General features: G+C 49.5%; 2 protein-coding genes, 1 long non-coding RNA gene and 1 pseudogene across 7 annotated transcripts; 2 read left to right on the top strand and 2 right to left on the bottom strand.

The window, feature by feature from the left end:
• Positions 1-6,339: 6,339 nt before the first annotated feature.
• On the bottom strand, positions 6,340-59,827 carry KCNQ4 (potassium voltage-gated channel subfamily Q member 4). 2 transcript variants are annotated; one of them, XM_086716612.1, is made up of 14 exons: positions 59,415-59,824; positions 29,603-29,693; positions 28,807-28,933; positions 28,338-28,513; positions 27,591-27,716; positions 27,092-27,202; positions 26,805-26,900; positions 23,848-23,936; positions 22,012-22,173; positions 14,923-15,143; positions 13,943-14,042; positions 11,519-11,650; positions 9,129-9,258; positions 6,340-8,538 (listed from the first exon to the last, which is right to left on the bottom strand). In XM_086716612.1, exons 1-14 carry the CDS (start codon positions 59,726-59,728, stop codon positions 8,326-8,328), a joined length of 2,088 nt encoding a protein of 695 aa, XP_086572738.1. In that variant the 5' UTR covers positions 59,729-59,824; the 3' UTR covers positions 6,340-8,325. The 2 variants fall into 2 exon arrangements, with proteins under 2 accessions (XP_086572738.1, XP_086572739.1); XM_086716613.1 differs by lacking the exon at positions 11,519-11,650 and having other exon boundaries at positions 59,415-59,827.
• On the top strand, positions 8,650-31,657 carry LOC147577950 (uncharacterized). The gene is made up of 5 exons (XR_015254635.1): positions 8,650-9,270; positions 11,237-11,279; positions 24,583-24,734; positions 27,604-28,566; positions 28,975-31,657. It is a non-coding gene; the product is annotated as an uncharacterized LOC147577950 (long non-coding RNA).
• Positions 59,828-70,564: 10,737 nt separating the features above from the next.
• Positions 70,565-137,405, bottom strand: NFYC (nuclear transcription factor Y subunit gamma). 4 transcript variants are annotated; one of them, XM_086716609.1, is made up of 10 exons: positions 137,206-137,405; positions 99,974-100,086; positions 92,436-92,507; positions 90,338-90,451; positions 87,376-87,471; positions 82,207-82,380; positions 78,546-78,704; positions 75,293-75,400; positions 72,785-72,844; positions 70,565-71,774 (listed from the first exon to the last, which is right to left on the bottom strand). In XM_086716609.1, exons 2-10 carry the CDS (start codon positions 100,076-100,078, stop codon positions 71,343-71,345), a joined length of 1,320 nt encoding a protein of 439 aa, XP_086572735.1. In that variant the 5' UTR covers positions 100,079-100,086; positions 137,206-137,405; the 3' UTR covers positions 70,565-71,342. The 4 variants fall into 4 exon arrangements, with proteins under 4 accessions (XP_086572735.1, XP_086572736.1, XP_086572737.1 ...); XM_086716610.1 differs by lacking the exon at positions 137,206-137,405 and adding an exon at positions 120,900-121,135; XM_086716611.1 differs by lacking the exon at positions 137,206-137,405 and adding an exon at positions 119,187-120,321.
• Positions 103,111-103,193, top strand: LOC147577949 (U2 spliceosomal RNA; annotated as a pseudogene).
• Positions 137,406-141,403: the final 3,998 nt, after the last annotated feature.

The following is a 141,403-nucleotide window of genomic DNA, read 5'->3' as shown; positions in this document are numbered from 1 at the left end:
TGGGCAGCTCTTTCTGCCCAAGGGTCCTGGCCCCGTGCTCTAATAAAATCACCTTTTTTGCACACACACAAAGAATGTTCTGCTTCTTAAGAAATATACATATTTATTTTTAAATTTACATCCAAGTTGGTTAGCATATAGTGAAATAATGATTTTAGGAGTAGATCCCAGTGATTCATCCCCTGTGTATAACACCCAGTGTTCACCCACACAAGTGTCTTCCTTAATGCCCCTTCCCCATTTAGTCCATCCCCCTACCCACAGCCCCTCCGGCAAACCTGTTTGTTCTCTGTATTTAAGAGTCTCTTATGTTTTGTCCCCCTCCTTGTTTTATCTTATTTTTGCTTCCCTTCTCTAATGTTCATCTGTTTTGTATCTTAAATTCCTCATATGAGCGAAGTCATATGATATTTGTCTTTCTCTAATTTTGCTTAGCATAATACCCTCTAGTTCCATCCACGTAGTTGCAAATGGCAAGATTTCAAGGAATGTTCTGCTTTGTGATGTGCATTGGTAAACCTTTGACCTCACTGCTTCCTGTAAAATCCACCTTACTAGCTGTATTAGTCAGGTCTTACTGTGATAATGTTGTGAAATAAACAAATCCAAAATCTCAGTGGCCTAGAAAATCAAGTATGATTCCATACTCCTGAGTCTGTATGTCAAGCATGGTATTCAGCTGATATTGGCTGGATCAGGCTGGACTCCTGACTTTGAATCTGGTTCAGGTCTGCTCATGCTCATTCTGGACCCAGGATGAAGGAACAATAGTCTCTCGTGGTGGAGGAAGGATGAACCAAGAGGTTTGACAGAATTCATTCTGCCTCTTATGGCCTTACCTTAGAATAAACATGCTGTCCTTCCCCGCACCCTCCCCCCCAAAACTGACATTCCAATGGCCAAAGTAAATCCCATGGCCAAGCCCAAAGTCATTGGAGTGGTGGAGTGGACGCTGAGGTGCTCAGATACCTTTAGGGCCTGTGCACCCATTCTTCAGCTGCTGGCCCACAACCATCACTCACTGGGAATTGCCCCTGGCCATAGGAAACTGCTTAACCCAAAGTCACGCCGCCCTCCCCCGGGGGCAGCTCACGGCAGGTGATTGACTGAAGCAGGGAAACAAAGACCTGCCTCCTTTCCTCAATTTGGCAAAACCCTGAAGGCTGCCTGAGTTCCAGAGCTCCTGAAGGTCAGCAGATGCCTCAGTTGAAATTGCATTTGCAGATCAAATTCTCCCTCTGCCCAGTCCTGACATCCCCACAGAAGAATCTGCTGAGAGCACTCCCCAGTGAACCTCTGCCCACCACTCTGTCTCCGAATCTGAAGGAAAGCCATTGTAAGACAGGTGGGGAAGCTTACTCCACCCAAAGGTAGCCATGGCAACAAGGAAAGGAGAAAGACTTTTCAGACAAATAATACTGTCTACGACAACTGTTAAAGAAAGCCTCCTGGAGACAGATCCGATTTATTTTTGCTTGCAACAAAATGCTGGGCACATGCTCAGTGTGTATGCATCAATTTTATCTTTTCTACTGGGGTTCCAAATAGGCTACGCTGTAGCAAAGGTTCTGGAGCTAAAAAAAAAAAAAAAAAAAAAAAAAAGATTCTGGGGCTTAAAAAAAAAAAAAAAGGCACTCAGTCTGTGGCATTTGTTATGGCAGCAAACTAAGACACCAGTAGAGCAGCTTTCACAATCTTGTTGCACACAAGAGGTGGGTGTGGAAGGGGAAAATGTGTCCGTCAACTTCTCAGAGGGAAAACAAAGAAGTTGTTGCGGCAACTGGAACTGTTCAAAGTACATCGCACAAGCGCTCTGAAGTGGGAAAGATGTAGCATGGGGTTTTTTGATCTGCAAGAGTGTAAAAATTGCAAGAGTCAGAGCACCCCATATGAGCTGAGCCCCTGCGGCACGGCAGTCCCAAGCTGCTAGGTAAGGCTTCTGGGCCACAGCCTTTAAGAGGCCCGAGCTTCCACGTTTGCCCTCTGGTCATGTAATGAAGCCCAGTCGAATCTACCGGAGGAGGACGATAAGCCACATGGAGCAAAGACAAGCCATCCATCCTGTCGGACCAACCACGGTGCTGACAGCCGGTCAGTGAGGTCATCTTAGACCATCCCGCCCCAGTCAAGAAGCCAGGTGATGGCAACCACATTAGTGATCCCAGGTGAGACCAACAGAGCTGCTCAGCTGAGCACCCCCCTCAAATTGCTGACCCACAGAATCAAGAGTGAGTAAAATGGTTGTTGTTTTAAGCTATTAAGGTGTAAGGTGAGTTGTTACATAGCAATAGATAAAGACACACCAAGCTAAAATCGTATCTGCTCTCGAGGCCATATTTGATGACTGTTTGGGGACTCCCATAGCCACCTGCAAACACTCCTTGCTGAGCCAGACAAACTCGGAAGATAAAGAGCGGTGTGTGCACCGGGTAACTGTGCATCTGTTTCCCCCAGGGGCTGGATGACCTCAGGCCCAGACCTGGGTCTCCCGCAGCGGTTCATCTTGTGTATTGTGCTGAGCCAGGACCTGACATACAGCAGGTGCTCCATAGACATTTACTCAATTAGTGAAATGCCATGGGACTTGTCTAAGTTAACAACATCTCCTGCTCGGATTACTGCAGCAGTCTCCGAACTGGGAACAGCCAGACTTGCTCCCTCAAATCCCTCTTCCAACCTAGGAAGAAAACTTTGTAAAATGGAAATCTAGCCCGGTTTCATCCCTGGTCAACACCTTTAGTTGGCTCCCAAATCCCCTCACGGTTAAGTCCCATCTCTTTGGAATTAATGACTTATGGAATCCTGAAGACCTTGATCTCTAATTCCTAAGCCCCATCTTGTACCATTCTCTCCTTCGCTCCCTGGGCCCAGCCACAGGGATTTCTTTCTAGTCCTTCGTGCCATATGCTCTCTGGTGCCTCTGGACCTTTATACATGCTAGACACTCTAGCCGGAACATTCGCCACCACCCAGTTCCTAAAACTGGCTAAATCCTATTCATCCTTCAGTCTATTCCGTACTGCATCAACACTGGTTTGGGGTGATGGCTAATGGTTTGGCTGCACGGTCAGGGACTTAGGAAGCACAGAATTGGAGGATGGGTGACAAGGAGGACTTGGGATGAGGTATTTAGATGGACTTTCAGCAATGGGCACAGAGTGTAAAGATATTTCTATCCCAAGTGAAATCTCACCAAAGAGCATCCACGGCAGACAAGGCTCTTGATAATCAGATGGCTAAGATGGCACATCCCATGGACACCAGTTGGCCTCTTTCTGCAACTCCTCCAGGGCTCGTTCAACATGCTCTCGCACCACGTGGTCATGGTGGCAAGAAGGGAGACTATTTACAGGTTCAACAATATGGACTCACACCCCCCCCCCCCCAAAGCTCACCTGCTTAATGCCACTACTGTCTGTCCAATCTACCATCAGGAGAGACAGATGTTGAATACCCAACATGCCACAATTCTGCAGGGGTTCATCTAACCACCTGGTGCCAGGTTGATTCCCTGGGCCCTTCCCATCATGGAGAGGACAGTGACTTAGCCTCATTAACGCAGCTCCAATATACAGTTCCAGGCATCAATGAGCGGTAGTGAGAATAGCTTCTCCCACTATGACACCAAATAACTTACAGTATTAGTTTCTTGTAGTTGCCGTAACAAGTCACTACAAATTGGGCGACTTGAAACAACAGAATTTATTCTCTCACAGTTCTGGAGGCCAAAAATTCACCACCAGCCTCACAGGGCCCAAACCAAAGTGTCGAGCAGAGCTGTCCTCCCTCTAGAACTCTAGGAGAGAATCGTTCCTGGACTTTTCCCGCTTCTGGCTGCTGTAGGCATACCTTTGCTCTGGCCGCACTACTCCAGTCTCTGCTTCTGTCTCTAATTGCCTCCTCCTTTCCTGTGTGTGTAAGATTTCCCTCTGCCTTTCTCTCTTAAAAGGACATTTACAATTGGATTCAGGGCCCACCGGATAATCCAGGATTATCTCCCCCGAGGCAAGATCATTAACTTAATCACATCTGCAAAGATCCCTTTTCCTTACAAGGTAACATTTACAGATTCCAGAGATTAGGATCTGTTATCTTTGGGTGGCGATTATTCAGCCTACTGCACCCACTCACAAAACTTTTGCTTCTTGTCCCTGCAGTGTTGGGCTCCACCAGTCTGGAGGTCTTAGTTCTCAAAGGAAGGGAAGAAACCGTCTTCATTGCATTGGCTTTGGAAACTTCTAACTGGTCATTTTGGATTTCTCATGCCACTACACCAGCAGGCAAAGAAAGAGTTACTGTGCTGCCTGCCTAACTGGTCCTCGTCACCAAAGGGAAATTGGGATATTGCTAGCCAATAAGAATGAGAACTACGTCTAGAACCCAGGGATCCTTCAGGGCCCCTCTTGGTACTTCCACGGACAATAGTAAAAGTTAGCAAAGAGCTTTGGCACCCCAAACTGCGCAGGCCCATGGAAGATCCAGACCATTCGGGAATGATTATTTGGGTCTCTCCACCACACAAAGAACCCCAACTAGCTGATGTCCTGGCTAAGGGCAATTACATATAAGAGAATCGCAAATATATACACACTCACACACATATTTACCCAATTAGCCATATATATATATATATATATATATGTATATATGTGTATATATATATATAAAACAGAATTTATTTCTGTATATATATATATATTTATTTACTCAATTAACTATACACACACACACACACACACACACACACACACACACATTTACTCAATTAACAAACAAATATCTATCAACTATGGCACTGTGACCAGTTACCCAAAGGAGGTCCCTCACAGGCATGCATATCTTCTTCTGTGTCTGGTGTGTGCATTGTATATTAATTAAGTACTTAATTTTTTCCTCCCTCCTTCTTCTCCCCTATTATTTTATATAAAGACTGTAAGTGGTTGCTAACTTTACAGTTCACTGTTTAGTTGTAGGTGGGCTTGTGCCTTAATTAGAGGAGTAATTAACACCATCCAAATATGGATTCAATGACTAACTCCTGGAGATGGAGACATCTATCGGACGGTGGGACTTTGTGCTTTTCCTATTTGGGGGGAGAGGGTTATTATCCTCATTTGCAAGGTAGTTTCATCTTATTAGGTGGAAGCTACTGTTGTTATATATGGATGTTCAAGTACGTGTGGATTGATGTGTATGGGGACCAAGTGCCCAAAAGGGTGGATTGTGCCAGTTACGAAGCTATTGTCTTAGAGTTCCAAACACAGCCTTCTACACTCAGCTCTGTGATCCTGGGGCTGGGACTCTGCAAACCACAGTACCTTTGTGAGCTGGCCTTGACAATAAGAGGCATTAGGGAAAGATTGGAAGGCAGGAGGAGTGGAGACTTCTTTCTTCCTTTGCTTAATAACCTTAACAGCGATAGCCTAACAGTTGGTGCCAGCCCTTAGCTGTTTTTCCGCACTCCCAGGAAAGCTTCACTGTATCCCCTAAAAGGTGCTGGCACTAGCCAGACAACACCCTCCCTTCAGATTTCTGAGCCCTAGCAAGACAGGACTCCCCCAGTCAAGCCTGTGGGTTCTGCGAACCCCAACCTCTCCCCTCCATTCCTGCAGCCTTAGGAGAGGTAGGTGCTTCCTGCAGGAATTTCCTCTCAGTTACCTTAGTATTCTTTCTGTTCTTTCAAGCCCACCTATATCAATGTAATCTGTTCCCTATTGAAAATTCTCTTTGTTACAACCTAGCGTAGGGGCGCCTGGGCGGCTCAGTCGGATGAGCATCCAACTTTGGCTCCGGTCACGATCTAGAGGTTTGTGAGTTTGAGCCTCGCATCGGGCTCTGTGCTGACAGCTCTCTCTCTGTCCCTCCCCCTGCTTGTGATCTGGCTCTGTCTCTCTCAAAATAAACAAACATTAAAAAAAAAAAAAAAAAGTGTAGCTTCTGTTTTCCTAATCGGACCCTGACTGACACAAACGATTAGGAAGCTGGTACTCACTTTTCACTGGGGCCCTAAGCCAAGAGAAAGTAAATTTGTAAGCGCCAGGGGTCATCATGAGAGGTCAGCCTGCCTGGGAGGGAGGCTGAGACAGAAGACAGATCCCTGACACGTTAAAGCGCCTAGATCTAGCTGTGCCTACAACCATTCTGTCCTTTGGACAGTTTAGTTATCTGGGCCAATAAGTTTCATTTTCTTTTCTTTTTTTTTTTTTTTTCTTAAGGCATAACGAGTTAGATTTTTGTTGTTTACAAGCAAAAGGGTGCTGACTAATTCAAATTTCTTCATCCCCACCCCCAGACGAGGTGCCCCACCCCACAGCCGCTGAACAGCCAAAAGCAACCACCTCCTACTGAAAATTTTAATGAAACCAATAAGTTAATAAGTTAACAAAGTGAGGTACTTGCATATCCGAGAACTGGGTTGGTGGGGGAACCTTGATCGTGGAAGGAGAGAAGGCTTCATCCCAAGTCTCCTTTGGTCAGAGGGTAATCCCGTTCTCCTGCTCCTCTCCACAGCTCTGTCTCTGAGGGGATGGAGGGTAGCTGTCTGGGGACAGTGCAGGTGAGGTGAGCCAGGACAGGCTCCATCCAGGACATGATGGTCACATGCAGAGGGTGTGTTGGGGCAGAGGCTGGGCACCATGGGGCTGAGAAGACCCAGCCCCGGCCCTGGCGCTGGTGCATGCAGGTCCCCAGTCGTGAGATGCAGGCAGCTGGGCCTGAGCCCCTGTTCCCTGGCACCCCACAGAGGGTCACCATTGGTCCACCACCCATCACCCTCCTGCTACCTGCATTGGCTTCACAAAAGAGGGACAGGAGGATAGGGAGTACCAAAGAGGTGCTGGGGGCCTGGAGTGGATGGGGGGGGTACTTATGCCAGTATGGGGGGGCTGCCAACTGAAGTGGAGAGCAGGGTGTGGAACAAGGGGAAACAGTGCGTGTGAGTGCCAGGCACGCAGCTGGTGCCTGACAAATACTTGCTAAATGCATCATTATTGTCCCAGAGAGCGAGAGAGACTAGGAAGCCCAGGTGGAAGCAGGCCTGGTACCCACGCTGGGGAAGGGCCTGGGGTCTTTCTCGTGCTGTCCAGGCCCCCGAGGTCGAGGCCTGAGTTGTGCTGTACGGACACCAAGGAGGGCCCTTGGGAGCAGCAGAAGCAGCAGATAGGGCTCCTGGACCGGTGAGAAGTAGATCTTGAGAAAGGGGAGCTGGTAAAACTCTGGGGTGAGGCCTGGAGAGGCCTGGGGCCACTTCAGAGCTCCCTCCCCTACCCAGATGGAGTGGCAGGCTCCCTCTTGGTGGACATCACCCTGCAAGGCCCGCCCACTGGCATCAGCGGCAGAGGCCCAAGAGAGGCTGAGGGGCGGTGTGCTCGTGTCTCCAAGCGTGTGTGGTTGTGTGCATCACTGTGAGTGTGAGAGACTCTCTGCATGTCTGGGGAAACTGTGTGTGACCATGGGAGCACTGTCCATGAGAGATGTGGGGCAAATACAGAAACTTGTGCTGTCAAAGGTGTCTGGAGGGCCAAGGAGGGAAGAGGACATCCAGCAGGAAGAAGGAGCCTCTGGGAGAGGGTCCCTGCAAAATGGAAGAAAGGCCCAAGCACTGCCCTTGGGGAGGAAAGGGAGAAACAAACAGGCCCCATGCGGGGTGAGGAGGGGGTGATAAGCCAAAGAACAGGGATGAGGGTCATGGCCAAGCAGCCTGAGACCAGCTACTGCTGGAGGCCCGTCTCCCAAGGAGGGAGGGGCAGAGGGACCCCATGGGGGTCCCCAAAGTTGCATATTTAACATAGTTTGCATATATGGTGCCCAACTGCCTCGTGGCAGGGTCCTTTGCTAGTCGGTACCTATGGGCACCTTGGGCCCACCCCCAAGTGGGGCGGGGACTTGGCGGGAGGGTTTCCCTGCTCTGTCCGAAGGGCGGGCCAGAGACCTCACCTTGCATAGCTGGAAGCTGGGTCAGGGCCCAGGACCCCAGCGCCCCACTCTCACTCCCGGGACAGTGCCCCTGCCAGGCGGGCTGTGTCGGGCCTTGATGGAACGGGCAGGGCACTGGGGGAGGGGGGTGGTGCGGAGGAGGCCGCGGGGCAGCTGCGGCGGCTGCCCTCGGTGCGGCCTGGCATCTCACGCTCCTGAGGTGGGGTGGGTCGCTGGCACCCTCACGGCGGGTATCTCGCCCACTCAGGCAGCTCAATACTGCGTGCGTGTGGCCTCTCTCCCCACAAGGGAGCAAGTTCAAGTAAGAGAGGAGTCCGGAGGCCTCAGAGGGCGGGTCCGAGCCCCAGGCCCAGGGGCTGGCCGTGTGCTGCCCCGCCCCTGAGAAGCCCCTCAGTCCATGTTGGTGCTGACCGAGCGGGAGATGCTGAGCGTCTGTGCGGAGACGGAGATGTCCTCGTGGTCCACAGGGCTATGGTAGTCGGAGGTGATGTCGGGGTCGAAGAGCGGCACTTGCACGGTGCCCAGGCTGGCCGAGGTGCCAGAGCGCAGGCAGCGCGAGTAGAAGCCCAACAGCAGGTCCAGCTTGTGCTCGATGGACTGCACCTGGGGGCGGGGCGCGGTTGGAGGCGGGGCTTGGGGGCGGGGGCGGGGTTTGGGGCGGAGCGCGGGGCCAGGATGCGGGGCTTGGCCGGGGAGGGGCGTTTCTGGGAGACGCGGCTCCTCCCGCGGGAGGTGAGACAGGAAAGGCGGAGCTTGGCCGGCGGGCGGGACGAAGGAGGGAAGCGAGGGGGTGGGGAGGCGAGGTAGTCCCGGAGGGAAACTTAGTTGTGATTGGTTGGAATAGTCCGGGAGCTAGAGACAGACAACTGAGGGGGGGTTACATGGAAACAGGTGAAATTTAGACGGGTTTATCTGAGACGTTAGCGACTTGAAGGCGCGGCTTGGCAGGAGAGGGTGGGTTTATCGGGGTCGTCAGGTAGGAGTGGGCGGACTTCCTAGGAGGCGCGGCTTCTCTGTGGGGCGGGGATCGTGGGGTCCGGGACGCGTCTGCCCTGCTTGGGGCCTCCCCGGAGGGTGCTCAGGATTGCGGCTGAGAAGTGCACCCTCCCCTTGCGCTGGACCTCGCGGCCTTCTGGAGCTTCTTGGTCGACGACCAGCTCCGCCATACGAGCGAAACTCCATCCCATACTCACCTGCTTCTCCACCTTGACCACGCGTCCCATCATACTGATCTCATCCACTGCCTCCGTGTCACAGGGCCCCTTGTCTCCCTTCTCTCGGGCCTTCCGGTCCCCCGGCCCCCGGCCCACAATCTGGTCCACCCTGTGGAAGAAGGTAACCTTCTGGGCGTCGAAGCACCCAGTCACACGCCTCCCCCCCCCCCCCCCCCCCGACTCGAGAACTCTAGATTGCCTGCTGAACGGGGAGACACAGCCCGCAATGGGGAGAAGGGACCATTTTGCCCCTGACAAATGGAGACAGCTGGATGGAGGGCCCTGGGCCCCTGCTTTGAGTGTTTTCAGACTAGCCGAGCAAAGGCACCGCACACGAACATGACAAGTAAATCCACTGCCTGGTGGGAGGACAGGTAAAAGAGGGAGAGACACAAGCGGGGATGTGGGTTATAAGGTGGACAAGCCTGGAGCTGGTCCCACCTGATTTTTCTGCTCTCCTTTACAAGCATGGCTCTTGAAAATGTTATCTCTGTCCGCTTCTCCAACTGCTCTCCTCCCTTTCTCTCTTATACCTACTCCGGTCACGCTTTCATTCCCACCATCTCACTAAAACTGCTGTTGTCAAAATCCAAATGACCTCCATGTTGCTAAATTCCATGATCAGTTCTGAGGCCTCATTAAACTTGACCTTTTAGCAGCATTCGGACACATCTGATCACCCTTCCTCCTCCACTTCATTTGGGGTGGAAACCACCACCTTCTCCCAGTTCTCCTTCCTCACCGACTTCTCCTTCTCACTTTTCTTTGCTGGTTCCTCCTCCTTCCCCCCCCCCCCCCCCCCCACAAAACATTGTAGGCCCCAAGGCTCACTCCTGGGACCTCTTTTCTCTATTCACGCGAAGCGACGTCTTCAGTTCCAGATTTGCCATTCCTCTGTACATTGTTGGTACCAAAGCTGTATCTCCAGCCCACACCTCTCCCTGGAAGTCCACACTCCTCTGTCTGGCTGCGAGAGCAATACTCCACTTAGATGTCCAATGGGCATCATAACCCAACACTCCCCAACTCTCCCGAGCGAGACGTGCCACAGTCATTGCCTTCTCCATGTCGACAAACAGCAACTTTTTCCCGTTGCTCAAGCCGAAACCCTTGGCTTCAGGCCTTGACTCTTTTTTTTCTCCTATACCCCATCGGAGAACCCTGTCAGCTCTACCTTCAAAATATATCTGGAGTCGGCATATTTCTCCCCACCTCCACTGCTGCCACCCTGGTCCAAGTCCCCATCATCTCTGGACATCTGGACATCTGAAGTAGCCTCCTTACTGATTGCCCTGCTTCCACCCTAGCTCCCTTGTAGGTCCTTCTCAGCACAGCACTTAGGGTGCTCCTTTTAAAATGTAACCCAGATCTTGTCAGTCCTTTGCTCAGAGCTCTCCAAGGCTTACATCTCCCCCTGGATGAATGCAAGCGTGTTTGCAGTGGCCTACGGGGCTTTAAACAGTCCAAATGCCATTCGCCTTCTAATCTTGCCTACTTCTCTCGGGCTAGAGAACAGACACACTGGGCTCCTTCCTGTTCCTGAAACAATACCCCAGACGCCTGCCCAAGTCTTTGCTCTTGCTATTACCTCTGAAAACTCTTTATTTAAACAGCCACAGGGCTGGTTGCCCCACCTCCGGTTTTTTTTTCAAATGTCAGCTTCTTACCTATTTAAAATCACAATCCCCAACCCCCTAACCCTTAGTTTTCTCCTGAGCCTTTATCATCATCTGACATTGTCTAGTTTCACTTATTTTATCATCTGTTCTCCTTCCACTAGAATCAAAGCTCCACGGGGGCTGGGAATTTTGCTTTCCACCAGAGCCTCACTATCTGGCAAGTCACAAAAGCCCAACGATTATTTAAGGAAACAAGTGAATGAATGGGCAGTGATAATTCAGGCCACAAGAGGAGAAGGGAAAGGTGTAGGTGATTAGGGTCCTGGTGCAAGAATTCTTCCTATATGCTAGGTGGAGAGAAGAGGTGCCACAGGGTCCCAGAGGCCAGAGGTGGGTCCCACTGAGGACAATCTGCCTATCCCCTTGGGAGATGGGAGATCACTGATTATTTTCATCCTATTCTTTTAGGACCAGGAAACAGTCATCTAAAGACGTCCCCCCAGGAGTGCCGGTCAGTAGGGTTCGCACAGAGGACCTGCGCCTGGGTCCTTCTTCAGGCTTGGAACAGGTGCAGGGTGGAGCCTCGGTGGCGAGCTGCAAGCCAGAGGCCTTGCCCAGGCCAAAAACTCCAGCTCCCTCCGCGGTCCCTAGGGGGCGCTCGGGGCTCTGTTCGAGCGCGAGCGGAGGGGCTCCCACGAGCAGTCCTTGGGTGGGGGGCTGGGGCCACGGCCTCACTGCCGGAGCACCCACCGAGCCTGCAGGCTCTTGATCCGGCCCAGCATGTCCAGGTGCCCGGCCGAGTACTGCTCGATGACGTCCTTCACATCATACGGTCGCAGCGTCTCCTTGAATTTCCTTTTGGCCACCAGGAATTTCAGGATCCTGTCGGGAGAGGGGGGTCTCAGCGGGAGGGGATTCCTTCCCAGCCCCCTTTCCATCCCTTTGCTAACCATTTGCCTACCATGAGGGCATCTTCTGCTTGGGTCACCGCAAACAGCTTCTGCTGGGTCAGGCTCCCAGCCTCCTTCCCTACCCACCATGTTCCACCCTCAGCCCTCATAGGTTGGTTGGTTGGTTGGTTGGTTTTTAATGTGCCTGTATCTGCCTGGGAGGTCAGGGACTGGGCCTGGTTTCTCTATGCTAGCTTGGACACAGGGCAGCCATCTGTGAACACTGGTGATCAAGACCACTTAGGGGAAGACATTTTTGCTTTCACTCCACACATGCTTGTTAGTGCCACTGTGCTGGACCCTGGGTACCCATGGGGCATCGGATCCAACCCCAGGTCTCAGGAGCCCTGCTCTGGGGTGGGAGACAGGACACACAATTATGGGGAGACAAGGGCTGTGTCAAGGAATGGAGAGACCTCTCATAGTCTGGGACCAGGAGAAGGGGGACCTCAGCTGGGGAGGTCAGAGGACAAGTCTTGAGAGTGATACTTTCCATCCCCAAGGCGAGAGGAGGATGAAGGGAGGCTTTCTGGACACAGACAGACATGGAGGCATATGAGTGAGATTCCATTCAAAGTAGCTGGAACAGAATGTGAAGATAAGGGGTCAGTCCCCCCCCTCCACCCCCTGGGGAGGTAGGTGGCACAGAAGACAGGGAAAGAGATTGGCCTTGCAAAGGAGGCTCGTGGGTAGGAGGAAGAGGTACTCCGAAGAGCCCTGAATCCCTGGCAGAGATCAGGCAATGAGCAATTGGGGTGCTGAGGAAGGGGCCCTGTGGTTTCCTCTATGTTAGCATGATGGTTCTGCCAGCCTGTGCGGAGAATGCCCTGGAGGGGCAGAGTCTTGGGCAGGAAGACTAGACCTAGGGGCTGGGCTTGAGCCAGGAGCTGGCAGCTTTAGAGCAATTCAGGACGAAAAGGGACATCAAGGCTTCTGAGTCTGAGTGCAGAATGATGCCCATGGCTTAGGCAACAGGATGGATGGTGGTGCCCCTGCCTGAAATGGGGACACGGGAGGAGGAGCAGGTTTGGGGTATGCTGGGTGTGAGTTGCTCTGTGGGGTGGCCAAGGAGAGCTGACCCAGGCTATGTGGCAGCTCAGGCGATGTGTTCCAGAAGCCTCACTTGGAGGGGGAGAGACAGCATGTATGAAAAAGGGGGTGGGGAGAGGCCTCAGACTCTCTGGGGAGTAGAGGGGGATCCAGCTGACTCTGATTTTACAAAGAACACAAAGGAAAGAGCCTGTGGGTGGATGCATCAGCCAGAGAAGAGAGGAGGTGAGTCTGAAAGGCCTGGGGGTGAAGGCGGTCTCTGGAGCTAGAGCTGCAGGCCGGAGACAGAGTCTAGGCCAGGACTCCACGCCAAGAAGCTTGGGGGCTAGATGATGGCTGAGCCATGGCTAAAGGGCTCGGGGGACTCTGGCCCACTCTTGTCAAGGCCGGGAGACAGCTGGTAGAGTCAGCAGGGCAGGGGCATTCAAACTCGTTTAACCAAGACCCACCATAAGAAATACATTTTACATCAGAAACCAGGATACACACACACACACACACACAACTTCAATGTAGGTTTCATAAACATTATTTATCCTTCCTACAGGGGATGCACTCCGCTATTTTCTATTCTTTTTTTCTTTAAATGCTGACCGTGACCCACTAAGTTGATTTCACTAAGTTGATTTCAAACTGTTGTGACCTGTGGTTTGAAAAAGCACTGCTCTAGAGGAAGCCCTGGGGGAGACCGACAAGCTGAGGTCAAAACACCCAAGGAGAGAGAGAGGAACTTTGAGACACAGAAGCAAAAGGAAGATGGAGTGAGACACAGAGATGGAGGGAAAGAGCACACAGGACAGACGCAGGGAGAGTAGGTAGCTGGTACACAGCTAGGGGGAGAGAAAGGGGTGAGGAGAGGAGAGAGACACAGAGAGGACACCGCGGGGGTAGGAGAGGGACCGTGGTGGGCAGCCGAGCCTACCGCCCTACCCAGCTGGCCCTCCAGACGTGAAGGGGATGAGCAAACCCTGCTGGGAGCCATATGCCCCTCCCACCCCACCCACACTCCAGGGCCCCCGCCAGCCAGCACCGCCAAGGGTGCCAGGCGGGCAGCAGCTGGTGTGCCCAGGAGCTAGGCCAGGCCTGGCCATGAGGGCAGGCCCCAGACGGGGGGCAGCAATGGGTGGCAGACGGATTGGGGGGCCGGGGGGGGCACCTCGGGCCTCAGTCTCACCTGACGGAGCGGATGACCGTCTTCACGGCAGGCATGACATCGTCCACTGTGAGCTCACACTGGTAGCTCTTCTCCTCTGCCACTTCCTCCGAGGGGCCCTCTGCAAAGTCAGGGGGCCCGAGTGGTGGCAGCAGAAGGGGGCCACTCCCAACCCCGACCACCACTTGCCGAGCCACCCTTAGAGATACCGATAAAGAGAGGCTCAGTAAGGGTGCAGAACCTTCCTGGGGGCACGAGGCAGACCAGGCTCCTGCCTCCCTAGCTGCCTTACCCAGGGTGGAAAACCCTGGTTTACTGCGTGCCCATCTGCCCTACGACCAGTCACAGTAAGAATCTGCCCAGTGGCCAGGTGAGCGGAAGCTGCTTTAGGGCACTTCTGGTTTGGCCTGAGGCAAATTACACACAGCCCCGGAGGAAGGCCTATGGTCCCACCAGGACAGTTAGCCCCGGAGACAAGGGGGAAAGGCCCTGGAAAGCAAGTCATTCTCTCCCCGGGGAAGAGAAATGCTTCTTCCCAGGCCAGTACGCTGCATGGAGAGGGGATACTATCCTTGTTCCATGGGGGTGGCAGGAGTGGGGGAAGGCCAGGCAGCTTCTTGGGCAGGGGAGAAGAGGCCCTGGGCACTAGCCATGCCCCGACTCCCATAGGTCAGCACCCCTCCCCCCAAAGACTGGTTTGTGGGATTCTGTAACTTTCCAATAAGTAGCAAAGGCCAGGATTCAAACCCAGGCAGCCGGGCTCCAAAGCCTGTACTCTTAACCACTACCAAGTGCCACCCTCTGAATTCTCATGTGATTCCAGAGGCCAGCAAAGCAGGTGTCACGACATCCATTTCACAGACCAGAAGACCAGAGCCCAAAGATGGTCCATCAGCTATAGAGCTGGGACTAGAACTGTCTTTCTGCCCCCAGCCCGGACTGTGTCCCCACCCTGCCCCCCATGCAGGTAGGTCCTGGGTCCCAGACCCCCAGGGGCTCACCCTCAGCAGAGGTGCGGGGTTTGAGTCTCAGGGAGGCCCGGAAGCGGGTGCGGTCATTGAAGCTCCAGCTCTTCTGTACCTTGGTGGGGCTGGTGGCCTCACCCACCTGCTCGCTGCTCGGGGAGGTGGGCATCGGTGGAGGCGCCAGGTGCTGCTTGGAGGGGCCCGTCCGTCGCTGGGAGCTGCCCATGCGGATGCGGTCCTTGATGGCCATCCGGCTGCTGGCAGGGCAGGTCGGGTGGGGGAGAGAGCCAAGTTAGCTGGAGCTGGGAGCGGGTGTGCGTGGGGACACCGCTGACTTAGGACTTGGGCATGGCTACTGGGTTTTGATTCTCCACCAAGTGGAGACTCTGGGGATGGAACAAGGGTGTGGTGAGGGGGACCCTGACTCCTACAAGAAGCTGCTGCAGGGTCAGTCTGAGCCGATCCCCTCCCTACCCCCATCTCCCACCCCTCATTGCGCGGACAGATAAGGGGTGCACAGGAGACAGATGTCAGGACGGAAGGAGTGAGAGACCCAAGAAAGGAGTCAGAGACAGACAGGAGGATGGGAGAGCTGGGTCTGGCTCAGGTGGGTGGGTGGAGGTGGAGATGGCCACCCTTTGGGCACAGACAGGCTGCTGAGGGGTGGAGAGGCTCACCTGGCCATGCACACTGAGAAAGGCCTCTGGGTCCTCACTGTACACAGAGGCAGGTCGCGTGGAGTCGAGGGTGTGTGTTTGTGCACGTGTGCGTGTCTGTGTGCGTGCGTGTGCGCACATGTGACGGTGTGGGTACCCAGGTACCAGGGTGTGGACACGTGTCCACATTTTCTTCCTTTCCTGCCAGAGCTCTCTGATCCCACACCGGTCAGGTCAGGGCTTTAGGACCTAGTGCAGCTTTGCAGGCGGTGCAAAGGTCTGCACCACGCAGATTTCGGCGTAAATAGTGCCCCTATTACGGGGCGCGGTGTGCCGGCTACAGAGGGTCCAGCTACTGGGCCCTCGTATCTGCCCCAGACGTGCCTGGTGCCCAGCCTCCCGGTGAAGGCCTGTAACCTGGTTCTGTGGTCTCCACTGCCTGAGCTCTGCCCACCTGGACTGATGTCCTCCCTCCCAGACCCACACCCCCCACTGCCTAATGAACCCCCATTTCAACAACACCCACACGTGTCTGTGTGCACGGGAACGCACCTGTGCATGTCTGTGTGTGTGCTCAGACTTCCCTTCCCACACCCCAGCTCCCCCACCACATCCCCCCAGATCTTGGAGGAAGACAGATGCGGGGAGGCCTCAGGTTGTCCAGGATGTGCCCAGGTTAGCCAGTACCTGGTACAGAAACTCTGTGTCCAAGAGTTTCAAGGACCATGTTATCACTGTCTGAATAGGACCTAGGCAAACGTCCCCCATCCCATGCCCTGGGGTGTCACCACTGCCTCCCTGCTGTGGGGACCTTCCCAGGTTGGGGGCCCTTCCACCCCAAACGTCTGGGGCCCTGGCTCAGGAGAGCACCAGCCAGTCTTGGAGGAGGCCTAAGGTGGGGCAAGGGTTGGGGGAGGAAACTGTGTCGCCTACTGTCGGGGGCTTTTGGGTCAAGAGTTAAGCAGAGGACGGATTCTGGTTTCAGGGCTGCGTGGGAGCTAGGGTCCCCCATGCCTGGGGCATGGGGTCCAGGGTACAGAGCCAAGGTGCTGCGGTGAGGAAGACGTCGAAACCAGGGGCACCTTCGGGAAGGCAGCCAGGATGTAGGGCCATCCTTAGGAGTAGGGGCCTCTGCCCAGAAGGGAGAGGTTACATAGGTCATGGATTGGGGCCCTGAGGATATCAGAAGGGAAGGACGAGGCAGCCCCACAATCCAGCATGCTGTTTGCTGGCCCAGGATCCCCTCAATGCATCCCAAAGGTTCCAACCAAAGTTTGAGGTTGGGTCTCCCAAACTTTCCTCTGCAGAGCCATTCCTTGGGGCTCTCCTCATGCTGGCAAGCACCCCCCACCCACCCGGCCCGTGCAACCCCTTCCTTTGTCCCCCACTCCTCCAAGGGGGAGAGCAAGAGGGAGGTGGAGAAGGCCCTGCCACTTAGCCAAGGGCCTGAAATCCCAGATCTCTGCGCCCGGCACATCACTCCAATGACGTTCTGGGAGAAGGGGGTGACCTCCCTGTCACGAGAAGTGTGCAAGCAAGACTGAGCTTGCTCTCAGCGGGACTTAGGGAGGAACGGGTCTGGAGGCTTGCACTAGAGGCCTTGAAAGGTCCCTTTCCAGCTCTGATGCTGTGATGGTTGAAGGAGCTTCCAGCCTGGTTTGTGGGGTTCTGTAACTTTCCAGCCAGAGGCCCTGGGCCCCTCTGCAACAGAAGGAGGCACTGTTTTCCCAGGGGTGGTTCTAGATTCCAGCTCCTTGGGCAGGGCCCAGGAAATGGCTCACGTCAGCCTCTCTGGAGCCTAAATGCTCAAACAAAATGGAAAGAAACCTGGCACACGGTGGACATCAGAAGTGCTCCTTCCCTTCCCAAGCTCCTCAGAACACTCAAGGTCCTGTCTGAATGCCTTGGCCCTCCCAGCTCTCTCGGCCACTTTGTGTGCTGGGCTCCACGTTTACCATCCTGAGTTTACAGACTGGAAAGGAGGTAAAACCGCCTGCCCAAAGTCACAGAGCCCTTGTGGATGCAGCAAGGACCAGGACCCAGTTTTTCCTGACTTGAGAGACTGTGTTCTTTTTCTGGGACTAGCAATTAGGAGAGTGTCTAGGGCAGTGGTTCTCTGAGAGCACCTTCACTCCCTAGGGGACGTTTGGTACTATCTGGAGACATTTTTGGTTGGCCCACTGGAGGCTGCTCCCAGCATCTAGCAGGTTGAGGCCGGGGAGGCTGCTAAACTATGCTACATAATGCACGTGACAGCGCCCCCCCCCCCCCCCACCAGTGAAGAATGATCCGAACCAAACTTCCATGGTGCCGAGGTTGAGAAACTGGCCTAAAGGGTCGGTTGGTGCCTGAAACCCAGATGGGGTAGGCTTGACTGAGGCTATCCTGGGTGGGAGGTGGGGGCAAGCTCTGGGCACAAGCTGCCCTTGACTGCCTTGCTGGACCCACCCCTATGCTCGCTTCCACATGGAATGACTCTAAGGATTCTGATATCGAAGGCCAAGCTTACGCGGGGAAGAGGCAGCCTACCCCTCTGGTGCTGCATAAAGCCCCTCTTCTCAGGACTATAGAGGCAGCCTCAATGTTGGCCCCTCTTCTCTGGCCCTGCCCTTCCTGGCCATCATGCCCACATAGCTGAAGTCACCTTGCAAAGGGGCAGATCTAACCCAGCGACGTCTTGACTTAACCCTTCAGGGGTATTCCCATTTCCTTCAGCTATGGTTTCCAAGCTTTTTTTTTTTTTTTTTTTTTTAAATAAGATCTTAACTGCTCAACATACCACATTGAACAAGGCCAACCATTCATACAGCACTTCCTATGAGCCAGGCCCAGTTCGAGTGGAAGCAGATGCTATTACCGTCTGCGTTTTACTTCGGAAGAAATTGAGGCCCCCAGGGCTTATGGTCACGGTCCCCTAGCTAGTGAGTGGTGGCCAGGTTCAGATCCAGAGCCCTATTCCTAAGAAGCACTGCATCTTGGATGAGCAGCCAGGAGCTCTGTCACCCATCTACTGCTGGGCCCCTCAACCCCACAAAGCTCCAGAGGCACTTTGGGGAAACCCGAGACTCAGTGAGCCCAGGCTGCCAGGCAGGGCCTACAGGATGATGCTCATGCAGGGCTCTGGGGTTCTTCGGGATCCGGCTCTGCCCCCAGCCTCACTCCTGACCTCCCCCCCCCCCCCCACCACCACCACCACTCTCAAATCTGGCCACACTGGGCTGCCTGCTCCCTTCCCACGGCTGTGCTCTCTCACCTCCTTGCTTTGGTGCACGCTGCTTCCTTGGCCTGGGATGCCCTCCCTCACGTCCACTCCTTTTGGGGCCTCCTCTGGGAGGTGAAGTGCCTGACCTTGGCTCCGTAGCCCCTCTGCTTCCTCCTTTTGTTGCATTCATCACACTGAATAGCAATTGCTCTTTGCAACGCTCCAGGCACCATTTTATTCATCACTGTGTCCCTAGTGCAGGGCCTAGCACAGGGCAGGTACCAAGGAAAGTACTGGTGATGCAGCTTTAAGAGTTGGGCTCTAGAGTTAGCAGAAGAGGTGCCAATCCCAGCTCCTTCAGGCATCTTCTAGGTCCCTAGGTGGGCAGTGGGAAGCCAGGAAGCTAAACCCAAAGCCCGGCAAAAGTCAGAGTGGGAAGGACCCTCAGAGAGCCTCTAGTTCAATCTGCCCATTCCACAGATGGGAAACTGAGGTCCAGAGAAGGGAAGCAATTTGACCAAGATCACACGGGGGTCAGCGGCAGAGCCAGAACTCATCCCAAGGCTCCTACCGATGTCCCTCCTGGCAGAGTCCCTCCAGAGCCTGCCCCCCAGACCTGGCAGAGGCATCCCCAGGAAGGTAAGAGGCTCATCAGGGACCCAAGGCAGACGGCAGGCGGCAGGCACATGCACCTTGTCCTTGGCCTATCCTGTCCCCCTCTCCAGCCCCCGAACTGGCTGGGGCAAGGAGGAGTGGGGACAGGAGGAGCAGGCGAGGGGGTACCTCGGTCTCCAGCTGGCGTGGATCCGAAAGAAACTCCGTTTATTACTAAACATCTGGCTGGAAGTTGAGAACAAGACACAAACAGGTTAGTGGGGAGGGGGCAGGTGGGCAGAGCATGGGGGGCTGCCAGGATGGGGCTGGCTTCCTGTGGCCGGTGGGAGAGAAGAACCCCCACCCAAATCATCCTCCAGCCCGCATCCCCAGGATGCAGAGATTCTCAAGATCTGCACACGGATCTCCTGGGGAGAATGTTAAATAGGCAGAATTCTGTGCCTCTTCTCCAGAGATTCTCCTTCTGTGGGCTTGGGGAGACATCCGGGCATCCGCATTTTGAACAAACACCCCACAGGTGCTGATTCAGGAAGTCAGTGGACCATGCCTTGAGAAATATCATCTTAGCGCCTCATCAAGAAACCTCAAAGAGAGGAGGTGCTGACCCTGGCAATACCATCCCCCAGGAAGTTCTGTTCCTTGTAGTCTTGGAACGTGCTCAGCCTGGGTCCATCCACAAGTAGCACTAAGGGGATGACCAATGAGGAGGAGTATATAAGTGTATGTGGGTGTGTGTGTGGGGGGGGGGGGGTCCTGTCTGGAGTACCCACCCCATAGGTCCAGAAAGCCAAGAGTGAGGATATGCCCACTTGGCCTGAGCCTGATGACTGATGTCCTAGAAGTCACAGCTCAAACCCCTGGGGTCTCTGGGAAGAAGGGACACTCCACCACCATCACCGTGAGCCCCAGCCACACAGATACTCCAGGGCAGACAGACACAAGGCTGGGAGTTAGTGATGGCCAAGCCCCTAGCAGTCATCTGGTCCTAGGCTTTGGGGGACCCAGAGTCCTGGAGCAGCGGTGGGAGGGAGGGGTGTTCCACTCCAGGTTAGTCTCAATTTTCAGTACCTTTCTATCCAAGCAAGGTGAGACCAGAGCAAACCGGACACTCCAGAGAGCACTGGTTCAGGCCCTGGGCAGGGCTGCTCAAATACCAAAACTCTTGAGTCTTACCTATAAGCTGTGGTTGGGTGAGGTTGGGGAGGACAGTGAAGGGCCTTCAGGCAGGGACAAGAGAATCCGGCTAGGACCACACCAGGGACTCGCTTCCAGGGAGCTCCCAGCCTGGCCTGCCCAGTCATGCTGCCCGTCCCTCTACCCCCTGACCTGTTCGGCCCCTGGCCAGAAATGCCCTCACAGAGAAGAGGGAAGACATGTCGTTCCCAGCATCCTTTGCACCAACACTCCCTCCTCCCTGTTCCCCAGGCCTTTTAAGCCCAGAAACCCAGAGAACCCAGAGCCCCTGATCATCCTAAACATTGCTGATGTTCCGCCTAGGACCCAGAGGCCCAGAGTCCCTCAGTGACTGTCTCAAGGACACACAGCATCAGGCGGCAGAGACAAACTTTCACCACGCCACCTTCCGATCACTGAATGGCTGGTCTCTTCTCCCCTCCCTTGTTCTGGGTCCTGGCCTCAGAATCACAACTGAGGCTCAACGCCCAGATGTCTACCTGGCTGATCAGGGATGATGTGTGAAGATGAAACAAAAGAAAGAGATGGGTAGGGGTCAGGGGAGGAATGAGGGGGGATTGAATCCTTGACCCCAAAGCTACACTTCTATGGGAGCGGCCACTTTCCCATACTGTGAGTTAGTGAGCTTCCCTTATCCAAAAATGCCTGAAACTCCACTATTTTGAACATTTATGTGGGGGTAAGCATCGTTCTTTCTTTGTTCTTCTTTCAGGATGCAAAAGCTCCAGGAGAGACAGGTCAAGGGGAAAGAGACAGTTACGAGCAGCAAAATGTCCCTCAGTAAGGAAGAAAGGCATTATAGGAGCATCCCAAGAGGACCCTCTGGGATTAGCCAAGCTGCGGACAAGGGTTGCACAAGACAAGAGCATTAGTCATTGGTTGCGTTTACGTAGGTCCTAGAGCGGTTCTTAGGCACAGAGCTCTCTCTCCAGCTGGCTCCTCACTCCCGAGAGGCAAGTTCAGGGGCAAGCCCCTTCTAGAGGAACATGCTGGGGGAGGGGGTTCCCTGCCCTCATGCCCCAGAATGGTGCCCACGATTACCTGAGCCGTAAGCACCTGTGGCCAGCGGCCTCCTCCTCTCTCCAGCTGCCCAGGAGGGATGGGGGTGCAGGAATGGAAGAGTGAGGGGGACGCGGAAACAGAGAAAGAAAGAGGACAATGGAATGAATGGAGGAGGTGCTGGGAAAGGACAGTGCGGATAGCTCCCCCACTCAGACCCTTAGAGCCCCAGGTGACAAACAGGTGAGTCCAGCCTGGCCTCTGCAGGGAGGCTTTCCGTCTGTACCTGTCAGGCCATCCGACGACAACTGCCCAGGCCTCATGACAAAGCCGGGGAGTCCCCAGAACAGGCCCAGACACCCACATGGTGGCTGCAGGCAGGTCTGAGAGAGGATGAGACAACGAATGGAAGAGGAGGAGGAGAAGCAAGAGGAGGTGGCGGCCCCGGGGGGCCCCTACCTTTCCCCAGGGCAGAAGGAGGCGCTGCCCGGCCGGTGGCAGGTAGCAACGGGCGGGTAACGGGAGGGTGCTCCATCGGGTACCGGCGCCCGCCGCACCTCCAGGGGCCGTAGGCCCCCGTTGCGGGCCCGTTGCACGTGCTCAAACAAGAGGGCCAGCTCTCTGCAGGAGAGGGCGCCATCAGCGGCAGGCAGGGCCGTGGCACCACCCGCTCACCTGGTGGGCACCGAGCTCCAGAGCTCAGATCCTGCCAGGCTCTGCCTCTAGAGGTGCTCACCAAACACCCCAAGCCAGAACAGGCAGGGTCGCAGGTGGGAGAGACGAGCCTTCCTCCCTCCTTTTCTGCACCCAGTTCTTGGGAAATCCTCAGGGCTGCTGGGTACGGTTTTGCAGGCGGGGCACAACTTGAGGGCACCCTCAGAAGGTGGCAAGTGGGAGCTCAAATCCAGCCTCCTCTCTGCTCATCAAGCAGAGTGCCCAGACATGAAGCTGTGCCTCGCTGGAGGCCAGCGGCAGCCCTGAAATCCTCACCCTCCAGATCCGACGGCATCTTAGGGGGAAACTGAGGCGCAGGAGAGAGACTTGATTGGGGAGCTAGCCCGGCTTCCCACTCCTGCAGCATCCACTCCTGCCACTGGGTTCTTGGAGACCAGATTGGGGCTCAGCTTCTTCCTAAGCCTCCAGGCCATTTCCTGGTTCCATAACCCAAGGAGGATATCTCCCCTCTGCCTTCCCATTGTATGGATGGGGAAACTGAGCTCCAAGGAGCAGCAGGCCCATGGACCTAGAATCTCCAAACCAAGCTCTGCTCCTCTTACTGGAGGGCCCAACACTATCCCCAGATCTTCCCTCCCCCTCACATACACCATACTTCTAACAAACCAGCCCCTGCCCCACTCCCCAAGTCTACCCCTGGAAAGGGAGGCTCCTTCTACGACCCCTGTCTCTGAGGTAGGAGCTTGCGTCTGTCAAGTGGAGCCCCCCTTCCCAGCCCCTTCTCTCCTGTTCCTCCCCTAGGAAGCCCCTGGAGGCAGTGGGGAGCAGGGAGGGGGAGCCAGGTGTAGGGGTGAGTGGAATCACGCAAGAGCTGCTCTTGGAGAACTAATCAGGAAAAAGACCTGCCCGCAGAAGCGCTGAGCACAGCAGCCTAGCCCAGCCTCGTGCTAGATGCCCGCTTGCCCGCGGGACTGAGCCACACTCTGTGGTCTCCATTCCTGCCCAAGGGCCTGGCCAGGCACCTGGCCACACAAACCTCGGAGATGGCTATTAATAATGCTCTTCGTGGAGCCACCCCCGGGGGCAGTCCTACCCTGGCCTGGGCCAGTGGGACGAACCCACTTCCGGGTGCTAGGGCCAGTAAAAATAGGGTCACCTTCACACACACGGGTGCTGGGGTGTGTCCGTGAACCCAACTCTGGCACACACGTTCTTGCCCCTCCCACACTTGCTCTACCCGGCTGGTAAGGAATAACCCTACCCTCAGCTCGAAGGGGAGATGAGCTGGCTGCCCACCGCCCTGAACGGCAGCCCTGTGGGTCAGCCTACGGACGGCCAGCTCTCCAGAAACCAGGGTGCAGCCCCATGGGGCAGGGCTCCACCCCATGCCCAGTGTCCACCGCCTTCCTGGGGCAGAACAGGGCGGGAGAGAGGACACTCCGGGCTCTGCATTACATAGGATTTGCAGAGCCAGCCCGATAACGCCTCCGGGAGCCATCACCCCTTCCCCACCCTCCAGGGCTGAGTCCCAGCCACTTGTCCCCAAGGGGTGTTACCACCAGCCCACGCCCGCCCATTCCGCCCGCCACCCCCCCCCCCCCCCCGGAAGGCAGGGCCTACCTGAAGGATGGGAGGATACTGTCATAGTAGTACCAGGTGGCCGTCAGGTAGGCCCGGCTCGTGTCGGTGGAGTACAGGCGCCACGCAGCCTGGTCGAATGAGGGAGAAGAAGGGGGAGGGGGAGGGGGACAAAGCATCAGGTAAGCCTCTGAGCCCCTCAGAAGGAACCCAGTCCTTGGGTCGGCTGAAGGGCACTCAGAGCCAGAGGCCAGCTTCAATTCCATAGCCATCAGCAGGACCAGACAGACTTCCGCAAGGTAGGGAGCAGGTGGGCATCAGAGCCAGGGGTCTAAGGGAAGAGCTGGGGTTTTGTAAGGCAGACATGGGTTTCCAGTCCCAGCTTCGCCCCTTACTAGCATGGACAAATAAGGGAAGCTGCAGAGCCCCTGTCTCCTCATCTGTAAACCAGATGTAATACTACCTACCTAACAGGGTATCATGAGGATTAAAAGGGCAAATGTGTATTAAATGCCAAGTGCAGTGCCTGGCATATGGAAGACACTTAACACCGGCTTCTCCTGTTGAACGCTCCTGGTACCTCCTCCCACCACAGCTAGTAAATCTCCATTCATTGTGCATTTGATTAATGTCTTCCTCTCCCCCTAGACTCTAAGCCGTGTCTTGGTCACTGCTGTATCCGTTAGCACATAGTAGGTGCTCTGCAAACGTTAGGGGAATAAATACTGATCGCGTGAATTATAATTACTACTAATAAGTCCACCCCATCTTTCGCAGCTGCCTGTCCCTGCCCACGGGGTTGAAGAGGGAAGGAAAGAGCATCAGAGCATCACCTACCAACCCCTCAGCATCCACAGATTTGCAGGATTTCCTCTGCAGCAGGAGGGATGAGGGCTGGGCAAGAGGAAGGACTGTCCCTCTCCCTCCAGGTAACGAGAAGAGCCAAGGAGAGACTGTGAGTGGGGTGATTAGGGAGGGCAGGGAGGCATGGACAGAGCACAACTGAGCCCTGGATGCCCCCCCCCCACCACCACTTCGGGTGCCTCTTGTCCTTAAGGGACTGCCCACTGCTGACCTCACTGGCCAGGCACCCTCCTAGGACAGGAATATTTTTACTTCCTGCTTGCCTAGGCCCCTGGCTTGAGCTGGGGAGCAGCTGCCAGAGCTGTCTCATTAATTATGGGCACCACAATACCAGCTGTCTCTTGGCCTGGACAGTGCCAGCCGCCTGCCCCTACAATGCCCCTTGGAAGGCCAGCTCCCGGGGGACAACGGCCATTGTGCCCCAAGGGATGCCGAGAAGGAAAGGCTGGGCTGGTGGCTCGAGATAGCAGGGATGGGGACGGGCTCCCACCCTGGGGAGGAGAGATAAGTGGGGGTGAGTCAGACTTGGATTAGGGAGTGCGAGGGTGGCATGCTGGGAGCAGGCCAAGCTGGGATGTGCCAGTATTCCCTGAACTACTTCCCGCAGGGGCTTCTCTTGCACACACCCTGACTCGAGAGAAGCCAGGGCTGAGTCACAGACTCATATAAAATTGGAGCCTTTGCCTCAGCCATGCCCTATCAGAATGCCTCAGCACAGTGGGGGAAACTGAGACCACACGCTCCTTGGTTTTCTTCCCACCCCTCTGGCTGTTCCTCCTCTGTCTCCTTGACTGGCTCAACTCTGCGGGCCCTGTCACTAACTGCTGAGGTTCCTAAGCATTCTGGACCATCTTGTCTCCTCCGTCGTCTTTCCTCTCCCTGCGGGGTGAACTCATCCGTGCCCTGGGCTTCGTTACTATCCAGGTGCAACGGCTCCAAGCCTTCTCTGCCCAGCACACCCCTCTCCTCTCAGCCGCAGACCCGCATATGCAGCTGCCTCGTCAACATCACTGCTCAGGGGCTGAGGCCCCCCAGACTCCACGTGCTCCAGCCAAGCTCACATTCCTCGTGTCTCAGATCTGGTCCCCCCTCCAGGGAGGAAGGCGATCGATCATCCAGTTGGGCAAGCCAAAAACCTGGAAGTCACCCCCCACACATGTCCCTCACTCTCTTCCTCACTCCTGATGCTGCTAATTTCACCTCCTAACTATGCAGAATCGGCCCACTTCTCCCCATCTCGTCTGTTGCTATGCTAGTCAGGTCACCCGGCGCCCTGCCTTGCCCACACTGTGGCCAGAGCCTCGTATCATCGCACACACACACCTGGGTCACCCTCCAATCCATTCACCTATTTTCAAAACACAAATCTGATCATGTCACCCACTCCTGCTTTATACCTGTCAGTGGTTCCTCCCTGCTCTTAAGAAAATGGGAAACTCCTCCCCGTGGCCTTCGGGTCTGGCCCTCACCCACTTCCCCAAACCCTTCCTCCTTGAGCTTTCTGTTCCAGCCTCCCTAGCTTCCTTCCAGTTCACCAAACACACCATGTTCCCCTCCACCACAGGGCCTTTGCACATGCTGTTCCCTTACCCTGAATGCTCCCCCCTTTACCTCTACACCTAGTTGACTCCTGCCGGTCCTCCAGCTCTCAACTCGAGTGTCAATTTCCCAAGGTCATCATCCCTGAGTTCCCCTTCAAGGTCAGACCAGGCCAGGACCCTGTTAAACACTCTTCAGAGAACAATTTCTTTCTTTCAAAGTGTTTAATCTCAGTTTATAGCTACACCATTCATTTGTGTGAGTGCTTGTGGAATGAGCTTACTGATGACTGCACCTTTGGTGGCAGGACAAGAGGCCCTAGGCCCCATTCCAGTGCAGGCCGTGTAGAGTTGGGGCTGGAGCTGGACAGTGGGGCAGCTCTGGTGAGTCCTGAACTGAGCCCAGGGAGCAAGAGAAGTTTCTAGCAGTCCCAGTTAGCATCCCAGCTCTGCCTCTGACTTGGCACGTGACCCCAGAAGAGTCACATCTGCTCTCTGAGCCTCAACGTGGAGCCACAGTTGCGAAACTGGGAGGCGTGGGTCAACACACAGAGTTGATAACACCAGTTCATTTCATGCTTCCTTGGCGTCTTGTACCTGGATGAGGTTAGCTGCAGGCATCCTCCTCTTCTCGAAGTGCTTCTGCCGGTGCTGCTCCTGCACCTTCAGGGCAAAGCCAGAGCCAAGGATGCCCTAGGGGAATAGGCGTGGTTGGGAGGGGGGGGGATGTGGGGGGGACAGCAAAAGGCAGAGAAGGTCTCCATCACTGCCCATCTGAGATGTCCCTTTCCCATCCATGCAAATGGGGGCTAGGGGCTTGACAGGTTCTGCCCCCAGGACCTCTCTCCCCCGGGATGGGAGATCCTAAATGGATGGCGACTCACGGCAGGCAAGGCAAAGAAGGAGATGCCTAGTAAGGCGAAGCCGGCAGCCAGGACCCTGCCCAGCCACGTGTGCGGTGTCTTGTCACCATAGCCAATGGTTGTCAGTGTGATCTGGGGACACAAACAGTTTACCCTCAGGGCTGGTCTCGGGAGCCACCCACAAGAGCTTGTTGGGACACAGGCAGGTGGGAGCCTGATCATGAGGGCGGTGCCCTGTGGTCACTCACAGGGGCTGGTTAGGGGCATAGATGGATCCCTCCCCATCACTCCACCATGCTGGTCAGGGGTAAGGTCACAAGGGCTTGGTGTGGGGAACTACATGGAGCACAAACAGATTTACTGGGGCAGGATGGGGGCTAACACAGGGGCTGGTCACAGGGGGTCCCAGCCTTAGCAGAGAGGACAGAGACAGGCCCGCTCAGCCTTGAGTCAGGGTCACAATGGTCACGCAGGGGAGGGTCCCAGGGAGAAGGGCAGCCCTGCACAGACCCTCACGCACCGTCCCCCACCAGAGCGAGTCGGCGTAGGAGGAGAAGTCAGAGTTGGCGTCCTTCTCGGCCAGATAGACCAGGAAGGAGGCAAAGATGAGCACCAGGAATCCGATGTACCAGGCGGTGATCAGCTCCTGCGGTGACAGCAAAGATGAAAACGTCAGGAGGGCCGAGCCAGAGGGGTATAAGGAAGCGCCTAATACTGTGTGTACCTGGGAGAGGGGGGCAGGTGGGAGTTTCCCAGAATGACCCCGAGAGGTGTTCTGGAGGGGGGATAAAGGGGCCCCACCGCTTCGAGTTCCCTGGGGGCGGCTGCCCATCTTTCTTTCCCAGCTCCTCCTTCCGGGGAGACCCTGCCCCGCCTTCCCGACCTCAGGGTACGCCCCCGGCCCCGCCCTTGACCCCCCCACCCCAGGTTCCAGGTTCCGTCTTCAGTCCCCAGGCCCACCGCCCCTCAACACCCCACACACCCCAACATCCAGTCCCCCCCACCCGCCCCAGCTCCCCACTTTGCTGTGCACACAGACTCACCTAACCCAGAAGCTTCCGACTGAGCCCCTCAACCCCTTACCCCTCAAGCCCCTCCTCCTGGCCTGCACCTGCCCTCCCCCTGCAGACTGGCCCTTGCCGGGCCTCAGAGATCGGCCCCTGTGGCCTGGCCCCCGCCGGGCCCACAGTCTCCCCATCCCTGGGGCTGGACTCGGGCCCTGCCCCACTCCCCACCTCCGGCCCCGGGAGACGTCCCGCCGGCGCACCTTGCTGTGCGCGTAGACCACGGAGCCCAGCAGCTTCCAGGTGCCACCGCGGCGGTCCATGCGCACCATGCGGAGGATCTGCAGGAAGCGCATGCTGCGCAGCGCAGACGTGGCGAAGATGTTGCCCTGCGTGCCCGCGGCGATGACGGCCACCGAGGCCACGAACACGATGAAGTCTGCAGGGGCGGGACAGGCGAGCTCACCAAGGCACGGTGCATCAGGACCCGCGGTGGGGATCCTGGGGCTGTCTGCGGGGGAGAGCGGGGGAGGGGAGGGCGGGGGGGGGGGCGATCCTGGGGCTGTGGGGGGGAGGGAGGGGGGAGGACCGTGGTGGGAGGCGTGGAGGGAAGGGTCGGGAGGGTCGTGGAATCTCTGTCAGCAGCGAGGGTCTGGGTCAGGGGTGGCATCAGGGCGTCAACCCTGAGGCTTGGGGTCAGGGGTCAGGCGCGGGCAGGGCAGGCCTTATTACCGATGACACAGAAGGGTTTTCTGGCAAAGCGGAAGCGGCCCTGCCATCCTCGGTAGCGGCAGCAGCATCCCGCGGACCAAACGCGGATGATGTACTCCAGGCCAAACACCACGATCATCACGAATTCCTGTGGGACCAGGGGCCTGAGTTCTCGTCTCCACCCTCCAGGAGCGAGGGCCCTGGTCACACAGCACCGGCCTAGCCCGGAGTCCTTGGGTTAAGGGTACCAGGATTTCCTCAGACCACCTCTCCTGGACGTTCTTACACCTGGCTGGACCCGAGGAGAATTCCAGAAGGCACGTGGCGCCTTCCACAGACTGAAAGCCCCAGTCTGTCTTCCATTTCCTGTCCACCAGCTGTCTGGCTTTTTCTGAGCTTCACTCTGCCCTCCCCCTCCCAGCTATCCCAGACTCAGTAACCCTGACTGGGTGACCTAAGGGGTGGCTATCTGTCAGCTGTCCACTTCCAAGGTGCTTCTGTTTAGAGAGAGGGAGAGAGAAAAAAAAAAAAAATCACACCAGGGGTTGAGTTAACAGTTTGGGTCCTGAGAAGGAGTAGGGCTTTTTCAACCTCTTCTCTGAGCCCAACATCAGCCCTGGCTTAGCGGCAGGAGGTCCCTCAACACTTGCTCTAAAGCAGAAGATGAAGTCCAGAGAGGGGCAGCCATCAACTCTGGGAACACAGCATAGCAAGCCACTCTCTGAGCCACAGTAGGAGAAGCCTCTCTGTCCCTCTACCCTGAACCCCAAGGTGCTACCTTACACAGCCTCGCTCAGACCCGGACTCTGGCACTCACCAAGATGAGGAGACACTCGTTGGCAAGTTCCTGGTGCTCCTGAATTGTGGACAGCACGGACAGCACCAGGCAACTGAAGACCAGCAAAAATCTGCAATAGCAGCATGGATAGGGTTAGAATGCTGCACAGACAGGACAGCCGAGGAGCCCCTGGCAGGGGGCTGCGGGGTCGCAGGAGGATTTGGGAAGAATTATCCGGAAGGCAGAATCAGAATCAGGGTTCCCTGGAGTTGTGGTTCTGTGCTGGACAAAAAAAGGGAGAAGCCCCAAGGTCTGGGCTACTGAGCTCACAGACACGTTACAGGCCTCTCAGTTCCCTTCAATGCGGGCTGCAGCCTGGGGAGGTGGTCATTCCTCTGGGGGGCGGCAGGTCTGTCTGGGCTGGTGGTGGAAACACACCAGCTCAAACTCCCACAGTCAGGAAGCGCCTCCAGGCTCAGCCATTCACAAGTGGTGCCCTCGGTCTTAAGACTGTCTTAAGAGAAGTATCTCAGAGGTCAGCTGGGGGCCAGGCACGGTCAGCGGCTGAGGGAGGGGTCTCTGCTCCCTCTGAACTCCAAGGTTGGCAGGAGCATCGCTCCATCTGCAGAATGGGGACAATTGCCTCTGCCTTCGTGGGCTCTTAGGGAATTAATAATGAGACAACTATGAAAGGAAAGGGGACTAGGGAGGACAGGGAAGGAGGGAAGGATTCAGAGTGGGGTAGGGAGGGGAATCAGGCCTCATGGAGCCATGCCATGGAGGCCTGGAACTCCCCTGAGGGCTGTGGGAAGCCCAGAGAGAGACGTTTAGAAAAGGGAAGAACTTTATATGCCAGTTCAGCCAACACTTCCCACAACCCCAACCACACACATGAGGAAACTGAGGCCCAGACAGGGAAAGGGATTCACCCAAGGTCACTCACTATGTCCAGGACAGAGTTGAGATTAGAGCCAGGGTCCCCCACTTCCCAGTGGACGGGAAGAGGGGGAAAGGGCATGAGGAGGGAGGCTGGAGGCCTCAGTACGTGAATACGTGCAGAGGCAGCACAAGGAATCTGGACTCCCAGAAGCGCTGCTCTTTGGGAGGGGGATGTGCCGGACACACATGTGCTCTGGAAGAGACTCCGGGGGAACGGGCTTCTCTGGAAACACATCCCTTATGAACTGACCCACAGCGTTCCCCAAATGTTCCCAGCGTCTCCCCGCCTGGGACGGCTGGCAGGGCATCCTGCCTGAAACACCCCAGCATCGGAGCCTGCTGAGTCTCTGCTCACCCTCGGCTCTGGGAAGCCTCGGGGATGCCCTCCGCCTCACTGTTCCCTCTTCAGATCGCCCCTTCCCCGTGCTTGCCCGCGTGTATGTGGCCCACGTCACTTTCCATATGGCTTCATTTGTGTTTCACGGTGCCAGGGGCATGGGCTCAGGGTCAGAGAGACCTGGGTTCAAATCCTGGTCCGGCTTATACAGTCCCCTACCTTCCCTGAGCCAGTCTCCACATCTGTACGGTGGAAGCTGATGGGGAGGTAGACCCGTGAAGGGCATGGCTCTACCTCCCTGGACAGGGGTTCCCAGGCTGCTTGGAGGGCAGGCTTAGGGCTGCATCCCAGCACATGCCCTTGGGTAGAGGAGGCAGGTGGCAGATGTCAGCAAAGGGTTTTGAATGAATGAGTGAGAAGGAGGCTTCCTTGGCCAGTTCCAGGCGAGAGCTGAGTCAGCAAAGACAGAGGGCACAGGGAGAGGAGCAGGGAGAGCACCCACTCCTCATGTTCAATAATTAACCACAGAAAACCACATCCCCCAGGGAGGGGGGAAGGCCGCTGACCCAGGGCTCGGGGGCAGAGGGCCTGCCCCCCCCAACGCCCTGCTGAGGTCATCTCATTCAACCCCCTCCCCTGGGAAGGGCTGCAGCCAAATTTTGATGGGCCTTCACCCCAGCCCTGGACAGAAATCCTTCCGTCCCAGTGCTCAGTTGATGTCAGATCCGCGGGTGAGTGGGCCACGCTAGGGGCTTCCTGCTGAGGCTTTCAGGAATTTATTTTTCCCAACACTGTTCTTTCTATGTCTATAAAATGGACACATCACAATAGGCTAAATGAAAGAAGCAGATCATAAAACCTGATCCCAGTTTTTACATTTTTTTAAGGTTTATTTATTTATGTTGAGAGAGAGAGTATGAGCAGGGAAGGGGCAGAGAGAGAAGGAGAGAGAGAATCCCAAGCAGGCTCCATGCTGTCAGCACAGAGCTGGATGCGGGGCTTGAGCTCATGAACTGTGAGATCATGACCTGAGCCAAAATCAAGAGTCAGACGTCCAACTGACAGAGCCACCCAGGTGCCCCCCAAATACCTATATTTTGAAAATGGGGGGGGGGAATTTTTAAAAGAGGGTGGCTCCTGGGTGACTCAGTCATTTAAGCTTCCGACTTCAGCTCAGGCCATCATCTCACGCTGTGGTTTGTGGGTTCGAGCCCTGCGTCTGGCTCTGTGCTGACAGTTCGGAGCCTGGAGCTGTTTCGGATTCTTTGTCTCCCTCTCTCTCTGCCCCTCCCCTGCTCACACTCTGTCTCTGTCTCTCTCTCTCTCAAAAATAAATAATAAACATTAAAAAAATATTTTTTAAATCGGGGGGGGGAATCCCTGCTTGGGTTCTCTCTCTCTGCCCCTCCCCCATGCACACGCACTCTTTCTCTCTCAAAATAAATAAATAAACATTAAAAAATAAAATATAGATATTTTTAATATTCATACCAAGAGTCAGAAGGGCTTATCTCTGGGTGGCAAGATTAAGAGTGATTTGGCTTTTGTTTTGCATTTTTGCTCCTCTGCATTTCCTCGTATTTTGTTAGAATAAACAGGGGTGATAACAAACTAATGGGAATTTTAAAATGCATTTCCTTAAAAGTACAGAGAAAGAGCCACCTTCAATCCTGCCCCCACCTCTTTACCATAATCGCTTCTGCCGTTTGGCAGGTGACAGGGCGTGGCAGCCTCTCCCCAGGAGTCCAGCTCACATGTCCAGCTGTCTACTCAGCATCTCTTCTCAGATGTCTGGTGGCCTCTCAAACCAAACATGTTCAAAACCAAACTCCATTTGCCCTCAAATCTTGTTTCCCTCCAGTCTCCCCATCCCAGTAAATGGCACCACCTGCCGCCCAGGGGCTCGGGCCAAGTATCTAAGAGTTGCCTTTGATTTTCCCTTTCCCTCACCCTCCACATCCTGCCCTTTAGCAATTTCTATTGGCTCTACCTTCAGAATAAATCCCTGCACAGTCCACAGCTCACCATCCTGACCAAGCCGCCACCACCTCGTCTCTGATTGGCCTCCCTGCCTCCACTCTGGCCCAGCCGTGACCCACTCTCTCCAAAAAAGCTGGCGTGATCTTCCTACAATGCAAAGTTGGACGCCATCACTCTCCTCCAACTCTCCCCTGACTTCCAAATTCCCATCACATTTGAGAGCGAACGTTAAACTCCCCAGCATGTGCAGCAAGGCCCCGTGACCTCTGGCCCCCACCCCACCTCTCAGACTTCATCTCCTCCCCTCCCCTGCCTCCATCACGTTGCTCCGATGACCCCGACCTCCATGCCATTCCTGGAACACCAAACCCATTGCCACCTCCAGGCTTGGCACTTGCTTTGTTGCTTCCTCTGCCTATTTATTGCTCCTTTACTCATACAGGTCTCTGTTCAAACATCACTTCCTCCGAGAGGCCTTCCCTAACCACCCCCTCTCCAGAATAATAGCCCCATCCCCCTCTCTCTCCTTGCTCTGCTTTATTTATTTTTTTCATAGACTGAGTAAATGAATAGCAGAAATTCACATGAAACAAACATTAAAGCACCATGTCACCAAAGCCCCCAATTTGTACCCACTGAGAAGGCTCCCAAAGCTCTAAGCACATCCATCCCTGACCTGTTGGACTCCCCCAGCGCCCTTCCTGAGAAGGGAAGAGAAGGCAGGTCTCTGACCTTGACCAGCTCCATGTGGTAAACTGTTTAAAAAGCCCCTGAACTTCACTTCCCCTGCCTTCATACACTGGTTGAGAGTTTCTCCACCCCAGACGCTCAATACAGTGGAACAGATACATTAAATCTGATAAAGAACATCTTGTGTCCCAGGCACCTGAATAATTATCCCCATCTTCCAGATGAAGAAACGGGGCTCAGGAAGGAGGGATAGACTTGTTCCAAATCAGTGAATCAGTGTGATCCCTCAGGCTACCTCGGTCCTCCTGAGGGGTCCTCACACAGACACCCACTCTTGGGACAGCAGAAGGGAGATCAGTGTCTGGAGCTTAGGCAGAGAGGAGACAGAGAGAAGGAGCTGTAAGCCAGGGTCTGGTTGTGAATGCCAGAACCACCATGTGGCTTCATTCATGCAACAAATAAGGACTAAGGATTGCCTCTGGCCCCCTGTGGGGCTCCAATTTCTCTCTCTCTCTAGAATTATAGGTAGTATGCAGGAGCTGGCTGGCTTGGGCCATCTATAATTGCCCCAACAGAGAGGTCAGACTGCCGCTTTCTGGAACATTTTTGCCCATCATGTCTGGCTGCAGTTTGGGGCCCGTGTCCTCCCTTGCCCGGCCCAGGAGGCAGTGCTGGGACAGGTGGGTGCTGCCCGGCTGATTCTCCCTGGCTGGGCTTATCCTGAGACTCATCACAACCCTTCCACACCTCCACCCCCATGCTGTGACTATCCCGCTCATTCAGGAAGGCAGTGAGGAGGTTAGGGACTGAATAGGTAGCTGGTTTGCTTAGATCTGTGGTTCTCGAACTACAGCTGGTGTCAGAATCACCCAGAGGACTTGTTAAGGTACTGACTTCTGGGCTTCACTCCTAGAATGTAAGTATGAGGCGGGACCGACCGGAGAATTTGCATGTCTACAAAGTTCCCTGGTGATGCTAATGCTGTTCCTCTGGGAGCCATACTTTGAGAATCACTGGCTCAGCTGATAGGCGTGCCTGTGGCTGACTCAATTATTAGCCAACTCACGGCTTTTTAAACAACTGCAAATATTGCCTTCCCCGCCTCACTCTCTCCCCACCACCTTCTTGAAATCACTGCCCAGAAACAGCCACGGGGCAGAGGTAGCAAGGAAAGCCCTACTGGGGAGGTGGGTCTCATGCCAACATCAGCTTCGCCCCCAATTCACCGTGTGACCCCCAAACACTGGGCCAAGCCCCCTCCATGCTTATTTTTAATTACTTCTCACAACAACCCTGTGGGAGCAGTGTCAAAGTTACCCAAGGCTTATCGGTGAGAAAGCACAGGCTCGGAAGGATACTCTATGATGGCTGCCCAACTCTGTGAGTATACTAAAAAACACCGAATTATAAGGGGGGATTTTATGGTATGTGAATTATAGCTCAATAAAGCAGTTATTTAAAAGGAGAAAAAGAAAGGCATACTAGATTGTCCAAAAGTCATAAGGCCAGGACCTAAACCCAAGTCCACCTGGACCCCCAAGCCATACTACCTCTCTGGGCCTCAGTTTCCCCATCTGTAACATGAAGTGGGGGGTGTCAGCCTTAAGACTCTCCAGCAGAGGGGTAGAAGGGAGAGGGTCAGCCATGGGCTCAGTTCCAGATCCTCTGGGGATGTCCCCGGAGAGACAGATGCTTGGAGGCTGAAGAGGTGGGGATAGGAGTTGGGGGTTTGGTTTCTAACCCGCAGAGAAGGGGTTATCTCCTAACCTCTGAGCCACGTTCACTTAAGAAATGTTCTTTGCCATCCATACTCAGCCAGGTTGATTGCAAAGCCAGAAATGAATAACCCAGACCTCCCCCTGCTCCAAGAAATTAACAACTATTGCAAAGCAGTGATAGGATGGACAAGGGGATAACAGTTTGCCAAGGGGGTTGGCGGGGGGAGTCCTAAGACAGCTTCCATAGAGCCAATGTGGAGGGATCAGTGAAGACACGGAGAGGGTGATGGCCGGTGCCTCCAGCAGGGCAATCAGGATATGTGCAGGCACCCGAGACGTGGGGGCCTACAGACAGCCCCCGGTGGCCAGCAGTTCTGGATGACGCGGGGCTGAAGTGAAGGGGCAGTGGAGAAACCAGAGGTCCAGATCCAGTGGGTGCTGCGAGGGGGCACCCTAAGGCATTATGAATGTTATCCTCAAGGCAAGGGGGAGCCATTGGAGAGTTTCGAGGGAGGAATGACGTGGTATGCTATGTGCTCCAGGACTACCACTCAGGGGTAGTGTGGAACATGGACCGGAGGCAGGGAGACCGATGGGGAAAAGCAGGTAGAAAGTTCCACAATAATTCAGATGAGAGACGAAGGGGACAGCACCAAAGAGAAGGGGATGGATGGAGGTTTCAGGGAGGAGGATTTGGTGATTATTTGGAAATGGGGACAAAGGAGGGAGAATGACTCTCATACTTCTGGTGCGGGCACCTGGTGGGTGAAGGTGCCGTGAGTGAGCAGACACGAGAGACCCCGCTGGAGGGGCAGCTGGGGGCAATGAGCTCCATTTGGGACACGTGGAGACTGACAGGGCTGCGGCGCACCGGGCAAACGGTCACGGGCATGAAGACAGACCGAAGCCGCAAGTGCCGACATGGGGCACATCGGGGGTAGAGGCCACGGGAGTGGCCGAGAGAGTTCGGAGAGCACGCGGCACATTGGGAGAACGACCCAATGGGACCCCAGAGGCGCAGAGGGAGGAGGCACACTCCACCCAGACTCAGAAGGAGCTGCCGGCAGAGATGGGAGGGAAACCAGGAGAAAGAAGCAGCAAGGATGCAGAGCAAGGGGGTTTCAAGGAGGGAGCGAAAGCCAGCGTCAAATGCTGCCAAGAGGTCAGGCAAGATAAAGCCTGAAAAACGTCCACTGGATTTGGTGACAAGCCGGTCCCTGGGCACCTTGGCAAGGGCAGCGGAGACCAAGGGGAGGCCTGGCACAGGCCCAGGTGGGATGAGAAAGGGAGAGGGGCAGCGATAAAGAGGAAACAGAGGGCGTACGGATGGCTAAAGAAGCCTGACGGCACAGAGTAGAGGCAGACAGGAGCCGGAGAAGGACGCAGAGCACTGGGACTGGGCTTTGTTTTTTATTTTAAGATTCAAGAGCCAGAGTGGAAGGAGCCGAGAGAGACGGAGAAGATGAAGATGGGGGAGAGAGAGGGAGTGATGGATGGAATGAAGTCCCCAGGACAGCAGGGAGGCCCGGATCCCGGCCAGGCAGGGCTGGGGCTGAGCAGAAGGGACCCCCCCCTCCCCCCCCCCCCCCCCCCCCCCGCCACCCCCCGGCCCCGCCCCCAGCCAGCTTGGGACAGGCGGCAAGGAGGAGGGGCTAGGTGGAACCTGAGGTTGGGGGCCAAGGAAGCCAGAGAGCTCCCTGGGGGCTTTGACTTCACTTCCTCTGTGACAGAGGAGTCAGGCCTCCTTCCTGGGGGAGGTGGGGAGCATTTGAACAGCTGGTGTGGAGGGAACTGACCAGGCCCCGGAGAGGGGTCCCCGTGGGAACATAGGACCATTATTCCCTGCTGTACGAATGGGAGAAAAGAGCCAGAACATCACAGGTGCTCCACACGTGCATTTTGGGTTTGGTTTGTTTTGGGAGTTTTTGTTGTTGTTGTTGTTGAATTTTTACCCCTTGAAGTAATCTCTATGCCCAATGAGGGACTCAAACTCGTGTCCCCAAGATCACAAGTCACATGCCCAACGGTTGAGCCTGCCAGGTGCCCCCTCTGGTTTTGTTTTCAAGGCTTGGTGCTCCTTGAGGGAGGAAGCAGCCAAGTGGGATGAGGGGATGCCCCAGCCTCCAGTCAGGCTGGAGTAAATGCAGAACCAGGCTGTGCCCCTTCCTTCGTCCTGGGCCTCCTTCCTTCTCTCCAGTGTCCCTCCTCCCAGACACCTCTACCAGGGTCTGTTGCCTGCTTGGCCACCAGCTGGCTCCCTCATTTCTACATGTGGCCTTGGGAGTATGTGACCCCTTCCTCACCTCCCAGACCAGGACCCCAAAGGCAAGCTTCTGTCTTCCCCCTGGGGACAGCTAGGGCCAGTCTGTCCCCATTCAGCCAAGGTTCCTGGAGGACAGAGGCCATAACCCCACCACCTTCCAGCCGGAAAGGGCTTCTTAAACCCCAAACCAGAGTTGATAGTGAAGGAAGGACCTCAGCCCGACCTGACAGGCTCCCCCTGACACGGGGGTGCAGTGTGGTCTGGAGGGCCCTGGGCTCCTCTGGGGAGAGCAGGCTCTTACTTTCTCTTGCAGGGGGATAGAGGGGAGGGGCAGTCAGCCAGGCCTCAGAGCGAGGCTCTTTCCAAGAATCCTCAGGGGCTGGGACGAGAAGTTTCCCCTGATCCAGCGATTCTAAATATGGCAAAGGGAGCAAAATCACGTGACCCAGGGCCCCACACCAGGGCTGCGGCTGCGGCCGCTGCTTCTCTGGGCCGGAGGCCTATGCTGGGGGCTCAGGCTTAGGGATGAGGTCTCAGTGGAGCCTCAGTTTCCCTGTCCATAACATGAAGGTGGGGGACATTGAGCGAAGGGGGCCACCCCCTCCAGCCTTAGCATTTTCCAGAGTGGGGTGGAGGGGAGAGGGCTGAGCCCTCAGCTCAGTTCCAGATTCTTTGAGGGTGTCCCTGGAGGGACGGCGGCCGCCAGCACATAGTACAAAATATGAAAAAAATGCCCCTCTTGGAGAAGCAATTAGAAAAAGGCGTTCCCCTTTAGCCTGAAAAATTGTAAAAAGTTGACCCCTCCGGATGGACCCGCCAGAAACAGGCACCCCCTGCTCCGGGCTGACCCAGCCCTAAGCAGAGCCTGGACTTCAGTGCCACTGACGTCTTCTCGGCCAGGCCCCTTGGCAATGCACAGGATGTACAAGGACATGGGCAGCCCCAGGGGCGGCTCTGACAGCCACCACAGGCCTGGAGGGGCCACATGGCTCCCTGCCGCTCTCCTCGCCACCACGGATTCGTCTAGAGCTGGAGACGGACCCAAGAAAGGTCCCCCTGTAGGCGGGGCCCAGCCAGTCAGGTTATCTTTCTCAGGAATGGAACTAAGAACCACAGAGCAAAGTTGGCAGGGAAGCAGAGAAAGAAATGGACGTGAGGCCGCTGTTCCCGAACCTCATCTCCCCTTCTCTATTTGGTGAAGCCCAGGAGTGCGCCTCCCTCCGTGATGCCACGAAATTCTTCCCGAGCCTGGCAGGAGTGTCCTCCGCCTTCACATGCCAGGTTTTCCTGAGCTAGTGTGAATGGTCTCGGTCCCAGTAGGATGTGGAAGGCAGTGTCTTCTGGACAAGGTGTTTCATGAGTCATAGCCTCGTCCTCTCCCACCTGGTCTGGCTCCAAACCCTCCCACTCGCTCTGGCTGCTTCCCTCTGCCCATGCCAGCCAGACTACCTGGTGCACCAGGTAAGTAGGCTGAGCAACATGTCAAGGGTGGGAACAAGGAGGGAGCAGGGGCCATCCATCTGTTTAGGGTTGGCCAGGCAGCATGGACTCCTCAAATAAACAGGGAGCGTGGGCTCCCCGGCAGGAGGCCAGCAAAAAAAAAAACGAAAGCGAAGTAAGGGGTGGAGCACAGGCAGCCTGGATTCTGAACACTTAAACAAGATAGCCAATGGAAGGCTTCCCCAGTTCCACCTGAGAAAGCTCCATGTGGCTTTGGGTGACTCAGTTTTACATTCTGGGCTTGGCATAAGATTCCACTTGAACGAAGAGCTTTGCTGCTTTTTTAAAAAGTGTGAAATCCACCAACTTACAGGCTCAGGCCCAAGCTCCTAAGCAAGGAAGGCCCTCACCACCCCCCCACCTCACTCTCCACCACGCAGAGCCCAAGCTGGCACTTGACGCTCCATTGTCAGAGCTCTACCCTGCAAAAGCAAGCAACTTTTCCCCTCCCGATCTTCCTTCCCTCACGTCTGCCCCTCCTCCAGCCTGGCTGGGTCGGGTGGGAGCCCACCTCAGGCTCCCTTAATCCCCCACCCCCACCTCTATGCCCACCTTGGTCAGTCGTGGCAATGACTTCAACTCGAGAAAGGCTGTTTGAGGCACTGCCTCCTCCCACAGACCAGGAGCTAGTCGAGGTCTTGTCCTTTTCCCCTTGAATGCCCCAGGCCCAACTCAGAACGGGGCTCCCTGAGAGAGAGCACAACCTAGGCACTGGACCCCAGGCACCACCCACCCTCCAGGGTGCCCGCGCCGCCCTGCTGGCCACTCCTGGCTGCACATCTCAACCCTTCCTGCAGCAGGTGGGGTGAGTGGCCCTGAGCACGCAGGCCAGGGCCCCGGAGCACTCACTCACTGCCTGATTCACTGCTGATTTGGTATTTACTGAGGGCTCCCCATGAGCCGGACGACAAAGAAAGGCACCGTCCCTGCCTTCGTGGGGCGTGCAGTCTCCTGGGGGAGACGGATAATAAGCAAGTAAAGGTTGAAAATGTGAGATGATGATGGAGAAAAATTAGGTGGGGAAAGGGGAGAAGGAGCAAGGGTTTGGGAGTTGGGGACTATTTTATAGAGGCTGGTTGGGGAAATAGCATTGAGAAGGTGACTTTTCAGCAGAGAGCTCAAGGAAATGAGGGAGGGAGCCACGCAGGTATCTGGGCAAATCGGGTTCCGAGGAGAGGGAAAAAGCAAGAGCAAAAACCTGAGCCAGAGGTTGCCTGGTATATTCCAGAACACCACGAAAGGAGTGCCCCCAGAGCGGAGTGAGGAAGAGGGAGAGTGGTGGGCAGAGGAGGTGGGATGCAGATCATCTACCGGCTCCTGTGAGGATTTTGGCTTTTACTCCAAGTGAGATGGGGAGTTCTGAGCAGGGAGTAACACGATCCGACTGGCGTTTGCAACAGCACAGGCTGTTGAGTAGAGAACAGACATTGGTGCAGAGAGGGGATGGGGTGGGGGACGGTTGTGTGATTCAAGCAAAAGATGACGGTGACTTGTGCTAGGGGAATGGTGGTGGCAGGAGGTGAGCAGATGCTGACTCTTTTAGCGCTGAAAGATCCCCTAGAGTGAATCAATCCTCTCATTTAAACAGGGGAAACTGAGTCCCAGAGAGGGGCCTGATCTACCTGGGATCATACAGTAGATCGGCGGCATGGCTGGGTCTGGCACCCAGATTTCTTGATTCCTAAGGTAATGTCCTTCTGAGTTCTCTTCCTGTAGCAGGACCCAGGCACCTGCCCCTCCCCCACCCCCATCTCAAAAATTCCCTCATCCAGGCATCAGGCTCAGGCCTTGCCCCTGCCCTTCCTGCCGTATGTGACAGGGTGGCACTGGGTTCAAGGATTGCCCTGGCCTCCGGCTACTTGAGCCCAGTAGGGGTAAGGGTCACCTCTAAGGAGCCTTCTGTCCTCTGAATCAGCAGAACTTTCGCAAAGGGGGGAGGAGAGAGGAAGAGAAGAATCCAAACCAGGGGAAAGAGCTTAGTCCCCAACACTTGGTTGTCAGCACTCCCGGAGAAGAGAGGGCACCGAGAGCTGACAGGGTGGAACAGGAGATTCAGGGAGGGCCGGGCCCCCTGGGGAGTACAGGCCCCAAGGCTGAGCCCAGCCTGGGAGCTCTATAGGCCCAAGCCAGTGAGCATCCCACCCAGTGGGAGGTTTAGGGGGCGTGATGGGGAGGGGTGTTTCAATGCCTTTGCTATCAGCAAGCAAAGCAGTATGCAAACTCATGGGCCACACCTGGGGCAGTTGGTTACAGCTGCCCTGAAAGCCTTGCTCCCCATAGGAACCCCAAATCCAGGCCCAGCTGGACTGAATCCAGCAAGACTGACTCCAGTGGGCCCTGACAGCTGGGAAAGGCTTGCTGTATGACCTTGGGCCAGGAGCACAACTTCTCTGGGCCTGTTCCGCAGCCAAGGTGGAAGGATGGTTTAGGAGGGTCTTAGGCTGGAAACCAGAAGCACATCTGCGGACGTCCTTTCAGGTTCCTCTGCTTTTAACAGGAAAGGCTGCCCAGCCCCTAGTTCCGGTTGATTCAGAGTCCTCTAAAAGCCAGGAGCCTGCTTGATGGCTCTGAGCTATTTGTCAGGGTTGGGGCTGCAGAAAGGGAGGCACAAGGGCATGGACAGAGCTAGGAACCTGGGTCAGTGTGCTCTCTATCCTGATTCTGCCACCACTAAGCTAAGGAGTTGGGGAAGCTGTCTCTGGGTCTGGCTTTACTCCTGAGGAAGGGTCTCTGAGAGCCCTATTTTTCGCTGATCCATCTGGGACTGGTGATTTCAGCTTCTCAATTGGGAAGTGAGGCCCTAGCAGCTCCAGAAAGAAGCTGCCTGTCCTGAGCAACTTCTGGAGTCTGAGGAGAGGATCTTTTACATTTCATTTGCATGGTGCTCATTTGCATAGAAAGGCTACCTCCAAAACTCCCCTTATAATTGAATAATAGCAAGGAGGAGTGAGGATAGATCAGAGCAAAACTTTCAATGGCTCATTAACCACAGAAAGGGTGTTGGAGGTCAGGGAAGGGACATACTGCTTCTCTGGTCCTGATTCACCCTCTTCTAGCGGAGGAAGACAGAACCCTACAAGTATCAGAGCCCAAGGAACAGGGCTTGAATTCCGCTCAGATCCTGACCTCTGCCAGGCTCAAGAATTCAGACTTGTGTGTGTGACCTTGAGCAAGTGAGCCGTCCCTCTCTGGGACTCAGTTTCTTCGTCTATCGAATGGGGCCAGGGACGCCCGATCTGAGTCTGGAGTCGGGGGGGTGGAACCAGCGCTGAGGGGGTTGCGGAAAGGCTTGGGTTCACTTAGGGACACAGAGGAGGCTGACTCCGGGCGGGACTCCTCGGGAGAGGGTGGGGCTCCTGGGAGGAGAGCTCCTGGGGGACTCCTCCCCCATGACGGTGCTCTACCCCCTTCCGCTGCAGGGGCCCCTTCCTCTGCTGCCGACGCGCAGCAGTTCCGTGCTCCGGGGTCCGCAGAGCCCGCCCCGCCTCTTCGGCACGGGGAGGGCTTATTACAAGGGGAGGGGCAAAGGGTGGGGGCGGGACACTGTGGTGGGCGGGGCTCCGAGTCGTTCCCGGGAGGGGCGGAGCTTCGCCGACACCCGGCACCACGCGCAGGAGGGGCGGGGGCGGGGGCGGCGCTGCGGCTCCAGTTACCTCCCTGCGGCCTCCCCCGCCCCGCCGGCTTCTTTTTCCGTTTCCAAATTAACAATTGAAAACGCGGCGGCCTGAAAGGCGAGCAGCGGGCCAAGCGGAAAGTGTGAAGGTGCCGCCGCGTCCCCGAGGACGGGGGCGGAGAGGGGGGCGCGACACCCTTACTGCCTGGGGCTTGCCCACCTAGTACCGGGTGCGGGCACTGAGCGCCCCAGGGCACAGAGGTGCCAAGGCCCCTAAGTCGGGTCCTGGCCTGATCCAGTCCCTCGTACTGTCCTGGCCTAGCATCGCGGGACCGAGCGCCCAGGCTCCGGGTGGTGCCAGCCCTCGAGGGCGCTGGCGGAGGTGGGGGGGGGGGCACTAGGGCTGGGTTACTACTTTCAAGGCTGAGTGCCCAGGAGGGCAGGTGCCAGGCAGCACCCTCACAGCACCGTCCTTAAGGGCTCCAGGAGTCAGCTAGGTTTGCATGTGACCTCAAGCAAGTCATTTCACCTTGCTGAGACTCAGTTTCCTCATCTGAAAAATGGGGAGGGAAGATTCAGAGCTGGTGGTGAGGAACAAGTGAAATGAGAAGATGCCTGAGGCTGGTCCACAGTGAATACAACAGAGAGCAGCCATTATTATCTTGTGTTGATAATGATGATGATATTGAGTCCTTCGCATCCTTTCACCTCTGCTGTCCACCAGTGGGGAATACTGGAATTGACTGGTCTTTTCCTCCCCTCATTTCCTCGGGGCTTCCCCAAAGCCACACTTAACAGATAAAGAAACTGAGGCCAGGAAGGTCCTTGTAAGGGGCTCCAACTCATTTGTGAGTGAAAAGAACTAGGGCCTGAGCCCAGAACCTGACCTCCAGGCCTGGACTCATCTTATGGAGATGAGCAGTCCCTGTGGCCAGGGCCCTGGGCATTAGACCTCCCTCGCCAGTGTCCTGAGACACGGATGCTGATACTAGGGCAGCTGGAACAAATGAGGGGGTAACGGAGACAGTCCCCTCTCCCAGGCATGCAGGGGCATGGGCCAAGCGAGCCAGAGGGTGGACACCCAGGAAAGCTACAGTTTCTGGCCCCCAAGTCCCCCATAATGTAAGCTCCGTGAACACAGCGACTTTATCCTGTTCACTACTATCTCTCCCACACCTAGCACAGGGTCTGGTGCATTGTGGGTCATCAGTAAATATCTGTTGAGTGAATAAGCGAAGGAATGATGAGCAGGTGCCTTCTTATACAGCTGTGGCCTCCCACTCACCACTGGTGTGAACTGGTCTTCCTTAGGGAGGTGGGTCTGGGGTTAGGTGCCTCTCTCCCCAGTGTGGAGACACAGGGCCATAGAACGGGAGAGAAGGAGACAGAAGGAAGAGGGGACAGAAGAAGAGATTCCAGAAGGCAGAATGGAGGTCAACTCTTTCTTCACAGCCTCCCGCTTCCTACTCCTGTCCATCGAGGGACGAGCCCCATTCCTCCTCCCTCCAGCCACCTCTTCACTGACTACCATGATTCATCCCCACCCCCACTGGTCCATTACCTCTGTCAGTCTGAGTGCTCCTCCCCCATTTACAATCCTACCATGGCTCCCTACTATTTACCACCTAAAATCCAAGCTCCTCAGCCCAGAGCTTGAGGCTGGAAACACACACAAGTGTCAGACACACTCCACCCCTGTACATTTCTGCCTTGGTGACTTTTGCGTTCTCTCCTCTCCTGGGGATGTTCCCCCTTCCTCCCCAAGAATCCCTGATCTGCTTCAGGGAGAAGTGCTTCCCCCAGCCCCTTTGGATTCCTGGCCCTTTCTAGGTACCCTAGGATTCCCTCCTGCTGAGGCTGTTCTTGCCTCCGTCCAGCCCCCACCTCCCCAACCACCGCCTGATTAGAATCCAGCCACCAAGGGCAAGGCCCTTGCTGGCTGAGTAGATGCTCAGACAGTATTTGGCAGGAATCAGGAAGACCACCAGGTCACCAGGACCTTGAGCATCAGTGAGTCAGGGCTTTCCACTGTCCTGGGAAGCCTGAGGACTCTGGGTACAGGCATTTGGGGATGGCTGCAGATGTGGGTGGGTGGAGTGAGGGCAAATACAAGCCCATCCTGAACACTGGCAGGGTTGGAGAAGAAGTACAAATGGGACACACAGACTATTAGTCTAAATATTTAAAAGTTTAAATCAAGCTAGCCAGCTGTTAGATAAACTACGTTTTACCCTTCCTGACGCGTATACCTTCATAACGATCTGGAAGGCCAGGTTTGAATTGAAAATCTTGGACTCTTTATAGTTCCATGCTGGAATCTGGCAGGGAGGGGCTGCTACCCCATAGTGTGCCCTCTTCTCTTCCCACACTGGGCTCATCCCTCAACAGGGGGGCCTGGGGGCCACTCCTGCGGGCGCCCCAGCCCACTCTTCCAGGCTCCATCTACACTGGCTGCAAACAGCTGCTGTTGGTCCTAGGAGAGCTCACACCACTCCGGCCCTTGGGATGATGAACCAGGAAAGAGGCCTGTACATGCCCTGGCACAGACACAGGGATTTAGGGGTCGGGGGACTTCAGGGTTACCTGGAATGTGTTCTAGAACAAGCATGGCTGTGTATAGGCGCTGGGTTGCTGGTATGCAGAGCCAGACGGGCTGAGTGGGTAGGATTCTGGGCCCCTACCTTTGAATCCACCCAGGGTGGCAATGCTTTGATATGGTTTTTTTTTTCTTTTAATGTTTTTTCTTATTTTTGAAGGAGAGAGAAACAGAGCATGAGCAAGGGAAGGGCAGAGAGGGAAACGCAGAATTCGAAGCAGGCTCCAGGCTCCGAGCTGTCAGCACAGAGCCCGATGTAGGGCTTGAACTCATGAACTGGGAGATCATGACCTGAGCCAAAGTCAGACCCTTAACCGACTGAGCCACCCAGGTGCCCGCTTTGATATGTTTTATCTATTGCCCTCCTGTGTCACATTTCATGTAAGGAACCAGATCTGCTTAAAACAGTCTGCAAAGCACTAATCTAGCCCCTTCCCTCCTACTGAGCATAGATGCTGAGGCTATGGGGTGTCAGTGACCACAGTCATACAGCACTTTAGAGTAAATCCAGGGTTCCTGCCTCCTGCCCAGACCTTGACTTCCTTGAGCACATTTATGATCTGTAAGACCCAGTGCCTTCAATACAAGCTGTTGGGAGGTGATGAGTGCCCAGCCCCTAGTGGGGTTCAAGCAGCTTGCAGCTGTAGCCTCCTGCCTTGGTAGGGGTCTGGCTCCTCAACTCAGGTTGCTTAGCTCAGGAGTAGATTGAGAGGCCGGACCAGGCCTGAGAAGGAGAGGGAGTCCTGGTATAAATAACCGTAGGGGGGGCTGGGATGTTTGGGCCAGTCTCCTGGGCTACGGCTATGTTTACTGCCTGGGGCGGGGTGGGGGGGGGGGGGTGTGCATAGCCCATACATTTGCCTCCCTGACTTATAGCCAAATTTCTCCAGGAAAGGGTGGCCCAGGATTAGCCCCAAACACTCCAGCTCTGCACCCCATCAGGTCCTCCCCGTAACTCTGCCCAGTGTGAGCCCTAACCCCCTCAATACCGCCCCACTGTTCAGCCCCAAGTGCTACACAACACGGCATCTCCGTTAGCCCCAAATGCCCCCAGCATTTGCCCCCCATAAGTCTCAACTCTGCTCAAATCGTGGGAGGGGGAAGAGCATGAGTATGGCAGAGGAAGGCCCCAAGCAGAGGAGCTGGGTATGTGCCAGGGATCTGAGCTGGGGCCACTGGGCAGGGGGGCAGAGACAAGCCTCTCCCACGGCCCTGGCCAAGACAGAGGAGGGCTGCGGCCCCCGGCTTAGGAGAGTGCAAATCCCTCTCCCCAGCCCAGTGCCCATCCCATGCCTGTCATGTGCGGAGCATTAGATGGCCAGACCCCAGTGTGAGAGGGGCGGGCAGGCGCCCTGTTGGTCACGCCACAGCCAGCTCCTCTCCCTAACCAGCCAGGAGAAAAAACCCTCAGTGCAGAAGGGCAAGTGGGTCCCCTTCCCCATGGGACAGCAGCTGCAGTCTGCCCAAGCACGGAGGCCCAGGGGTTGATGTGAGCGGAGTTCCAGCCTTCAGGCCAGGCCAGCTTGCCATACACACACATACACACACACACACACACACACACACACACACACACACACACACTCTGCCCAGCTGACTGTTGGGTCTTGCTTGAGACACTAAACTGATACGCACTGAGAGCAGAGGCTCCAAACTGGGGCCATGTCCATCAGGGGTCTTAGGTGCCTGGACACCTGGGCTCCAGCCCCATATCAGCTACTTCCAGCTGAATAACCTTGGGCAAGTCACTTCTCCTTTCTGAGCCTCAGTGTAAAATAGTGTAACAATATCTCCTCCAGGGTTGTTGGGAGAACTCAGTGGGATTCCACTGAGCAAACATTAATTAAGCCCCACAATGGGCCAGGCATGGCTTTAAGTGCTTTGTGGACCATCCAGTGGAGAGGGGGTGTAGCCTTTTTGTTTTTGTAGCATTTTTGGTTTGGTTTGGTTTGGTTTGGTTTGGTTTGGTTTTAAAGTTCATTTATTTATTTTGAGAGAGAAAGACAGCGTGCATGAGCAGGGAAATGGCAGAGAGAGAAGGAGAGAGAGAATCCCAAGCAGGCTCCTCGCTGACAGCGTGGAACCCGACTTGGGGCTCGATCCCACAAACCGTGAGATCATGACCTGAGCTGACACCAAGAGTCAGATGCTTAACTGACCGAGCCGCCCAGGCGCCCCAAGGTAGCATTTTGGACCCGGAGGCCGAGGCTCAGGGATGTGAAGAGGCCTGCCAAAGACCACCCAGAAGGCACCGGGTCCCCGGTCAGCTCTGCAGAAAAGTTTTCACTGCAGAAAGTTTTTCACTGTTATTTATAGGTGTTGGGGACAACTGAGACTTTTGAGCTAGGCTGGGCTGCAGTCTGAGCTCTGCCACTGACCTAAGTTCAGCCCATGCCCTGTTCTGGGCCTCAGTTTCCCCATCAGTAGAATGAGGGGATGGGGTGAGACCGGTGATTTCCACACTCTATTGAGCTGCAAGAAAGGGAGGGGACAAAGAGGTGGGGCAGGCTGGGCCACCCGAGCTCCGTCCTTCTCCAGGACACCGCACCACTAGCTGGGCCAAACCCCTGGGTGTTCTCGCGAGCCTGTTCTAAGGCCACTGTTCTAGGGACCCGCGTAGATCCTAATCCCTATCCCCAGACATCCTTGCAGACAGCCTCCGGGCCTGCACCCATCCCCTCTGCTTCCAAAGGCTCCCTGAGCTCAGCCACACACACCTTCCCCCAGGCCAGGCTTTGCATAAGCAGCTGAACTTTCCCTACAGGCAAAGTCCTAGGGCTTCAGGCCAGGTCTGGTCAGGCCTCGGCAGAGTTAGTGGGCAGCTCCAGAGGAGCCACTCAGGGGGCTGGGCCAAGGGGAGGGGAGGGCAGAGGGAAAAAGAGGCCAAGTGGATGGCATCCCCATGGCTCCCTGCCAGAATTTCCCCCCTTACCATCCTCCTTGGAGATCCACAAAGGTGTTTCTAAAATACCAATCTGCCCAGGGTACTCCTGTCTTCACTTCCTTCCTTCTCCTCCAGGAAGTCACTGCTCCTCAGCCTGACACCCTCAGCTCGTGTCCCAGCCTCTTCTCTGCATACCTCCTGCTCCCTCCAGGCTCCCACTCTCCTGACCTCTTGGAGGTCTTTGCAAATGCCATGGTCAGCCTCACCTCTGGGCTTTGCCCATGCTAGTCCCTCTGCCCAGAATGCTGTTCCATGCTCCTTTTGGCTTGGTTAACTACTACTCCTACTCATGTTGTAGGGCTTGACTTAAACCTCTTCCTCTGGGAGGCCTTCCTAGCCATGCCCAATTTAGGGCTGGGTTTGGCCCCTTTGTGCTGGGCTCCTACAGGACTCTGCACTCCCCGGACAACCATCAGCTTCTGCCACATCTCCCCGGGGACCAAGGGAGGGTCTGATTCACTACTCTGTCCCCAGCACCTGGGACAGTGACGGGCCCCAAGCGATTGCCAGTGAAGGCTTCCCAAGTGAGAGAGCAAGTTCCCAGCGCAGAACTGGGGTGGAGGACAAGACCATGAACTTTGAGGCTCAGCTGGTTCTCATACTGGCTGCAGGACCATGAGGGCCAGTCAGGCATAATATGATGGGTAAGCCTTTGCTATTATTATCTCTCTTATTATTGAGAGCCATAGTAGGAGAGGGAGGCTGAGGCTCAGAGAGGAAGGTGACCGCTGGAGGCCACCCAGCAGGAAGGTGGCCTTCCCATCCCAACCCACATCCCCATGTACACTGTGAGCGCCACCGCGCCCCCCACCCCCTCACACACACTGACTGCGGCCCTGAAGACCTGCTCACCCCAGAGTCCTTGCACGCTCAGGCTTAAACTCCCGCCCTCCCGGGTGCGCAGCATTTACTGGCTGTGTGACAAAGGCACATGCTTAACGTTTACGCTTCAGTGTCCTCTTCTGTGCAGTGGGGTAATGAAAGTACCTACCCCCAGGGCTCTTGGAAGGATTAAATGAAGGGATATTTGGAAAACATTTGGCACAATACCTGAGATATCTCTTTTTTCTTTCTTTTCTTTTTTAAAGTTTGTTTTTATTTATTTTGAGAGAGACGGACGTCGCTTCTCAGCCTTTTGGCTAAGATCAAGTGAGAGAGAGAGAGAGAGAGAACACTTGCGCCCGAGCTAGCAGGGGAGGGGCAGAGAGAGAGGGAGAGAGACAGAATCCCAAGCAGGCTCCGCACTATCAGCACCGAGGCTGACGCAGGGCTCGAACTCACAGACCGTGAGATCGTGACCTGAGCCAAAGTCGGAAGCTCAACCGACAGAGCCACCCAGGCGCCCCTTATTTATTTATTTTGAGAGAGAGAGTGAGCACGAGCAGGGGGAGAGGCAGAGAGAGGGGGAGAGAGAGAATTCCAAGCAGGCTCTGTGCTGTCAGCTCAGAGTCTGAGTCGCGGCTCGATCACACAACTGTGAGATCATGACCTGAGCTGAAATCAAAAGTCGGAAGCTTAACTGACTGAGCCACCAGGCGCCCCTCCCCAGTGCTCCCTTCACTGACAGGTGAACCCTGACTGTGGTTGACCCTGTCCCCACCCACCCCCAGCCCAATCTTGGCTAGAGCCTGAGCTGGTCCTCACTGCACTCTGGGTGCACAGGCCTAGAAGGAATGGATAGTGGAGACTGACCATCCCTCTAATCCTTCCATCCCACCCAGACTCTTCCGGCCTTCGAGCTCAGGAGGGAGGAGGCTGGGTGGCGCCCAGACTCAAGGATTTCACGCACGGGTAAAATTTCCCAAAAACACTTGGGGACTGGTTGTCAACTTTTTATTTTGCCAAGTAAGGACATTTGAAAAAAATTCCCAGCCCCATCATTTCATAAAAGAAAGGACATAATCTCAGACTAAAACTCCTTTAAGTGGAATAAATTTAGCTTTATGAAAAAGTCACCACATTGTCCTTATTTCCTTCAATTTTGCCTTAGGCCACTGAGAACCGCATGGGTCTGCTGACGTATCTGAGCGACATCCGGAGCTTGGGCCGGGGGCCACACGGACGTGGGTTCGAATCCTGGCTCCCCCGTGGACAAGCTGTGTGATCTGGGGCAAGTTATTTCTCCTCTCTGAGCCTTAGTTTCCTATCTGCAAAATGGGAACAATAGTGTTTGCAAAGCACTAGCTCCTGGGAAGAAATCAGGCTTCCAGCCAGTGGCACCTCCCTGTCCTGCCACTGCCTATGGCTGTCCCCCACTGCCCACAGGGCAAAGTCTACCTCCATAGCCTGATGATCCAGGCTCCACCCTCAGGGCCGCGGACACAACAACAGACTCTGCAGATCCTGGGGCAGAAAGGGTAGAGGAAGAGCATTCTACCCCAGAGCCTTTGCTCTCGCTGTTGCCTCCACGTGGAATGCACTCAGGATAAAAATCGCTAAAGCTTCCAGTTCAGTGCCTGCGCACAGAGGACCTGGGGTCCTTATTCCAACCTCTCTCTAGTTGGCAAAACTGTTCTCATCCTTACAACCGCCTCAATGCCACCTTTATTCCCTTGGCTCAGCAAACATTTACAAATTACCAACCACACGCCAAGGCCTGTGCTCAACCCCCACCGGCCAGACCTCACAATCCTGGTGCAGAAGCATGCAGAAGAACACACAGGGCTGGTTGAGCGAAGCCAGCGAAGCCAGCGGAGCGGAGCTCTGGGGAAGGGCCCCCTGTTGAGCCTGGGGTGGGGGTGTGCGGGGAGTGACTCCAAGAAGAGGTGGTCCTCAAGCTGAGAGGCGAACAGGAGTTCTTGAGATGACGGATGGGCGAGGGGAGGGAGTTTCAGGGCGAGGGGAAAGCAGAGAGAGCATTAAACAGCATGTGCTGGAGACACAAGTTGCTTCTTACGTGGGTCACTAAGGATGCTTGAGGAAGGGGTTCCTGCCTTGGGCAGTGAGGGTACGAGCGTCACCGTCAGGGGAGACTGGGGAAGGGTAGGCTGGAGGGAGAGGCTGAGTTTGAGGTGCCCACCAGAAGAGAAGGCAAGGCGTCCACAGGAAGCTCAGGGCTGGAACTGCGGAGGGGCAGGCTGTCATCACAGAGGTGACTCCCAGTGACACAGGAGGGCATGAGCCCGCCCCCCCCCTCCACAAAAACTCTGTACAGGGAGGAGGACACAGGGCAGAGCCCCGAGGAACCCCAACATTCTACAGGCAGAAGGAGAAGAGCCAGAGAGTCAAGGGAAGGGCGGGCTCCGCAAGGGAAGGCCCAACAGGCTTCGACCCTCAGGGGCGACATGGCAGCGTCCCAGGGAACCACGTTGTGGGTGTGAATCCTCCCTCCACTACTTAGCAGCTATGTTGCCTTTAGGCCTTCATTCCCCCCGTCTGTAAAATAGGGCTAATTTATTTTTTACAGAAAGGGGAATGAAGGGCGGAGGGGAGAGGGCCGACAAGCTTGGGCGGCCTTCACTGCATCCCCAGGCTGTACCTCCCTCCCTCTGCCGGCCCGGCCCGGGTCACACTTCCGTCCCTCCTCTGTCTCTCCCGCCAGAGTTCCAGCGATCCGCAGAAGTCGGGAAATTAGACGAGTGAGTGAAATCAGGGGTGGAATGCAGAGGGAGGCATTCCTCGGTCCTGGACGATTACAGTACAGCACCCATCCACTGAGGAGGCCCGCGTGTGCTGTGTCCTCGGGCAATGGGGTGTCTCCTCCTGGCCTCAGTTTCCCCATGTGTGAAAAGAAGCTAGCCGCAGGACAAAATGAGAAGCGGTGAGGGGAGAAAGGCCTATTTGTGCCCCAGGGAAGGACATCCCGCAGGGGTCTGGGTCCCCATTGGGCCCGGGGACCGGTCTCTCCGGAAGAGGGTGGCAGCCAGGCCAAGGAGGGCAGGAGCAGAGGCGCCCGGGATTGTGCTGACAAAGCTGTTCCTTCTCCCCTCCTTTGCTCCCTGCCCCCTCCCCTCCCAGGGGACAGCCTAGCCCAGCAAAAAATAAACCCAAAGACGGTGACCTGGACGGGCCTGAGGCTCCCAGGGAGGAGTGGCAGGGAAGGAAGGGTGGCAGAGAGGTAGCTTGTGACCACCTCCCCCTCCCACCAAAGCCAAAAGATACCGGATTGGACCCCTCTCCCCCCAGCCCCCAGAGCTGGGCTCCAGGGAGCAGTCTCTGTTTTCCATTCTCACACTGTTAGGGAGGGGTACCGCTTGCTTGCCGAGGATAATTAGCAGAGTAGATCTTGCCCAGCCACGCTAGACATGGGTCCCCAAGCTTTAGAAAGAGCACCCCAGGGAATTCGCTCTGCCTCCTGGTTGTTGGGCAGTCCTTCCTGCTGTCTGACCTGCATCCCTTATGCTTCAGTGGGAACCCTGCTCCACTGATCTCCAGCAAGCTTTCCTCCCTCTCCCACCTGCCTGGCCTAGATGTCTGAGGAGTCAGGAGAAAGTACCCCCCAGATTTCCCTGCAGGGACTGGGGAGGGCCCCTAGGCCAGAGACCCCACTCCACCCACTCTTCCCCAAATCTCCAAGAAGTAAGAAAGAGGGAAGGAACTGCTGAGCTCCAGCTCTCTTTGCCTCCCTCCCTCAGGCGCTGCCCACAGATTCCCAGCCCAATTAGTCTGCTGCCTGGGGCTGCCCCTCCCATTCCCTCCTCACCCCCCACCAGGTGCCAACCCCCAGGGCACGAAGATCCTGCCCTAGGGAAAGAGTTGCCCAGAAAGCCTGGAGTCCTAGGGGCACTTCATGGGGGCCCCAGAGGTCTGACCAGCACCCTCTCCCCAGCCCCTTAGAGCCCCAGCTGGGTGCTCCAGCCTCCTGGGTGCCCTTCTTGGTGCTCCCAGTCCTCTGAGGGGCCCAGGGAGAAGGTGCTGGAGACTGCCCAGGTCCTCGCCTGGCAACACTCAGAGTCTATACGGTGGCTCTTCCGGCCCTCCAGAATCACTCTGCGCCTGATAGCCCTGAATGGTCCACTTTCCAGTTCAGCCCCATTTTACAGGGGAGGAGAGTGAGGCTTGGGGATTGGGGTGGCGTGGGGGTGGGTACCTTCCCAGCAGGTGTTGAGATCTCTGAATCACCTTTGGGATTCCCTGTCCCCATTCCCCAGGATGATACATCAGGAGAGAGTGGGGTATCGCCCTCCTCTCCCAGCAGCCCCCCCCCACTGTCCCCCTGAGCACCATGGCTGTTCTTCCATCTCCCTGGGGCCAGGCTCGCTGCAGGGTTTGCTAACGAGGCCCACACCTCGGCCTGCCTGGCCAGACGGTGACCCTGTCACATACACGCCCCTCCCCCGCACCACACAGACATGCTCACACTTACCCCCCAGACCTCTCCGCCAGCCCCTGGGAGAGGAAGCAGGAAAGGCCAGTGGCCAGACAGTCTCAGCAGACTTCCCCCTGGGCCCCAGTCCTAGGTCTGTCTCCCTGTGCCCCCCCCCCCCCCCACCGCCCCCAGGCCTGGTGGAGAGCGTCCTAAGGATCCAAGCTGGAGTCCTGGCACCACCCTTCACTAGTTACGTGACCTGGTACAAGGTAGCATATAGGTGGGTGGCACCCTCTCACCGGCCTCACTTTGCTCAGATGTGAACGCGGTTACATGAGGGACCACAAGGAAGGGGCTCAGGCTGGGGCCCTCAGGACCCCCGCGGAGAGCTCACACTCTGCCCCCTACTGGGCCAGCACCCAGTCGGACCCTCCCCAGGCAGAACAGTGAAAATGACAACAACACAATACGCGGGTGCCCTTGCCGGTGGCTGCGGCCCATGCAGGGCACAGAGCAGGTGCTTTAACCCACTTGGCCTTGACTATCCCAGAGGCTGGAATGGTCATTCCCAGCTTTCAGATGATAAAAATTGAAGCTCAGAGAGGTGAAGTAACTTGCCCAAAGGCACATAACCGCTAAGGGTAGAACCAGAAGTGCACCCAAATCTGTCCGGCTCAGATCCCATGCTCTTAACCCTCGGTGGGGCAGCCACTGGAGACAGGACACGTCGCCCCTTTCTCCACCCCAGCCCCACGACTCCCACACTGGGGGTGTTAGAGAGGGGCTGCCCCCAGAGTTCCCCGCTGGGCCCCTTGGCCCATAGGAGGGTCAGTCCTGCACAATGGCCCCCGTGCGTGTGGTGCGGGGAGGAAGGGTGATGAGCCGCTCCAAGTGGGGGAAGCTCCCTGCGTGGCCTCCTTTGGAGCAGGGGCAAGGCCTTGGCCACAGACTCTGCAGAGCTTTCCTCTCTCCTGCTCCCCAGGCGGTTCGAGCTCCCTTGACTGGCTCAGAGAAACTTCAATTAATCACCCACTCAAAGTGCTGCCATCAGCCCAAGAATAATCACCTCTTGAAACACTCCTGGCTCCAACGTTCAAGAATCTAGGCTTCCACGGCAATACGGACTGAAGTTAGTCATTCAGCACGGCTTCCTCAACGGCAGGAACGAATGTACTACGGGGTTGGGGTGGGGTAGCAGTGAGGAATCTAACCTGCTCCGGTGACCCCCAAAGGAGAGTTCGGGCAGGAGGGTGCAAAGGGACCTAAGGGGGAGGGTGGGGAATAGAAGGGATAGAAAGCTGGCAGGATGGTCTCTCCATTCGCCCCCTCCTCACAAAGACCAGACAAAAGAATTAAGAACTTAAAAACAGCGGCACAAAAAAATTGGGGTCAAGCTCCAAGGCTGTCCCCAGCATCAGGCCAAGTTCTTGGAGCATCAGCCCGGGGTGGGGGGGTGAGGAACACTGTCATCTCAAGTCCTGACCTGGGAGGCAGAAGGCCTGGGCTCCTGGCACAGTCATACCACCGATCTGCCCCTTTCCGTGCCTTGGCGTACCCAGCAGCACACTGCAGGCCTGGGCAGAAGGGCCTCAGAGGGCCCTTCGGGGGAAGCAAAGGCCAGCAAAATTCTAGGAGGCCACCCACGCTGCTCCCACGCGGGCCTGAGGCCGCCCTCCCAGACAAACGCACAAATACACACAGACCTCTAAGGGCAGCCCCGCAGGTATGGACAGGCGGGGGGGGGGGGGGCAGAAAACTCGGGAGTGGGGTCAACTCTGCTCTGTCCTACGGGTCTGGGCTGGGGCCGCAGGCCCAGGTGTGTGTCTGCGAAGCGAGTGCAGAGTGGACACAGCTGTGCATTAGGTTTCCTTTCACTGGATGCCTGCTGCAGGTGCGTGTGTGACATCCACGGCCGTGTGTGTCCAAGTTGTAGTGAGCGTGTGCATGAGGCAGGCCGCTGAGCGTGCCACGGGGACGTGTGTGCAAAGCCGTGAACAGCAGAAGTATGACTGCCTTGGGTGAGGCTGGGCAGTTTCCACCCAATCCCACAAACCCTTGTCACTGCCCACCCCCTGCTGCCTGTGTGCTGGGTGCTGGGGCCAGAGAAACCACTGACACAGGACTACCGCGCCTGAGGCTGGGCCTGGGGCTAGGCTGCTGGCCTAAGCCGAGTCGCAGGAGAAGGACAGCTCTGAGTCCGACGTAGCTCTGAGCAGGCTCCTCAGTGACCTCTCTTGAGCCTCAGTCTCCCCATCTGTCAAAGGAGGAGGAGAACAGTACCCTCCTCAAGGACGTGGTCTACGGAGAGCACTTAGCACGGTGCCCGGCCACATAACCGATGCTCCACGCGTGATGAGAAACTTCAGTTCAAATTCCAAGGGCCAACCCAGGCGGCTGCAGGGAGCAGGGGGTGGTCCTGGACAGGAAGTCAGGAGTCTTTGCGTCTGGTTCTGCATTTGCTTCTCATTCACTGTTTGACTCGGGAGCCTTAGTTTTCTCATAAGCAAAATGGGCTGTCAAAATGTGAGGACCCACCTAGTGGGGATGCCTGAGGGCTCTGGGCCCCCTCTGCTGGACTTATTTCCAACCCAGGCAGTGATCTTTCTCAGATGGTCAGGGTGGGAGCTTGGAGGACTCCCGGATTAGGAGTCTAGGGCCCCAGGAGCGGCGGCCACCTCCTCCCCTCCCCATTCCCACAGCTTCTGACCCCAGGGACAAGGCTGAGGAGGATGTTTACAGAGTGTAAGCCTTCACATAGAGAAAGTGCTGGGCAGCTGGGGGCTGGAAGCAGCCAGCCTCACAGTGGCGCGGGGAAGATGGGAAGTGATGGGGCCTTGCCCTGTATCAGCCCCTTCCAGCGCTCTGGCTTCAAAAGGGAGGCTGGGGTGGCCTTTGAGAGAATGCAGCAAGGAGGTGAGCATCCTTCCCGAAGGCTCAAGAAGCAGGATGGGCAGTGATGTGGTGTTTCTCAAAATTCAGAGAGCAGGGTCTATAAAGGGTTGAGGGCTTAAGTCAAAGGCTGGGGATGCAGAGGAGGGACTGGCTGAGAGGACTGGGAGCCTAAAGAGAGGTGAGAGAGCTCAGAGATGGGCCCACAATCCCTCAGGCTGGACCTCAGTAAGGAGAAGACCGGAGTCAGCGGTTCCCACTTCCCAGAGGCCACAGCTGCACTGGCAGGAGAGGAAAAATCGGGGCTTGTCTTCTGGGTAATCTCCCACACCTCGGTGCCAGAAAAGGTGCGGGGCCCAGGAGGACCTCGCTGGCAGGTGTGAGGGCGGTGTCGCCTGGGGTGAACAGACCCAGCTCACCCCAATTCCCTCCTTCTGAGCCCTCCTCTTCCAGGCTTTTCTGCCAGGGCCCTCCTACTTGGGCCTGAGCCTCTGGGAAGGGGGTGCTTGCTAACTGTGCACATTGGAACCCCTACGCTTGAGCTGCCTCGGAGCGCCATTGTGGAGTGGGGAAAGGATTTGACCAACAGTGCAGCGGGAGAGCTAGAAGTCCAACAGCAGGAAGCGCTTCCTGGCAAGAACAGCCAAGACCCTACAGTGAGTGGCTGAGAAACCCCACACCTGGAGCGCCTCCAGAATGAGAGAGGCTTCCTGTGTGGGCCCCCTCCGCCAGCCCCAATAATAACATCCATCTTTTACACTCAGACCCTTCCAGCTCACCAAGCTCTTTCCCACCTATTACCTTATCCAAGAGGGAGGTCCACAAGGTTGGGGTTTCTAACCACTTTGATGGCCGAGACATCTAAAAGCTCAGAGAGGCCCAGCCATCAACCCAAGATCACACAGCACACAAGAGGTGGGGCTCCCAACCCCTCACTTTCTTTGATCTCTAAGTCAGATGACCAGTTCCCTGAGAACTCCTAAATGTCTGGATGTTTTCACACTGCATTTCCTTCCTCAGAGCTCCTGAGATGCCTCGTCCCTGGGCTCCCGGGCACAAGTGGTCAGAACAAGCGTGCCCCTGGCCAGGGCATTCCTGGCATCCGGAAAGGGGAGGATGTGGGGCAAAGGTGCCAGCGGATTTAGCTCCTGGAGAGGAAGGAGAGGCCCTTCCAGAGGACGCGAAGACAGTGGCTAGCCAGGTGACATGAGGCTGGTCCTTCACCTCCAGTGACCCCCGTGGAGACCGAGAGGCCAGGCCTCGGGACTAAAGACCCCCACCCCAGAGGTCAACTGGCTTCCCCAGGCCCAGCCATGCCTTGGACAAGTCATCTCCCAAGAGGAGCCCACGGAAGGCACAGCGCTCTCTGCGTCTCAGCCTCCTTGGGCACCCCAGGCTGCAATGCAAGCAGTACAACCACCCTTAATTAGCAGTCCCCCTGCTCCTCTCACCTGACTCCACTGTCCCTTGTACTGTCATCACTCCAGCAGTCCTCTCTGCCGCGAAAAATATTCAGCTTGGACCTTCCCAATGGGCACTGGGGGTTGAACTACTCCTAACAGCTGACCATGACCCTAAACCTGACCTCATGTCCTGACAAACTCCACTCTGCCCCGGGGCCTAGCCCAGCGGGGGTCTCTGCACAAAGTCAAGGCTACACCCCCACCCCCATCCCCCCCCCCCGCCCCCAAGCATACTGGCTGAGAGAGTTCTTTTCCTCCACCTTCCCTGTGGCGGGGCGGGGGGGGGGGGGGGGGGCTCTTTTGCTAGCATTTTCCTCCCCTGCACCTCTGAAATTCTGTGGGCCCAGTTAGGATGGGGCAGAGGCAGGCAGGAAGACAGACCAAAAGACAGGAAGAAAAAGACAAGTAGAAGAGTGAGGCAGGTGGACAGGCAGATGGACAGGTGGACAGGCAGGCACACAGAGGGATGGAAACAGACAAGCAGAGGGACGGCTGGACAGTCAGGGGGAGAGATGAATAGACGGGCCAACCACACACAGGTGGAAATTCCGGCACAGGGCCAGCCAGACAAGGCAGAAAGACCATCTGACAGTCAGGTGGGTAGGCAAGGGGACCACCCAGGAGACCCCAAGACCAGAGAGCCCTCTCTGAGAGCAGCAATAAGGAATTAATATCGGTACATTTTCCAGGGACCGGAGGTCTTTCTCGGGCACCTCCGGGCGTCCCAGCGCCAGGCCCGGCCCTTCAACTGATATCTGCGGGGCCTCTCATGTTCCCGGCTGGGCCAGGCCGTCCCCCAAGACTGAGCTCTAAGCTGCCAAAATTCACTCTTTACATCCAAGAGGGGTCAGTGTTTTTGAAAGTTGTAGGAGCTTGGCAAGGGGGAGGAGGGGGCCCGCAGCGTCAGTGTTTCCAAACCTACCCCTCTCCTCTTTCTTTTTCCCCAGGGTGCCCAGCGCCAGGCCTGGTGCAGCAGCCAGCGAGCTGGGCAAGCTAGCAGGGCCGCCCGCTCCTGCCACTGGGGAGTTGACGGTGGAGGGGAGGCTGGGTGAAGACAGACATACAGCACACACGAGTGTCAGGGCTCAGGTGGTTCACGGGGACCCCCAAACACCTACAATGGGGTGCCAGCCCCAGAATGGAGTGGAGGCCATTCCTGGACAGGGTCATCTCCAAGGGGAGCCCGGGGGGGAGCCCACTCTGCCAACAAAGTTGGGGAGATGGTGACAGAAAGTGTGTGGGGGCCAATGAGTCCCTTTTGTGTCTGGGGCACAAGGAGACAGGCAGGGAAGAGGAAAGGGGACCCCGCTGTAGTGGCTCCGGAATGCAGAGAGGATGGGGGACCAGAAGCTGGATGTGGGGAGTACCTGGGACAGAGGAGCAGGGGTTGGAGATCAGGGTGAAAATAAAGAGTTGCGGTGGGGAGGTCAGAAGCGAGGTCAAGCGGGGATCAGGACCTGGGGATCAGGGTTAAGGTCAGACCGGGGGATCAGAAATCGGGCTCAGGCTTGGGGGTAGAGAGGAGGGTCGGTCGTGGGAACTTGGGGTGGGGGGGTGCGGGGGGCGGAGTCATGGCGGCCGACCATCCCCGGGGAGCCCCGGGCTCGGGCAGGGGCCGCGCGGGGGTCGACACACGGGGGCGCGGCAAGGGGCGCAGGGTCGCAAACTCACATGAAGACGTGGTAGACGAAGGCCCAGCCGCGGGGTCGCTCCAGCACGTTGTAGACCCAGTTCTGCAGGCGGCGGTAGCGCTTGTGCGCGGCCGAGGAGCGCTGGCCGCAGGCGGAGCCCGAGCCCGAGCCCGGCCCAGGGAGGGGCGCGCCCGGCGGCAGGGGGCTGCCCAGAAGGCCGAGGCGGCGCGGGGAGCCGCCCCCGCCCGCCTCGCCCCGCTCGCTCTGCACCGCGGTGAGCGCCACCAGCTCGGCTCGGGGGGCGTCCCCGGGCGGGGGGGCCAGGCCGAGGCGGCGCGGGGGGGCCTCGGCCATGGGCGGCGCCGGGCAGAGGGGGGGCCGGGGCCCGGCTAAGGTCCGGGGCGGGCGCGCGCGGGGCGCTCAGCGGCGCATGGCTCGGACCCGGGCCCGGCGGGGCAGCCCGGGGCCGGCGCGGGGCGGCGGGGGCTAGGGGCCGGGCCGGGGAGGCGCGGGGGCCGGGGGCGGGCGCGCGGAGCCTGGGGGCCGCCGGAGCCCGCACTGACCGCCCGCTTCCCCGGCGACTGGGGCGGCTCTTTCCGACTCCAACTCTCTTATTACGCGCTCCATGCCGCTCGCCTTTCCACCTGCCTCAGGCGCGCCGCTCACATGTCATCCTCCCCCGCCCCGCCCCTCCCCCGCCACCCCCGCCCGCCCCGCGGCCGCCTTCCCAAATCGGGAGGGAGCGAGCGGGCGGGCGCGGCGAGGCGGAGGGGGGCGCGCGGAGCGAGCGGCGGGGCCGGGCGCGCCGGCCGCGCGGGCCGCCGAGTCGGTGCCGGGACCCGACCGCGTGGCGGCGGCCCCCGGGGGGCTGTGGCCGCGTGCAAGTGGCGTGCACCGCCTCGAGGGGCTGCCGGGCCCCGAAGGCCGGGCTGGGGTGGGACGCCCGGTGTGTGGCTGCGGAAAGTGGGGCGTGGAGTGTGGAGTTGCGGCCGCGGCCGTGGACGGGGCTCGGCGTCCCGTGGAGTTCGGGTGCGAGTGGATGCAGAAGTGCGTGCTCCGTGTGTGCAGAGCGGGCGGCTGCGGGTGCGCGCGGTGATGGGATGGAGTGCGTGCAGGTGTGGGGCGTGGGCACGATGGGGAGGGGTGTGAAGAGGAGTGTGCACGGTCCAGGCCCCGCTGGGTGGTGGCGGTGGAAGCGATGAGGTGTGCCCCGTCGGGTCGTGCCCTTAGTCCGCTGGGCGGCGTGTGTAGAATGTGCCGGTGCCGCGTGTGGCTCGGCGAGCAGCTCCTACCTGAAAGGCCTGCTGTCCCAGCGCTGCCGAGCTGGGTCACAGTGTGTTGCACAGTGGACCCCGGGTGTGTCCGTTCTTCCTCCCACCCCCAGCCCCACCCCCACGTCTGCGCTTCCCTTCTTCGTGTGGGGGAAAGAGCCTCCTGGCTGGCCACCCTGCCCTACGAAGAGTCTCCTCTGATGGAGGGGCCTGCTCCCAGCCAACCCAGCCTGAACCGCTACGTGGCCTCCCTCCCAGGTCAAGGCACGTGGGTGATGGGAGGTGAGCTCTGAACTAGCGCTGCGGGCCGGACAACTTTCTCCCCAGAGGCCCACAGAATCCCACCCCCAAACGGGAGACTCTTTTCCCACGAACTCCCTCTCCAGCTGGAAAGTTCTTGGTGCCTGACCTCCTCTAGCAGTAGGGGGCAGCCCTTTCGTTCCCTTTAGCCCTCTGGGCCCTGCGCGGAGTGGTAATTTGGGTTTCCCGATCCTCCTTCCCTCTTCCCCTGACGGAAGCCTGGGCCCCACCAGCCGCTCCCTCCTCCGGCCCTGCCCCAGGGTGAAGGCTTCCGCAGCAAACTCTTCTCGTTCCTCCGGGAGGATCTCGGGGGACCGAGCGGAGCGGGAGGGGCGGGGCAGGGGGCGGGAAGGCGAGCTCGATTCTCAGCTGTCAGCAAAGGCAGCATTGATCTGCTGAGCGCCTGTGGGGGAGGGAGAGAGGCAGATCTGCAGGCGGCGGGGAGGGGGCTGCCGGGACCTGGGGGGTCCCCGAGCCCAGCTTGGCAGCTGGCCTACACCCGTGCCCGGCTAGTGACCCTTTTCCCTCTGCATAACACGGGATGCCTTCTGGGGTCTGACCTGAATCTTTTCTGCTGCTCCTTGAAGCTGCAGGTGTGCCCAGGGCCAGAGCCTGGTGCCTCTGGGCAGGTTATGCCCCGACCTCGCTGGTAGCTGGTGAAGGTTTCTGGACCCCAGGGCCCAGCTACAGATGCACTGCATCCTTCCTGTCTCCCTGTGGGATGAAGCTAGCACCCTCTAGAGATGCGGCACCGCTCTCCGGTACTCTATGGGACTGTCTGGGCTTCCACAATCAGGGAGGGGTCCTGTAGGGTAGGACTAAGAAGATCTGAGGACTTGAATGGTAGGTGGAAAGAAAAGCAGTTGTTAAAGGATCTGGGTTGTTCCGGAGATCTTTTAGAGGCCGTTCTGTGGCAGAAACGCCACTTGAACCCAGGTTGCCCTTACCAATACCCAGAATATCTGAACCTGGGTCTGTTCTTGGAAATCTGATCTTTAAGCTTAGCGTCACCTCTGGACCCCACGGTTCTCTTCCCATCTGAGATGCTGAACAAGTCTCTTCCTCTCTTTGTGAGGAGCCCTCACTGCCAGGAGAGGGCCCCTCATCACCTTTGCCAACTCCAGCTCCAGACAACCTCCTCACTGGCAGCAGGAAAAGGAAAGAGACCATGGCTGCCAGAGGGATGGAAGTTAGATCTCAGGAAGGACTTTCATAGGACACAGACTTTGCCTGTTTCTCCTGCAGGGGTATGTGTAACGAACGGAGGGACAGGCCCACTCCTTTTTAAAGTGGAAAGACGTGGACTCTTCTTAAGGGGTGAGGGGAATGGAGAAGATGGTCCTAGGAGGCCATAAGCGGTTTATTTGGTGTGTGTGTGTGTGTGTGTGTGTGTGTATGCGCGTGCGCACGTGCGTGCGCATAAGGACTGGAAGAGGCAGAGGAGAAAGTCTGGTTCCGAGAGGACAGGTGGCCACTTTGAGGGTCACCCGGTGGCCTTCCTGCCCCCATCCGGATTCCCAGGACATGACTGAGAGGATGGACTTTCCTCACCACAGCCTTTAGTGACTAAGACACTTTTCTGAGCAAACAGCTGTCTCAAGCTCTCTCAGTCCGCCTCCCTGCTGCAGGGGTGGGGGTGGGGGGGGCGCTGTGGCTTCCCACCCTCCTCCTTCTCTTCCTCTCTCCCACCTGTTCCCTGCACCCCACCCTCAGCAGCTTCTTTCCCACCCCCCAGCCCCTGCACCTCTCCCTGGTAACACTGCCTAACACTACCGGAATGTCTCCACTCTGCCCAGACCCACCTGGGCGGGTCCCTTCCCCACTATGGGCCTCAGTTTTTCCATCTGTACCAGAAGAAGGGGGCAGGACTCCAGGATCTCCTGTAGTTCATCACTGTCACCATCATCCATCAATGGAGCAAGTATTGATTGAGAGGAAGGGTGGGGAGGGAGAGCTCCCATTTGCAGGGCACCAGCTGTGTGCCAGGTCCTGCCCCATCTGAGACAGAGAGCAGCCATTTGCATGTGTGGAAGCTGAGGCTCAGAGAGATACAGGAACGCACTGAAGGATACACAGCCCGTGGGTGACTCCAGAACTGTCTGTGACCTGTCCTCCCTGCTGGCTGGCACCTGCCTACTGTGCACTGGGATCCTGGGACCAGTGCTGTAGGCTGAGGGGAACTGTAGATGGCCTGATCCTTGTTCTCCGTGGCTCACCCCTGCCAGGGGTGGAGGCTCCCGGGTCTGTGAGGGTTCGGGTCTAAAAGTGTCTGGGACCTCTGTCCCGGGGCCAGGCTCAAGCCTGTCATTGACTATAACAGCCCACCGGTGTGATCTCAGGTCAACCAAAGGTGCAGATTCTTTTCCTGGAGTGGGAAGCGGGGTTTTAAGTCTGTGGTTTTCAGATTTTACTAACAGTGGAATCCTCCTTATAGACAGAATCGTAAAGTAGCACCCCAACATGTAAGAAGTATTCAAGCACAGGTGTTCTGCTTGGGTTGGGGTGGGGGGGGGGGTCAAGGTTCCACCCACCCGACTTCCTCCTCTTCCCTCTCCCCCCGGGTTTTCTTACAGCTCTTGGGGCTGCTAGAGGTTACACAAGGGAAAAGTCTCCACTGGCAATGTCTCCACAAGGGGACAGGGGCTTGGGGGACTCGGAGAGGTGCGGAGAAGTGCAGCTAATGACGCCTGCAGACCCCGTTAATGAGGTCCAGGCTAAATGCTAGGCCTTATCCAGGGTGATCCGCCTGCATTGTTTTATTTCGGCACCCCAACCCAAAACCCTGTGATGTAATGCTGCTTACACCCCCATTTTACAGACAAGAAGACCGAGGGTCAGTGAAGAGACTCACCTAATCTTGCTCTCTACCCCTGTGTTGTAGGGTGTGTGTGTATGTGTAGGTGGGGGGTAGGGATGGAGAAGTTATAGAGCAGAGGGGAGGAAGGGCAAGCTTGGCAAGGGGGACACCAGGGGCCTTGAATGCTAAGCTGGAGGGTCCAGTTTGGCCTGATGAAAGAGTCTGGCCACAGCCTTAGCCTGGCCATGCTGCAGAGGCTGGGGCTCCATAGGAGAGGGCTCAGGAGGGGTGGAGTTGGAGGGATCGGCACCCAAGGAGGCCGGCAGTGCCAGGGGCAGAAAGAGCACTGAACTACAGGTCATGGCGGGGCTTCCTGCCTCTACCTCTGGATTAGCTGGTAACCTTGGGCAAGCCACTCCACCTCTACCCCACCTTGCCCAGCTATCAGGAAGACTGAATGCATGGGAGAGGGGACATGCTGTGAGAAGCTCCTAGTCTTAGCAGCTCTTCTCAATCTGGGAAGGCTTCCTAGGAGCAGGGGCTTGGCGTGCAGGGTGGGGTGCACACGGGGTAATGGCATCACTTGCATCATTCACTCCCAGGGCTCCACTCCACTGTGAGCAGGAGGAAGAAGTATAAAGATCAGGCCTGCTTCTGTTTTGCAGTGAGGCCAGAGAGAACAAGAGACTTAGGCCCCTTGGCAGGTGGGAGGTACCGGAGGGAACAGAGGAGTTTCTATCCCCCCAGATCTCCGTGTGCCCCTGAGCTTTCCCCAGCCCAGCCCACGAAGGCCTTCAGGGCCAGTCAGTTCAGAGACACAGGAAGTAGGGAGGGAACGGTGTTGCTGAGCTCAGCGAAAGTGAACCCCCATTGATCCTCAGGGCTGGAGGGGGGCCCACAGAGAGGAGACACTGAAGGAGAGGGGGTGTGGAGTTGAAAGTCAAAACCATCCCTTCTTTTGTGGCTCCTCCTCTGGCTTCGAGATTCTTCCTCCTTGACCCCCAACTCCTGGAAGACCATGCAGAAGGCTCCACTACTACTGCAGGTGTGCTGGTAGGCTCCGTGTTCTCAGTGAGATCCGCTGGGACTTGTGGACTCGGTTGCAAAACGAAGAGGAAGGACGTTTCTGAGTTGCTGAGGGTGCATTGGAAGAAAGCTTCCCTGCTCCCCTGGTGGGAGAAGCTTCGATGCAGGCTCAGGGAAGGAGATGATGTTAGCAGAAGGGACTGCAGACTGAGTAGCAGAGAAGGGGGTCCAGAAAAGGGATAAGACTTGGTGAAGGAGATAGGGGTCCAAGGAGGATAATGGGGGCTCAGAAGGGAGGCTGGGGGCTCAGTGATAGGGGTCGAGGCCCAGAGAGTGGGACTTCCAGTCGAACTTGATTGAACATGTATTAAAGTCCCTCTTCCTTAAAAGATATATACAAGATAAATTCTGCGCGACTTATAAAAACATATCCAAACTCAAAAGCAAGAATGAGAAGTCTCTAAGGGCCAGAAGTGAGAGGGCATTCTGGTGAATAGTAGAGGCTATACCTCTGAGGAGGCATTCAGCAGGACAGAAGGTATAGTTGCAAACCCCACAAGTGGCAGGGGCTGCCGTAGGCTCCCTGCCTGATGCTGGGTCTGGGCAAGTGCTGCCTGCCATAAACAGGACTAACAGAACTCTGCCTGCTAGCCTCCTGGTCTTGGCTCTGGGCAGAAAAGTCCCAAGCCAAGACACTAATAGAAGAACTAGTTTGGGGCTGTGCACATCCACATGGTTTGGGCAAATACAGCTGAGAAATCAGCTCTTTGGGTGGCTTCTATATCTCCAGGTATGGTCAGGAAAATGTGCTGAAAAGAACTATCTCAAGGATAAACTTCACAACATGTAAGAAAAAGTACAGTATCTCGAGAGACATCTCTCTCATGGGAGGCTTCATACTGAAAGATCTAGAGATAACGGAGCAATCTGAAAGGAAGTGCAATACAGTTAAAATCCTCAAGAAGATAAAAGAAGGAATAGCATCTATGAAACAAGAACAGAAAGATGTCAAACCATGTAGCAGATATGAACAGAACTATCTAGAAATTTTAGAAATGAAAACTAAAGTCACTGACATTAAAAAAAAAAAAGTCAATACGTGGGTTAGTAGAGTGAATGCAGCTGAAGAGAGAATTAGTGAATTAGAAACTAGAACCAAGGAAATCCTCCAGAACAAAGCACAGTACGATAAGGAGATTAAAAACATGAAAGAGGCATTGAAGATTGAAGAAGAAACCCCAGCATGTTTTATCTCCAGAAAAAGATACTGGAAAGAGTGACTAAGATCTTTCCAGAAATAAGACATGAGTTTCTAGATCGAAAAGACTCAGACTGCCTAGTAAGATATCTTTAAAAACAAAACAAAACGACATCTAGACACCTTTTAGCTAAAGTGTAGAATATCAAGAATAAAAAGGAAATTCTAAAAGCCACCAGAGAGAAAAGATAGCTTATCTACAAAGGTCCAATAATTGAACTGACAGTAAGCGTCTCATCAGCAACAACAGATGCCAAAAGACAATGGAATAGTATCTTCAGAGTGCTGAGCGCAAATAATTGTGAAGTTAGAGTGCCATCCGTCGCCAAACAAAGGGCAAAATAAAGACATTTGACACATGCGAGATCTTAGAAAGCTTCTGTCTCAGAATTTCACTTGAAAGAGAGAGGCACAGGGGCTTGGGGGAGAGTTTGGGAGCTGGAGAGGTGAGGGGGCTCCAGGCTGCCGAGGGGGGCTGGCTACTTTGGACTGCTCCTCAGCACCAGCCAGAGGAACCCAGCCCACCCTGTTCTCAACTGGGACCCATCTTATGTTCTCCCCTCCCGGGCACCAGGCTTGCTGCTTCTCCCATCCCCTCTTCCAAACCCGAGCTAGGGAGTAACACCACCGGCCCAGCTCAGGGAGCTTGGGGAGGCCACATCCAAGTTGTTCCTGTGACCAGACACTTGACCTCCCCTCTAGGGTCCTCTCCACCTGGGAGGTCAGATGCCCCCATACAGAGGCCTTACAGACGCTGGAGTCGTGGGACAAAAGCTAGGTCCCTACCAGGGGAGGGGAGTGCAGGAGCTCTCATTCTCTAGCGGAGAAGAATCCTGAACAGAGGGGAGGAGACCAATGGGGCTGAGCCCGGCTGGGACAGGAGGCTTCTTGAAGCATCTGGCTCCACTCGACCAGCTGGTGACCTCAGGTAATTTCTCAACCTCTTTGAACCCCCACTTCTCACTTCTAAAACGAAAATACCTACCTTGTGAGGATGTAAAGATGAAATGAGATCATCTGTTAGGCATCGAGCTTAAAGATATTTTCCTACACAGAAATTTCTCTAAAGAATAATCTCTATCTACTATCCCTGCCTCGCACATTATCAGAGCTCAATAAAACAAACAAAAATTGTTAACAAGGGAAAAGCAATAGCAAGAGACAAGCGGAGGTGGGAATGAGCGCGGGTGTGGAGGCCCTGTTTTCAGGGAAGGGTTTATGTTCATTCACTCTTCATCAGTCACTCGTATCCTCTTGGTCCCAGGCCCTGTGCTGGGCTCTGGAGGTGCAGAGAGGACTCTGAACTGGAGGAGGACCATCTGTAAGGAAGACAGCCAAATCCAGAAAATTCTAAGAGTGATAGGGGATTTCTGCTACTGTCTCTCTCTCTCTCTCTCTCTCTCTCTCTCTCTCATTCCCATCCACCCTCTCCCCTTTCCCCCAACCCAATATAAGCTCCACGATAACACAATCTCATCTGGCTAATTTTCAGCTGTTTTTTACAATGTCCAAAACAATTTCGGACACACAGAAAGTGCCAAGGAAATATTTGCTGAATGACTGTGAATACGAGCGCAAACAGGAGAGGCTGTAGACACTGCCGCGGGAGCATGGAAGAGGTCTTTGCAGACTCTGCCCCAGGAGTTAGAAGTTTCTCAGCAAGGGCCGCTTAAATTGGGCCTTGATGGATGTCTAGGAGATCAGTAAGTGGAAGAGGAAGTAAAAAAAACATTCCAGGCATTGGGGCCAGTACATTCTGAAAACATGGAGGTGAGGTCAGGGACCAGTGGGTAACTGAGTGCATAGAGTGGAGAGAGGACAGTGGAAAGACACAAAACTAGGGAGATAAGAAGGGCCTCGAATGAACTTGGGTTGCCAGAAAGTCTTATTAAAATCTGAGAACTGGGGTAACTGGCTGGCTCGGTCAGTAGAGCATGTGACGCTTCATCTTGGGGTCATGAGTTCGAGCCCCAGGCTGGGTATAAAGATTACTTTAAAAAATAAATAAAACCTGAGAACCTACCCTGATGGAATGCTTGGGACAGTGTTTGCGGCCCTCAGTTGCCCTAGAGATGCCCCTGCCTTCAAAAGTTAAGGGTCTTACCAGGGATGGGGTTAAGAACTTAGGACCCACTGAAAAAGGGGACAGTCCTACCCCCTTGTAGTTCCTAGAACAGCCTCAAGTCGGGATAAGTGTGGGTGAGACAGGGCACCGTCCTGAGGCTTGGGGAAGTGCTGGCTGCTGCCCCCTTGTGGCCTCAGCAGAACTGAACAGCAAGGAGGCTGGCCAGGTGGTCTTCAAAACCCCAGGGGCCTCCAGTCTCCAGCACCAGTCTGAGACAGCCATCCCAACCACCAGCTGTCCACACACCAGATCCGATTGCTTTATTTATTCCGCGTATACCCACGACTGGACCAATGGCTTGGGGAGGCAGAACAAAAGGAGACTGTTCACATTTGGTAAAGTCTTGTTCTTACGTGCACCCCACCACCTTTGGCCGGAAAGCCACTATGCACACACACGGGGTCAGGATACCACCGTTTTGGCTTCAGCTCCACCCCTATTCAAGGAGTGACCTTGGGCAAGTCACTGCACCTTGCTAGGCCTCCCATGTCTCCATCTGTAACACAGGCATCATGATGATCCCTCCTCCTGTCTCCCCTGCAGGGTCACCGTGAAGATCATCGGATGCTGCAAGTGCTAGGAAAAATGTTGAAAGCGTGCTCCGGATGTAAGGGGATCGTGCTGGGGATTAGACAGGGGCTCTCTTGGGCTGCACTAAAGTGTTTGCTTACACCCAGATGGGCCCTGCTGGCGGGGAAATTTAAAGGGAACGTGCTCAGTAAGGAAGCTGCTTGCCAATCACAACTGATCCAAACATCTCCAGAATAAGAATGGAAGTCCATGGGAAACGGGGACCCTCCGGCTGGTGTGAAAATCCAACTACTTGGGTTTTCGAGAATGAGTTGAAGAGCAGCAAGGTGGGGCAGCGCTGTGGCCTCAACATGGGAGGTTGGTGAGGAAACGAAATCGCTGGGCTGCTGCTATTCCTCTGAGGCTGGCGTTCCTTGAGCCTGCATTTCTCCGCGTGGGGCTGGGTGAGACTAGGTACAGGGCAGTGGGAAAAGCCAGATGATCCCCTTCAGAGGAAAGTCCAGAACTAGAACGAAGATAACTGGACACGGGGGGCGGAGGGGGGGCGCTAAACTTGGGAGTCAGGAAGAAGCCTGGGGGGCTGCCCCTGACTCATGGGGGCGGACCTACCGACTTCTTGTGATAGTTATCACCTGCTTCACCTACCAAGAGGTCACCGGAGGGGAACCATGTATCCAAAACCTTACAACTGAGAAAATCTTTGCTTTTGAAAGATGTTACTTTTCTTCCCTTTATAGTATGAATCTGTTACCTGGTCTCATCTTTTTGCCTCGGTGGCCAAGGAGCCCAGGGCCAAATGTGAAATTGAATTCAAACAGCTACGTAGGTCTTTCTGGCCAGAATGTTTGTGTTCACGTTTACAATCTGGATTTCCCACTCAATGATATTCTTCTTAATCCTAATTTGTCATATTTTGTCTGTGTATGTTTTCTACACAAGCCATCTTAATTTTTCTTGTGGAATACCGTAAGGTACACTTAGGTAAATGATCGAAAATGAAATCGATGATAGATGCCCAAGTACTTACCATGGTTAACAGCGAGGGACATTTGGTGTGAGAGCTACCAGGGTATCAGGGTCAGACTTTCATCACCTCATATCAAAGCCCCTTCCCTGTCCCCATTTCACCCCTTAGGACAGTCCAAAGAGAAGGGAGTTGCCCACGGTTTTATGGCATATTACCATCAGAGAAGAAATTAATACCTCCTTCCTCCTCGTACTCCATTCCCTGTTCTCCCCACAACAGCAGGCCTCACTCAGGTTATAAGGATGGTACAGTGAGGGTTAGGAAAAGAGGCTCACCGCTGGCCTCTGTGGCCAACAAAAGCCAGTGAAGAAGTGGAATGCTCTATTCTTCCTGCTTCGACTACCAGGAAGCACACCCTGGCTGTAGAACCCTCTGATCTGCTGGCTAACAAGAGGCTTGGGCTGCCTTCCGTGGCAGATGCCATGCCTCTGGTAATGGGCACGGCTGTAACCGGCAGCTCAGAATGGCAGCCTGTGCCAAGGCAGAAGTGGAGGGACTGATCCGGGTCCTTGTTTGAAGGACAGAGACAGTTTCTTCCGCGAGAGATGCTCTCTTGACGCTCAACCAGCAGGACACCGCTGCATCTGGCCCACATGTGGTAGTCTAGGAGGGAAGGCAGGCGGGCGTCTCCAAGCAGCAAACAGATTCTGATCTAGTTCATTTGCAAAATCAGCGGAAGACCTCCATTTGAATCAGATATGCAGCATTAGCTCCCTTAGCTTTGGACGCCCGCTCTTCACAAGGGTCCCGCTCCTTCACAGACACGCAACCTGAGGGCAAACAAACCTAATTTCCAAGCCTTCCCAAGAAAAGTGGCCCCATGAATGCCCCAGACACAGAAACCCAGACTCTAAATTATCTAAAATGAGATTTATTGCATTTCATGCAGTTTGAAGTCCATGCAGCAAAGGAGACTAGCACAATTTTTAATGCATTTTAAAGATAAAAAATGGGGGGTGGAGGTGGGCAAATGCACAAAGTTCTAGTCTCCTTGGGTCCCTGGGAGAGAAGGGTTTGGAAATGAAACCATCCACTCTCCATGGCAAATGAGTTCACCTCTTAAACGCAAGGAATGTTTCCACGGCCTCTGGGTGCAAACACACAGAGCTCTGGGACGAGCACAGGGTCACGAGGAAGAGGACCACTAGTGAGAAAGAAGCTACGTGGTCACCTAATTCAATCTGCGGGCAGAACAAGGTGGCAAATCCTAGGGCCGCAGCTGCTCTGAGAGTCAGGAGATAACATACCCCCCTGAGGAGATGTGCTCCTGGAAAGAAGTGGCGGTAAGAATCAAAAAAAAAAGGAAAACAAAAGAAATATTTCTTCAACCACACTCTTCAAGAAAATGCCATAAATATGTTATTTAATATTCATTTCATAGCATTGGACACACAGCTCAACATACTGAAATATTGATTCCTCGGAGAAAAAATGGAGAAAAAGGAAATAAAAAATATTGCATCTTTCTGTTGGAGAATCTCGGCCTCCAGCGTGGGGCGCAGTGCACCAGTGTCCTAGCCTGTAGGAGGCGCGGAGGTCGGCCGGGTCCTCTGGGGAGGGAGGCTGTACCCATCGCCCGGAGCTGTATGGCAAAAATTGTGTTGGGCGTCCGTGGCCTTGCCAGCTCAGGCCCTCAGTCGCCGGTCACCTGGGGGGCCTGCCCGTCGGAGGGCTGGTTGGCTGACTGGATGAACATGGGCTGGGCGAGGTCCTGGCCGGCGGGCATGGTGACTTGCTGGATCTGGTAGAGCTGCTGCGAGGGGTGGAGAGGAGAGAGTGAGGTCACCCCCGGGAGAGGGGCATGCAGCTCCCTATGGGCCTCGAGTTGGCTGGGGGCCCCGGACACCTCGACCACCACCCACTGTAAGGCGTCGGAGGGAGGAGGGGGAGTGGGGCTCTGCGGGGGCTGGGCGCAGCAGACACAGGAGGCTCCGGCCCGGTGTGAGGGGGTGTGTGTGGTGGGCGGGGAAGAGGTGCAGGGAGTTGCATTTCCCGTGGCTTTCACTTCTCTGGGCTCTGCCTCTCCCGTTAGCTCAGAGCCTCGGGCTGGCTGCACGCTGTTCCTCTGTGACAAACACAAGCAATTCGATCCACTGTACCAGCAGCTTGGAAGTCAGCATTTCCCCAACTCTTGGTAATCCTCACTAGCAGGGGCAGTAGGATTACCCCCTCTCCTCCTCCTTTCCTCCGAGTACCTGGCTCAGGCCGAGGCTACAGTGAACCTGCGTCTCCTACATGGGCCCTGCTGAGGAGGTGGCCTGGGTTTAAACGCTTACTAAGCCAAGACCCGTGAGGCGTGGAGAAGCAGCTCAGGTAGCCACTGTGGAAAGACACGGCCAACTGGACACTTGACTTCTCAAGCATTCCCCCCTCAAAAAGCCCACGGGCGAAGACCCCCCCGCCCCCCACCCCGTGCCACAAGAGCCCTGGCATGTGAGCCTAGTGTGTGGTGCAGGCAGGGGCCAGACGTGGGTCCTGATGCCGGCTCCTCTCCCTTCTGGGCAGCAGAGAACACAGGCGTGGGGGGGGGGGGGTGGTCATCCTACCATGTATGTACTCGGGGGTCTCTGGAACTGTTAGTGTGAGGGAAAAGACAGAGGGAAAGGGTGACTCTTTCCTCACATGAGTTCAGAATTACTGAATTCCAGGCACCAAGAGAGCTTGAGAAGTCACATGTTCGCTGCATTTCAACTAACCCATGCTATTAAAAAGCGGCATAGCTTAGAAAAAACTAGTCCTAAAGAAGGAAACAGGAGACCCGCATTCTAGTCCTGGTTCTGCAATCAAGAGCTGCGTGAGCACAGACAAGACACTTCTCATCTCTAGGACTCGGTTGACTCATCTGTAAAATGGGGATTGGGACTATATAATGTCTGAGATTATTTTCAGCTCCCACAAATCTAAATTTAAAGGATTTGTACTCCAAATTCAAGACTGAACCCACTTTAACAATTTCTGTCCACTCATTAACGGAAAATAGGACAGCTGCCGTAACCATCCAAACCCACAGATCTCACACCCGCTACCCCCCCACAGCCTCTCCCCCACGGCCCCTGCCCCAGCTGGGTGTCCTACCTGTCCGTCCGTGAACTGGCTGAACTGCTGCTGTCCTTGCTGCACCTCTGTCTGTGTGATCTGCAGGAATCAAGATGGCAGAGGAAGGTCAGCTGCAGGGTCTGGCCCACTCCTCCGGCAGCCCACAACCAGGAGAGGGTTGTGAAGACTGCGTGAGACAATGCACATCAAGTGCCCGGAATGAGGCCTGGCACAGAGCAGGTGCTTAATGAGTAGCAGGAGAGCAAGGGTCCTTCCCCATCCCAACTACTGATGGCTACTCCGAGCCGAGGGCCACAGAGGGGACCACAGAGGACCCCGGAATGTGTAACATACACAACTTCCATAACCCTCTCTCTTAATGTCCACCTGCTTCCCACCTGCTTCTCACTGCAAGCTCCTAGGTGCTAACATGACAAGGCCTAACATTTACGGCTTAGGCAGAAACCCCAGGAGACCTTTAGCCAGTGAATGCAGACTGCAAAACGCGGGGCAAAGGGGTGAGTGGTCTGTTTCATTCTTGGAAGGTGGGCTCCAAACCAAACCCGTATCACCTAGATTATCTGCCTGGAATATGAAACACCCTGGCGGGGAGGTGGCCTTGGCCCTGGAAGCCCTTGTGGCACACCTATGAAGTACTTTTTCCGAGACAGGCCACGTGAAGTCATCTGGGCCAAGCAGGGGGTGGGGGTGGGGGTGGGAGGGTGGAGGCGGGTGGAGCAAGGAAAACATGTATCACGTGTACTTACAATCTTACGTGGGGATTTTGAGTACATTTGAAAAGAAACGTACTGGCTGACGTGCAGAACCGCATCATATAGTGCGAGCTGCGGACGCAGCCTGGTAGACTAGTAAGAAGACGAAAGCAGGCTTATGTGCATATGTGCACCTCTGCAACATCTGACTAGGAACGTCCTCTGTGTACCATCTCCTGGAACCCTCACAGCCAACCTGCAAGGTACAGACTATCCTCTCGAGGGTCCTCACAACAGCCAAAAACACCCTGTCAGGCCTACCCGTAAGGCCGTCAGGAGTAAGGAGGGGACAGGTGTGATAGGGATTCATAACGGTTTCCTACTGTTGTCCCTTACTGGGGGTCCTTCCCCTCCCACCAGTCTACCAGTCTCTAAGTGGCTATCTTTACTGCCTCCAGTGCAAAGTTAAGTATTCAAGAAATGTCTACAGAATAAATGAATGACCCTGAGACAAATGGCAAATATTCTTCATAGATGAGAAGGTCAACTGTGCCCTGTGGCCAGCAGGACTGCTCTTCACACGAGCTGAGAAAATTTCATTTACCTTTAAATGCCATTTACACGTTATTCACTCAGCAGTCATTCAACAAACACGTACTACTACATGCCAGGCCGTCACAGTCACAACCTGTTGTAATGTAGTTGTTGTAATGGTGCCCTCTTCTTGCTTCTTCCCCCTCCTGTCTGACAACCCGACTCTCCCCACTCACTGGCTTTGGTTTCTGGCCCCCAAACTGGCCTCTGAGGAACTAAAACCTCTTCTTTCTCATTTCCTCCCACCCCCTCGCCATGAAAAGTTTTTGGACCCCAGGTTAAAATCTTACAAGACTTTTTGTTTTTTGTGTTTTAAAAAGAGGGGTACCTAAGGGTGTGACCTGACTGGTTTGGAGATGTGACTCCATGCCAGTCAGCCCCAAAGGAATTAGGGAAAAGGCCAAGCCCTTATGTGAGCCAAGACATGGGTTTAGAACAGGCCCTTTAATGATCCCAGAGACTATATGGAACTCAGAAGCCTGGCTTTTGGCTCATTCCTTATATTTTCCCAAATGAGATCTTTGGAGACCTGCTCTACAAACTCAGCTCTGTCACCACTGTCAATAGATACATCACCAGAAATGCAACTGGGCCAGACGGGTCCAGCTCTTAAACGATCGCTGCTTTTTTTGGGTCTGAGGCAAAAGAATCCATTAACAATGCCTCCCCCTGACCAGCATCCCCCATCCAGTGCAAATGATGCCCATACTCCCCAACCCCTAATCCTCAAGCCCAGGGAGGCTGTCCCCTCAGCACCTGTGGCTCACAGTCCTCCGTCTCTTAGGGCACGAGAGGAGACGAAGCGGACAGTCTCTGGCTGGGCGTGCATGGGGAAGTAAAATCCAGGCTAACTTTCCAAAGGGCACAGCGGCTGCCAGAACACAACAGCTATTTAGGTTCAAAGATGGAAACTCAGGCTGACGATGAGGCAGTCTGTCAAAGCGCTTCCTCTGGTCAGACATGTACACACACACATCAGGCTTTCTTCACAAGCGTCCTTGAGATTTCCCCTCCTTTGCATTTCTTTGTCCCTCGAGAACAAGATGGTAAGAGACACGCTTTGAATCCAGTCCTCCATTAAACCCCGTCTGTCCTTTGGGGTGAAGAGATGTGAAGGGTGTGGAGGTGTCTCTTGCTGAAGGGTGAGGTGGCAAGAGAGCGATTGCTGAGCCCTCCTTTCCAGCCAGAAGCCAGCTCGGGCCGGTCCCCTACCCAAGCCCTGCACCTTTGGGGCACATACCTGTGGAGCGCTGGTGGCAAGTGTCTGGATCTGTCCCTGCACGACTTGGGTGCCTGATACAGGCTGGGCTAAGCGAATGTACTGCAGCTGGCCGGCATTCAGCTGCACCTAGGGTGGGGCAGACAGACAGACGCAGGGGACTGAGTGTGGCCTCACCAGGCAAGCTTCCCCTGCGTTGACCGTCCCCTGCCCCCCAAGCTCTCCAAAGAAGCTGACTCTGAAAAGCTCCTCTTCAACAGAGGTCAATACAGGCAAAACCAGAACATCCCCACCCCACAAGTCACAAAACACAACAGAGGATATGTTCCCTGAATGGACCGTGGAGAAAATTCCCAGAGGATCTGGCCACATATGTGACGAACAGCATGGCTGCACCCTCAACATTCACGGACTCTTAACTGTTTGCTTAGTTTATCTTAGGATTTATCCCAAAGACTGTGAGACATGATCGGAATGCTCTGTCCCTAAAGTGTGGGCCTTTCCCCCCTCTACCTCCACACCCCGCCACCCTATTTCCCGGGATGGCTGATCCAATACTCACAAGAGCTCCAGCATCTGCCAGGAGCCCACGGCAGATGGCCGTCACTCCGTGCCCTAGCCCCAGTCCTGCCCAACCCCATGCTGCACATCTCGGAAGAAAAAGCTGGCCTGCTTCACTATCTCTGTCCCCAAGAGCCAGGACCAATGGGGGTCTGTGGGACTTTTAGGATCTTTGGTGTTCAGCACTAGCTTCTAGCCAAACTCCTCCCAAGGGGAAATTGAATCAATAAACCTTTCAGAGAAAACCCCATCACGGGAAACCAAAGCTACAAAAAGGCCTTTAGAGTCCCTCATGCTTAAGATTAAGTCTCAGATAATACAATAATACCACATGCTGCATTTAATTGTGCGCTAAAAGCCTTAACTCAGGCTCTTAACGCTCCAGTGTACCATGGAAGTCTCTGTGCCTCGAGCGGGAACAGAGAGACCAAGGCGGCTGCACTGAGAGGAGCCATGGCTCAGCAGAAGAGAGTCAGCAGAGCACTGCAGACATCCACACTCGGGATCTGGGCGATGAAAGAGGTACCAGGAGGACAGACTGGTCTCTATCTGAGGGCCCAGACACCACCCTCCCTGGCTGCCCAGCCTGCCTTTGTTGCAAGGGTGAACTTCTTGACGTGAACAGGTAAGTCATGCCTCCTTGTCCCGGAGTGAGTTCTCCCCTTGCCTTCAAGAGCCAGCTCCCTGGCAGGGAACTTTACCTCCATGAGGACAGTGCTGGTAAATGCAACTGCCCGTGTGCATGCAGTCACACTGCTTCTCTGCAACTGCGGTCTCAAAGGGGATGTGACCCGCCAAGAAAAGACTAACACTTGGTAGTCAGTGTAGACCTTGGAAGTTCTTGGCAGACCATTCCAGAATTGTCCACTTAGGAAAACGGAGGGATAGAAAATCTAAACCCGTTAAGAACCGGGTTCACAGGAGACAGGGCAAGATATTGCGACCTGCGGTCTTTTCTTTCCAAGAACACGTCAAGAAGAGCTGCTGGGAAGTTGTGATGCCAGGCCCAGACCGCCCCCCTTAAATCCTGTAATGTGGCTTCCAGGCAACAACACTAAGTTGCTTGCGGGACTAAAGGCAGCTGTGTGGAGGCTCGGGAAGCCTCACCTGCCGACACTGATGGTGACTGGTCCCAGGAGTCCCCGAACTCCAGACCAGGAACCAGGATGAAAGACTAAAGCCTTGTCTCAAGAACAGGGAAAGTATACTGACAGCCACAGAGATTTTACACCTCTCAGCTGGGAAGAGCTCTTTGCAGAAACAGATGTGACTGAAAAATTGTGAGCCAGAGAGTTTCCAAGCAGTTCTTAGAAGCAAGAAGCTCCTCTTTTAGGCTTAGGTTTAGACGTCTAATGATGCTCTGCCCTCAGTGCTCTACCACAAGGACAGGTCTGGGGCGCCTGGCAGCTTTTTGACGTTAACTACAGGATAAATAAGCCAGCTCCTTAGGCTTTCAAAAGAGAAGCAAAGTTTCCTTCCTGAAGGTCCCCTCTATTGGGGCGAGCACTCTTGTGTTCAGAAATGCAGACTCCTACAGAAGGTATCTGAAAATAATGAATTTGCAACAAATATGTGCTAAAGCTCTGTACCCCAGAGGGTTAAAAAGACTTGAGTTAAAGTTACTGTAAAGTGGGAACTCTTCTCTGCTTAAGTAAATTTGTTCTGGTGCCTTCACGTGTAAAACAGAGGACCATTCAAGAGAGAGGTCTTGGTTAGTGCCTGACACAATGAGGCAAGGCACCTGAAACTGATGGGTCTGTATGTGGGGGGGTGGGGGGGTGGGGGGGTGGTGGAGGGGGAGGGAGAGAGGGAGGGGGGGAGGGAGGGAGGGAGGGAGAAGGAGCAAGCTCTAGCAGAGGGAGAGTGCGCCAAAAGCGCAAGAAAGGGAGGGAGGGAGAGGAGACAGAAAGACAGGCACAGAGACTCACACACTCCACTTTCCTAAGCTTTCTCTTGGTCTATCTGCTAACTTAGTAAGAACAGTTACAAAAACAGAGCTTTCTGCAAAGAGGAAGTGATTAGCCAAGTCCAAATGACTTTCTATATCTGCCTCCGTGTCATTTACAACAGGCAGACCAAGGGGCAGAAACAGAAGGACTGCTCCGTGTCACTCACTTTCCACGTTTTCGGGTGGCAAAATGACCAGTGTATAGGTGGCAAGTGTTAAGATAGGACATTTCTTACAAAAGAGCAAATACAAGTAAAAAAGCCAACAAATCTAAGAAATGAAATCCCTCAAGGCACACAGGAAGCAGCAGTCCACAGTGAAGGAATGGGTAAGTTAAATGAAAGCCAAAAATACACTTTGCTGCAGGCTCCACTGGGAACTGACTCATGAATATGCAACAAGTGTTATTTATGGCCTTCCCCGTACACCTCCCTCTTATTCTCTGCTAATCAAAAGACAGGACTGCCTCCCAGGGCCGTCAGGTCCTGGCATGGAACAGTGGTTACCAGCATCCTCTGCGTAGGTGGAGTGCGGGGACGTGGAGAGGCGCTGCCCCACGGTGGCAAACCTGAAGTGGATTAGAGGAAAGCAGGCAGTACACAGGGAAGCAAGTTGCGGTCTGGGTGAACAGGGACATAGGTTTAAAAAAACACGTGGACATCTACACACATGGGTATACGAGATCCTCTGTGTGTAAGATCTGGAAGCACTCCCGCCCCCACACGAGCACAGCGCCTTGCGGCTGCAAGGCAGAACGGGCCTTACCGGGATCTGCTGGATCTCTCCTGTGTTTGTGATGATCTGCTGCATCACCTGCATGGTCTGTCCGGTGCTGCTCTGGGCCTGCTGGGCTTGACCCTGCGGCTGGGCCTGGACAATCTGCACCTGCTGACCTTCTCCAACCTGCATGGTCACAGGTGTGGTCTAGAGAGGAGTTATGAGAAAAGAGGATTCAGCTCGAGATTAGAGCCACTGCGCTTACCAAGGGGTTAATAACGACCAATTAACTGGGAGCAAACCCCCTCCATGGACACCCAAACTCACCTTAACACTATTTAGCAATACTCAGCGTACAGGGCACTGCTAAAGTTACTCTCCAAGACAAAAGATGGGAGAAAGCCACGTAGATGTTTAGGCTCATGGTACAGAATATTTGCCCAAGCCCCAAACACCTCTATGCTTCAAATACTGCAATCTTTCAGAGCTCTTGCAACGAAAGAAAGGCACATCCAATACAAAAGAATCAAAAGCAACCGTGACAGTTCATTTGAGAAATGGCCAAAGTCAGGTCTGGAGCAGGTGAATTTGGAGAGCAAACTGAATGGAAAGCGGGGTCAGTACGAATTTACTAGGTTCAGGATCCTGGACTCCATTCCAGGCATGCAAGACACTGGGAGGAAACTAAGGCGCACGCTGGCTGCACTCAAGCAGCAGAGCAGCGCCAGCCCACACCGGCCAGCTGGCTGCTCTGGATCCAGCACGGCTTCCCACGGGAGAGGCAAACGCCACTAAGATGTGGATGTTAACTGAGGCCACCCCTAAGTAACAGAATTTAATAAAGCGAGGATTTTATCTTTCCAGAAACAAGAATCTCAGATGTAAGAAAATTCTGTCTACCACACACGACCTGGCAGGTTCCGTGTCTCTCACACAAACTTAGTGGGTTGTAGTCCTATGAAACTTACTCCTTTGAGAGACGGTAGACGTGAACTGCCAAAAGGGTTGGTCGGTCACTTGTTCAAAATTTTAAAACTTTAGCCCCAGATGTGACCTTGGCAGATTACCTAGAGCAGTGGGCCCAGCACACGGTTCATGTGGTGGGGGTGGGTGGTAGTGGCACATGGCAATGGAGGGGTCGGGGGGGGGGGGTGGTCATGGGAGTGGCAGGAGGGTGGAATCTTTTAAACTACTCTCAAACCCCCAATGCCCCAATTTGGGTATGGTCCCGTCCCACTCTGAATTAAGAATTACCTCAGTAAGACGACTCTGGGAATCTCAGTGAATCTGGGCTTCTACTGATGTTGTTATTCTGATGCTCTCAGACTTTGCCTGCATACGTGTACTATGCATCTAGTTACAGGAGAAGGGGATGTGTCCCAGGAACTACAGAGGAGATGCAGGGGATCACTAAGGAAGGAGAAATTACTATGAACTGGACACAGCGGGTAAAGAGGACAGAGGGATCTCTGTAAAAATACATGCGGTAGGCCAGGACAACAGGAAACACCTCCTGTTCTCTCACACCACGATTTTCAACTCAGCCTATTCTATTCCAACCTCCAGGAATAGAAGTTTCCAATTTTATGACAGAACGCACAGGATTCACTTTACCAAAAGATGCTTTCCTTCCAACTTTAATATGTGTTCTGTCCCGCAAAGGTTATCTGAACTCAACGTGAAATAATCATTACTACAGGCCTAAGCAGGGGTGATACAGCACAAGGCCACCCTGAACCAGCAGGACAGAGAACCACAGCTAGAAGACACAGAGAGAGGCCAACTTCCCCATCCCCACAAGCCTCACCAGCTCCAAGCTGAGAAGTCTGGGGTGGCAAAGAGAATAGATGAAATTCTTGCTGACTAAAAAAAATGTATACTGCCAACTCATCACTGTACTTTACCAACTCAATTTCCCCAAGAGGATTTCCATGGTATTTCTGAGTCATTTCAGGAAAATGAAGGCTTGTGCTAGTTGGCAGCTGTCAAATCACGTATGGCGTGTGCCCTGCTGTCAGGACACAACAACCACGAGCTTCTTAGATGTTGAGTCGATGAGAGCCAGCGCTTCGTAGACTCCCTCAAAGTTTGCTCTGTGGAGGGATAAAGCTCTCACCACTGCAGAGGCACAAGCCTTGGCCAAAGAAGATCCCTTAGGCATCATGGTACAGTGAACGCCTTGAAGCAGGGACTAGGCTGTGATCATCTTTGAACCCCTCCTGCCCGGCACAGTGTCTGGCAAAGAGCGAGCACCCTAAAACTTGTTATACGGATAAAAAAGGGAGCAGGATAAATCCTAAAATCATAATTAATAGTTAAATCTACCTCCGTCATCGTTTTTTCCTTCTAGGCAAACCCAGATCCTTACCGGCATACACAAGACTATCTAGCATGTGTCCTCTGCCTCTATTTTCAGACTTGCCTAGATGTCCCCATGCTGACTGCACCCTCCCGCCACTCCCGGTGCGGTTCCCACCTCCAAGCCTTTGCTTGTGCTGTGCTACTGGGAAAGCCCTCCTTGTCCTCTTTATCTGATTCATTGCCACTGTTCTCCCTCTAAAAGTTGGATTATTCCCTTTCAGGAACCTTCTCTGGCATCCACTTCTACCACCTCTCTCACATTTTTGTTAGGTATCCCTTTTGATGTGATCCCTTAACACCCTTTACACAGCCCTAAGAATATTTCTACACTTCTCAGGTGGTGGTGGTATAACCTTTATGTAATTGTACCCTACTAGTTTGTGGAAATTTTTTTTTTTAATGTTTATTTGTTTATTTACTTATTTATTTATTGAGAGAGAGACAGACAGACAGACAGACAGACAGCACCAGCGGGAGTGAGTGCATGAGCAGGGGAGGGGCAGAGAAAGAGAAGGAGAGAGAGAATTCCAAGCAGGCTCCACACTGTCAGCAAGAGGCCGGTGTGGGGTTCGATCCCACTAACTGTAAGAGATCATGACCTGAGTGAAATCAACAGTCATGACGCTTAACCAACTGAGCCACCCAGGCACTCCGATTGTGAAAATTCTTAAAAATAGGGACTGTTTTATTCATGCTTATATTCCAGGCACATAGGATAGGACTCAATCTTTGGTGAATAAATTAATGCTTGTCGGGGAATCTGGAGTCAGAGCTCAGAGAACAGAGTTCTTCACAGCCTCCCGCGATCCCCAACAAGCATGGATGTTACTGCTTTCACAACAATCCACTGGGGGGAGGGAATATTCTGGTTGCTACTGTAAAAAGATCACTTGACACAACTATGGTGTGACAGAAAAATGACAGGGAGAAGAGGTGGGGAAGTACGCAAACTGGAAATGATGCCTGATCTCTTCCTTAGAGGTACAACAAATCCTAGTTCCGGTGTAGACACAGGCATGGGGTCCACTTGTAATACCTCCCATGGGGATGTTACTACTCTTTCATGGGGGCATGATATAGACTTTTTTCCTTCCAAAGTGTTTTAGCTCATAGGGATCCTGGAGAGCATCTTCTCACTGCATCTCCTCATGTGACCCGTGAGGAAACCAGGACCCAGAGAGGTCAGGGTGACATGTCACTATGGTGGCTGAATCTGGGGAGAAGCCCAAGTTTCTAGACTTCAAACTTGGTGTCGTAAAACGACCGGCCTGCTCCTCTGGCCCGGCCGTGCTCTCCCCAACCTAAGTGGTGCCGTGTCGCCGGTGGGCACCCTCTGCAGCTCACAGACCTGGCCCTGCTGAGGCTGCGCGATGATGATCTGCCCAGGCTGGATGGTGGTCGTGGAGCTGGTGGTCTGCTGGCCCTGCTGCTGCCCCTGGACTTGCACGGCAGCGGGCTGCTGAGCCAGTGTGAAGTAGTACTGGACGGGCTCGGCGGGAGTCACGGACTGGCGCACCTCCTCCTGTGGGGTAGAAGGAGCAGCAGGTAAGAGGAAAAGAACTGACTCAGCAGCCGCCACAGTGAATTTCCATTCTTCCCCCAAACGGACTCTGTGCAGTTGCCTGCTGAATGCTGAGCTCTCCACATTTGAAGCCAAGGGAAAGTGGAATTCGAAGAGACCAGTTGTGCTAAATCAAACTAAAAATAACAGATTCCATAGGCTTCACAAAACATACAGCCAATTTTCTGAAGTACAGAGTAATCACCCATTGCGTGATGAGTTGCAAATGGGCAAATAATTACCGTAACTAAAAACCACGCACCAGCAGTGCCTGTCAGTAAACGCCGTCAAGGCCTGTGATCTGCAAACGGTGCTAATTGCGAGCACTGGGAAGATGCTACCCAAACATCAGGCTCTCATCTCAGGCCAGCCCCCAATCTCCCCAGTAGGCAGCACTCTCCTTATTTGGTTCCTGCCAGCTCTGGAGGGACAGAGCAGGGAAAAGGGAAACAGGGCTTTCCCTGGGCTGGAACTTCAGAATTGAGTGTCAGGATTGAGAGCACTGGTAGGTAAGCGCCTAGCTTTTCACAGCACATCAAGAGCTCCGTGGTCACTGAAGGCACATCTGTCCAGCGTCAGGTCTGGTTCTGGTTGTACTTAGCCACGGAAGCGCAACCCAGGGGGCCTGAGGGACAGCTCTCCGCTGGGGGGCAGCCTTGGCTGACTAGGGAGGTCGCATTCTGTCCAATCTGCGGGATGAAGAGACTGTTCCTTCTTCAGCTGACGTTTTCCATGGCAGAAGGAGTAAACAACCCTCTCCCAGCCACCTTGAGCTCACAGCTGAGAGTGTAGGATGTTTACACACACTACGACATGGTTAGAGCCTGAGGGTCCGGGGTTGACCGGTCCCTGACCACTGACACAGAGATCGGCGTCTGCTCCGGAGGGCCCTGCGACACACGGTGCCCCTGCCTGGGACAACAAAAACAACAGAAACATACAACCACTTGGGTTGACTGAGCAGAAAATTTGCTTCATTTACCCAATTCCTTGTTCTGGGCTAAGTATGCCAGGCTCAAGAAGAGAGGAAAAGGCACTTCTTCAAGGTATAGAGGCACTGTGGGCTGCCTCAAAGTTCCCCAAAATGACAATGACACAGCCGGTATTGACCCCATACCCTCACTATGTTAGGTGCCCCAATCTATGTTGTGCAGTCCTTTCCTCACTACACTTTGTTTTGCTTGCTTGTCAAGTGCCCTCCCTGCTTGAGTGGAAGCCCTATGAGGGCTTAACTCTTGCTCTCCACTGTTCCAGCCATTCATTCCCTTGTAGGTACTTAGTAAGAGGTTACTGAATGATGGATTTATAGAGCCAGGCAGACAGCTGCAGGTAGGAAAGTGTTTTTTTTTTTTTTTTTTTTTTAAGCTCTATACCCAGAATGGGGCTTAAACTCACGACCCCAATATCAAGAGTCACATGCTTTATTGACTGAGCCAGCCAGGCACCCGGGAAAGTGCTTTTTCGCTTAAGTTGGTGTATGACAGTCTCTTGAACCCAACAGCTATTACCAACAGAAAAGAGGAGCTACACTCTCTTTTGTTACCTCTAGGATTTTGTGGTCATGGTGTGGGGAGCTCATGTCCCCTACAGAACAGGGCTGGCCTGGTGACTGGGGGCCCAGGATACTAGTACTGTTGACATCCAGGCTTTGAGAAACTGGGGTCTTGGCATGACAAGATTCCCTAACGGCCACCCACCCAGCCTCAGCAGACACTTTTAACATTCTGGATTTCTAAGCTAGTTCTCAAACAAGAATGAATTTTCTAGGTTAATGCAGTCTGTGCTTTAGACCCAAACAATCTGAACCCTGACCATAACCATGCTGAGGCAGAAGAAAAAGGAGGTCCCCTTTATTTTCATTGAGGTCTCAGTTTCCAGAACAATGTAACTGTGACATCATCATCATCTCCATTTCAACTCAACTTTTCACCATTATAAATAAAGGCCAGCCTGTCAATTAGCTCTTGGCTGTGGCAGGGATAAATACAGATACCCTCCCTTAACCAAGAAACAAAGGCCAACAGCTCTTTTCAAAGCTCTTGAAATAGGTTGAACGTATTTATTTTCCACTGAGAATGCCCTTCTCATTTTATAAAAAAAACATCCATCACTGTAGTCTAGACCTAACTTACAAAAGCTCTTGGGTAATGAGAGGGTGTAGAGAACCAAGAACCCCCCACCCCCCACCGCCACAACCAACCTGAAGGAAGTCAGGGAGGAGGGAGAAACTGGTGCCTCCCAGCCCTGACCTGTGATTGTTCTGTCTCCAGTTATCTCTGACTGCAACTGGTCTACAAGTGAATATAGTCTTTTTGCCAGACAAAAAGCAAACCCTTTAAGCCTTTAACCCTTTCGAAAGCCAAAATACTCCTTGCCAAAAACTGTGACAGCAGGTAAAAAGCTTCTCCTAAACTGCCCATCACTCCCCCCTTAAGTTGTTTATGAACTAGGCAGTGTCTAGGTCACTCTGAGAGTACCAAGTAGAGGCGCCTAGGTTTGTGTTGTGAGGACCAGGCGAGATTGTTCTCGAATCACTGGAATGGAAGGAGGCACATCTAAGGTTCTTCTGCATTATGAAGACTCATCCGGCCAATGGAGGGCAAGCTAGCAAGGGAATGATTATGCTTGGTTTAAAGAAATGGGTGAAGAGAAAATGACATTTCAATGGGCAGGAACTTTCAACTCATAGCTTTAGTGGAGTAGAAGTCAGCCTCAACTCTTCTCTGCTTCTAAATAGCCTTTACTGGCTTCCCCAAAGAACAAGAGAAATTTCCAAGCATTTCTTGAGACGTCAAGGACCTTAGATCTACAATTCAGTATTTCTGGCTAGTTTCTCTCCCCAGCAGTGGGAAATCACCCCCTGCGCTAGGACAATCTCTGAATGACTGGATCAATCCAGAATGGGGCACTTGCCCAGCTTTCGCAGTGGCCTCCCTGACCAGAGGGCTTACGCTTGGGATCTTTTCAGAAGTGGTGACTGACAAATGTCAGAGAATGAGCAGCATCCCAGGGCCATCACTACAGAGCTGTGCAGCCAGCCCCAAACTGAAAAAAGTACATTTGCTTCAGTAGCCAGAAATGAACTGCTGCCTCCTTCAGAAAGGGTGAGTTTTGGAGAGTAGGCGCTTTTAAAGGACTTAAGGAGGTGCCAGCCAATTTGGAGCTTGGGAAAACTTTGAGTCTACAGAGGATTAAAAGTGCTATCTTAGAATTTCAGGCCAGCTTTCAGCAATCTCAACCTTTCAAAGGCCAGGCAGCAGCTGTCCCCAACAGGACGCCAATCAATGGCTTGAACACCTACAAAGACCTGAATCCAGGCAGCAAGGAGCTGTTTCAGCTAGACATACTTTAAAAGGAGATGGATCACAGCATTGTGAGCCGGGCTAGGATGGAACAAGGAACTGTCTGACACCCTGAGTCAGTCAGGCACTGAGGGCTTGAGGAAGGGACAGGACACGACCCTTCCCTGCAGCCAGCTGGTTCAGCAGACGGCCCATAGAGAACAAGCAGGAGTTAGCACAAGGCCTGACTTTGTCACAGAGCTCAACACCTTGTTTTTAAAGGGGGCTTCTGGAACAAATTCCAACAAGGAGAGCAGGGGTATGGTAGCATTTGTTTTGGGGGAAGAGAAGTAGTCGGAGTTCTTGTTGTAGTGACTTCTCAGAGAGGAGGGAAACACCCCAAGAGGAGGAACTGAGCCTGTGGGCACAAACCTGCAATTATCTCAAAGGCGACGCGCAGCGGGGGGACGACCGTGGCAGCCTGCCGCTGTAAACATCCGACTGAAAGCTCCTCTGAACACCTTACAGCTTCCAGTCAAGGATGTTTACAGTAGCAAAGACTGCCCAGAAAGAACGGAGCCGCAGTGAGGCACCTGCTCTAGTAAGGAGGGGATAGAGGATTTGCTGATCCAAAGGCCTCCAGGCAGGGTCAGGATTACAGGTGTCCTTTAAGATGCCCACTTCTATACTTCCTGACTGATTATTAGTATGAGACAGTATAGGACAATGGTTGTCACTGAATGACTCTGTTCTAAGGATAATATATTATGAAATAATTCATTCAAAACACTTAAAATTTTATTAACAAAATAAAGCGAGGAGAACAAGGCACGGCTTTATTCCTGTTAGACCCTGCCACTATTCCCCAAGTGTCTCTACCACACCGACTGAGTCATGCAATCCGTGTGCCTCAAACAATGAGCTCTACAGGAAAGGGGTCTATTACAACTGCAGTTAAGAGCTTTATGCACCCAAGGTGCTGAAAAGACAATCAGTGTGGCCTTTGGAGAGGGGCAGGCAGAAGAGAGGGAAAGACAGATATTCACATTCTTTCTCATGACTGCTCAGAAAACGGTTTAAGTGGTGGTTCTCAAACTTGGGTGCACATTAGGCACATCTGAAAAGCTCGACAAAGCACTGATGCCTGGGCCTCCCCGTCAGATTCTGACTCAGCTGGTGTGGGGTGGGGCCCGGACACTAGTATTTTTTTAAACCCTAACAGGTGATCTAATGGATAGCCAGAGCACTATATAGAGAAACGCAAACCAGAGTAAGAGAAAACCAAAGTCCATTCAAATACCACTGGGCACACAGAGAAGCTGTTTCTTTGTATCTGGAAAATCTAAAATCTGTGCCTTGCTGGGCATGTTCTCCCATCCCAGATTAAGAATTCTGAGAAATTCCCTAGGGTACCTTGAAATGAGCTTCACTTTCCTGTTTGTAATTTGTCTTTAACTTTCATTTTGTCTACTCTCACTGAAAGACCACCTCAGAGGCACTGAGTTAAAAGTATCCATAAATGAGTAACAGAGGGAGATGTTAAGGATGGATCTGGTCTAGAGAAAGAAAAGCAAAAGGAACAGCAAATGACTTGAGAGAGGAAAAGGAGCATATCTGACACCAGCACGCAAGGTGCTCTTTGGTCAGAAGCAGCAGCAATGCCTTCCCGGCTCACCTGACGCTTTGGAGGTTTCAGTTCATCTCTTGGAACAATATCGATGAGAAAGTCAAACTGATCAAATTTTGTAATTGCCATGGCGATATCATTCCTCTGTAACAAAGAAAAGCAGGGTGAAAAATTAGCCTGGGGAGAAACTAGTTCACCTGGCTTTACACCCTCCACGTTACAAGTAAGATAAGATGATGACTTCTAAGCCAAACTCAACAACCACAGCCAAGGCTACAGCTAAAGCAAGCACAGCCAAACTCATACACTTCACATCAGACTTCACGGAAGATCTACATGTAGCTCATGCTCTACAAGCTAGGGATTTGAGCCTCCAACTACAACTATCACCTCTGCTGGATCCTACACCAGGCCTGCCCCACAATTGTTAAATTATCATCCTCCAGCTAAATTTGTACAAACCTAGCAATCTCAACTGGCAGGTTTCAAGGTTAGGCTACTATTCAATCTTATAATCTTTCTGAATCTCTATTGAAATCCTAATAACTTTTTACAATTATTTTCTAGTCACTGGATCTATATGTTAGTTCCCACAAGGCTATGATTTTTATTTTGGAATTCAAAGTCACAATGTTAAATCCGTGGTTTATATCTTGTTTAATGTGATATGAATAAGGGGAAGTCTGAAGTTACTAGAATTGACTAATGATACCAAAACCAAGGCTTGTTCCAATGGAATTCTAAGAGTGATACCCCCTTTCTTTAAATAATTTTTAAAATTTTGTAATTAAAAACTAACACATGATCCTTAAGATCTGTATACTTCATTGCATGAAAATTTTAAAGCAAAAAAAAAAACCAGGAAAAAGTAGTGAACTCTAGTGAGTGATATACATATTGAAGTCTTGAGGGGAAAGTAAACTTTGAAATGCACTTAAAAACAGATGACTTGATGGACAGAGGGACAGACAGATACGGGGATAAAGCAAGTAAACTTAACGGTAGGATCTAAGAGGTAAGTATACTGTAAACTTTGCTTATGTTTGAATGTTTTTGTAATAAAATGTTGGGGGTAAGTGAACATGGTAACAGAAATTCCTAGCAATCTCTCTATATATCACATCTTAAGAGAGGTGACTCACCAGACAAAACAAAAGGGGATGGAAATTTTGTTTTTTCCTTCCCTTGTCTCTGTGATGGCCCCAAGCCACTGAAATGCAAAACTCCAATCCACCCTTCTTGCCAACCACCAGCTTGACAATAACCCTCCAACAGAAGCGGGGTGCATCTTAAGGCCGCCAGGTCTCATTTAAGATCGGTACGATACAGTATCACATTCCTGATGATGTCACCTACTCAAAGCTATCTAAACAGCTCATCTATGGATGGAATTGGGGGAACAGTGGGGGTGGGGAACAAAAGAACACCTCCAAACATACACCAAAGTGTGCTACAGTATTTTGGAAACACAAATATACTTAGAGTTGGTCTTTTTTTTATTTTGGCTTTGTTAAAGCCAGTAGTATTTTACTGAATACTCATATTCAGTAAAATACAGAAGTCTTGAGGACACAGCTTGATGAATTTTAATAAATATACGTACCCACACAGCTATCAACCAGATAAGATTATAAAAAGTGTCCTTCTATCCCTTTCCAATCAACTGCCCTCCCCCCTGAATCTGAGGCAAGCACTACTCTGGTTTCTATCACCACAGATGGTGAGAGTATATGGAATCATGTGTTATATAATTTTCCCCCCTCTGGTTTCTTTTGCTTAACATAATAATTTTTTCAGATTTCACCCACATTGTATGGAACAACAGTTTTTTGTTATTGTTGAGTAGTAATCCACTTTATGATTATAACCTTTTGTTTCTATATCCCCATCTTGATGGATATTTGAGTTGTCTCCAGTTTTTGGCCATCATCAGTAAGCTTGTTATGAACATTCTTACACAATAACATCCACACTTCAGGGTGTATACGCAGGAGTAGAACGGCTGTGTCACACAGTGGGGATACGTTTAAGTTTATTGGAAAGTGCCAGTTTCCCGAAGCAACTGGACCACTTCACATCCTGACCAGCAGTAAGCACTATATGAGTTTCACTCACTCCACTCTCTCACCAACACTTGGTATTGTCAGTCCTTTTTGTTTTAGCCATTCTAGTGGATGTAAACCAGTGTCTTGTTCTAATTTCTAGTTCCCAGGTGACAATGATGCCGCACACCTTTTCATAACTTTATTGGTCATTTGGGTATCTTTTTTGAAACACTGTCCAAGTGTCTTGCTCATTTTTTAATCTGGACTCATCTTGAAGATAGCTTTAACTGGATCTCTCTAGAGTCATAGGCTTCCTTCACAGCCGCATAAAGTAAGTTCTCAATGTCTAGCTGCATTAGAATGTAGGCTTCCCAAGGGTGTGGGGGTTCTTTCTGTTTTGTGTGAACACTGCTTGGCATACTGTAGGTGTTCAATAAATACTTGCAGAATAAATAAGCACGCATCTTCAATTTGGAGGTAAAGGGAAATTCACACACAATGTGAATGTTGATTTTTAAAATAAAAGGAAAATGAGAAAGAAAAGGAAAGGGTTCCCAGGAAGGCAGACAAGGAACAAAAAGGCAAATGAGGTAAGTGAGATGGATTCTTCCTGGGACTGCCCTCTCCCGGAGTCTCACAAGGCTTCCAACCAGAAGTTGTTTACATCTGGAAATAAATCAAACACTTGAGCCTCTGTCTATAGTCAAAGCTCACCAAGTGAAGAGTTCAGTCACTGAGCTGTGAAAAACGTGAGAATTGGCAATTAAGATTCTTGGTGGGGAAATACAATCATGGCTATAGAGTATGCCTGCCTCACAACAGTGGGAGGAAGATGCCAATTACACACATCAGCTTGACAGAAACCTAAGGAAGAACAATCTTTGGTCCAAAACGATGCAAGAAAAGCAGACAAAGGCCAAGGGCAGTTGCCTGCCCCCTTTCCCCATGTACGTCTACAACATTACCTGTAGAGTCCGGCGCTTGTTATCCTCCGTGTGGATCCAGGCTCGAAGAGTCAACTCTGTGATAAAAATCTGGGCTGCCTTGGCAAAGAGCACAGGGGCTTCTGCACTGATCATCTGCAACAGATGTAGGCCCTCCCTGTCAATCACCAGCATGTCATTCAAACCAGCCCACTTGTCCCTTGCCTCACGTCCTGCCATCGACGATGGGGTAAAGGCTGGAAAATGAGAAGGTGGCAGTCCCAAGAGATTCCAAGGTAAAGGAAATCCTTAAGAATCGGGCAAAGCAGGGGCGCCTGGGTGGCGCAGTTGGTTGAGCGGCCAACTTCAGCCAGGTCACGATCTCGCGGTCCGCGAGTTCAAGCCCCGCGTCGGGCTCTGGCCTGATGGCTCAGAGCCTGGAGCCTGTTTCCGATTCTGTGTCTCCCTCTCTCTCTGCCCCTCCCCCGTTCATGCTCTGTCTCTCTCTGTCCCAAAAATAAATAAATAAACGTTGAAAAAAAAAAAATTAAAAAAAAAAGGAAAACAAGAATCGGGCAAAGCAGAAAGCAAGTAGAAGAAAGGAAGAGGGAAAAAGAATACTTTTCTAGCAACCACCACATACTTTTCTTATTCTCATAACAGACTTTCAAAGAAACCTAAAGAAACTAGGGTTTAGGAGAGGTAAAGTGACTTGCCCACGGCCAAAGAGCCAGTTAAGTGGCAGGGTTAAGGTCCTAATCCAAGGACAGACAATGTGGGGAAAGATAATGAGTTTGAGAGCCAATGGATTTAGATAAAATTTCAGGCTTCCCATCCTTCTGGGTTTTACTTTTCACATATTGAAAAAGAAGACAACCTTTCGGTGTTGTTGTGGGAATCAAATGAGGTCATGTATATAAAAGCACCCAGCACAGGGCCTGGCACTTAGTAAGTGCTCAAGTAATGTAAGCTGCTTTGCCATGTCTGATTTCAAAGTTCAAGCTCTTGATCAAACAAGGCTCTGAACCCTTGGTGAGCTGGTCTGTGCAGGACAGAGCCATGGAAAGAGCTCTGGAGTTAAGGAAGGAGAAGTGAGAGCTAATAAAAGGGAAAATTGCTGTGAACTGTTAGCTTTCTATACAAACACAAGGGACTATTAGTTTTCAGTGATAAGAAGAGTGAAGGGGCACCTGGGTAGCTCAGTTAAGTGTCCAACTCTTGGTTTCAGCTCAGGTCATGATCTCACCGTTTGTGGGATTGAGCCCCACATCGGGCTCTGCACTGACAGCACAGAGCCTGCTTGAGATTCTGGGTCTCCCTCTTTCTCTGCACCCCCGCCCCCAACTCACATGTTATGTGTGCCCTCTCTCTCAAAATAAATAAACTTAAAAAAAAAGAAAACGCTGAGAGTGTTGCTCTCTTCCTGAGAGTTGAAATAGGAGGTGGGCACCTAGGTATACAGAAATAGCCACCTGCAAGGAAACCTCACAGGTTGTCATTCATGTAAAACAACTCACAGATTGAAAAATTAGAACAAGAGCAGTATCTTTATCAAGCATTTCTTAGAGCTTATATTGACAAACTAGAGATTGCAATAAAATGCTAACTGAGAAGATGGCACTGTCCTGCTGATATAATTTGTGTTTACCCTACACAGTGAAAAGGATGGGTGATTCAAAAAGCAAACAGCAGGGGTGCCTGAGTGGCTCAGTCGGTTAAACGGCCGACCTCGGCTCAGGTCATGATCCTGGGGTTCACAATTTGGGAGCCCTGCATTGCGCTGTGTGCTGACAGCTCAGAGCCTGGAGCCTACTTAAGATTCTGTGTCTCCTTCTCTTTCTGCCCCTCCCCTGCTTGCTCTCTCTCAACCTCTCTCAAAAAAATAAACATTAAAAAAAAAAAGGCAAACAGCATATTATCAACATCTGGAAAACAAGATATCCTTAATTTCCAGAGAAGCACGATATAATAATTAAAACTGTTCAATTTCAGCTCACTTAACAATTTTAGACAGGAACGAAATAAAAAAAGAAACAATAACAAAATTTTCATTTTTAAGCTTTGAGCACTACAAAAATGAGCGACAACCTACCCACCATTATAACTTCAATATGAATAATAAAAACAAATGTGAATTCACCTTCACGTCTTCATCCAGTTTCATGATCTTCTTAATACGGGCCAGTGGGAGTTCTTGTACTCGGAAATCTTTCTGAAATGAGTAACAGGAGGCACATAAATGGTGGGGACAATCAACAGGGCATGACAGGCATCTTGAAACACTGTGACTGGTTTAGTCCCTCCTTTCAAAAAACATGGCAGGAGAGGAGCTACAAAGTAAATGAAGAGAATACAAGTTTCAGAGCAAAATTCTTCTTAACCCATGCAGAGCTTCAGACAATTAAAGGTCTCAGGATAAACTTACAATGCCATCTAACAGTGCCCTCATGAAGAGTAGCCCCAAACAAACAATATCAGATTCTGTGCCAGCACAATATTGAGGTGCATCTTGAGTGCCCACCGCCGTCCCCCTAAGCACACCAACCAGTCTGCGATATGTAGATTAAAATGAGACTTTTGCCTCAAGGGCATTCCTTTGAGTTGCTAGTTTTTTCTTCTATTCTGGGACTACAAGGGCAAGGTGCCAGCAGCACCTGACCACTGTGACCCACAGTTGTCTTCAGCCAGCACTGGCTGATATGGGCTACTTCTGACCTTTGCACTAACCTGACACCAGAAATCGGGGAGGAGGGCCTTTCCCATCACAGCAGCAAAGGCCTGGTCTCCGAAGTTTGCTTGGGGGTGGGGTTGGGGGTTGGGGTTCGGGGTTTGGGGTGGGAGTGGAAGAGTATGGAGAAAAATGGGTAAATTTTTCAGCTGCCTTTTAGGAACTGCCCTGGGGCTGGGAGGAAACCACATGACTTTACTAGGGACAGAATTTAGGAAAGGGCTTTCTTACCAGCACTACTCAATTATTTGCGATTTAAGCCCTTTTGATACTACTGGTACTTAAACACATGCCCAGTGATGGATGCAATTCTAGAAATAAAAATCAATTCTGGATTTCAGAGCCGCAGTGAAGAGAAAGGTGCAAAGGGAGAGATTGGCTAAAATCAGCGAAACCGCTACTGGGCCCAGGTGTCAAGTGACTGATTCTATAAGTGCTCTGAAATGTGACTCACCAAACCCAACGTGCTCACCTGGGAATTTGCATCATCACATTATGGAAGGAGCTGCTATTATTTTAGATTTGGTATAATGAACATGCATAAGTGAACTTTCTATTCTAAGACCAAAAGAAACTCTCAACTATATGTCAAAGAAGGCAGTGGGGCATTTCAGAAAAACATCACCAGCCTTCCCAGAATCCATTTTTATGACTACAGAAGGAAGAGTTAGTTTTATTAGGATAAAATGCACACCGAGACACTGGATTTCTCCTCACAAACCCAACGGGCTGCTTGGGACCACTCAACAACTCCGCAAACCTCCAACACCAATTTTTTTACCTTTTCTCTTTCCAACTTAGGTAAAACATTTTCCATGAGGCTTCTACTAAAACTACCTCTGGAGTGGCAGAGCTTTACAAGTTCAAATGATTGGAATTTCACCAGAAAAGGACAGGAGGATACATTCCTTCTATTCTTATTTTTCTCCTCTTTCATTCACTCATTCATGCAACTCGACCAATAGTGAATGTATGATACCTGCTACTATGTAAAAGATGCAAGTCTATTCTTATCTTTGAACAGATTTATAGTTTAATTGTTAAAGACCATCACATAAAAAATATAACCCCCTATGCTATACTAGGATGGGGGTGTAAAATCCCAGTGACAAGAAAGGAAATAGGCAGCTGGTGGAGCAAGGGGAGGGGTTGGAATGAACAAGAGGAGCTGGCAAACGTTCCACAGAAGGGCTGACATCTGAACTGTGTCTAAAGGATGTTACAAAATTTGCTTGTTGGAAAAGTATGAGAATGTTATTCAGTCAGAAGCAAAAGTATGGTGACACAAAAAACATGGCCTATTTAAGTTTTAGATGTATGATCTGAGTACAGAGGGGAGCAGCAGGAAAGGGAATGCTGGATTGGGGCCAGACCCTAAAGGGATTTTAAAAAACGTTTAACCACGGAAATCAATCACTGGTCTTCCTTCTTATGTGGCATATCACACAAAATGATGATGCTAAACAGAAATGCTAAAGAGAATGCTGGGGATAATTCCTTTGGAAGGCCTCCCAGGGTGATACATACAGCACAAGATTATGACCACAAGATTTAACTCTCTTGCAAGTGTGCTCTCATTGGGCTTGGTTATTTAATGTATTTCCACACGACTGTTCTAAAATTTCTTAACCAAAGCCCAAAGCTGAGAAGAAGACCTCCTTCCCCAACTTGAAAGAGAAGAGTATTACTTCTAGAATTTCTATGAGGCTATTCTTCAATCAATAATTCTTCAATCTATTACTTCTAGAATTTCTATGAGACTATTCTTCAAACAAAAACGGGTCCCATCTTGTAGAGATATAAAAGGTGGCAGAAATTTACAAAACAACTCTGCTGTAAGTCTCCCTTCCAAAAAGCCTTTTCTTTTGGGAAACTTTATCGTGATCCCCAGACCTTGAGATCTCAAGGCGCAGTGTGTGAAAAGTGGATCTTCATATGTGTGTGTGTGGTTCATTATTGCTGACAAGAGCCCAGTCTTCTATAATCTCATCCTACCTTTTCAGTCACGTGTAAGGGTTTACAACAAGCTTACTGGAGAGGGGAGCCCTTTCACCAGCAACAGGCTAAGGTCCACTAAATTGCCTTTCAATTCCCTACTCCCCTTGTCAATGGCAGCCATGCAACTGACGTGAATAGCATTTAACTTCTGATGCTGATCCAAGTGGACAAACAACTGACACATACTGACTTTTCTTTTGTACCCTTGGGAGTGATATCAGCAAGGGGGAAGAACAGATTCACTCTCAGAAAATTCTCATGGTCCTGACCACAACCAAAGAACTACATTAAAAACACTGCCATCTGAAACCGCCGAGTTTCAAGAAGTCTGAATTCACTCAATGAGAATCTGGAGCCAAAGAAAAGTCAACGGGTCTCAGGCTGCACTAAAGAACATCCGGAGTTTCAAATAATGATGAGAAATCTTTTCCAGTCCTACCCAGTCAGGCATTCCAGCAAAGTCCATGTTCTAATCCTCTCCAAAGCACTGATTCTCAGCCTTGGCTGCATGTTAGAAACACCTGGGGAGCTTCTGAAAATCAAGAGGCCTGGGCTCTACCACAGACTAACTAACTGAACAAGGAACTCTAGGGGGCATCAAGTGTTTTGAAAACTCGCCTGATGACTATGACCCACAGTGAGAGTTAAGGACCACTGCTTTAAAAGCCTTGCTACTCAAAGTGAGGTCCTCAGAACAAGCAATGGCATCACCTGGAAACTCAAAAGAAATGCAGAACTTAGATTCCACTCCAAACGTACTAAATCAAAATCTATATACATATATATATATGTGTGTATGTGTATTTATAATATACATACATTATAATATATATATAATAAATATACACACACATATATAAATATATATACACACATATATTTTATTAACGTTTATTTTTGAGAGAGAGAGTGAGTGAGAGAGAGCGAGAGTGAGCAAGTGATGGAGGCAGGGCAGGGGGTGGGGGCAGAAGATCTGAGGTGAGCCCGGCACTGACAGCACAGAGCCCGATATGGGGTCCGAACCCACAAACCGTGAGATCATGACCCCGAAATGAAGTTGGATGCTCAACCAACTGGGCCACCCAGACACCCCTCAAAATCTGTATTTTAACCAGATCCTCATCTGGTTCATATAGACAATAAACTTTAAAGAGGCGCTGCTCAACAGGAAGGGCTCAAACAGCACAAGACCTGTTTTGTAACAGCCCACCAACCTTCATCTCCAAGTTCTTGTTTAAACGGTTATCTGGCTTGATTGTAATGTTAGAAATGTCACTGTCCAATCTGAAGGCACCAAAAAATAAGATGTAACTGGCAATTAAAAGAAAGTGGCCTATGCATCAAATTACAGCTAACGGAATGGAGGGAATAAGAGGAAGAGATTTTTCAAGATTCAGCATTGCTGCACTTCCCCACCTGCCCCCAAAAATATGAAGTTAGCTTTTTCTTCCCCACTTTCAAAGAGATCTAGAGGGATAAAATTCAATGCCAAGAAGTCTGTTAATTATCGTTCCCAGAGCTCTGTTGAGCAGGAATACGGTACTTTGCACAATCATCCTAGTGTACATCATTTTGGTATGATTTTTAACCAATTTCAATCCCAACTGAACATCACCTGGATTTATGGACAATTACAGAGCCTTTTAAGAGCGAGGAGAACATAATGGCCAAGCTGAGATGAAAGATAAATTGCTTTTGCAAAGCTGAGACCAAAATGATTGGGGCCAGTGTTCCCAATACATCATGAAATAGATCACCTAGCAAATTTCAATTTGTTTTTAGAACAAATTTGTCCCAGTTTTAGAGGGACTCCAACACCTTATGAATATTCGCAAAACCTTTATCTACATTTGGACAGTTTGAACCTATGGATTTTTTAAAAATCTGTTCGAAATTTTGAGATGTCAACCTAAGAGGCTCTGACATATCTGAAGAAGTCTGGTTGTAAGTACTGCTGAGTTCTGAAAAGGCACAGATTAAATACTAAAGTATTTACACAGGCAGAGAGGAAGATGCCTTTATGTGCTGCAGGCAGAGGAGAAAGAAGGGTCCTACCAAAGGAAAGAGCACCCCAACTTTAGTAGACCGCATCCCTACTTGAAGTCGCCACTGATGTTGCCTCACACTCAATCTCAAGTAGGGGAGTCTGATTCACTTAAATATTTATTGTGCACCTATTAAATGCCAACCGCTGCTCTAAGCATCTGATCTAAGCGGTCCCATGGTAGTGGTCCAGGAGTCTTTTTCAAGGGGGAAAAAGCTTTAGCCATCTATAGAAGAATCATTAAAGACAACTGTCCTCCTTGCTGGTCTTTCTCTTCATTCATAATATGTGAACTAAAACTGAATCCCTCAGAGTAACCCACTTTGAACCTCTGGTAGACTAGCTGTCTAGAGAATAAAAGTTGGTCAACACCACCATCTGCTTTTTTGGCAATCAAACTTGCAAATTAAACCAAGGCGAATAAAAACCAAAGCCCAGAGTCTCAAAGAGATATGTGAATACACGTTCATTGCAGCATTATTCACTATAACCAAGAGGTGGAAGCAACGCAAATACCCACTGACAGATGAATGGATAAACAAAACGTGGTACACACATATATACGGAATACTATTCAGCTTTAAAAGGGAAAGAAATCCTGTCATAAGCTACAACATTACACTAAGTGAAATAAGCCAGTCACAAAAAGGACAAATACTGTATGATTCCACTTATGGAAGGTACTCAGAGTGGTCAAATTCAGCAACAGAAAGTAGATGGTGGCTACCAGGGGCTGGGGAGGGGGCAAAGGGTAGTTGTTGTTTCAGGGGTATAGAGTTTCAGCTTTGCAAGATGAAAAAGTCCTGGAGATCTGTTTCACAATAATGTGAATATACTTAACACTACTAAACTATACATTTTAAAATTGTTAAGATGACACGGTTTGTTACATATTCTTTTCCACAATTAAAAAAAAAAAATCAAAACTCAAACTACAGAAAAGTTAAGTGCTGAGCTTGAACCTCCAGAGTTTATCTGGCCACTTGCCTGATCCTGAATTTTTGCTTCCATGCTCAAGCTGGAGTTGTGGCACTGGCCTAATCCCACCACAGCCCAGGAGGGCACTAGCTTTATGCCAGGCTGACTCCTGCACCAACACCTGATAAGCCTGAGATTACCCACTCAAAATATGAGCAAAATACCCTACATTTTACTTTATCATTTCTTTTTCTCCTCTATCTGAGACAGTATAGGTAACCACCACCTTTACACTAAATAAAAGAAACAATGACTTTTCAGTGGAAATTCATCTGTGAATGCAAGCCACTCTGAGAAAGGCCAAGCCAAATTCAGCTGCTGAAATGCCCCATATAAACAAACATGACCTACAGGTACATCAGAACATGAATCTGTTTTTTTTTAAGCCCTGAAGTCAGTGGGGCCTTTACCATAAAGCGAAGTTATTTTATTTTATTCATTCACTACTTGTTTATAGAGTCTCTCTCTCCCACCAGGATGCATGTTCTGTGAGTGCAACGATCTTGTCTGGCCCGCTACTGGATCCACAGTAAGTAGCACAGCCACAGTAGGTATATAATAAATATTTGCTGAGTAAGCAAATAAACTGACCTCCTACGTCTGAGATTTAAAGACCACTAGCTCTAAGAAAGTGCAACATGAGTTCTACATTAGGAAGGAGTCCAGTATCTGTTCTGCTAGGATGCTTAATGCCTTCCGGGCAGGAATGACACATCTAAAACAGAGAGATCCTTCAGTATTTGCTAAAATGACACCAAATGGAACAGTCTTCACTAAGAAAATAACACTACACTCTTGAAATATTTTCATTCTAATGAGTCTCACCTCCTTCTACCACTGTCATACCACTTTACTCCTTCCCTCACCCCTATTACTCGCACAGTAACCTCCAGCCACTCTGAACTTCTTGTTGTTCCTTGAAACAGAAGGCCCTCCCTCCCCTCTGGGCCTCCAGGCCTTTACGAATGCCAATCTCTCTACCTAAGATACTCTCACACCCATCCTTTCCATCTGGTGAATGCTTCTCCTATTTCAAGATCCAAAAAAATGTTCCCTTTACTTAAAGCCTCCCTAACTCAACCAGGGAGGAACAAGCACTATGTCCTCTGTAATCCCGTAGCACTTCGACTTTTACTGCTTTAGACTCATCACTGTGCCTGCCTCAGTAAGTATATTCACTATCATATTCAATAAATATTCACTGAATAAATGACTCTGGTTGTAATTACTAGATTGTAAGCCCCTCAAGGACCAGGGTTATATTTGATTCTTCTAAGTCAGTGGTTCTCAACGGGATGATTTTAGCCCCCAGGAGACACCTGCCAATGTACGGGGACGTTTTTGGTTGTCACAACTGGAGAAGATTGCTACTGGCATCTCATGAGTAGAGAGGTCAGAGATGCTGCTAAACATCCTACGATGCACAGGACAGTCCCCCACAGCAGAGAATGATCCAGCCTAAATGTCAATAAAGCTGCTGTGCAGAAACCCTGATCTAAAGGGTATCTTTTAACACCTAGAAAGAGTGCCTGCTTACAGGTTTGTTGTTGAATAAATTGCCCAACATCATTTATGATTCCAGAAATTTGGCAGGGCCACTGAAACAGGACTAAGAAATGAGCTACAGCTACTGAAGGAAGGTGAGAGCTCTGTTTTTCCACATTCTCCAAAAGATGTGCCTCACATTAAGCTATCTCTGCATCAAAGCATCCGCTATACACCCACATGCCTAAGGAAAGCCACTAAGATATAAAAAGAAAACCCTTGTAGTTACCTCACTAAGGTACATTACATCTTCATGTTCCCACCCAAAGGTAAGGAATGAACTATGCCTTTGTAAATGTACTTGAAATTAAAAACGTTTTACTCTCAGTATTGGTTATTCATCTCATAGGTCTTTATACTCTACAAGCTTCTCATTCTTACTTACCACTGTTAAATTCCGGATTTCTTCCATGACACGAGGCCAGAAGGACTGGAGGCTTTGCTGGGCATCACTGCTGCTAGTGCCACCAAATCCTCCTTCTGTGGACATTCTGACAACTGAAAATAAACACATACATAAGATACATTAGAAGTAATAACGGCAGACTTTCTGTTCAGGTTATTTATATCTTTCCTTATGGCTGTTTTCACAAATTCATTCAATTTTTCAATCTGAGAAGGTATATAATTGTGAAGAGGCTCTTGACACAAACTTAAATGTCAGCAAAAACATATGGAAAAAATTTTCCCTTCTATCCAACCTATACCACAGACACTAACAAGGAGCTCTAACTAGAAAACCTAAAATTACTAGAAATCCAAACTGAAATCTTAATGTGAATCAGGCCTTTAATGTCTTGTCTTAGGAGGGGGCAAAAAGGGTACTTGGTTGGTGCTCTAGTCTGGTCCATAATTTTCAATGCCATTCCCTTGAATGTTTTTTCAAGTTCAACATGGTTTTCACATTCCATGTCACAGCCTGCAGCAGACATACTGAGGGTCCCAGTGACTAACACTGTATAGAAATGTAAACCCAAGTCTTAAAAGTAAGAGCCCATTTTATTCCTTTGTTTCAGACACCGTGGCCCCATTTCTTTGAGGCTACTGATGATTATTATTCCTTCTACTCTCCAGCTGATCTCCCTCCAAGGGCACAGAAGCACTGAAGCCTTGGCCAATAATTGAGTGGGTGGCACCAAGTCTCCAAACTGGAACCACTTCCCAGTTCTTTCCTTACCTGAAGCCTTCTGTTAGGAACAAAGCCAAACAAAGCACACTGTCAACTGGAAGCTTTAAAGGTGGTTGAAAAATAACAGGGAATTAAATTTAGGATGAAGAAAAGAGGGTCAAAACCTGCATGCAGTCAACTGCTTTTGTGATGGGGGAGGGAAGATGAATAAGAACCCCCATATCAGTTAGAACAGTAGATGATACTATAAAGTCTTAAAAGATTTACGGTGGGAAAGTAAAAAACTCCAGATGGCATAAATGCTTATCTGGCAAATACTTAAATGCAAGAAACAGTTTAATTAAATACAAAGAACAAGAAACTTAGTGATGTCCTAAGAATTTCTATTCTGGGAAATTATTTAAAAAGGTTTAACATGCCAGTGACAGGATGCTGGCAGAGAGCTATGTAAATCATTAAGAACTAATTCTGAAGGGCTGAAAGAAAAGCACCAAAGCCAAGCATCACGTGACCAAACGTGTTCCTTTCCAGACCCTGTGTGGACGCACACTGGGCAGATCACTCTCCGTCAGCCGAGTGGAATGAGGGCTGATAAATCATCGGTTTAGACTGTGAGGGTGTTTTGATTCCCTCTTAAATATTTGCCGGGACTGTCCTAGAGGTCTCTCTCTCTTTTTTTTTTTTTTCTTTTTCCTTCTAAAGGAAATGATGAGAGGAAAGAAATGGAAGGAAAACAAGAGTACAATCTTCAAAGCAAATTTCACTCTGGTGTAATGACATTAGTGGGTGATGATGTAATGGGAAAAGATTTGGAGCCAATTTCTGGTGGTGGAGGCCAACAAGCAGCTCCATACATCAACAGAACTCTAAGTACTAGGAAGCAATATGATCCTGGAGTTTCTGGAGGGAATTAAAGTGAAGAGTGTTGAATCACAGCTGAAACGACTAGTTAAATCTTTAGTCCTCAATAACCAAGTATGGTCCTCTCAACTCAGCTCCCATGACATTTTCATTCATCATTGTATGCACATGGCCTATACACTATTCTCTTAGATGTACTGAGAACAAAGAAATCAAAGTAATCTAGAGAAATTTTTTTTTAAATTTTTTTTATGTTTGTTTATTTTTGAGACAGAGAGAGACAGAGCATGAATGGGGGAGGGGCAGAGAGAGAGGGAGACACAGAATCTGAAGCAGGCTCCAGGCTCTGAGCTGTCAGCACAGAGCCCGACGCGGGGCTCGAACTCACGGACCGTGAGATCATGAGCTGAGCCGAAGTCAGACGCTTAACCGACTGAGCCACCCAGGCGCCCCTAGAGAAGTCTATTTTTATTAACAGATATCTACAAGGTACTCAGGACAATGAAGACTGTATGTAACCTTTTAAAATGGAATAAAAAATCTTTCCAGAAATAAAAATAAGTATCAAAAAACTTAAAAAAGAATCTAACTTTTTATTGTATGGATCCATGGATAGGCCTGATCTAGCAAAATTTGCCACACAAACTGCTACAGTCAAAGGAGGAAGATGAACCATTGCCAGTGTGATATTTTTGTATACTTGCTAGTGACCGGTAGATTCAGTTTGAGTGCAAAAGGTCTGTGAGATTTAGAAAGTTGGTAACAAGTTTTGGTTGTCCTGTGATCTGTTCCCACAAACATTACAAAGGTGCTCAATTCAAGAAGCATCTTTAAATTCTGTCTGTGGACAGTATGCTTTTAAATTTTGAACTATCCCAACTAAGGATGTGCTGGTATGATCAGTTCCCAAACATCTGTGCAGTCAATAGATTATCAATGAACCTGGCTGGCTCAGAGCCACACACTTCTGGGAGTGAAGGTTAGGTACAAAACAGAAGTTGTCAAATACTTCTAGAATTGAAAAATGTACTAAAGGTTAAATATCTAACTTCAGATGCCCATCGGCATTAGAAAATCACAGACAATGGCAAAATATAGTCAATAATAATGTCCTTTGTATTCTATTGCATCACAGAAGTTTAGGACTGAAAAAAGAAAAAAAAAAAAAAGAACATCAAAAGCCGCCAAGGCCCACCTAACTAAAAACACTGCTCTACTCCAACCTCTGCCAAACCTCCTCAATCCCATCCCAAGTGGTCATTCAACTTCAATATGAGTATCTCCTTCCTCAGTTTTGGGAAAATGGCTTGCTGATAAGGCATTCTTTTCCATCTTTGAACAGCTCTCACTGTTCTTTACATTAGGTTTTATTTTCAAAGTTCCACTTGAGCTTTGGATTTAGAGTTATAGGCTTTATGATTTTTCCATCCAGAAACCTCTTTTTATAAATTTCTGACTTCAAAACCACAGGTATTCTCATCAGAAACAGAAGATCTCATTAGGAGCAGGATTTCTAGCATCTCTGCACAGAGATTGCTTCTCGGCCTTTTGGCTAAGATCAAGTGTAGCATCTTTGCACAGAGATGATGAGTAGGTAATTCTGTTAATACCTCTTTGTTACTGTAAATTCCAAGAAAAGGTGACTACTTTCATTCAAAAGGTTTTCATTAAAGCAGATCTGGTCATTACACAGGGCTTTAAAAATTAGACCAAATCTCAGGGTGCCTGAGTGGCTCAGTCAGTTAAGCATCTGACTCTTGAACTTGGCTCAGGTCACGATCTGATGGTTCCTGAGTTTGAGCCCCACGTCGGGCTCCATGCTGACAGTGTGGAGCCTGCTTGGGATTCCCTCTCTCTGCCCCTCCAGTGTGTGTTCGTTCTCTCTCTCTCTCTCTCTCTCAAAAAAAATTAATTGAAAAGAAATTAGACCAAATTTCAAGCAACAGATTTTATAAGAACAAATTGGTGTTCTCAATATTTTCCCACTGAGGCACAGGATTAAAATAACGAAACCTAATCAGCATTTTGCTCACCAAACACCCCAACAAGTTAAAAAAATATATAAACTGACCTTAATCTTATTATTTCTGATTTTAATAATTAATGCATTAATTGCCACTGAGTTGATTCTGCTACAGAAGTAGCCTATTCATAACATTTACAGCTCATGAAATACATGCCAGATTCATTTTCTAGAGTAATGAGAGAAGGTATGTTAAAAAGTAAGAAAGATTTATATTCCAGGATCCTTTTTATTCCATGTTAAATTGCTATCTCATCACAGGACAAAGCTATTTATACACAGTTGACAACAAAACTGCCTTAAGATCAAGATGTATTAGCTTTAGATCACTCATGAGACATGCAGCATAGAATTTCCCAGATTTAATTATTAGTATTAGATTTACCATTCATGTTAATTACTTCATACTACCTGAATAAGATGTTTAACTATTTAATAAAGACATAAGGATCAGATGAAGTATATAGAATGGTTGTTGCCAGAGGTAATCTCAACTCCCAATACCTATTAATTTACCTGCTTTTTTAAAAACAGTTTGCTTTCCAAAGCTAGAAAGAGAAGAATCAAGGTCCATCACAAAAAGGCTGTTTCTCCAATGCTCAACTAACAGCCATCTGTCCACAAGTCTTCTCTAAACATCCCCATCCGAGGGGCGCCTGGGTGGCGCAGTTGGTTAAGCGTCCGACTTCAGCCAGGTCACGATCTCGCCGTCCGGGAGTTCTAGCCCCGCGTCAGGCTCTGGGCTGATGGCTCAGAGCCTGGAGCCTGTTTCCGATTCTGTGTCTCCCTCTCTCTCTGCCCCTCCCCCGTTCATGCTCTGTCTCTCTCTGTCCCAAAAATAAATAAACGTTGAAAAAAAAAATTTTTTTTTAAATAAACATCCCCATCCGAACGTGATCACTCCTTCCTGTGAACCTTCAGGGCCCTTGATCTGCACCTCTTTCTGCCTTCACCAGATTATCTTATATGATCATTATTTATGTGTATGTCTTATCATATTTCCCTTTCTGGTTTACAAGCTCCTTGTAGGTAGGACCTAAATATGATTTATCTCTGGATCCCTCACAGTATCTAGCACCCAGTTTGATTACTTCTGAATGAAGAGGCAAAAGAATTGCTGGGTATGGCCTTTCTGAGAAAAAGAGGTCTCTTGAAGAGTGTGGCCCTGAAATAGACTTAATGGGATTGCCCGAACAACCAAAGGAAGTGGTTATAGGAGCTATTCTGGGAAGCTCAGATAAAGGGGGTTCTCTCTGGGCCTTTAAAGTAAGAAGGACAACAATCAGAAATCCACCTGAAACTTACTGAAGTGAATTTAAGATAAAAGGGCAGGGTAGGAAGGCCACACCCCCACACCCCCATACACACCTTGTGCAAGTTGCAAGGCAGACTGGAAGCCTGGAAACATGGGTGCATACCATTCCCAAGTGTAAATCTTTTGAAAGACAGAACTTTGTCAGGAAGGTGACCACGATAGATTAGAAAAGTTTGAAAAATTAATGACAAAAGGTAAGTAGGAGGAGGGCAAGTATCTCTGGCCATACGTTAGCAGGAAGAGAAGGAGAAAAGCATGGAGGAAACGAGATGATTCAATCATATCATTGAAGGATGGAAAATCTAGCTGTCACTCTAATATCCAGTTACTCTATCATTGATGAAGAAAGAAAAAGAGACCTAAGCAGTTTTCAAAACATCTCAGAACAGAGTGTTCCTCTTTTTAAGATCTTGGAAATATTCCAAGCTCTTCCTCTTGACCAGGTACCACGATTCACCAAATCCTCCCTCAGTGATATGCCTAGACATGAAACAGGATGTATCAAAAAGATCTACCTCATAAAATTATATAGAAATATAAGTTTTATTGCAATATGCCCTGGTTTCTAAAACTCTGTACCTTTAGACTTTAGCTCTCTTTTCTTGGCACATAATCTCATTCGCTCTATGAAAGTCCTTTACAATATTCCTAAACCCACTTTATAGCTCTTTGAAAATAACTAAAACCAAATAGATGTTGTTGGGAGATAATACCTAAAACCCTAATATAACAACTGTTCAAGGAAAAAAGATCAAAGAAAGCTCCCTTGAAATGAAACGCAACCCTTGACCAATGCTGCTTTCTATTAAAGTACTAGAGCTGACCCATTCCAGGCAGTCAGGTTTCACCTAAAAACAATACTCTTACTGTCAAATGCAAATATATCTTAGCCCAGTTTTGACTGAAAAACAAATCTAAACATTGGTACCACCATTTCCTTTTAATGACCGCCCCCCAATCCAACTTGCGGCCTTTAGGCTATAAGCAACCTTAATCATTCCTGTGTATCTCCAACTTAACATGTATCAGTTATCTCCCTATGTGCAAAGCACATACCTTCTTCACTCCCTTTTGTGCCTTGCATTTTGAGCATGCCTTCCTCTGTCATTAGATGACATGTTTTTTATCTTGCCCAACTGCCAGCATTTTTGCATGCCTTTTATTACATTCCAGTACTGTTCAGATATTTATTGTAGTTAGCTCCAGGTTCATTTGAAATAGCCAAAACTGTTGGAATGTTATATTTCAAATGGTGAGAGAGCGATACACAGAAAAAAAAAAAGAATGTTAATGTGAATTACAAGATGGATAAGAAGGGGGTAGGATTTAAGCTTATTTGTGCTTGCTATTTTAGATATTCTTCTAAACTACAAAGAAAAGTGTAAATGACCTTTGAAAACTGAGACTTTTGAAACCAAACAATTCCACCAACAGTCAATTTGGTTCTAAAGTTTGTACAGATGGACCCATCATCAATCATGGCTAGAGTATTTCAAACCTTAAGGAGGCATGCATTCTCTACAATAAAACCAATCTCGAATCAACAATTTCAGGAGAAAAATAGCATCACTCTGGAAATTAAAAGACCTACGTCTGTGAACTGGCCTACTGCCTACTAATTGGTGGCCCTGGGCCAGTCATTCCACTAAGGCACTCCAGGAGCAATGTATACTCACCACGTAGGCCAAAGGGGTGGTCTGGTATGGAAGACCAACACTTCACTAGTTGATGCAATAAATGAATGAATACAAAAGAAGGCAGGGTGACTAGAGAGAAAAGAGGGGTCAACAATCTTTATTTAAGCTCATCTAAGGTTTCTACTTAATCACGTAAGAAAGCACTAAGCGTAGTGCCAGAAACCTTCTTACTTAAGTTCTAAACCCTTACTTGACTGTATATCAGCTAGTCATACTTACTATTCGCAGGTGATTATACAGTATCCAGTACTATAAGAATGAATAATGCAGCCTGACTGAAGACCCCTTTCCCCAACCCTGATTAATGCCAAGTTCAATGTTTGAGGGTGTGTCTGTTTTTAGCTCCAAGAGGCTAGGTATGAAGTTGCTTTTCAAACTGCCTACTAGAAAAACCATGCTTCCCAAAAGACAAAGGGTTGGAACTAGCTGCACATTGCTCTCCCCAAAGATCTGTTCACAAGGACACATTTTTAAATTGGCAGCAGAAACACTTTGCTTCAAAAACAAAAACATGTTTCTGTTTGCTATCTACTACAACATAATCTTTTAAACAAGGGCCAGATCATAATGCAGTTATAACTAGAAAATAAATGAAGGCACAGCATCTGGTATAAGCAATGAAACTTATAGGAAGGCATGAACAAAACATTTTAAGATTTGTTTCTGTGGAATAGAAAATGATGTGTAAACATCTTACTTCACACACTTTCTTCATTTCTTCAGTAATGTTCTTAAACCATCCCTGCATACAGGACAGCAATAAAACACTATTTTGTATGTTGTAGGAAAAAAAAATCAAGTATTTTAGTGAAGTATTCTAAAGCAAGGGTCTGTGAACTACAGACCACAGGCCAAATTTGGCCTGCAGCCTGTTCTCATAAAATAAGTTTTATTAGAAGACTGCACCATCATTCACTTACACTAAGGCTGCTTTCATGCTACATTAGCAGAGCTGAACAGTTACAGCATAAACTGTATGGCCTGCAAGCCAAAAATATTATCTGGCCCTTTACACAAAAAGGATCAGATAACATTCAGAACCCAGTTCGAAACTGTTAAGTTTTATTTCAATGAATCCTTCCATGAGAGAAGAGTGTCATCCCTCATTTACTGATGGGGAAACTTAGCACCAGAGGTGGAGAAACTTGCCCTAGATCACACAGCTGTTACACAGCTCCCTCACCTGTTCAGCCTCCATTAGGAAGGAGTGAGCTGGGCCAACCCGCTCCACCCCACAGGAATATTTGTTAATCTCTTTGACTAACCTCCAACCTCTGGAGAGTAAATAAATTCTTGCAAGAAGAATGGAGAGTTACTGGTTTTTCAGGCTCTAAGCCTGAAAGAGAATTCTGACATGAGTTGGAGACAGAAACAGTGCCAGGAGCCTGAGTTTTAAATTGTATCCTAAAACAAAGAGGCATTTTGCTTACTGGATTCCTTCTGAGATTCAGAAACCCTGAGAACCACCTCTTCCTGTTCTGGCAGGATCCTGTATTTGTGTGTGCCCAGGAGAGGTGAGAAGTAGGACTCTGCAGAATGTTTCGATGCCAACTTAAGAGCTGCTGAGTTCACAAACTACTTGTCACAGTCATTACCCTCAATTGATCTTCACTCAGCTCAGTGATAAAGAGATCAATATTATTTCAATTTTACAAATAAGAAAGCAGAGGATTAGTTATCTTAAGTTACTTGCTCAAGATCACAATATAGTTAATGGTGGAGCTCTAAAATTCTGTTCTTGCCTTTAGTCAGCTTGTTCATCCTCACTTTTTGCACTGTTTAAAGGTATGTGTATATTCAAACTGTTCAGAGAGATAAGCAGTCTTGGCTTAGATCAATGACTCAAATCCTTAACCCAAATGATCATTTTTATCCACCTGCTCCCATCATTTCTGTGACAATAATAGAAGATGCTAATAGCACTCTTATCTACTACCATATAAACATCCTTTTCTTATTTCTCTGTTGTCTCTTTCCAAGCTCTGTCCTTTTTTCTTTCCTATTTTTTCCTTCCCCTTTGCAGGTCCCCAGGTCAGTAGGCAGCACCTATGAATACTCAGCTGTGAACAGTGGGGGGCAGTAAAGTACAGGATAAATACATAAAGAAAATGTACTGGACATGGAGGTTCTCCCTCTCTGACGACTAACTTGCTATGTTTATGATCTTGGGCAAATCTCTTAACTTCTTGGGGGCCTTTGTTCACCTGCAGGAGCACCTCACAGGGCAGTTGCAGCACACAAATGGGAAAATACATGCTAGAAGGCCTCGAAAAGTACCAAGAATCATACAAATGCCAGATGGCATATAATCTTCACTGCTCAGAGCTAGATAAGACATCTAATCCTGGCCTGAATGGTCTCAGACAGAACATCAAGTCCAAAGTCCAACCTCCCTTAGGTACTGTAGTCAGTAACTCAACTTGCTTCATCCTCTAATTTAGACTTACTTTGTTTCCATGCATCTGAAACTGGACTCTTAGAAAATATGCTAAAAACAAATACAGAGAAATCTTCTCCCATCTCTTTTAATAGACAAGAAATAAATTTTAAAGCCCTTTAAACTATTAAATTTAGAATGAGTGTACTGATCCAAATAAGCAAAGAATTCAAATGGAAATGACTAGGAATGCTCCACATTTAAATCCCTGAGAATGTCAATGACCAGTAGCTGTGCAGGTTTCCCCTCCAGACTAAGCCAAAAACATTTAAATTCCTAGAACATGTCTCCTTGGACACCTCAGACTTCTGTAAGCTAGGAGTGTGTGTGGCTGCTTTGTCCTTCAGAAGAAATCTTGTTACTTTAGAGGGCACAGGAGACCTCGAGTCTAGGCAGCCTCCACCCTACCTGGCCCCAAAGGCTAAGAAAAAGATTCTGTTTTGAGCTCTGAAGAGACCTCTGGCTCCTTCCATCTCCATCCCAAACCCTGGAGTACAGGGAACATGTTCTGAAAGCAAGAACTATTCAGACTATCTCATGGACTGAAACCAATCTTTTACGTTTTTTTTTGGTTTTTTTTTTTTGGGGGGGAGCACTGTTAAGAAGCTTGCTTTTTACAGTACAACTGTAACAAATTAAACTAAATATACACGCTCACTAATTAGTGACCACTAAATTTTTTTCTCCCCAAGAAACCATTCCCAGCACCCAATAAAATCTATTTCTACAATTAACATATTCACTTTCTTCAGACTTGTGTGGCATGTTATTATTTGGCCATTATTTCTTAAGCCTAAAATTTCCCTGCTCCTATCTTCTCCCCAGTTCTTATGTAATTGTCTTTGTTTCTGGCACATCCTCAAGGGAAACATGCCTTGCTCATAGTAGGAATTCAACACAAATCTACTGGACAAATACAAGCTCCCAAGAACTATTTTAAGACTCCAAGTATCTTTGGCCTCACTCTGGGTCCTTTTCTCTGAAATGTTCACATGGGGAAACCCCTTCTTAAGTGCCTGTACTCTGCTGTGCAATAACCTTTGTGCAGTAATCCAACAGAAAAGTAAAAAAAAAAAAAAAAAAAAAAGTAGGTATGGAGAGAAACCTGTTCTTCTTCAGAAAACATACCACGAATGCAGATAATTCTCTAATCATGGACTCCACTGGAAAACGGGAGATTGTGCTGATGAGTTAATCCATCTAAAACCGGGGGTAGGGCAGTGAGCAAAGAATTCTCAATTAAAAACCTGCAGGGTATTGTAAGAATGTCAATGCGAGCTTGGTTGTATTGATTTGGCTGTATGGATTCTGCTGATTCACAGACACACTAAATTCTGCCCTCTGCTAAGTGTCTTTTATCATTGACTTAAATGTTGAAAGGAAGGCAGGCAATGAAAAAAAGCAGAAGAAACAAATCCTCCAGGCCCAACAAGCACTGACCCTCCTACCTCCAGGTATGTAGCTGTCAGGAACTGAGAATGTAAAGACGACTTCAAAGAGTGGAAAGCAACTGAGATGGTAATGCTAGTCCTTTCCATCTGTACATGCTGTATGTGCACTTTGTACAGTAACTCTCTTTCTGTCATCTCATTTGTTTTTCGCTATAAACATGGCACAGGTACGAATGAATATTCCCATCTGACAAAAAACACTTCAGACAGACTGAGGGACATGTCAGAAGGCACAGGGCAAGCACATGCCAGAGCTCAAATGAAAATCCACGTGTCCTGACACTCAGTTCTGTGCTCTTACACCGCATGTCCTCCTCCCTTCGTAGAATCAGTAACTCAACAGAGGACCAAAAACTTAAGAATGTATGGGTCTTCGAAGCCTGGAACATAAATAAGTCCATCATTCTCCTGGAAGAAGTACTCCAAAAGACCAAGATGCCAGATTCTTATACATTTCAAAGTGGAGAGCTTTGTTTTCAAACTGGTTAAAGCTGCAGTTGCCCACAAGGACTGGGAAGTTGAGGTTACCTGGTCATTAACCAAGAGTGAGGATGAAAAGGTTTGGTAGATCAAGTTAACTCTCTGGGGGCCTGGTGATGGGAAGTCCCTTTACTGCTTCCCTTTGGTTCAGAGATAGCCTCAGCCTGGCCCTCTGGCTGGAGGTGTTTCCAGACGTGCACATTAACAGGAGGAATCACCTGACTCAGTATTATTCAGTGTCGCAAAATTATAGCTATTGCCACATTGTGAACATGATGACAATGTTATTTTACTTGTGCAGCCATCACTCCAAGAAATCAGAATTCCTTTGTCCTAACTACCTCACTAGGGGTAAAGCAAGGATTAGAAATCACAGCTAGGAAATAGAAAGCAACTGATTATCTAAAAACACCATAAGGCATCTAAAAATACCAATCTGTGGTTCCAGATAAGAACACAAATCTAGGGGGTGCCCAATACACACCATAATGTGTGCATTTGCACAACTAAGGAACACCATAGAACACATAACACAACTCTAACCTCATATCCATTCGGAAAAAGTCCTTCAACTACTTACTGACCTTAGTGAATTTAGGATTCAGGAAAGACAAATTTCCCACCACACTGGTGGTACTCATTTAGTACCTACCTATTTGCACTAGGCCGTGTTCTGAAAAGAAAAGTGGCTATGTTTGAGAAAACTTAAAAAATAGGGGCGCCCAGGTAGCTCAGTCAGTTAAGCGTCTGACTCAGGTCATGATCTCTCTCAGTTTTGTTTGATGGAGCCCCAGGTCACGCTCCGCGCCGGCAGTGTGGAACCTGCTTGGGATTCTTTCTCTCTCCCTTTCTGCCCCTCCTCCACTCATACTGTCTCGGTCTCTCTCAAAATAAATAAACTTAAAAAAAATAACTCAGGGGGCACCTGGGTGGCTCATTCGGTTAAGCGTCAGACTTCAGCTCAGGTCATGATCTCACAGCTTGTGGGTTTGAGCCCCACATTGGGGCTGTGCTGACAGCTCAGAGCCTGGGGCCTGTTTCAGATTCTGTGTCTCCCTCTCTCTCAGCCCCTCCCCCGTTCGTGCTCTGTGTCTCTCTCTCAAAAATAAATCAACATTAAATTTTAAAAAAATAATAATTCAGTTTGACTATATATTTGCTCCTTTTATGATCAACTGTTTAGTCATTTCATGTAAGATTACGTGTGATCTCTGGAGAAAAAAAAATTTTTATGTGTCTCCTTTCTGGGGAAGAGCAGCACACACAAGAAGAGGTGGAAGGAAGAATTAGTCCTGGAAGATGGACACAGCTACAGCTTGTTTTTCATACAAAGTAACAAGGTGCAAAGAGCACAGGGCTTATGCCACTAGGCTCTGCCTCTTACTTCCTCACCCACAAAATGGGATTAATATTTCTGTCTTACCTACCTTAGGTAAATACCAAGTGACAGAATGAATATCAAATCATTCCATTAACTGTAACGTACTATTTCATATAAACATTACATACTATTATGCTGCTTAACTACCTTCAAGGCTAGCTTCATGGGTATTTGGCCATTTAACTACCAGGAGAGACATAATCATGGAATTCAGGATATAAATTAATAATCACATAGGATGGCTGGAAATTTACCACTTTTTCTCTAGTGAAAAGTTTATTACTTTTATTTTAAATTGAGGGTAATTACAACATACCTAGCCTAGAAACTAAATATAGGTGCCTTATATTAAAAGTTCTGCAAAAAAATTAAAATATATAAAATAAAAGTTCTGCTAAATCCTACAGACGAGGCTATCCTATTGCTGGTAATTTATATTGTATGCTGCTCATTAGTGTTATCATGATCATGTGGCTATAAGTTACTTGCTAAGCAAATGCTACCGAATTCCTACATGTGTATTTATGCTTCATGCAGAGGCTGCCATTTGAGACTTTATTATAAAGTTAACACCAGTGAAGATCAAGCCCCAAGCAACTTGGGAAACAAACCAACAACCTAGTTTTTGTTGTTGTTTTATTTTTTTTTTTAAGTTTATTTACTTATTTTGAGAGAGAATTGGAGAGAACGTACGAGGAGAGGAGGAACAGAGAGAGATGGGGAGAGAGAATCTCAAGCAGGCTCCACGCTGTCAGCCCGATGTGAGGCTCGAACGCACCAACCGTGAGATCATGACCTGAGCCGAAACCAAGGGTCAGATGCTTAACTGACTGAGCCACCCAGGCCCTCGAATGACTTAGTTTTTGCACTGGACAGAAGTGTGTATATGGTTAAAACTTAAACAAGAAAGCTTATGGCTATACATACCTACACACATATACAGAAACATATATATAACTAATCTCAAGGAACTAGTGTAAAACATTTCAAGGAAATATTTGTACATATTCAGAAGAAATGAAGGCCACCCGATTTTAAAGCAGGATTTCTAGTCTTCTACATATCAAAGCACACACTGAAAATGTTAATATTAGCTTTCTGAATACTTAAGCTATGGGCTGATACTGACGCCCTCATTCCGTTTAACTTGTCACAAGATCATGTATCACGCATGGTGCTCTAAGTATTCTGAGAAAAATGTGGGCTAACAATGACACCTTACTTCGTTATGTAGGCCTGGAATAGGGAAGCTATAGATATTCTCTGGTTTTAACTAAACCAACATTTTAAAAAAGGAATAAGCAATTTTAAAGAATACTAATGCATATATGGGAGTTGCACAATCAAATGATAGGGGTGCACAATCAAAAAGGCTTACAGAACACTGACCTAGACAACTCCACTATGTTCACTTCTACATGTCTCAGCTTGAGGGTACAACCTTTTGTTTCCAATTTTGACATGAAACTTTATTCTTCTGGTCCTTCTGTCTATTTTCTCCCTTGATTCTCTCTCATCTTTTCCCCAGGTTCAGCCATAATCTCTACAGCCTAAATTCCAAGTATACATTACCAGTTCTGCTATTCCTCCAGTCCTGCATGTTGGACCTCCCAACTGGAAAGCCACCCAGAATTCAAACTCAAACTCCATGTGTCCAAATTCTTCCTCTTTCCCCAAACCTGCTCCAACTTTTCAGTTTCTATCTTCCAGTCACCTAGGCTTGAAACCTCAGAGTTGTCCTAGACTCTGTTGTTCAATTCTAATCAATTCCAGGTTCTGGAGTAACAGTGTCCATCTCCTGACCTTTCTTCATATGGCCACTATCTCTATTCAGGCCCTCATCATCTCCGTATAATAACAAATATGATGATCATAATACCTAATACTGGTTTAGTGCTGTGTGTCAGGTACTAGCATACCTGACTTTTCACCCCCATAACAATCCTGTAAGGGTCGTGAACCCAGTATGCAAACTCACTGCATTGTTCACTGTTTCTGGTGCCTTCTACTCAAATTCTACTCATGTCTACATAATAAATACATAATAAATCTCTTCATAAATCTTATAAAAGCACACACCTGAGACTGCCACATCAATCTATTACCCCAGATCTTCAACGGTTCACCAATTCAAGCAGAGATGGTTCAAATTTCTTGACAGTCAAGGCCCTCCAACAGCAGACCCCAACTTACTTCTCCAGACTTCTTTTTCCACTCCCTCCTGTCCCTAACTCATCTCCTTATATGGTCTAAGCAGACTGGACCATTCACTGCTCTCTTCGGCACATGCTGCACTTTTTCAGTCATGACCTTGCTCCTCCTTTCCCCATGCTTGGAATGCCCTTGTTCTTACCTCCCTGAGTCCAACGCTCAGTTAAACTGCCTTCCTTCATTCCTAAGTCAGAAGTAGAGGTCTCCCCTCCTCTGAATTGTGTCCTCTGCTTGTACTTTCCATATCAGTTTCATGTACTTGATATACATCCTCTGTTTCTCCTACCAGATTGTTAGGTCCTGGAGTAAAATGTTATTTGTGCACGTTTTTAAGTCTCCACGTATAAGACATGCATGCGTGCTGAATCAGTGAAAGAAAGTATAGAGCGTACACCTTTGGGACTTCCTCGTAGGTAAGAACTATACAGGTTAAGGAGATAAAGGAAAAATTCATTCTATTTGGGTATTTCCAGTCAAGCAGGTCTTGCTTTAGTTTTCTATGCAAATGAAATGATGAAGACAGACCAAATGATAATACTTCCAAGAAAAAAGGTAACCAAGCGAATCGGCACTGCTGTTTGCTGTGGTTTGTCTCCTTTCTTCCTTTGCACTAAAGAATACAAGGTCATAAACTATGTTATGCCACTTTAAGGTTAAACATTTACTAGATTTTTTTTCTTTAGTTTTGCATTTACACTGGAATTTACCTTTATTTCTTATCCTTCAAGTGCCCTTTTTCACTAGAGTGCAGCACTGTAACTCATCATAGCGAACAATCAACAGAGGAAAACTTTTGGTCACTTATTGAACAGTGGGGTCTGGCTTTGGAACACCAAGGGGAGAGACAGGAAGAGAAGAATGACAATACAAACAGAATCTGACCAAGTTCTAAAGATCTGGGCCCAACAGTGAGGCAGCAGAGAGAAGAGATTAAAAAGAAAACTAAGCTTCTGGGAAATTCAGACATGAGGAAGATACTATCCAGCTGTGTCTATTCTAATTTTCAGACATGGTATGCCTCAGCACTTAAACATTACATAAGATGCACATCATTCAGGCTCTCATTCTTTCAATGAATTGTAACTTTAATTCAAATATATGAAGGTGGTGAAAAGAAATGCAACTACAAAGAAAAAATGTTAAAGGTTCAGGGGGCACCTGGTGGCTCAGGTCATCATCTTGCAGTTCACGATTTCGAGCCCCACATCGGGCTCTGTGTTGACAGCTTAGAGCCTGGAGCTGCTTCAGATTATGTGTCTGTCTGTCTCTCTCTCTCTGCCCCTCTCCTGCTTGCACTCTCTCTCAAAAATAGAAACAAACATTTAAAAATAAGTAAATAAAATGAAAGTTTCAAGTAGATTATAGTCTATCAGAGAATTCAAAATAAGAACAAAACCAAATCCACAACTACCCAAACACACACGTGCAGACACACAATACAACTGTTGGTGGTAAAGATTAAAGTCAACATAGTTAAAATATTATTTGGGGAGTATACAGATAACGATTTCTATTTCAGTCTTGTCGAATGCTTAAAATGATCCTGAAGGGCACACGGGTTGCTCAGCCAGTTAAGCGTGGGACTCCTGATTTCAACTCATCACAATCTCACAGTTCATGAGTTCAAGGCCCACACTGGGCTCTGCACTGACAGCATGGAGCCTGCTTGGGATTCTCACTCTCTCCCTCTCTCTCCGCCCCTCCCCTGCTCATGCTCTCTCTCTCTCAAAATAAATAAATAAATGTTAATAAATAAACAATAAAATAAAACGATCCTGAGACCTTAGTTATAAATACCAGTTGACTCACTTGAACAACCAGGCCCAAACTTGTTTGGGAGTTAGCTTGTCTGTAAGATGTATTCACCACCACCACCACCACCACCACCACCAAAAAAACAAAACTAAACAAAACAAAATCCCAACTAACTGGCATGCAGGTGTTGTGTTTGTACACCTTAGTTTACTTCCTCGTAATATATGAAAGTAACCAGCTCTCTGGGACACCTCAGCCAGGTGGACACCATTAGCTTCCTAGCTGATTCTCTACTTTCTGAATAAGCAACTGGCTGAGGCAAGAAATCTTCATATCCCAAAAGGGACTACAAGTCTGCTGCCACAGCAGACTTTCTAACCAACAGACTCCACATGGAGACTTCTGAACCTCTTACCTAGCCCATTTTCCCTGTTCCTTCTGTGTTCAAACAGCAAACCTGTATGGATATGCCAAAAGGAAGAGAAATATGAAAAATAAAAAGTAAAGAAACCTGGAATGAACTAAGTGGGAGCTGAATCTCTGAATCTGCATAGGCCAGTCATTAAAAAGCTGACAAGACTGGGGCACCTGCGTGGCTCAGTTGGCTAAGGGTCTGACTTCGGCTCAGGTTGTGATCTCACGTTTTTTTCATGAGTTGGAGCCCTGCATCAGACTCTGCGGAGCCTGCTTCAGATTCTGTCGCCCTCTCTCTGTCCCTCTCCTGCTTGCTCTCTCTCTCTGTCAAAAATAAACATTAAAATTAAAAATATAAAAAAAAAAAAAAAAAAGGCTGACAGACAAGGGCACTTAACCTCTCTGGGCATCAACTTCCCCACTTTACAAGAAAGGAAGTAGACTAGATCCTGAAATGATTTCCATCAGCTTAAGAGTATAAAAACTCTGTATGCATATGTTATTGGGGATAGAAATAGGCAAAAATAAATCCACTCATGAAGAAGACCACGTACAAATGATTGGCTTTAAGAATGCTTTTGGGGTTACTGATGCCTCCACGAAAAGTATAGAGCTTCTCTAAAAGGAGATCTCATTTTGTTTTAGGAACAGAAAGCCCACAGTGACCATGACTGTTGTTTTCAAATATACACATCCCTGGAAGCGGACTTTTATTTGGAGAGGCCAATGCCAATTTTGGCAAACCTTATTCTGTGTGAATGATTCTTTCAATGCACAGAAAGGAGGCAGACATCAATGCTGACTGACCACGCCTGAGAGGAAGTGACTTAATAGGACAGGAAATCAAATAGATCACAAAATATCCACCCCACCCCAGGGGAAGAAAAAGAGTCCTAAAAATAGAGGACACCAGGCATGTAAAATGGGTGATAAAGAACCCCCCCTGGGTTTCCACCATTTATCTTGGAAATTTATCTCTGTCACAGTATGTATCAGCTATGTGAAATTCATGCTAGTGCTTATATTTTGATGAGAGACCAACTATTTTATTTTTTTCAGTTTTTATCCCAACATTGACTGGTTTGCTACTACTTTGCAAGCCATAACTACCTCCCAAGCTTGAAAACTGACCAAAAAAATCATATGACCACAAAGCAAACAACAACAAAAAATGGCTCCAGTTTACTTTATAAATATTTGGTGCACAAACTAAAAATGTAACCTCTGCTTAGTAAACATCTGCAACTAACTATTAGAACTCACCTGCATTATAACACAAATCAGAACAGGTTCCCAGTTTCTACTCTGAGAGGTTCCTAAATCTAGTTAAGGGTTTTTTAAAAATCAGCATTCCCATTTCATCTTACTCTGAGAGACTCTTAATTTTTGAAAAAGGGGTTAAAATTCTTTCAAAGGAATCCTGGTAAGGGAAGGTTTGATGGTCTCAACATATGAATTACATAGGATCATGTCAGCACAAACGGGAATGTGCACGTGAAGGCACATGGAACTGGCTTACAAAGACATGTGTCCAATTTAAGCAAACTCCTTTGTAAAAATATTAAAATACTGGCATTCTTTTCTCTGATGCCCATCTATCTTCCTAAGTATTTAACACCCCTCCCCCAACAGTCTGGATTAGTAACAACTTATATTAATGTAGCAATTCACAATTTGCAAAAGCACTTTGACATACATGAGCTCATTTGAGCCTCACCACTAAATAGGAAGGTGCTATTTTTAGGCCCCATTTTTACATGTGAGGAAGCTGACACTAAATGGCTGACTTGCCCAAGCTCACAAAGCTGGTGATAGCTGAGTGGAACCTGAACACAGGTCTCCTGACTTTAAATAGCCTGCTTTTGCTACTACACCATACTACTTCATACCCTGTAATCAGAGTAAACAAATGCCCAAATCTAAGACCCCATCTAAGCCTCACCCATCCCTACACACCAACCCCTAGTCTAAGTTATAGTTAGCTCTAGAAGGCCTTTGCTCCTTATGGAAGTAGAGTTTCCTTCCTTTTTCTGGGAAACATTTATCTGGCTAAAGTATTAAATGAGGAGATCACATAAAGACCATTCGGCATATACTGGAAGATTTCTCAGTCACCAGGAGTTCTGCATAGGCATGCCTATATGCATTTTTCCAGGTAGTGGGTCAGCTTCTCAAGAGTCCATGATTCTGAAAGGTTAAGAACCCAAGCTAGAGGCAATAGCCACATATCTTTCCAAGAAGCTAAATCCACAAAGTTCTCAAGAGAAAGAGTTTTTATCAAGGCCTCGTACTGTGCCCAACTTATTCTGCCTTGCCTGCTCCAGGCCCTCTCCCAGGCTAAGAGTCATTCAGTATCTACGAGTTTTTTAAATCATACATAAAACCTGGAGCAACTGGTAACATATAAATCAATGACTTATAAAAAATAAATGGAAATTAATTACCTGTTAAAATGTAATCCTTAACACATACTCCTTTCTCTTATGATTTAACTTCCCAGAATGAGTCTTCTTACCATAAGCATTCCAATTCCCCCAAAGAAGTTTTACAAACATAACTGCTTTGAACTCCTGAAATGCCATTCTTCACTAAAGAACCCTCTAGATTACACAGAAGACAAGGTAGCGTGCAAGGAATTCTGAATCTGTTAGGCAGTTCACTCAACTATCATACCAAAAGGATTTAGAATTTTTTTGCTGGGGGAAGGAAAGGAGAAGAGTGGGAGAGAGAATGAATGCAGCCCCATTGTCTTATTGCTTGAAACCTCCTAAGCTGAATCTATAACATATTCCTACTAACCACTCGACTTGAACATCAGAAGTACAGTCTCTTTTCATCTTAAATAGAGCTTTTCAGTCTAAATCTGTATAAACAAACTTTGTCCTTCAATCTTTCAACTCCTCGGCAGTTTTTCAAGGTCACTTTTGCGAGCAACGACAGAGGCCTGCATCTAGCAACTTTCACTGCAACACCACTCCAATTCAAAGAGCCCCGAATCTAAACCCCTATCGATCCTCTCAGGTAAATCCCTTACAGGAGGGGAAGCCAGGGGAAGGCAAATCAACACCCTCCAAACTTCTCTACTAGGGCCTGTTCCTTTTCCCTACCCAGAGACTGAGTACTGCTGGCTCACTGCTCCACACTGAGTCTGCTGCAGAAATGTTCCAATGACCTTCATTCCATATTTGCAAATAAGAAGAAAACAAAGAACTGCTTTTTAAAACCAAGTGTATTATAGATGTTAGTACACGGGACAGAAGAGTGCACTATTCACAAAAACTGGCTGGTTACTGATTAGCAACCAGCATTAGCTTCCTATCCCTAAAAGAGGGGAAAAATATATCAAGGGCAAAAGATAGGGTTGCCTATACTCTTAACTTTCCAATTCACAAACTGCAGGTAAATTAGGATTCGAAATATTTCATACAGAAAATGAAAAGCACTTTGCTCACATCACTTTAAAGAACCAAATCAATGCCTGACAAAAATGTGTGAAATTGACAGAAAAAGATTTGCTCTTGTCACTGCCAATATAGTGGAAAAGTATGTTCCTCACCAGCATTCTAAGCTCAAATGTGCATTTCAAAACAAAGACTGTTATTTAATTAGTTGGTACGTATCAGAATAGAAGCAGACAGGTAAATCAAGAAAGTTACCGGGAGAATTTCACACTGCCATGTGGGCCTTCACCATTAGAAGCTGTATTCGTGCAAACCGTATTTTCACACAAATTTAGCACAGCAATAGTGTTGCTTCCACCTCTGAAAACACAGATGTCAACAAAGTGCATGGAAACAGAAAAAGTCTTACAACAACTCAGCTTATTCTGTAGGAAAGCTTCAGTGCACTTGAACAAAGGAAAATTATTTGGAAAACAGTTAAGTTTACCCAATGCGAAGAGAAAGTGCCTTGTTTCTGTGTGCCCCTGAAAAATGATTAGCCTTTCTTCATGTACCTGATCTTGTCAATACTCAACTAGGAAAAGAAATCCTAGGTGAAGGGCATGCAAAATCTAAACAGAGCAAGGTATTCTAGGTGCACCAAAAGGTATGCATGGAATGTAAAGTGGCCATTTTCTGAAACAGTGCAACTTGTCTACACTCTCTGAAGCTAAACAGTTTCTACCATTTTAACACAAAACAAAGAATTAAACTTACCGGGAACTGCATTAATTTTACATGTAGTTATTTATATCTCCTCGGACAGGGAGAATTTAAGTCACTCCTAGCCCTCCCCCCCAAAAGGACGGAGGAAACAAAAGGCAGCAGGAGATGCAGAAACCTGAGTCTGGAATGTCCACTCCAGTGAAAACCCGAACAGCTGTCCCCCCACCCCCCAGCAAACTATTCGCCATTTTTCTTTGTCTTTCAGCTGACCCCTGCCTCAGTGAAAAACTCCGAGGCTCCAATGAAGCCCTGCAGCCTCCTTCCACTTTAACAGTCAAAGGCATTCAATCTAGCATGCTATTTGACACCAAACCTTGCCTCCAGAGCGGTCCCATTGGCTGAGCTGCTTTATCAGCTAAGAACACAAAGCCATGATTGGCTGTTCACGTCATCAGTTACCTCCTTTGTACACTTCCTGTTTTAAAGTTACCTTGAGAAGCAGAACAGGGGTCAGATCCAGACTTCAAACTACAGGGAACTTAAGGCTTGGAAATGCCTGGCAAATGCACACAGCAGATGCACTAGGGCCTCTTGTGCTTCCAAAACACAGGAAACTGCAAATTTACAATTGTTCTTTAAAATCACACGAAAGGGTTGTTACAGTTCCCACCCAAAGGATTTCTTATTGGCTGTCAGAGTTCCATTTAAAAAATTTAAGGTAATTTAACTGCTTCTGATTGGCCATCAAAGATGTCTGTAAGATATTGCTACAGTATCCTATGGCAGTAAACCAGAGAAGCAATGTGCACAAGATCTGAAAGTTGTGGCTTAACTATCTACAGTTTTCTGTTGAGCATTAACAGAAGAAGAAAAAGAAACCAGGGTGGGCTCATCAAATAGCTCCAGAGAAAATGTAACCTCTTTAACAGCTGTTACAAAGAGTGATACCAATGGCCTTACAACAGTTTGTAGGATTTCTAAAAAGGAATCTGTCATCTTGTCCCTGGTAATTTTTAAAAGAACATATTAGGAAAATACTAGGAAAAATCACCTTACTTTGAAACACCAACTAACCTAAACAGGAAAATTCTGCAGTAATGTCAGAAGGTAGTGACAGGGACAGTGGCATTGCCAAAAAGTCTACCAGGAACCCAAGAGGGAAATATAATAATAAAGGGCGGGGAACACTGGCAGAGATAGAACACCAGTGATTACACTGTTTAAAGCATATTATAGTTTGGATTAATTTATTTAGGATGGTCATAAAATGTTTATCAGCTTTTAATCTTACAGAGTTCTGATATCATGGAAGATAAACTTTTTACCACATTTTCAAGAATAAGTGGCAGGAATGAGCCCAGGAAAGATACTGTAAGTACTGCAGTTATGGAAAACATTCTGGGGTGCTGAGGTTTACCAGTGGTCCAAGATTTGCTTATGGATTTTGTGCCCAACTGTTGAGGTTTTAAGAGGAACCTCCTAAAAAAAGGTGAAAATCAGTTAACATGTCTTCTTTTCTTTTTACAAAATGGGTCAAATAGAAACACTGCACTATTACTGAAAGTTCTGAACAATCTCCTTAGAACTGCTTCCTCCCATGAAAACTAAGCATCCCAGGATGAAACAAACACGACTGTTTGCTCAGGACGAGTCCTTCTCTAGAAATACCTCAGCTGACCTTACATGAAAAGTCATCATGGGCATATGCAGAGATGTGGCAGAGTCCTGAAATAGAAGCAAGGTGGTCGGGGTCCCTAGGTGGGTCAGTTAGTTAAGCCTCCAACTTCAGCTCAGGTCATGATCTCACGGTTAATGGGTTCGAGCTCCACATAAGGCTCTGTGCTAACAACTCAGAGCCTGGAGCCTGCTTCAGATTCTGTGTCTTCCTCTCTCTCTGCCCCTCCCCTCCTCACACTCTTTCTCTCTCTTCCAAAAATAAACAAACATTTTTTAAAAATTAAAAAAAAAAAGCAAGGTAGTCCGCCTAATCACTTTGCCATCCATATTAACTTCTCTACACACATTCTACTCATTTCTCAAACTGCAATGAATTAATTTCTGAACACCAATTAGTGCCAGGTTCTATGCTAGATATTTTACAGACTTTCCCCCTTCTAATCCTCACTATCCTCTTTTATATGTGAAAAAGAGTGAGGTTCACAAAGTTTAACAACTGGCCCCTAGCCATACATCTAGAATGCAAACTCAGGTCCCAACCTAGGGCGGTATTCTTTCTATTGTACCACAAGGCTGACACCAAGACATGGAACACCCCAGGGCACATCCAAGGAAATTCTTAGGAGTCACATATATGTAGAGGTAGCATAAACCGTTAAACCCACCTTCATTAATCTAAAAATTAGAAATCTGACTGATGTTGAACTTCACCTGATGGTTAGAGACCTAGCTGAGTATATGACAAAATAGCACCCTATAAGTTGATACGCATTTTACTACTGAAGTATTAGGGGCATTTAACCAGTAGCAAATCACATTTATAATTTATCAGGACTTGGAACAACTGATGATTAAATCATTAACACAAAATAAACTGTTACGGGATTGTGTGGCGATTTTACTATGGCATCTAAGTAAGAGTTTAGTTATGCCAACAGGGTGTGTTGTAGGATGACTGCTGAAGCTACAGAACTGCAGGTATTATAGTTCTTTTCTCAGAAGTTTCGATCCCAGATTCTGAATAGCTACCAGCCTGAGAAGAGAAGGCAGAGGGCCAAAAAGCCAGGTGTGTCTCATCCACACTAGAGTCTTTCAACCCCTCAACACTGGAGGTCAAGTCGGCTGGAAGGAAGCAAAGAAGCTTATATGAGGTGGGAAGCAGAGGAAGAGGGAGAACATTCACATCGCTGACTATTAATTAGTTATCACTAGGGAAAAACAACTAAGCACCTGGGAATCAGGCAGAGCTCATTTCAAATTCTGACTCCTCTGCTTATTAACTGTATGACACTGAACTAACCCTGAGCCTCAGCTTCCTCATCTGTAATACATGGATGTCACCATTCTATATCCAGAGCCACCATAAGTATTAAATGAGTTAACACATGTATATTGTATTGTGCCTAGTAAGCACTGAAAAACTGCAAAGTGCTAGAAGTCATCCAGTCCAAATTCCTTGTTTTATACAGGGTTAAGATGCAGAAAGGTCTCTCTCCTTAAGGCCCCAAAGCTACTAGGAGGGGCTGTCTCTCCTCCATCTCCAGCATACCCTGCAACCCTGCAGAAAGCAACTCCTAAGCCATAAAGGGCAGTGTGGGAGGACTCCCAGCTGCTACAAAAAATCTTCCCCATGCTTTTCATCACCCATCCAGGCCAAGATTTGGTTGTTGTTCCACATGCCCATCCTTTGATTCTGAGTTTGATATACCCGATTAAACCAAACATGTCCCTTAATACTCTGTGAATACCTTTGGCATAGTTTTTATTAGTTCTTGGAAGGTTTCAAGAAAACCACTCGAACCCCTATTCTCCTCAACAGCCACCTTACTAGAATTCAAGCTACTAGTGGGAAGAGAACTGAAATTATCCTAGAATTTCCATCTGGCGGCTTACTATACTGTACTTACTTACTATAGCTTTCCCTTCTCTTGCCTGTTGTTACTGTGGACTAACAGCCTCATGGGATCTCTGGAATTCCAACTCACATTCTTCCCTGGTCCTGGATATCAGCAGCCCTCTGCAACAGACAACTGCATTGTCTTGCCCTAAAAAACACCCAGATCACTATGAGGCAAAATGACTGCCTCTGGTTACCTGGTTCAAGCTCTCAAAGTAGGCAGCATGGGAAATGATGCTCTTGGTCAGAAAACTGATTCTGAATCATAGCTACCTATTTACTGGCTGTTTATCCATCCCTAAGCTCACTTCTTCATGTATAAAATGGAAAAAAAATAAAATAACACCAACCCGTGGGAGCATTGAGGTGTAAATGATATAAGGTTAAAGCACTCAGCATTAACACCTAGCATGTGGTAGATACTCAGTAACATCTAAATATACACTTGACTATAGCATTTATCACACATTATAATTACTTTTAACCATGTCTCTATTACCAGAGGAAGGCTTCTTGAAGTTAGTGCCTGTGTTTTATTTATATCCACATATATCCCCAATACATCAAACCCAACCTTAGCCACAGTGTCAATGAAGTAACGAGTAATGAGGACTGAGGAAAACTGGAGAGCGTATGTCCCATCTGAAGGGGCAGCTACTATTCAGCTCCAACTGACAAAAGCCATGAAGGAATACTAGTCCACTGTAGCAAGAGCCTCAGAGTCAATAAAAGAAACAAAAGTCAGATCCTGAACACAAAAAGCTGATGCCAGAACAGCTCTTGCTCTGGGATCCTGAGGAATGACTGAAGGACCAGAGTTATGACAGAAGTTGGCCTTAACCACCCTGATAATTCTTGTCAAGGACAGTCTTGTTCAGTCCCCCAAGATTACCTATCTTGGAGGTTATGCTGTATCAATCACATCAGAAGCAGAAATAGCAGCAAAGAAACTGGGCTCTTCAGTGCCCTGAACATTTTATTGATGTTGTCCCTAACTGACTTAGTAAAGTAAGTACACTTAGAAGCCTCAAGAAATATCAGACAACCTCTAGAGAAAAATGAACTTTTCGTATGTTATGATATGAATACAAAGCCATATTCACTTGACTATTAAATACATTGTGTGACTTATATACTAAGTTGATGAGATGGATGTATAAAGCAGTATTGTACTGATGTTATCAGTTAGGCAGATGGGCTATTTTTTTAAGAATACCTTTAAAGCAACCACTCAGAATCAAACACTGTATTTTGCTTATGTCAGTTAGAAACAAGGCTGAGTTAGTCTTTTAATACCATCTAACATATTGTATAATAATATTATACAAACTGCTTTGTAATTTTCACTTAAATATGTGAACAATTTTCCATATCAAATCTGTATCTATATCATTTACAATTGGAGTATATTCCACTGAATGGCTATACCACAATTTTCTATCAGTTTTATATTAATAACTTCACTGTCTACAATGTTTTGTGGTTTTTTTTTACCTTTTGATGTATGACACACAATGTTACACTAGTCTCAGGTGTGTAACATAGTGATTCAACTTCTCTAGGTGTTATGTTATGCTCACAAGTATAGCTACCATCTGTCACCACACAACACTATTACAGTATCATTGACTATGTTCCCTATGCTGTGCTTTTCACTCTTCTGATTTATTCATTCCATAACTAGAAGCCTGTATCTCTCACTCCCCTTCACCCATTTTGCCCACCACCCGCCACTCTGGCAACCATCAATTTGCTCTCTGTACTCATAGGTCTGATTCTGCTTTTCTGTTGTTCATTAGTTTTGTTTTTTAGATTCTACATATAAGTAAAAATCATGTAATATTCATCTCTCTGACTTATTTCACTGAGCATGATATCCTCTAGGTCCATCCATGTTGTTGCAAATGGCACAATCTAATCCTTTTACATGGCTACGTAATATTCCACTGTGCATGCATGTATGTGTATGTGTGTATACACACATCTTCCTTATCCACTTCTCTATTGATGGACACCTAGCTTCCACATCTTGGCTACTGTAAATAACACCAAGGATGCAATGAACACAGGGGTACATATATCTTTTTGAATTAGTGTTTTCATCTTCTTTGGGTAGATATCCAGCAGAATTATTGGACCATACAGTATTTCTATTTTTAATTTTTTGAAGGAAAAAAAACAGCACACAAAGGTTCCTTTTTCTCCACATCCTTGCCAACACTTATTTCTTGTCTTTTTGATTTTAGCCATTCTGACAGGTGTAAGGTGGTATATCTCATTGGGTTTTGGTTTGCATTTTCCTGACGATTAGTAACGTTGAGCATCTTTTCACGTGTTTGTTGGCCATCTATATGTCTTCCTTGGAAAAATGTCTTTTCGGGTCCTCTGCCCATTTTTTAACTGGACTGTTTACTTTTTGGTGTTGAGATGCAAACATTTTTTTATATACTTTAGATATTAATCCCTCAGTATCTTCAATTTTAAAATATTGTAAACAGCATCACAGAGAACGTCTATTATGCCCATTCCTTATACCCTCATTATCCCTTCCAGAACCACCGCAATGACTTCATAAATAGTATCATTTTGTCTGGTTGAAGGAAAAAATATATACAAACATGAAAGCCAGATTGTTTGAATGTTAAATCTTTCCAGTTTCAATTTTGGTTCAGTTTTTTTTTTTTTTTTTAATTATAAGCAGACCAAAGAAAATTAAGGGCTGCCAGATTGTAGCTTCTGACCCATTTCTTTCACCTGACTTGGTCCTGAACAACTATTAGTTATTTCCCAAACCAAATCCACCTTCGAGGTTTAAAAAAGTGTGTCCACACATTTTCAAAAGAATCTGACAGAAGTTCTGAAGATAACCCCCAAAGAACCCCAAAGTCCCAGAAACATTTTGAGCAATGATAGTATCATTAGAATAAGGAATATAGCGCTGATGCCCAGTAAATCACTGCTCAACAAATTAATGAAGTAAACTAATAAATGAGACCTTAAGTGGATTATAAATTCTGAATTTTTTTTTTTTTTTTTTAATGCTTGAGAGAAAGCGAGAGAGAGCCAGTGGGGAGGGGGAGACAGAGAGAGAGGGAAAGACGGAGAACCTCAAGAAGTCTCCACACTGTCAGCACAGAGCCCAACGTGAGGCTTGTCATGAACTATGAGATCATGACTGGAACCAAAATCAAGAGTCAGACACTTAAGCAACTGAGCCACCCAGGGGCCCCCTGAATTACTCTTTTTTTGTTGTTTTTAAGTTGAGAGATAGAGAGAGAGAGAGAGAGAGAATATATGTGAGTGGGGGAGGGGCAGAGGGAGAAGGGAACAGAGGGTCCAAAGCAGGCTCCACGATGACAGCAGCAAGCCCAATGTGCACCTCGAACACGGAACCGTGAGATCATGACCTGAGCCAAAGTCGAACGCTCAACCAACTGAGCCACCTAGGCGCCCCTGAATTACTTGTTTTTAAAAATAAATTATATTCTCCAAAGCATAAATTAAGACCAATGGATGGAAAACTATTCTAGAAAACTATTCTATTCTCTCAGAGCTGTCCAAAGATGGCACAAGCTGCTTCAGAAGCTATGGATGGGGTTGTTAGCACAGGCTGTTTGAACACTTGACAGGAATATGTAAAGACAAGATGAAAAAGAGCAGCCATGTGGAGAAGTAGGGGGGAAAAAACAGTCTTTGCAGCTAGACAGATTTAGATTCTAATCCCTCTTCACCTCTTTTTAGCTGAGTAACCTCAAACTAGGTATTTAACCCCACCGAGGCCAATTTCCTAAACTATAAACCATCTTGCAAGGTTGTAAAGATTAAGGAAACTTTCACTCATTCAATAAATACTTAGGTGTAGGCATTGTGCTAAGACGTGGGGATCCTAAACAATACAGTCCCTGTCCTCAATGAGACTAAAGTCTATTATAACAAAGAGGAAAATTAAAAAAGGCAATCATAGTGCTCTATGTTAAGAGTTACAACAGGAACAAATGCATAGTACAGGACATAAGCAGAGCCCCTTAGCCCATGGCCTAACTCAATTTCAGGCCAGTCAGAAATGGCTTCTTGGGAGATTTAAATCCTAAGAATAGGAACTTAATGAGACAGACAAAGAAACTGCATGTGCAAAGGCCTGGAGCTGACATAAAGCATTACATTCCTGAAAGGGCTATAGTTTGGTATGGCAGTAGCCCAGGGGCAAAAGGCTACAAGTTAACTCAGAAACATGAACAGGGCTGGACAAGACTACGATACTAGAACTTTATTCTAAGGGACAACAGTGAGCCATTGAAGAGTTTAAGCATGGGACTGGCACAATCAGAATTACCCTTTTATTTTTTTTTTAATTCTTTTTAACGTTTATTTATTATTGAGAGACAGAGAGCAGGGGAGGGGTAGAGAGAGGGGGAGACACAGAATCCGAAGCAGGCTCCAGGCTCTAAGCTGTCAGCACAGAGCCCGATGCGGGACTCGAACTCACAAATTGTGAGATCATGACCAGAGCCGAAGTCAGTCGCCCAACCAGCTGAGCCACCCAGGCGCCTCTCAGAATTACCCTTTTAAAAGATCATTTGGGGTACGGTATGGAGAAGTGGGACCGGGTGGGAGACTGGCAGCTCTAGACAGATAGCAGGGAAAACAAGACACTGCAGTACTCTAGTTACCAGAAAACGTAGCAGTGCAGATGTTGAAAAGTAGATGAATGGGAAATATTAAGAAGGTAAAAAATAAATAAATAAATAACATGAAGACCAGTGGTTAATAATGCATGTAGAACACCACCACCGACTGATAAACAGCAAGTGCACAAAAAAATGGTAGCTGCCACCAGTGTCACGGATGCTGGCAACGGGGTTAGATGGCCTTTGAAATCATATTCACCCCTAAGAGTCCATGTTACTTTGGAGACCTGTGTTGTATGTTCCCAGAAAAATCCTTTTCCGCTACTGGCCAAACTATCCTCTACAAAAGATTCATTTTTTACTCATAAGCTCTCTGCACTAGAACTGCTCAACTGGGCCCCACTACACCCCAGTCATAACATGAAATACTTATTAGATGTTCTCACGAACAGGGTTCCATGGCCAAATATGTCCAAGAAACACTGCATTATGTATCCTCTCTCTTGAAGGGTCATAAGGCACGTAAACACAAAGGCCCTGAATACTAATTCTGCAGTAAAGAAATGCATTCCACTTTAGCTATCATTTTGTCAAGGATCCTTTTTTCAACTCCAGAGGACATTTATTACATTGTATAAGAACTAAAGTTCAATGAAACAGTTTAGGAAATGCTGCGCTAAGCTGCCTTACAGATTTCAGCCGAATGAAAAGATTATAGGCAACTCTATTCTGACCACCTTCCAAAATGGTTGGAGTTTTACACACATTATGGCCTTTCCCTTTTAATTTAGTCCTACTAAAAATGACATTAAATATCACCATAAATAGCAATCCTCTGCCTCCCAAATTACTGCCAACCAAGTGTGCTTTGCTTTTTAAAAAGGCCACAACTTTGTCAGCTGATAATGAGCAAATTCTAAGCTACTTACCCTTCAGGGTACAGCAATAATTTTTAACACAGTTAAAAATGACAAAGATGTTCAACTGTGCAGATTGCACGTACTTTCACTTTCCTCTCTTAAATGAATTGATCACACCACTAGTGAGGAGGATAGGTCTTCTTAACATTGGGCAAAGAATCTCACTTCATACACATCACTGGACAATTTGCAGCTCCTGAGGAAAGGGTGAGCAATAACAGAAACTGTGAAAACCTTCAGTACAGTAGTCCCTCCTGATCTATAGGAGATATGTTCTAAGACACTACTCGCGCCCTGCCCAGGAGATGCCTGAAACTGCAGATAGTACCAAACCCTATTTACAATTCATTTCTTCCATACACACACACCTAAGATATAATTTAATTTATAAACTAGGCGCAGTAAGAAATAATAATAAAATAGAACAATTATAACAATATACTGTAATAAAAACTATGTGAATGTGGTCTCTTTCTGCCTCAAAATCTTATTGCTCTGCACTCACCCTTCTCGTGATGCCGCTAAATAAGATGCCTTCGTGATGAGCTGAAGTGACGTGAGGACAGACATTGTGATAGGACACTGGGCTACTACTGATCCTCTGACAATAGTCAGAGGAGGATCATCTGCTTCTGGACCACGGTTGACCATGGGTAACCGAAACCGTAGAAAGCGAAACCACAGGTAATGGGTGGGACGACTTTAACTCTAATAGATTTAAGCCAGTGACATCATACAAAATATTCCATACTTCGATATCATTCCCTATGAGTCACTGAGGCATTCATCGAAGCACTGGTCAAGATCACTATTTATAGCTCATACCCATGAATGTACTTAAGATTAATTCTTAAATCTGATCTGTAACAAGACACCGTTGATTTTAAATGGAGAGTATTCATCCAACGAGGACACCTTATGTACCTTGGACATGAAGATCTGAACCTTTAAGGTAAACCTATTCCACTGGAAACATTCAAATGCAAAGGTTAGCCTAGTCCCTCTCTCTAAACTGCACGTGAAGTTTATCCATTAGAAAGCTCTCACAGTATAAAAGTACACTGAATTTAGAAGTAATCTGTCTGCAAACAAGTAAGGACTTAACCCAAAACAGAAAATACAACTCTCACACTGAAAATGAGCACAAATGTTGCCTCACTGTTATCAGGTACATCACTGCTAAAACATGGAGAAGTGTGGGAAGGGTGCAGCAAATTTCGCAACCTGGCAAAAAATTTCTGCAGGCAGACAGACTTTTTTTCTTGAACCATTTTACAATGCTGTCTTCCTGCTTACTTCAAAGAAAATGTTACCAGGTGACTACAAGCCAAACTGACAGTCCCACTTCAACTGACAACTTCTACAATTAGAAAAACAATTTTTTTAAGTTTATTTTGAGAGAGAGAGAGAGAGAGATAAAGTGCAAGCAGGGGAGGGGCAGGGAGAGAATGCCAAGCAGGCTCTGTGCCATCAGCACAGGGCCTGATGTGCAGCTCGACCTCACAAACTGAGAGATCATGATCACAAACCATGAGATCATGACCTGCGCCAAAATCAAGAGTCAGACTGAGCCATCCAGGCACCCCTAGAAAAAGTTTTAAATGACTATAATGTAAATCTTTCTGGATTTAAAGATAAAACTGGTTGTTCTGATTTTAGTAATTATTGCTATTTGGCAAATACAGAAAAGTTCTCATCTCATCAAAATCATTACCACTTAGCACCCAAGAATGAACAGAGGCAATCAGGAGACAACCTAACTCTGAAGCAGAAGATACTACTGCTTTGTGCATTCATAAATAATACAGACTAATAATAACAGAGATCCACTATAAATCAGCTCCTAAATCACAACACCACAACTAAATTGGGTTATTTCTTTCATGTCAAGTGGTTGCTCCCCCATGTAGAAATCTTACTGTACATGAAAGAACAGACGATTACAAACGACCTCCATTGGGGAAGCTTTAACAGGCTGACAGATTTTATGCTGTTCTAAAAAGAAAGTGATGTGCTCCCTCACTTACTAAGGTCCACTTGGTGACAGGCACCTACCATATGCTGCTGTATTCATTTTTCATAACTACTCTGTAACAGAGGTATCATTACCACTACTTTACATAGGAAGAAACTAAGGCTTAGACAGGTCAAGAATCTGACCCCGAGCTCACACAGAGGGTAAACGCAGACAGAATTCTTTCCCAGGTCTGACTCCAGCGTCAGCAACTACACTACCCCCTCCCAATGGCATTTTTTGGCCAAAGTATTTTAAATCCACTTCTTCCTATGATTAATCTACTTAAATTATGTTAGGTACTTTGAGTCACTGGGAAAATACTAAAATGACCTTGTAGCCTTCCTAACTAGTCACAGCACATGCATGAAAAACTGAATAAACAAAATGAAAAGAGACTGGAAGACATCAGATAACTCACAATAAGTCTGCTTTGAGCACAAGAAACTGAATGGAAAAGAACAACTTGCTGGCTAAGGAATGTTCTTCCTAGGTTGTATGCCTGAGGCTGGAATAAACCTCAAGAAGGTCATTTGTATCTTTAATAATGTCCTCTGCCATTCTCCTTCCTATGAATGAGGCAAACTTGTCAAAATATAAAAGGGCCTTAGAGTCATCCCTATCATCGAGCCAATGTTTCCACGGAAGAGGCAATACTGTCCAGTGGAATGAGACTGGTCTGGGAATCCAACAATCTGGGTTACACCTGGCTCTCCCCTTGCCAAGCCAAGTGACCTTGTCAAGGTCATCACACTCTAGGGCCTCAGTAAAAGAGTACCTGCCTGAAAAAAACTGAAGGTCACTTCCTGATCTAAGATGCAGGAATTTTTCTTTTCTCATAATATTTTAAGGTGTCAAGAAAACACAGTTTAAGAGTAAGGGTTCCACAAATTTCGTAGGAATTAAGTTATAGACCTAAGTTTGAATCGGAGCTCTGCCACCTTGTGTGACCTTGAGCAAATTACCTAACCCTTCAGTCTCTTCACACACAAAAATAAAGGTGGTAATAGTGTCCACCACATACAGAGTGTGGATAATATATACAATACATTTATAACCTAGCTGGTGCAACATAAGCACTCAATAAAAGTTAGTAACTAACTATATCATTCCTGAGTTTGATTCATAGATCCTTAATGGCTCAGTACCTCTGAACTAAAAGAGATATGAATTTCAAAATTGCCTCAGAGACACCTAGCATGGCTCCTCATTTCACTTTGCCTCTGCATCTCTGTAAATGAGGTTAAGAAACCCTGTATCTTTTCTAGTACAATGAATCAGTTTTGACCAAATGGAAAATATGTACACATAAATGAGATAACAGAATTATGTTATAAAAATTTAGGTAACAAGACACGAACACAGTCTGTTAAGTATTAAACATTAGTATGATGTCTGCTTAGAAGACACAGCTGATGTTCTCAAGTTTTCACCATAAACTCAGACCTACTCAGACCTCCTGGGATTCCAGATTTTTAGGGTGCTCCATTCCAGATGATAACAAGGCCCAGCAACCGGCCATGGATGTAAGGAAGTTAATGGGAATGAAGGTGATCACCGTTGTTGAAGGGAAGGTAATTAAGAAATGCTTGCTGAATATGTGTATATTTGTTTTTGCAACCTTGTCTAGACTTACTAAAAAAGAACTAAGTCATGCATGCTGTAACATTCTTCATATTTGGCTAACCTAATGACTGAGCCAAATGAAGCTTGAGATGACCAATGTACAAAATATGGCAAGCCCTAATTCCCCTTGTATTTTAACTCTATCTCCTACACTGCAGTGTAATTGCAAATAAAAGGGAGGAGACCCTCACCTAATTGCATTAAGTCACAAAGTAACTCAGACTACCAAATCATTGGTCTCCCCTTGAAACCTGAATTATTTAAAGATTTCCATGCAAAATTGGGATTACAAATATTTTGTTGTATCCAGTTTTAATTTTACACATCATTCAGGATAAGCATATACTAGAATCACTATCCCACGGTTTGAAGAAGGCACTAGGCTTCTGGACAGATCCCAGTGTTTGGAGACAAACATCTAAAGTACTAGTGATATTTGAAAAAGCTCCCAGGTGAGTTCTTATATACTTGGTAGTTCCTCACTCCTTGACATTAATCACTTCCATATATAGAAAAACTATGTCAGCAATATTCTGAAGACTGGTTTTAAAGAATGCAGATTCTTAAACTTTCTGTACATACTTTCCCCTATTATCTACCTGGCTTCAGAAAAACTCCAACAGTTTACTTTTTAATCTTTCTCTACACAATAAAAAACAAGAGATATGATTTAAATACCTAGTTGAAGAACCTAGATTCTACATGGCTCCTACCCTGTGGTCTGAATCTTTGAAACAGTACAACAAACTCTTGTTAATTATGTTCTCCTCACTCAATATGCTCCTAATTCCCAGCAATCAAAGAAAGATGATCCACTTTGAAATACAATGCTATCTACCAAGGGCACAATGTATATACTGTATGTTAGCTAACTTGACAATAAATATTTTAAAAAATAATAAATAAATAAATAAATAAATAAATAAATAAATAAATAAATAAAATATAATGCTATCTGGAAGTTTGACTAATCAGGTTTATACTGATAACACGACACAGCAGATAACACTACAGGCTTTGCCACTGGGCAACTTGGATATGAATCCCAGTTCAACCACACAGACACTGGACAAGCTACGCAACCTCTCTGATCCTCAATTTTCTCATCTGCAATATGCAAATGATAATGCCTACATAATAGGAAATATGTGCCCCAAAATGTCAATTCCCTTCCTCTACTACTTTCCTCTTCTCTCTTGAAAATGTTGTTGCATTCACAAATTGACCACATTTGAAAACCAGAAAAGTTTCTTGAAATTGGTATAAAAACAGATTTATAGCATCTATCTGAAACTAGAGAGGACCACCTAACATAGACGAGGAAAAACAAATTAGGGAACAGAGAAGTTTAACACAAATGTGTTTCCACGATCCCTAAACCTTGGGAAATGCAAATGTAGAACAATTCAAGTCATAACAATAAATTGGAAAATGATAAAATACCTCCAACAAGCTTACTCTAACAACTCTTGATTAGAACAAAAGTTTTGTGAAATACAAACCAGAAAGTGTTGACAAGTCCTGTTACTCAAAACGAGATGCAAGGAACTGTGTACTAGTTTATTCTCAAATCTGCTTATTTCTTTAAAAAAATTTTTTTTAAGTGCACAGGAAGATGAGTGTAATTTTTAGGTATATATAAAAGAAAAGAGGGGCGCCTGGGTGGCTCAGTCTGTTATGTGTCTGACTTGGGCTCAGGTCATGATCTCACAGTTCATGAGTTCCAGCTACACATCAGGCTCTGCACTATTAGTGTTTGGGATTTTCCCTCTCATTCTGCCCCAACCCCACTTGCATGCACTCGCTCACGCTCTCCCTCTCTCTCAAAAATAAACTTTAAAAAAAGAAAACAAGTCAAGGTCCAGGATCTCTGTTAAGCTCTCTTCCACTAAAGAGATACCTACCAATATCTATTCAAACAAATACCAAGTATCTAATATCTGCCAGCAAGTGTAGCTTTAAAAACTCAGCCCTGGGGCGCCTGGGTGGCGCAGTCGGTTAAGCGTCCGACTTCAGCCAGGTCACGATCTCGCGGTCCGGGAGTTCGAGCCCCGCATCAGGCTCTGGGCTGATGGCTCAGAGCCTGGAGCCTGTTTCCGATTCTGTGTCTCCCTCTCTCTCTGCCCCTCGCCCGTTCATGCTCTGTCTCTCTCTGTCCCAAAAATAAATAAACGTTGGAAAAAAAATAAAAATAAAAATAAAAATAAAAAAAACTCAGCCCTGACCTATCCTTCCCAATACAGGAAAACTTTATATAACAACACTACAAAATTAGCCGCATGGTCCTGAGACCCAATAATCTATAATTGCTCCCTTACTGTAATTCCCAAGTCTGAAAATGTTCCCCCAAAGCTTTGCACTTCCTCATTCTTATAGATGTCACTACCTCATGCCCCTGCCTCTTAGACTTGGTGAAGGCCCAGCGCACTGGTCCAATAGGATCCACCTCTCGGGCTGGGTCTGTTTATTTTCTCCTCATATCACATCCTAGGATCCACCTCTCAGGCTGGGTCTGTTTATTTTCTCCTCATATCACACCCAGGTCTGGTAACTCTGAAACCTTGGTTTCAATGCTATCACTCTCCAGCAAAATTCTTGATCTCATCCTATCCTTTAGGTAGGTCCCTAAGGCCCAGATGCCTTTTTTCCTATACCACGCCCTCAGACCTGACATCCATGGACATCAAAGTCATTCACAAACTGTGTTAAACTCCAGTCTATCTTAACTGTAGAGAACAAACTGATGGTTACCAGGGGGGATACAGGTGGGGGGGGGGGGGGTAGGTGAAACAAGTGATGGAGATTAAGGAGTGCACTCCCCGCCACGAGCACTGGGTGTTGGGAATTGTTGGATCATTACGTTATACACCTGAAACTAATGTAACACTCTATGTTACCTATACTGGAATTAAAAAACAAAAACAAAAACACCTCCAAGTCTAGCACTCTTGGATCTCAAAGACCGTCTCAGACCCTAACTCAGGTTTCAGCGTTTCCAAGCATGGCACCCTTGGGGCTTGTATGCCTCTCTATGGTGGGCCACGCATGTTCCACGGAGTGTACCTCTGGAGTTAGGAGTGCCTCCCACTCCGGGCCGTGCACAGGCTATCCCCACAGTACCTGCCAGACCATCACCCTGTTTCCCCCTTAAGGTCTCTAGGCTCGCCCCCGGCCTCCACCCCACGCCTGCACCGGAGGGGGTCACCGCCCTGCCGTCCGAGCCCGAGACGCGCGCATCCCCGCAGCCTCCGACTCCATCACCCCCCAGGCCCGAGCCAGCGCGACCAATAAGGTGCCAGGTCCGCGGCCTCCCCGCCACCGACCAATCACGAGCGAGCCCCCCCGCAGTCGCCTTCCGCCAATGGGAGAAAGCCCGCGGGCCGGGCCGACGAGGCGCACGGACCCCAGGAGCGCGACGGCGGCGACAGCGGCGGGCCTGGCGAGAACACAACATGGCGGCGGGCAGGCCGGACCGAACTACAGCGGCAGCCGCGAGAGGGAAGTGAGGTCTCCGCCGAAGGCGGGAAGCGCTGCCCCTCCCCCCGCCGCCGCTCGCCTCTCACCCTCCCTCCCACAGACGCTCCCGCACACTCACACGCCTCTGCTCAGGAGTCCAGGGAAGAGCAGGAGCCGCCCCCGCGCTCCTGCGGAGTCAGGCAATGCAGAGGCCTGGGCACGGCGGAGGGGAGGGGGAAGCGTGCGTCACGGAGAACGGAGCGCGCGCGAAGCGGGGGCACAAACAAGATGGCGGCCACGCCGTTTGCACCGTCTCCCCCCACCTTCCCCTCCCCCTCCCTTGGCGCCTTGACTCCCAGTATCTTGAAGTGCGCAGAAGCTGGGTTGTTTGAAATCTCGCGAGAATTAGGAAGGGGCGACGACCTGGGGAGGCGGAATGAGATCAGAGAGCCTTCTGACCCCACCCCCTTCTAGGGGACCCGGAGGCGTTGCCTGGTGACTTCCACAGGGTGTTTTCTGCTTGGCGTTTGATGTGGTGCGCACCCTCGAATGTTAGGAAATACGTTTTTTTTTTGGTTTTTTGGGTTTGTTTAATTTGGAAGGAAAGAGCTGGGGGGACGAAGGACGACACGGGGATGCCAGATTACGTGCGCCGGTAAAGAAGATAGCTACCAGTACCATAAAAAGGGATTTAACACCAAAACTGTAAAATGTTATACTCCAGAGTAAAGAACAGCACATCCCAAGAATTGTCGCTGGTAACCTTACGTCGACATAGACACTGCTTTTCTCATTTAAATGCAGTTTAAAACTTCATCAAGACGATTGAAAACCCCAGTTACAATGGGCATTACATCTTTTTAGCTCTTTCATCTCCGCAACCGCTTGGTCCCAAGGCGTTAGTATTTCTGTTTTACAGATGATAAAACTGATGCTCAAAGGGTTAAGTGACTTGATCAAAGTCCCACAGCTATTAAGTGTCAAAACTCAGTGTGAGTAGCTCCAAAACTTGTCGATAAATTCACCAAATACGTATGGAATGGGACTATCTACATTGAACCAATGGGTTAGGTGTAAGCACAGAGACAAATGAAACTGCTGGTGCTACTGGTTACCTTAAATTTTATAAATGACCTTGGAGCCTTTCTGAGACTTGGGTTGCAGGGGTCTTCAACATTATAACCAACACACTATTATTATTTCTTCCCTTTGAGTGTATGACCCTGGTGATGAAGGTGTTGAGCATACTGGAATAAGCCCTTGACTTGAATTCAGGGAAATTGTTTTCAGATCCAACCTGAATAAATCTCACTTCAAGCACTCAATAAATATTTGATGAATGAATGAACAAAACCTAACTAGCTATACGACACCTGACTTCACTGAGTCTCAATTTCTTTGTCTGTAAAATGATCTAATTCCTGTCTCCTGGGAGTGTTGGTTGGGGCGATTGAATGAAATAGTGTAAGGGAGAGTGCTTCACAAATTGCAGAAGTGTCATAAAGAAGTTAGTGATAATGGTGACATTTTCAGACATGAGAAATGGCATTAAAAATTCAAAACAAGAGATGGGGCGCCTGGGTGGCTCAGCTGTTTGACCATCTGACTTCCACTCAGGTGATAACCTTACAGTTGGTGAGTTCAAGCCCTGCACCAGGGCTCTTTGGGTTCAGCACAGAGCCTGCTTCAGGTCCTCCATCCCCCTCCACCCCCCCCCCCCCCCCGCCTCTCTGCCCCTCCCCCACTGGCACTCTCAATCTCAATAAACATTAAAAAAAAAATTCAAAACAGAGAGACCCAAAATAAATACTATGTTAAGATAGTACAGAGATGAGCTCAGCTAATGGGAAAAAGCTAAGTGAGTCTTTCTACAAATACTTATTAAGTTAATTATTGCATATACTTTGTTGCAAAAGATGTAAAAATGTGTAGGAATGAGCACAAATTAGTGTTATTAGATAGTTATAATGAAGTATTGACAGCACATAGGGGCTTCAGTCAGTTTCCCTCCAAGAGCCTGGAAATCAGGTTGCCCTCAGAATTAAACTAATAAGAATTTACATAGTGGAGGAAATCAGCCAAAGGTGATTATAAACATATTTAACTACAAGTAGGGCTCAAGCATTGATCTAGCAGATTTGCAGTCCATAAACTGTCCTGGAGAGATCTTTCTGTGCTAGATATTAACCCTTTAGTTGCTAATTTGTGAGTAGTAGTTCCCAGGAGTGGGGAGTTCTCAGGAGGCTTGGGACAGCAGGCATTAATCAGCACAAAACCATTTCGCTATTTTGATAGTATTATAACTGGTACCAGTCATACTGGTGCACAGGCTGAATACTTGTCCTTGTTGTAGACTATTATCAATATTCTCTGCCCCTGCCTTTCTAAAACCCTGCCTATCTGGTCTGTCTGTCCCTGGGATGTTATACTTCTCACACTAATGTCATCAAGCTTGGTGTTACTTTGGTCAATGAAATATGCAATGACATGAGCCACTTCTGAACAGAAATAAATGGGCCATCTAATGATTCCGCCGTATTGTTTTTCCTCTGCCTTGAGAGCAGCATGTCCCAAATAGAACTGCTTCTCCAGGGTTGGTCCCAGAACGAAGATGTGCAGAGCCACAGCTGATGTACATGACCTGTAATGTAAGGTGAGTGAGAAATAAACCTTTGTTGCAAGCCACTGAAATAGGTTTAGTTGTTTGTTTCCGTAGCCTAACCTAGCTAGCCTAAGCTGACTAATACAACCCTAAAATTAGCTATCTGTGGCAGTAAGCCAAGAGTTTCTCTACAAACACGATCAAAAAGCAAACCAAACTCTGGGCCAGGTCATACAGGAGGAATCTCATGAAAGCAAATGTGATTGTAATTTAATAAATAGATGCTTAGTCAATCTTATCAACCAATCATTCTATATCCTATTTGGAGAGAGATTCTGTGAACCAAAGGGCTTAATCAGCCATGACAGCCCAAAACCGGGCAGTCACAGAGGCAAACTTTAGCATTGCCCTTCTACGCCCTGCCTCAGTCAAGCTGACCTAAGCGTTAGGATTTCCTTGTCCGTGTCATCCCTATAGTGGGTGAGAGTATCTCAGGCTGCCTCAGCTAAGAAAAGATCAACGTGCTTCCCTGGTGTGATTGCTCACCCAGCAAACGTCTCACCTATGGGGACAGAATTTAGTGACCTGCTGCCTAGAGGATCTCAGTTCTTTTGATAATGACATTTTTCATTATAAATCAATCTATTGGATTCTGGCTTATGTAACTTCCAGTCTCTGTGATCTTAGTGGATCCAGGAGCCCCCTTGAGAGATGATTCCCCTCTGTTTACTTATTAAAATCAGGGTTCTGAATTTATAAAGTTGAAGACCAGTTCTGGGATGTTGGTAAATTCCTTAAAGTTGTAGCACTGTAGAGGGACCTGTCTAGAGTGCCAGCTAGACTACCCTCAGCTATACCTCTCTATCTCCTTGTGTGCCTTCTGTGATCCAAAAGGGGCGCCTGGCTGGCTCAGTCGGTTGAGTGTCCGACTCTTAATTTTGGCTCAGCTCATGATCTTGCTGTTCATGGGATGGAGCCCCACTCAGGTTCTGCACAGATGGAATGGACCTGCTTGGGAGTCTCTCTCTCTGCCTCTCTCTCTCTCTCTCTCTCTCTCTCTCAAAATAAATAAATAAACTTTAAAAAGAAAAGAAAAGCAGTAAGTGTTAAAGACAGACATAATTCACAAGCTGTAGGAGTTCAAAAAAGGGAGTGATTACTTCCACGTAGTATGAAACAGGGAGGAGTTCAGGAAAGATTTGCAAGGATGTGACCTTTGAAGGGGGTCTTGAAAAAAATGAGAACTAGGGGAAGAGCATGCCTTTTGTAGGTGGCCACTGGAGCAAATATAGGAAGCAGGAGATCACTTGAGGAAACAGAGTAAGAGGAAAAGGAAGAAGAATCATCTGGAAAGTTACATATGGTCAGATTAAGGTTCTTGGGCTTTATTTTCTGCTAAGTAGAGTTAGTGTGGAATTTTGTTTTTGTTTTTGTTTGTTTCACCACTTTAGCCATTTTTAGGTATATAGTTCATTGACATTAAGTACATTCACATTGTTTTGTAAATATCAGCACTGTCCATCTCCAGAATTGTTTCATCACCCCCTGTTGAAACTCTGCACCCATTAAACAATAATTCCCCATCCTCCCTTCCTCCAGCTCCTGGTGACAACTGTTCTGTTTTCTGTCTCTTTGCATTTGACTATTCTAGGTATCTCATGTAAGTGGAATCATTCAATATTTGTCCTTTTGTGTCTGGCTTATTTCACTTAGCATAATGTATTCAAAGTTAATC

Source organism: Puma concolor, chromosome C1 (assembly GCF_028749965.1).
Source record: "Puma concolor isolate L17-30 chromosome C1, mPumCon1.1.hap2, whole genome shotgun sequence".
Classification (NCBI taxonomy): domain Eukaryota; kingdom Metazoa; phylum Chordata; class Mammalia; order Carnivora; family Felidae; genus Puma; species Puma concolor.
The sequence above is the reverse complement of the archived record's forward strand: the minus strand, read 5'-3'. Positions and strand labels throughout refer to the sequence as shown.

Coding starts and splice junctions, on each gene's coding strand:
- KCNQ4 (XM_086716612.1), bottom strand. CDS start 59,728: ATGGCCGAGGCCCCCCCGCGCCGCCTCGGCCTGGCCCCCCCGCCCGGG. Junction 28,514..28,806: donor AAAACCCTTCTGTGTCATCG/GTAATAAGGCCT, acceptor CCGCCCCTGCAG/ACTTCATCGTGTTCGTGGCC. Junction 15,144..22,011: donor TCCTTCTGCCCTGGGGAAAG/GTAGGGGCCCCC, acceptor CTGCCCTGCCAG/CAGCCGGATGGCCATCAAGG.
- NFYC (XM_086716609.1), bottom strand. CDS start 100,078: ATGTCCACAGAAGGAGGATTTGGTGGCACTAGCAGCAGTGATGCCCAG. Junction 90,452..92,435: donor AACTGGATGAAGACGTGAAG/GTGAATTCACAT, acceptor CATCTGTTGCAG/ATGATCAGTGCAGAAGCCCC. Junction 72,845..75,292: donor TTGCCACCAGCGCTCCACAG/GTATGTGCCCCA, acceptor TGATTCCTGCAG/ATCACACAGACAGAGGTGCA.